Source organism: Cydia splendana, chromosome Z, assembly GCF_910591565.1.
Source record: "Cydia splendana chromosome Z, ilCydSple1.2, whole genome shotgun sequence".
In the NCBI taxonomy this organism is placed as follows: domain Eukaryota; kingdom Metazoa; phylum Arthropoda; class Insecta; order Lepidoptera; family Tortricidae; genus Cydia; species Cydia splendana.
In genome coordinates, this window is record NC_085987.1 from 45,371,595 (window position 1) to 45,493,490 (window position 121,896).

The 121,896-nt window shown below is 39.6% G+C and overlaps 6 protein-coding genes across 6 annotated transcripts; 1 reads left to right on the forward strand and 5 right to left on the reverse strand.

Annotated features, from left to right (window-relative positions):
* The first annotated feature begins 32,419 nt into the window (after window positions 1-32,419).
* On the forward strand, window positions 32,420-121,085 carry LOC134804153 (alpha-1,3-mannosyl-glycoprotein 4-beta-N-acetylglucosaminyltransferase A-like). The gene is made up of 12 exons (XM_063777099.1): window positions 32,420-32,560; window positions 46,213-46,325; window positions 107,687-107,799; window positions 109,979-110,081; window positions 111,048-111,256; window positions 112,164-112,276; window positions 113,036-113,264; window positions 115,442-115,654; window positions 116,488-116,595; window positions 117,560-117,756; window positions 118,725-118,938; window positions 120,956-121,085. Exons 1-12 carry the CDS (start codon window positions 32,547-32,549, stop codon window positions 120,989-120,991), a joined length of 1,662 nt encoding a protein of 553 aa, XP_063633169.1. The 5' UTR covers window positions 32,420-32,546; the 3' UTR covers window positions 120,992-121,085.
* LOC134804120 (granzyme B-like) lies at window positions 48,919-58,449 on the reverse strand. Its single transcript, XM_063777063.1, has 6 exons — window positions 58,322-58,449; window positions 56,880-57,033; window positions 52,645-52,742; window positions 52,042-52,291; window positions 51,310-51,464; window positions 48,919-49,502 (listed from the first exon to the last, which is right to left on the reverse strand). The coding sequence occupies exons 2-6, from the start codon at window positions 57,030-57,032 to the stop codon at window positions 49,328-49,330; spliced, it is 831 nt and encodes a 276-aa protein (XP_063633133.1). The 5' UTR covers window position 57,033; window positions 58,322-58,449; the 3' UTR covers window positions 48,919-49,327.
* On the reverse strand, window positions 66,162-76,378 carry LOC134804125 (chymotrypsin-1-like). Its single transcript, XM_063777068.1, has 4 exons — window positions 76,031-76,378; window positions 75,576-75,816; window positions 72,131-72,255; window positions 66,162-66,885 (listed from the first exon to the last, which is right to left on the reverse strand). Exons 1-4 carry the CDS (start codon window positions 76,261-76,263, stop codon window positions 66,711-66,713), a joined length of 774 nt encoding a protein of 257 aa, XP_063633138.1. The 5' UTR covers window positions 76,264-76,378; the 3' UTR covers window positions 66,162-66,710.
* Window positions 77,158-79,787, reverse strand: LOC134805024 (chymotrypsin BII-like). The gene is made up of 4 exons (XM_063778316.1): window positions 79,453-79,787; window positions 78,853-79,093; window positions 78,398-78,531; window positions 77,158-77,777 (listed from the first exon to the last, which is right to left on the reverse strand). Exons 1-4 carry the CDS (start codon window positions 79,683-79,685, stop codon window positions 77,603-77,605), a joined length of 783 nt encoding a protein of 260 aa, XP_063634386.1. The 5' UTR covers window positions 79,686-79,787; the 3' UTR covers window positions 77,158-77,602.
* Window positions 81,312-84,074, reverse strand: LOC134805080 (chymotrypsin-1-like). The gene is made up of 5 exons (XM_063778370.1): window positions 83,877-84,074; window positions 83,480-83,724; window positions 82,639-82,879; window positions 81,852-81,982; window positions 81,312-81,585 (listed from the first exon to the last, which is right to left on the reverse strand). The coding sequence occupies exons 2-5, from the start codon at window positions 83,710-83,712 to the stop codon at window positions 81,411-81,413; spliced, it is 780 nt and encodes a 259-aa protein (XP_063634440.1). The 5' UTR covers window positions 83,713-83,724; window positions 83,877-84,074; the 3' UTR covers window positions 81,312-81,410.
* Window positions 84,706-90,022, reverse strand: LOC134805063 (granzyme C-like). Its single transcript, XM_063778349.1, has 4 exons — window positions 89,665-90,022; window positions 89,131-89,371; window positions 88,041-88,171; window positions 84,706-84,896 (listed from the first exon to the last, which is right to left on the reverse strand). The coding sequence occupies exons 1-4, from the start codon at window positions 89,916-89,918 to the stop codon at window positions 84,722-84,724; spliced, it is 801 nt and encodes a 266-aa protein (XP_063634419.1). The 5' UTR covers window positions 89,919-90,022; the 3' UTR covers window positions 84,706-84,721.
* Window positions 121,086-121,896: the final 811 nt, after the last annotated feature.

Sequence of the window (121,896 nt, forward strand, 5' to 3'; positions counted from 1 at the left end):
TTTTTAATTATGTGAACGGATCATACACATTTACATTATATGGATTCTGTCATGTGTCAAATATGTGATGTTAGAATAATTTCACCAAAGAGTATTAAATCTCTACGTTTTAAATTTCACTGTAACAACTCATTTGCATGTCGAAACATAACAGCGTCATGTTTTAAAAGTCTAATATGGAAGAAATGAATACCCTTGTTATCGTGACGCCTTTGAAACCGAAAGGAGGTTTTGCCTGACTATTTGTGGATGATGTTGTCCGAGAGCCGAGTCACAGAATAAATAAGGCTTATTATTAACCGGGCAACTAAAATACTAGTGGCTCTGTGAGCTGTAGACCTCGCGAGCAGAGCTTAAAACTGAATAAATGTATGGTTCCGTTGCTTAGAAGAATTTAGAGAATCTAATTTGACCATAAAAACTTAACTATCAATTGCTTACAAAATTCGGGAATTTGTTTAGATATGCGACCTGTAGAGTAGAACATATGGACATACGAAACAATTTTTGGCTAACAGGCCAATTCAAACTTACACTGATATCAGAAAGACATCTAACTGATGTCATTTAGTTATCGTGCATTTCACTCGTTCTTGTCCGTATATGTATTGGCGCAAGCGAGACGCACGATGACTAGGTACTAAATAACATGATAAAAATATCATCCCGATGTCAGTGTACGGTCGATGCCCCTTAAGTATCCACGTCGCCATACTAATTGTATAGAAAAGTGGATAGAGTTAGACCAAGAAAAGTCTGCAGAGATTTTGACAGCACACGCAGTGCCAATGTTATTTGTGCCAGTGTCAAAATCTCTGCAGACTTTTCTCGGTCGAGTGTGGCCCATAATTTCCGAAAATCATTTTTTCTCCGAGGCAATTACTCCGTTCTCATATTTTGCGTTGCCCATAATTTCCCGAAATCATTTATTCTCGGTAGCAATTTTATTACTCCGTTCCCATATTTTCCCAATGGTTTTCTTCCGCAATCGCCTATTTTTTATATTTTTAAATTAATCTTTTCCGTATAGTTTTCGTTCTTTTAAATATCAAGGATAATATTTTCTTGTTACTGTATGTTAATAGTGTAGTAATTATATTTGTTTCTTGTAGGTATTTCACATACAACAAATATCAAAAACACTAAAATTAAAACATAATCTAAAAAACTACAAGTAAAAAACCAAACGCTGTCAGCCAATAACTCTAACCTACCTATATCTGGGAGCAGATTCGTTTTTAGGGTCATCAAAAAAAAAATAACCCTAACCTACCTATCTCTGGGAGCAGTTTCGTTTTTAGGGTCATCAAAAAAAATAACCCTAACCTACCTATCTCTGGGAGCAGTTTCGTTTTTAGGGTCATCAAAAAAAATAACCCTAACCTACCTATTTGAAAAAAACCTGGTTATTTTATTTTTTAATAAAATAAAATAAATATATTTAAAAAAAGAGAAAATATGGAGATAGAGAATATTTAGTTACTGAAAAAAAAGCCTACTGGTTATTTTAACTACTGGGATCAAAAAGAAAAGGGAATAAATTGAGAAAGGGAAAATTTAGTTTATGAAAAAATTTCCACGAAAAATTAAATAAAGCGAAGAAATTCCACTGGGAAAAAATGAGAACGGAGTAATTGCCTCGAAGAAAAAATGATTTGCGGAAATTATGGGCCATTTTAGCGAGGCGATCCAAATTAAAAGGCTCTAGGATAATGTTAGTTAGACTTTGAGCCCGGGAAAGCGCAACGTACGAGCAACCTACAGCAAGTTCCCTGATCCCAAGGTCGACCACTACCCTAGGCAATGTTAACCCCTGCGATTTATGAATGGTGACTGCCCATGCTAAGGGGCTGTCCATAAATTACGTCATCTATTTTTGACGATTTTTGACCCCCCCCCCCCCTAAAATCATCCAAAAATCATGCTTCATGTGACCCTGTTTCCTCCTACGTCATGCTACCATCATCCGATGTCCAGACCCCCGCCCCCTAATTTGAAATGACGTAATTTATGAATAGCCCCTAACGTAAGTGGAAATTGACTCCTGGAACAGCCATGCCCTTGAACTTAAACCGCTAAAAAAATGTTCAAACAAAAACTCAAACGAATACGCTTACCTCGCGCTTCGCGCTCGCTTGATCAATCAGTAATACGATGTTTAAGTGCAAAAAATAAATAAAAAAAGTTGCATTTACTGGGGATCGAACCGGGTACCTATCCCATATCCTTGCTTGTAAGCGTCTTTCCAACTGCGCTATGATAGCATTAAGATGAGCTGACGAAATTTGGTTACTTATTCTCGAGTAAGAATTTAAATATAATCTAAAGAGAATAAAGTGTATAGGGGACGTGCATGAACTATAGGGGGCAGCACAGGAGCCGTCAGATCTTTGGCGCGAAGCGTAGTTTATGATTCCGTATGAAGCGTATGTGTAGTTTATGATTCCGATGTAGCCCACGAGATGGCAGAACCTACTATGCACAAGGAAACGTACTTACGAGAACGGTAGATGGTAGCACTTGCTTTGGCAATGTACATGTGCACATAAGTTTCCGATTCAGGCCACAAGATGACAGGCCCTCCAACGCGCACGGTCCCTATAGTGGGCGTGCGTTAACTATAGAGGGTAGCATAGGAGCCGTCAGATTTTTGGCGTGAGGCGTAAATGTGACGTTTATGCTTCCGATGTAGCCCACAAGATGACAGAACCTACTATGCATAAGGAAACGTACCTACAAGAACGGTCGATGGTAGAACTTGTTTTGGCAATGTACATGTTTCCGTTTCAGGCCACAAGATGGCAGACCCTCCAACGCGCACGGTCCCTATATGTAGTAGAGGGTTATTGTCATACTAAATTTTGTAGTCACAGTAAATTTACTGCCATCTTTCGATACAGGATTAAAATGAAAATGAAAAAAAAATATATCAAAAAATGTATATATGTATGGATAAATGATTTTTTTTATTATTAGAACGCCATATGATTTTGACCCATAATAATAATAATAATAAGGGGCCCGCAGGGCAGCTTGTGGCGAGCTGTTGGGGAGTAACGACCCCACGGACCCGAGTGCTCCCGAGAGTCGGTCAGGGTCTCCGTCTCCGGCGTGTCTTCGTCGGTCGGAGTGGACCCCAAGGGGACCCGCAGGACTCTCAGCTCTGGCTTGCCTTCATTGGCCGTCCAGAGAGGAGTCGCTAGAGCTATATGCTCCAGGGGTGGAAGTGTTAAAGGGCGTAACGCCGCGAGTAACTTCGGAGAAAGCGCAGCACCACCTCTCGACACCCCTGAGCCGCTCACGCCGGTGTTGCGCCTGGCCGTCTTTACGATGGCGCATCAGGTGCCCATCTAACGAGTGGCGAGTCACCGCCTGCCTCGATAACACTGTATAACACAATGTTATGGCAGGTGTCCGGAACTCTTAGCAATAGCCCAGACTTATTTTCCACCCAAATTTAAACCATAGACCAGGACTCTTTCCATTTTTCTATAATAGCTCCCAATGCCTGCTGAAACCGGTTTACGGGTATCTATTTATGTACCCGTGAATGGGTTCCAGCAGGCGTTCTACATGACATCAAAGCTCTCCAAACGGCCTCTACGTGTTGGATCTATATCCCCACGCACGCCTTATAAATGACCGGGCTTAAAAACCCGAGAGTTTGTAACGGAGATACAAATAATAATAAATATTGGGGACATCTTACACAGATCAACCTAGCCCCAAACTAAGCAAAGCTTGTACTATGGGTGCTAGGCGACGATATACATACTTATATAGATAAATACATACTTATATACATAGAAAACACCCATGACTCAGGAACAAATATTAGTGTTCATCACACAAATAAATGCCCTTACTGGGATTCGAACCCAGGACCATCGGCTTCGCAGGCAGGGTCACTACCCACTAGGCCAGACCGGTCGTCAAACCCATGTTCTTTTACTGATATGAGTAAAAATTGTTAAATATAAAATGGTGTCGCCATCTAGACGAGCATAGGCCAAAGGTATGGCGCCGTATATTTAAGAATCAAATTTTCTTTAAAGCGCAAAAAGCCATCATCTCTTACAAAAAATAAACGAATACGCTTAGCCCGCGCTTAATTTAAATACGATTTTTTTAATTTTTTTCAAAAAAAAAAAAAAAACAACAATTGATACGAAATTTAAGTATAAAAAAATACAAAAAGTTATGTAGCAGCATACAATTACTGGGGATGGAACCAGGGACCTCCCTATGCAAACAAAAAAGCGAACGTTTGCAAAATGCGCCATGATAGTTCTTACTAAAGCTGACGAAATTTAGCTACTCATTCTCAAGTAAAAACTAAATATCAAAATACCGCCGAAACCAGCGATACAAATTTTCTGAATTTTTGGCCATTTAATCTATACCCATATATCAGAAAGAAAAAGCTCTTATGATATCGATACGACTATTTGTTTAGGCGACAGGTATCACGACTCCGCCATTTTTAAAAATTTCCAAAAACCGGATTGACAAAAAAATTTTATTTAGTCATAGAATCTGGTCAAAAAATTTCATGATAATCGGTTAAGAATTGCGACCTGTAGAGGAGAACATCCGGACATACGAAAGCAAAATGCCCGAGTCAAAACGTAGACCTTCGCTTCGCTTCGGTCAATTAAACAGGAACTTTCACTGGGCATATAATAATATAATTTGGCTGTGCATTAATATTTTAGCACCAATAAATTTATATTAGCCTCAAATTTAAGCATCATATTATTAAAAAACTGAGAGCAAAATCGAGCCACCAAAAAAATTATAGGGAACTTGAATTGATAGGTTGGCGTCTAAAATAATAAGTTGGCAACTAATATTGTAAAGCGATCATAAAATTTGGTTGTTTATTTATTTGTACATATACAGAATACCTAAGATACCTATATACATAAGCTTTAAATACTCCATTTTTAAATAATTTAAATTTAAACATATGCATACCTAGTACTTTAAATTGACAAATTTCCTAATCCATAAAACACCACAATTTTATTTACCAATAATACCCTACTATACTTGCTATACTTATAGTCGAAATTCCTAATCATGAAACACCTAATGGCCATTATACCATTAGGTCTTTAAATTTTTAATTACTAATTCCAATAGTTACCACTGTGTTCTGCCAGAGTCAAAAGATAGGTGCGACGACGAGCGAAGCGAGGAGGAGCGTGTTAGGTTGACCGTGTAGTGCCCAAACAAAATATTTTAAAAGAACTTCATCTTAAAATTAATAGATAGTCGTTTTCTTTTTAAAATGTGCTTCATAAATAGTCGCCAATATAATAATTCAGTTGTCAAATAAATATTTGGTACATGTCTAAAAATAAACAAAAGCTGTAACGGCATTAAAATACAACTCATATTGATTGACCGGAGCGTAGCGAAGGTCTACGTTTCGACTGGAGCGTTTTGCTTTTGTATGTCCGGATGTTCTCCTCTACAGGTCGCAATTCTTAACCGAATCTCGTGAAATTTTGTGACTGGATTCTATGTCTAAATAAAATTTTTTTGTCCGAACGGTTTTTTGAATTTTTTGAAAATGGCGGAGTCGTGATAGCTCGCGCCTAAACAAATAGTGGTATCGGTACCATACGAGTGTTTTCTTTTTGAGATATGTTTATAGATTAAATGGCCAAAAATTCAGAAAATTTATTTCGCTGGTTTCGGAGGTATTGAGATATTTAATTTTAACTAATTTTAATTTGAGAAGGAGTAGCTAAATTTCATCAACCCATCTAAGAACTATTTGGCTCAGTTTGTAAACGTTCGCTTTTTCTGTTTGCACAGAGGGTCTGGGTTCGATCCCCAGTAATTGTATATTATAACTTTTTGTATTTTTAGGGTTCCGTACCCAAAGGGTAAAACGGGACCCTATTACTAGGACTTCGCTGTCCGTCCGTCCGTCCGTCCGTCCGTCTGTCACCAGGCTGTATCTCACAAACCGTGATAGCTAGACAGTTGAAATTTTCACAGATGATGTATTTCTGTTGCCGCTATAACAACAAATACTAAAAACAGAATAAAATAAAGATTTAAATGGGGCTCCCATACAACAAACGTGATTTTTGACCAAAGTTAAGCAACGTCGGGAGTGGTCAGTACTTGGATGGGTGACCGTTTTTTTTTTGCTTTTTTTTTTGTTTTTTTTTTTATATGGTACGGAACCCTTCGTGCGGGAGTCCGACTCGCACTTGCCCGATTTTTTTACACATAAATTTCGTATTGTTTTTTTTTTAATTTACTATATTTAAAGCTCTTAACACCATGTTATTTAAAGCTCTGCTCGCGAGGTCTACAGCTCACAGAGCCACTAGTATATTTTAAGGCTCCGTTTTTGTTGCCAAATTATTAATTTTAGTACCCATTTCTATTATTTTAAACTACCCAAATTCGATTAATTAGTTGACCGGTTAAATACGTGCCTATAAATAATAGTACTAGGTACAGAAGACTCACTCTCTAACACAGTGGTGGGCAAACTTTCTTCATGGGGGGCCAGAAAGTTTAGGAAATTTAAGTGGAGGGCCAGAATTGTAGCCAAATTTTTTTTGATTTGTGATAATCGTGAGCCAATGCCATAGAGCCCGGCTAATTATTTCATAGGACCGGCGGCGGGCCGGATAAAATCCATTCGCGGGCCGCAGATGGCCCGCGGGCCGTACTTTGCCCACCACTGCTCTAACAAAACGCGTCTGTTGCGATCAGGACAGATATGACCGCTAGGTGGCGACAGCGCCACGCACAGCTTATGGCTTGCCACCGAAATTGGTGTGGAACGGATGTAGGTACTTTTAGCTACCTGTTGCAAAGCGACGAAATCGCGGAGTGAGCCTCGCCTGACCGAAAGGAGGTTTTGCCTGACTATTTGTGGCTGATGTAATGTTGTCCGAGAGCCGAGTATAATTTTAAGGGGCCCACTGATTAACAGTCCGCCGGACGGTATCGGCCTGTCAGTTAGAACAAAATTTGGACAGTTCCGAACAACGTACAGGCCGATACCGTCCGGCGGACTGTTAATCAGTGGGCCCCTTTAATTTGCGAACGTCGTTGATCATCAATATATATGTTTATTTGACTAGCTTCTTCCCGCGGCTTCGTCTGCGTGGAGTGATGATAGTTGATAAAAACTATCCTATGTCTTTCATTAGATTAGAGTCTAATCTAATGAAAGTCTAATCATTAGACTATCACGTCACGTGTCTTAAATTTTCATTTAACTCGGTTCAGCGGTTTAATTGTAAAGAGGTTACATACAGTTACAGTTACTTTCGCATTTATATTATTAATAGCGATTTAGAACTTACTTTGTGGTATTTAGGTACGTTAAGAGATAGCCATTATTATTTTCGAACGTGCTGTTAAAAATGGCCACACTTTTTTTCGAGTTTGCACATATTTTTATTTACATATAAAAATGACAAATTTTTCTTGTTTAGTGCAAACGATGCAAATTAACAAAAAAATATTAGTGTAAAAATGGAACCAGACATGGAACCAGACTAATAATATAACATGTCAGTATTTGCTGCTACCTATTGAAATCTATAAAAGTAAAATATAGAATTTTAATATATATTTTATGCCTAAAAAAACAATTTGAAAATTATCAAACCAATAGAGTTACATGAAATTAATAGAAATATTAAAAACCATATGAAGGAACAAAACAATTAAAAATGGTGTCCCATAATGTATGCCAGATTTGTGACATATTTTCTCATTCTTTTTCCAATTTGAATGTGTTGTTCTTTTCGGTTTTTCACGTACACACACGCACGTACGCACGCACACACACAAACCCACACACATACACTTCATTTCTAAAAGCGGTATTTTTAATATCGTCTCCTAGCCTATACCGTCTGGTCTCACTTTGATGATGATTTCTATGAACTAGAGATGGGCCGAATATTCGGTAAATATTCGGTATTCGGCATATTTTTCAACTTCGAACGTTCGAACTTCTAATATTTACCGAATAAACAAATTATTTTTTAGGGGCGTCCGCTAGCTGGCGCGGGTGCACTTCGCGGTCATGCATGATTGCCGTATTCGTACTTCAAGATATTCACAAGAGACGACACGTACTAGATCCATTCTAGATACGTTATAGTTTAGATACCAACTAGTTCTCTTTTGCAGCGCAATTCGGGCAACCAATGTCACTTTTACGTTAGATAGAGTAAGATATCTATTAGATGTGAATTGGATCTCTAAGATATCCTGTGGAAATCGTTCAACAGTATCTCCAGAATCGCACAAATGTCAAATTTGACAGGTTAGATCTTAAACATATCGTTATCGTATCTTGGTGATGTCTAAAAGATGTCTAATAGATGTATAATTATTTCAAAATCCGAATGGGGCACTGAGGCGGTTCCGTTTCTTTTCATAAACATTCCCGGCCGGTCCAGAGGGGAAAGGTCAAAAATACGTGCGGAGTGCAGATCGCGGACCTGTATATATGAGCTTTTTTACAGCGTTTTTAGGCAGTTTCAGCCCGGCCGAATATGCAGCCGAATATTCGGTTCGGCATGAAACCGGACATTCGGCCGAATATTCGTATTCGGCAAATTCCATATTCAGCTCATCTCTACTATGAACCGACTAACACCCAAACCTATTACAGCTCGCCTAAGCATTTACAACCAACAGTTTCAGAACAATCACAAGTAATTCACAAACACCGTGCACTTACGTCATTTCGTCGGGTGACAAGCAAAACTCACTAAGTACCACCACAAGTTCATAGCCATAGTGAACCATATTAGTACTAAAAGAAGGTCGATTTTTGTTTAAATTTTTTTTAGTAATTAGTGACTTTTGCTTGTCACCTGACGATTTATTTCCGAGCATATCGTAGGTTTCCTATTTTCATTCTCTTTTGAGCGTAACAGGGCTATAGTTAAGGTTGAAATTTGAACGCAGCAGCGGCACAATAGCCCTTGATTGACATCAAGTTTTTTTGGGACACTGTACAGACAGCCAAGCCGGCTGCGCGTTATCCAATTTGATACGCACTTTTGAAAATATTAGGGTACTTACCTATTTTAATTTTTATGGTTCTGTACCCAAAAACTGGACCCTATTATAACTAAAACTCCGTGTCCACTCCACTGTCCGTGGAGGATATTATAGTATAATATTTTGGTGATTTATGTCTATTATAATGAGATATTCTAAGCTGCGAAGGTAAATATTTTTTTGGCCTATTAGATTTCAAGTTATTTTTCAAACCCTTCCCGTTTGGAAAACACTATAGGGATAGTGCGCGTTGGAGGGTCTGCCATCTTGTGGCCTGAATCGGAAATATATATGCACATGGACATTGCCAAAGCAAGTGCTACCATCGTCTCGTCGGTACGTTTCCTTGTGCATAGTAGGTTCTGCCATCTTGTGGGCTACATCGGAAGCATAAACGACACATTTACTTACCTACGCCTCGCGTCAAAAATCTGACGGCTCCTATGCTGCCCCCTATAGATCATGCACGGGGCCTATCCTATAGTGTACCTATGGCGGTGCGTGTTGTGGCTCATCCGTACACAAAAAGAGATCTGCAAGATTTGTCTTTGACGTGTGTCATTTTCTATGTATGTATTTGTGTTCTCATTACAGATTGGACGGTGTATGTAGTGAGTGAGAAGTGCGACTGTGTGCACTTTTCCCTCCCGCAAAAAATGGCAGAATGATTTGTACGGTAAGATATAGCTTGGGCTCCTCCCTTCCGACGTGTCGGAAGCCGGTGTTGCTCGAAGACTAATATATTATACACGACTTCTTATGACGTCTGTATTCTGTAAGAAATAAGAAGTTAACATATCTTTATTTTTCTACACACGTTAACTACGTTACAAGTTAGGTAGGTAAGTCTTTAATAGATGGGAAAACATTTAAAAAGATGTGTTTAGTTAGTTAGTCTACTTGGAGTTTGTATTGTGAGTAGGAATAGTCAGTATTTCCACCCTACTTATTTACAAGAGTTTTATACACTTTTATTTAGCTTCACTCAACCTTCACTTAACAGGATAAGAATTAGATCTGGGATCTGGATTAGATATAGATCTCATCTGTCAATGTCAAAGTGTCATTTCTCCAACCAAAAACTTCACTTTTGATACTGACAGACCTATTAGACGGAGAGCTAGTAGGTATTGTTGCCCAACCACTGTCACACCCACCGCTAAACAGCTGCCAGGCGCCCGGATTAATTAATAATGATAGTATGGCACACTAACTAGAGGGATTTCGTTGCTCTATAAATTTGCAAACCTATTTCCGTATTTACTCTTAGACCATATTATTAAAATCAGAATACCGGTCTGTCTCGTTGTCAAGGAGATAAATACTGGCACAGTATATAAGTATTCATACATGTGTGTATATTATATATATCGTCGTCTAGTACCCACAACACAAGCCTTATTGAGCTTACTGTGGGACTAGGTCGATCTGTGTAAAATTGTCCTATAATATTTATTATTTATTAGTATAGGTGCTTATTAACTACCACAAAAATGCGGGTATGGTAGATTTAAAGTCCATAAAATCAGGTTTTGACGCGGCGTCCTTGAGCGATCTTTACAGCTAGACTTTGACCAAGAAAATTCTGCAGAGATTTTGATAGCCCACGCAGTCTAAGTGTTATTTTAACCTTTTGGACGCCAATGACCGATATATCCGCACAGCAGGTTCAACCCCAAAGACCGATTAATCGGTCACAGACCACAGAGCAACATAGACCTACGTGCATATGCATAAAGTTCAATTTCAGATTTGACACTTGGGTGACGTGGCGTCCGAGTAACAGCTTTTGTGCTTGACACGGCGTCGAAAAGGTTAAACCTTTATGAAATTATGAATAAATGACACTTGCACTGCGTGGGCTATCAAAATCGCTGCAGACTTTTCTTGGTCTAACTCTACCACAAATAGTATAGTAAGCTACCACCAGTTTGGCACTGACATAAACTCTAACGTGAACGTAACTTACTTTCTATGCATCTCGCTCGTACCGGCGATATTAAGTTGTGCGAGCGAAATGTATAGAAAGTAAATTAAGATACGTCAATTAATAGATCTAGATTATCTAGAAACGATACGGATTAGATGTGTCAGTGTCAAAAGTGACGTTTTTGTTTGAAGAAAAATCACATTTGTCACTGACATATCTAATCCATATCGTTTCTAGATCTATTCATTTACGTATCTTAAAGTTTGAATAGGACCGATTGACGCGAACGCCTTCGCCGTGTTCAGATATTTGTGAGCGCCTTAGCCGCTGTTGCTGTACTAAGTACGCCGGCTCGGAGTAATTAACAATGGAGCCGCCATTAACAGGCGTTCCCCTCTGTCGAAAAAAGGCGGCCAATGGTCAACCACATGTCAACCATATGTATGGACTGACGTTTATCTGACATGACGTACCTATACATTTGATGTGCCCCTCCCCCGCAAAAAACGGCAGACTATTTTGTACCGAAAATTTTAGACATGGCGGCTCCATTGTTAATTACTCCGAGTACGCCGGTGATATTAGAACAAAATCGAAAAGGTTCTATCGTTTAATGCTAGAAAGTTACCGACCTTAATCCTATTTCATAAAGTCTATTTTTATGTGACCTTATTTAAGTCATACGAATACTTATGTAGAAACATAGTTGCCTATATGAACCTGTATGGGTATTAGTCAATATCTAGTCAAAGTCTAGTTGAAAAAATTGCAATAAAATATAAATTTACAACTATGAGTTCATAATGCAGACGTTCCCACATTATTTACAAAATTTCTTAATGAATTGCAAAATAACTCGTATACATAACCCAAGATCATAAAAGTCAAACATTGATCAATGCAGATTTGAAATCTAGGATCACTAAAGTCTAGATGTTTTTTAATGCGTAACGTAAGGACAGCTCGGATGAGATTCCGAACGCTTGCCGAGATCACAGAATATTCGTACTGCCGTATAGAAAGGACACTTCCGAAAAAAAAACAACGGGTTGCACTCCGGGAAAACTCAACGACATTGTAACTCAAAATATTAATAACAGCGCCATCTAGTGCTAAATGTCTGCAGCACTTGTATAATTGAGGTTAACGCCATCTAGCGTTATTTCGTCGCATTACTTGAAACCCCTAAGCACATCACTGTGTGTACTACAGTTATATTAATACCAGTTTGAGGGAAACTCACTAGACGGCATTTAAATAAAAAAAAGAGAAACATAATGACATTGTCCGTCACACGTGACGTCACGCAAGCGCCCTGCGCCGCCTAAACGAAACAGCAGGCTCAGGCATACAGTTTCGCTGCGCGGTAGAAAGAGAGGGTTACGCCTTACGTCTTACGCTGTCTCGAGTTTAACATTTTTTCCCCACCTCAAAAAGTGCACAGCGCCGCTAAAGAAGTTTTCACTTCAAAACGGATGTTTCACAGCGATTCAGGGAAGAATCATGCTGTCTATTTCTAATGTATGGCACTACCCCTTTCGGCTATTTAGTGTTATCAAAATTCAAGTCATTATCCTATCTGTGGTCGTGCAGCCAAACGGACGTCAAGTTGTGCCAACCCTAATAATTGCTCGGAGCAATGCTGAGCCGAACGGAGCCGAGAATGCCCGAAAGGAGGAGTGTAGGCCCACTGCCGAGATGCCGAGTTAAAGTAAGTTAAAATAGAAGCAACGCCATTCTTGAGGGCGTCCGCTAGATGGCGCGATTGCACGGAGCGGATGAGCGAGTAAGAACGGAAAATATTATGAGTTATGAATATGAGCAACGCTAACTGGCGCGGATGCGTGCGAAGGATTTTACCTACAATGGCACCCGCGTGTGTGCGTTTGCATCCGCGCCAGATAGGGACGCCTTTAAGGCCCTTTATTAGGTAAAAATAAACAATATTTATTCAGGTAAGATTAGATTAGAATATACAGTTATACATAAGTACCTACTTATATACTCGTGCATAGAAGACATTCATAACTCAGGAACAAATATTTGTGATAAACACACAAATAAAAGCCCTTACCGGATTCGAACCCGAGACCTCATGCATCGTAGGCAGGTTCACTACCGACTAGGCTAAGCGTCGAGTTTGACGCCAAATATAATAACTGAGGTCACGTAATATTGGGGTCCATTGTGCGCTAACGCTTAGAGAATATGCGATTTTAAATGCCAGTGAGGTAACCGACGGGTTTGGACCCGGGGCTAATACACGGTCTAGCTAAGCTATGTTTTTAAGTCACGTGTGGACCCGCCGCCAAAAAGCCGCTCCCACACAATCGAAGATAAGCTGTCATTTTATTTTAAAATGATATATGCTTCAATTACATGAAACTTGGTATTAATATTTGTTCCACGGGAAAAGGTACCTTATGGCGGCTGGCGCCGCATAGCACCGCAATAGTATAGCACCGCGTTAGTAATATTAGTAATATAGCCTAAGCGCCAACAGCCATAAGGTACCTTTACCAGTGGGACGTCACATTTATTTACGTAAAGGGGCCCACTGATTAGCAGTCCGCCGCGCGCCGGACGGTACCTATCGGCCTGTCAGTTGTTCGGAACTGTCAAAATTATATCCTAACTGACAGGCCGATACCGTCCGGCGGACTGTTAATCAGTGGGCCTCTTAACATGTATTTAGGTAAGGTATTACCTATGTCATGTCTGTGTAGTTATAAAAGTTAGCTATCATTTTTTTATATCTTTGTGTGTAGCGCGTCTCTAAATACAACAAATAACGCTGTCACGTTTAGTGCTCAAAGAAATCTAGATTCATCTGAACGTTTACATGACTTAAGGTTGTGGACACTCCGTGAGCGTCGCAAACGATCACTATTTATGTACTCTAGCGTTCAAAAGTGCATGGACATGTTTCAACCGTAGGCAATATTAAGGCATTACGGTCGACATCTATCCATGCACTTTTGAACGCCACTGTACGTACATAATTACACAAAAAAAAACTAAAATTTTATTTCACTCTGTCATTTTATAAATAAAAAAATATTTTAAAATTGCATTAAAACGTACGCCTTATGTTCATTTAAAGTTGTATTAATAATAATAATAATACACGCTGTATTTAGCAAAACTATTTATTATTGAGTGTGTGCGGGCATGTGATGCGGAGGGGTGAAAGTCATGTGACGAGAAAGGTATTACGAATGAATGTGGAGGGTAGTACGAGGAAAGGAAAACCGAGGAAAAGGTGGATGAACTGTGTGAGAGCTGATATGAAACGAACCCAAGTGAATGATGAAATGACGGGCGACAGAGAGGTGTGGAAGAGAAAGACATGCCGCGCCGACCCCAAGTGAATGGGACAAGGGCAAGAGAATGATGATTTATTATTGGTGTGTAGTGGGTAGTGGGGCTTTGAGTGCCACGTCGACCAAGCAGTGATCTATTGTGACGGCCCTTTAAAGTTCACTACTACTTAATTTACTAAATGGTTAGGGCAAGTGATTTTTGGACAAAAGTTGTTAAAAATGTCGACAGAGACCCATAACGAAGAATACTACTCGAACCCTTTATGCATATAATTATATAATTATTCAGACCATCGTTTCTCGTCCAGAGCTGTGCGACATCCAAGCGGCTTAATGGCGTGTGATCGCACGGTAGGTACCCCTGAGCCTCTACCATCAGTATTGACATTGACATAACGCTCACGTCTACGTAATTTACTTTCTGTACATCTCGCTTGCACTAATATGCGAGTACGAGCGAGATGCATAGAAAGTAAGTTACGTAGACGTGAGCGTATATGTCAATCTCAAAACTGATGGTAGACGTACTAGTGTACATTTCATAAGATAGCGTGACGTAACGTATGCGTTTGGGTTAAGCGTAATTTTGTATGAGATTTTGAGTTTCCAAAACGTCCCGCTTGGCGCGCTGTTCAAAATCCCACACAAAAATAGAGTGCGCAAACGCGAACGCTCGTCACGTTATCGAATGAAATTTACACTAGCTAGGAGTTTTGATCGCACAGGATAGGAACGAATGGTGACATCTATGGTTCGTTTTTTAGCATTAGAAATAAGGTAAACAATCTCGATTTGTCTTTTTATTGAAAACACGTTATAAAAATAGGTCTCGGCAAATATGTTACAATTATGAATCTATTACGATCATTTATATTCTTATGCTTTCATAAGTAATAGTTACTGATTTTTAAAAAGCGTTTTTCAATTAAGTGACATGTCAAGATCGCTTACCTTCTTTCTAATGCTAAAAAAAACGAACTATAGTGTCAGTAGAGGCCAAGATCCACTTCGGGTCGCTGAGCCAGCGAAGTAAGTTTCTCGTCCGCTGCCGTCTTAGCCACAGCCTACACTTTCTCTCGTCTCCGCCTATGCCCAATTAATTGAAGAGTACAAACAGACGTAATTAATGAGTTTAATGACTTACTTTCCCACTTGTTCTCTTGTCCTCTTAGTAATTGAAATAAAGTTAGCTTTTGTAAGCAAACAAGGCATATATGGGATTCTACACAGAACCCCTAGTGTCATATCATTAGTATCACCAGTATCATTCTATAGCATGACGAGCGTTCGCGTTTGCGTTATGTCTATTTTTGTATGGGATTTTGAACAGCGCGCCAAGCGGGACGTTTTGGAAACTCAAAATCCCATACAAAATAACACTTAACGCAACGCATATGTCGCGTCACGCTATCGAATGAAATTGACACTAGGGGTAGGTACAGGGCTATAACCGCGAAAATCGAAGTTCGCAAATTGCGGGCATTTTTCTCTGTCACTCTTATTACGCGTTCATTGGAGTAAAAGAGAAAGATCCCCGCAATTTGCGAATTTCGGTTTTCGCGGTAGCCCCTCAGTACGGTGTAGGTAGGTCACTAACATAGGTTAAGAATAATATAATATAAGCTAGCTATATATTATGGAAATTTATTTTTTGAAATAAATAACTATTTATTTTAATTTAATTTTATATACCTAAGTACTTAAATTTTTTATTTATAGTAAATCTTATATCAATTACTAGTTAAAATATAAGTTAATTATTAATATTTCAATGAAAACAACCATCGTAAACCTTAGGTTCAAAATAATGTGAAAAAAATATCGAGCCAAAAAATAATGTGACACGCTACTTCATATCTATCGAATCTAATCTAATCTATCTAATATATACCTATATAATATATGTATAATAATACAGTAGAGTCCGGTTAGTACGACTTCGCATATAACAACCAACGTAAGTAGAGGCACTTGTTTGGTTTTAGTACAAGCTACTATGAAAGCTCAACTGTTTATTACGACTCCGCTTATAACGACCGATCGCTTTTAACGACGGAAATTGACTCAAAATCCGTCCGTCAAGTCCGGTTACAACGACGAGCGACGTAGTTTTTACAAATAAATTGTTGGTAAGAAGCTTACTCCGTCCCGCGCACCGAACTCCCCTCCCCCTTTTGCCTATACGGAGCAGGATGAAATAGTCATGTGACTTTTCGTAATCTTGCAAACTAAATAAAACAATTCCCATTATTCAATTGAGCTTAAACTTCACATACATAATTATGTAAGTTGGGTGACAATGCAATATTTTGGTACCTTCCAGCTGATCTGATGATGGACACAGAAGGTGGCCATAGGAACTATGTGATAAAACAACGTCAGTTTGACTAGTTCCCCAAGAATTACGACTTTTTATTCTACGGGATTCGAGTAATTTGCGGATGACGAGTGAGTATGTCTACCTTGAAAAGTGGCTTCTTCTAAACACACAAGTCTCTCCATTTAAGACAAGGTGTCGTAATACTACCGTAAATAAATATTTTAAAAGAAATGATTTTTTTCTTCTTTGATTGTCGCATAAGTATTAATAAATACAAAACTATGTAATTATTTTGATTAAAAAACATATTAAATTTGGCAGTTCGTTTTGTACGACGTCCGGTTAGTACGACGTAATATCAGCGGTCCCTTGGGCGTCGTTATAACCGGACTCTACTGTACCTTTAAAAGAGCAATTCTTGTAAGTGATGGGCACCTTTGCACCCGGTACAACTCGCGGAGGTCTTTTAGACTAGAATATTTTCATATTTAGATATACTTATTAAAGTTATTTTTGTGTGATTTTATATACCATCAACCTTTTGCATGAGTAAATAAATTATTTTCATTCTTGTAAGTATATTTATTAAAATATATATTTCGGGGATCACGGAAACGGCTCTAACCATTTCGATGAATTTTGCTATATGGGGGTTTTCGGGGGCGATAACAGGCGTGGCTCACTCCGCGATTTCGTCGCTTTGCTACAGGTAGCTAAAAGTACATCCGTTCCACACCAATTTTGGGGTTTGCCATAAGCCGCGCGTGGCGCTGTCGCCACCTAGCGGCCATATCTGTGCTGATCGTAACAGACGCGTTTTGTTAGAGAGTGAGTCTTCTGTACCTAGTACTTATTATTTATTCTGTGGCGATAAATCGATCTAGCTAGGTCTTATCTCTGGGAAAACGCGCATTTTTCAGTTTTGATATGTTTTCCGAACCAAGCTCGGTCTCCCAGATATTATAAGAACGAACTGTCCTATAGGTAAGTACCTACCATCATTCGATGTACCTACATATACAAAGACTATGACCAATTATGACGAAAAAAAATTAAAATTATATTTTAATTATGTACCTTTTCCGGTATTTTTAATATAAACATGAAAAACCTGTATTAATCAGCTTTAATACTTCATAAGCAACGGAAGAGTAGGAACGTACTAAGTGCATGTTAGTCTTTGTATGCGGCCTTATCTCGATCGAGATATGCGAAACAATGGCGCATATTCAGTTTTTTTAATAAATTTCACCTTGACTTAACGGAGGAACTTTTTAGGGTACGGTAATATTAAAACTTGTTTTAATATCTTATTTATTACTCATAGAAAATATTATTAAAACCTACACCTACTCAGCTTTATTAAAAAAAGAAGAAAAAATGACTGTTTAATAGAAACTGCAAATATAATACCAATACTGCAAAAAGTGCGAGATTACGAAGAAATGAAGATAAACTGGTTTGTTTACTAATGTAAATGTAATGGTTTGTTTACTAATGTAAACAAACCAGTTTATCTTCATTTCTTCGTAATCTCTTACTCTTTGTGGACAGCCATAATTTTTATTATCAACAGTATACTTAAACCTTTTATTTACCTTATCAATTAGGTAAGTACTTAAAATATAAGTAAATAATTAATAGGTATTTCAGTAAAAACAACCATTATAAATCTTTAAGTTCAATAAATATTAGGTAAAATAATGTAAAAAAAAATTTTCGCGTAGAAACACGGTCTTCTATACTTTACCCTAATCAGAACACGATACCGAAATGCCCTTAAGGGGCTACCCGAGGTTTTCATTAGGGCTTCCAAATACCGGACTTCTTTCAATACCGGTATTAATACCGAAATTGTCTTCATCAATACCGGGATCCCGGTATTGACTATGAATCGCATAAAAAATTGTGAGTTTTATTAAAAATAAGCTCACTAACACCAGATATGTATGTCCTTAGCTTAGGATATTAAACAATAATTTATCATTACATCCTCCAGGTTGGCAATACTTTTATACGCCTTGTTGACTTCACCAGTCACATTTTTAGTTCAACCTAATAAACCAGCCAACTATATTAAAATTTGCTACCAAAAATTCGTTTGCCATACTACAATTCCTTGCTCATTTCTTTCTACTTTTTGATATAATTTTAAGAACTAATTATATTAATATCATATCCTGAACATCAGTATTCATCACTAAATATCTATCTAACGCATATGCACAGATCTTTGAATAATTTTACGGTTTAGTATGTCTCACAACAGTTTAAATTCGATTATTGCACAGATCTTGTTACAAGTAAATGATCTTTTTTAATTAAATGACATAGACATAGACATTTATACATAATATTTTAAATATTACATGTCAGGCATTATTCAGTTATTATATAACATTAAAATTTATTAAAATATTAGTATTAAATTATTTAATTGAATTACATAACATAGTATTATTAAATTCCCTTTATAAAAAAAATCTTTGATGTCATAGAAAGAGTAGTCTTAGACTCTAGAAGCCATTTTCATATTTTTTTTAGAAATATTTGGGTACTACCCACGTTCTTTATCTCCGCTGGGAGCTTATTGTAAATTCTAGGTCCTATATGTGACATGATTTTAGATGACTTGGTCAATCTGATAGGATAAGTGCGGAGTTGATTTTTTGAGCCGTGTCTTGTAATGGGCAAGTAATCTTCTTCATATAGCCGAATTTAATCATTTTAATGAATTTTAAACGTTATAATCGGCACATTTTCCTTGTTTTTGAAAATACCGGGATCCCGGTATTGCATTAAAAAATACCGGTATTGAAAAATGCGTTTAAACTGACGGGATCCCGGTATTTCGGGATCCCGGGATCCCGGTATTGGAAGCCCTAGTTTTCATCGATTTTCGACAAGTTTTGAATCGTATCTCCTTTTTTTGCACTACAGTACATATTTGGGTTCGTCTTTGACGTGTCTAGTGTTTTAATTTTAAACTAATTAACACAAAAGTTAGGTATAGCTAGAAAACCAGTTTTTTAGCCTAAAATTGTTCAACTTTGACGCCAAATATCTCGAAGACAATAAACTTTGAAGTAAATATGGGTTACTATATTGCTTACGCCGTAAGTACACTGACGCTGCGATAACAATTTCGCATTGTTTCGCCAGATTTTCGCGATTCGCAGCGTCAGTGTACTAACGGCGTTAAAGCCGTTGCTGTTAATTAATAAGCCACTAAAAACATGAGAAAACTAAGGGATTCAGATCGAAGGTCATTGGCGTGGGGTAGCCCCTTAAACGGATCGGAGGCACGCGCACACCACTTCTATAGGATGCTACCTTCTATGATTAATACAGAACTTTATGCTAACAATCCGACTCACGCTTGACGGTTCTACTCAGAGATCATCGTTCGACAACATGGGAAGCACTTTTTGCGCGACTTAATGATTTATTGTGTTTACTAACTACACTAAATAGATGTACCGAAAAAACTTGGTGCAGCTAATTTTACACTGACATGATAGTTATAGGGTTATAGTAAAGCGTCAAGTGAAAGGAAACTCTTTTAGAAATCGATTTTCGCTCATGTCATCTCGGATATGGGTGAATATGGTATCGATGCATTCAGTGTAATACCCTGAACACAGATATATGAGATGACAAGCGCGAAAGTGGTGGGGGTAGTTGCTGTGACGTCATAAAGTCGGCAGTACAAACTTTTTTTTTTTTTTTATCATACCATATGGGGTACCAATTAAATGGTATTTGTGAGAAGATTACAAATATATAACATACTGTAACATTTTCAATACTTGGTCTGACAAATTATTAGAAAACGTTCTAAAATTTCACAATCCACAGTTGACTTCTAACTGTTCTAAATTGAAAATTGCAAATGGATTAGTCCAAAATACATACCAAGAAAATAAAAATAAAGTTTGTACTGCCGACTTTATGACAATTATGACGTCACAGCGACTACCCCCACCACTTTCGCGTTTGTCATCTCACATTTATAGATGGTCAAGCAAATATTGTCAGTAGAAAAAGGCACGAAATTCAAATTTTCTTAAGACGATATCCCTTCGCGCCTACATTTTTCATGCCGCCTTTTTCTACTGACAAGATCTGCTTGACTAACTATATTTGTGTTCAGGGCATTACACTGAATGCATCGATAAGTACCATATTTACCCATATCCGAGACGACATCGCCATGAACGAGAACTAACCTAAAGCCTGTGTTAACGCTCTACTATTATACTTGTTTACGCATTTGACAATAGCAAGGGATGTTAGGGATGTACAGTCAGCGTCAATATTAGCGTATGAAACAACGCGCCAAAAGTATCCGCCACCCTGGAATATATTACGAACCGCCCCGGCTTCGCACGGGTTACACAAAACCTTAACAAAATATACACCTTAAACCTTCCTCAAGAATCACTCTGTTGATAGGTGAAAACCGTGTGACCATCCGTTCAGTAGTATTTGAGTTTATTGCGAACATATATTTACACACATACAGACAGACGCGGCGGGGGACTTTGTTTTATAAGGTGTGTTGGTGGAATATAATTCCTAATTTTATAAAAAAAGTTATTGCTGTAATTTTACTTATTGGATAATGTACTTTCGCTATCAGTTTATATGTTTTTGATATCTGTTATATTTACGGAAAAATCGCATGTTAACACTTAACGATTCCACCCTGTATATGTGACGTCCCACGGGTAAAGGTACCTTATGGCGGTTGGCGCTTACGCTATTATTAACGCCGCTCCTATATTATTGCGGCGCTATGCGACGTTAGCGCCAGCCGCCATAAGGTACCTTTTTTCGTGGAACGTCATATATTGGCTTGATGCCAGGTGCACGTTCGAATCGACCTGCACGACCAAAGTGTCGCTTAAAGGCCGATACAGACTGACTGACAGCACTGCATCCCGACTGCAACTTGTATGGAAACTGCACGCTGACGTTGCGGCGTGCAGTCAGCGTGCAATTCCCATACAAATTGCAGTCAGCAGATCATGGTCGCATTTTTATCACCTGTCATGCAATGCGTCACTTTCGCGCTTATTTATTTGTTAGAACGTGACAGCCATGGTGACAAATTTTAATGATAAAGAGCCGACCATATTAGCCCTACAGGTTGCAGTCCGTCCGTACCGGCCCTTAGGATAAAAGATTGATCTAGAGGTACACCTTAAGGGCCCACTGATTAACAGTCCGCCGGACGGTATCGGCCTGTCAGTTAGAACAAAAGTTTGACAGTTCCAAACAACTGACGGGCTGAAACCGTCCGGCGGACTGTTAATCAGTGGGCCCCTTTAGGTTAGCTCATTATCGAGGTTTCCCCACAACACCTACATGCGCAGGAGTCACGGAAACAATTGCGCAAAGGGCCCATGACGCAATGAATCTATATCTCAAAACATCATCAACTATCATAGATCTTACACCATTGGAATAAGGGTTACAATCGGGCAGCCAATTAGCGATAATGGTACTGTAATCTATATGAGGGCATAGAAAAATACATAGAGTGCTCACTCCATACTCCAGTTTTAGAACCAAAACGACTATTATTTTCGTAGTCGACATCTAGCATCGAGTAGCGGAGTTATCAGTACTGCTACTTGACAATAGATGTTGCAACGGCCAAAATGTCTAATGCTCAACAATTTTCAGCTAATATTATAACCGGATTAACCGGAACTCTATTTTCAACTCCTTCTGCTTTTAAATATTAGTTGTAAATTGTTGTTCAATACAATTTCCGTGAGTCGCGACTCTAGTGAATCCTAGTATCAACTAGCGGTACTGATAATTCCGCTAATCGATGCTAGATGTCGACTGCGAAAATTATAGTCTTTTTGGTATCAAAACAGATGTATGGAATGAGCACTCTATTCTTACTATATTTCTCTATGATGAGGGTAAAGAAGAGACGTTTTCCATATAGATTTTCGTATATTGATCCGCCTGTTGCTATCTCTATTCTTTATTCAGACAAACACTATAAGGTATAAGTTTAAGGTATAATAGGTATAAGTTTACAGCTGCAGGATGCCAAGACACTTATACTGGTAATACATAATATTGCACGCGCATAATTCTAGGGTTCGCGGTCGCGTCCGGGTTTCGTGTAAGTGTAAAAATATGGGTGCACGGTGCACAAATCATCTCAAAAATATGTCCCATAGCTCTTATGTCAGCGAATTAAGAACTATGGGACATATTTTTGAATAAGTTGGCTACACCCATATTTTTACAGTTGACTGTACCCGTGTTACACGATTTGTGGCGATGTGTGTACGGATTTGTGGCCGTTCGGAACGGGTAATTACGGTCTGTGTCAATGTAAGTACGAAAATCTATATGAAAAGCGTCTGCTTATAGGATGGCTCACGCTAGACCGGGCCCAGGCCGAGGCGTCCGTCATGTCATTTTCTATGATGGCTGATCGGTGATCACGTGGTGCTTTCCATAGAAAGCTCCGGCCCGGCCCCGGTCCGGTCTAGCGTGAGTCAACCTTTAGTCTAAACACACAAGGTGTGACATAAGAAAACACTTAAACTTAAATGTCCATTTGTAATCTTAATGTTCCGATTTGTGAAGAGACGGAGTGGCGCGTACGGCTATGTGTGTCCGTTGATGTAATATTAAACAGGTGTTTTTTTTTTTATATATATGAATCGGATACACTGTCTGTTAGTCTGGAGGTTTTGTCCTTGTTTTGTTCGTGTGGAATTAATTCCGAGCAATTTTAATACCTTCATTTGGTCCTATATAATGCGAATAATCTATATAATGCGAGTTTGCTCCAACCCAGGTGTGGATAAATTTTGGGAGCCTTGGGACACATTTTTTCATGTATGAGGCGTGAATGTACAAATGATTCTGAGTAAAATGAGCCCAAGAAGTAAATATTTTGAAGACATGAATGAAATGTACATTTTTTTGGAAAACGCTCTGATGTCAATTTCTATCATGAGTAGAGCGAATTTTCCGTCGGACGTACCGTTTTTGAACTACAAGCAAAAAAACTGAAAAATAGTAATTTTTTTTCCACAACTCCTGGAATGGAGCAAATTCGGATTACACTAATTTAGAACCAAATGAAGGTATTTAGACAATTTCCAGCTTATAAAATGGAACTGGGAATTAATTCCTGGAAAACATCTACTTTGTTTGGCCTACTACCCGGGCGATATTATAATTTATTATTATTGTCTTCCTTGAAAGGCCAATTCAAACTTATATTGTGACACCAAATAGTATTTTATACAATCGTAATATAATAGAGAGCTTTTCAGTCGAGTACCGTGTTTAGTCAACGAAGCTTGCTGAGTTGCCTACGAGATTGAAAAGCTTTTGATTATATCACTATTGTATACTTATTTAATACTTTTTCTACGAGTCAACAAAAATAATATTTAAACTAGTAGAATCATACAAACAAACCAAACCAAAAGTATACAGCTAAGATACGCGAGCAACCGCATAGGATCAACTACACATCTTCTCGTAACCCATGAGGCCATGGTACTTGCTCCGCGCGAAATTAAATTTTCAGACAGTTGTTTAGTACAGTAAAGTTGTAGATAAGTTTTTGGCAAAAATCCCATTTTTGGTACAAACTTTTGTCGCTAACTGTACTTTTCTTTCCACAGACAACTAATACCTCATAGATACCATTCTAAAAACCCCAAACACAATTAATTTACATTGTTTTATCACAGAGTTCTTATGGTCACCTCCTGTCTCCATCATCCGATCAGCTCGATGGTACCATAATATTGCATTGTCACCTGACTTATTATATATATGTAGGTATGCAAATTTTCAGCTTCATTGGAAGTCGGAAAATGGGTCAAATTTAGCTTGCAAGATGTGACCCGTACAAACATAATAGTTACAAAAAAACCGAGCAAGTGCGAGTCGGGCTCGCGCACAAAGGATTCCGTACCATAATGCAAAAAACGGCAAAAAAGAAACGGTCACCCATCCAAGTACTGACCCCGCCCGACGTTGCTTAACTTCGGTCAAAAATCACGTTTGTTGTATGGGAGCCCCACTTAAATCTTTATTTTATTCTGTATTTAGTATTTGTTGTTATAGCGGCAACAGAAATACATCATCTGTGAAAATTTCAACTGTCTAGCTATCACGGTTCGTGAGATACAGCCTGGTGACAGACGGACGGACGGACGAACAGACGGACGGACGGACGGACAGCGAAGTCTTAGTAATAGGGTCCCGTTTTCCCTTTGGGTACGGAACCCTACTAACTACATATTTACATAGGTACAGTCGCCATCAGATATATCGGAGCGGCCAAGGTGTTCACAATATCTGAACACGCGCTCTAACGCCCTGACAATAGAGGCGTGTTCCGATATTTGTGAGCACCTTGGCCGCTCCGATATATCTGATGGCGACTGTACATTGCAAGTTAAATAAAAGCTTGTAACAATAACCGAATTTTGAACTTTAAAAACCGGTCAAGTGCGAGTCGGACTCGCGTTCCAAGGGTTACGGACATTACTCAATTTTTAACAATGTATTTTTTTATGTGGAACGTGAATGAAATGTCTTTCAAAAACTCGACGGGTCGGATCAAAAACTAAGTTATTAAGTCCGACTCAGGCTTGAGTGTACATTTCTAATAGGTTTTCCTGTCATCTATAGGTAGGGAATGGCACCGTATTAGCAAGATCATCACTCATCGAGATTCACAATGATGACCACGACCACTCTGGCAAGAGTGTAACGACTAAGAAGAAGAAGAAGAATTGTAGTAGCAGTAGTTTCGGAGATAATGGATGGGAATGGTCGGACAGACAGACAGACAGACGCACGAGTGATCCTACAAGGGTTCCGTTTTTTCCTTTTGAGGTACGGAACTTATAATTAAATATTATAATACGTAATTATAATACTTTGAAAAATCTCGTATCTCAGACTGCTACTCAAAGTTGAAACGCAGTAACTCTGTAACCCTTATATGTGACGTCCCACGGGTAAAGGTACCTTATGGCGGTTGGCGCTTACGCTATTATTAACGCTGCTCCAATATTATTGCGGCGCTATGCGACGTAAGCGCCAGCCGCCATAAGGTACCTTTTGCCGTGGAACGTCACATATTATGTATTTACATAGTTACTACATTTTTCTTTTGATTGATAGAACAAAGATACGAGTGTTTTTCAAAGTAGTGACGATATCTTCGAATGAATGCTTAGTTGAGATTTTCTCACACGGGCAACGCCGCGGGGCACGGCTAGCGGTAATCTTCTAATGTACATTGAGAATCAGATGCGCTCCCTGTTGCATAATGTCGGCCGTTGCATCACGGCGCGGCCCAAGTTACAAGCGACAACGACAAGGGGTCCGCATTAATCTAAATTCTAAAGTAAGGACACTAAGCTAGAAGAATTACGTACATTTACCCGCCTGTTCTTATCTCTATTGCACGCGCATTGCTGTCCCGCTCGCACAGTGTCATAGACCGCCGGCATCATGGCGTTCAAAAAATATTTTTTCCATTAGTTAAGCTTTAAGCTAAAGTTAAACAGTAAGACACACATATTTCTATTCACCACTTATGATTCACCCTGTATTTTTTATGATATGCCACATTAAATGCGTTGCGACACTTGCGACGACGCGACGCACCAGCCGGGCTAGCACGTGATTGGCGGCGACAGTATCTCGACCGCGAGATAGACTACCCGTCGCTCTTTAATACAGTTAGAAAAAGACGGGTAGTCTATCTCGCGGGCGAAATACTGTCAATGTTGTTTTGGGCAATAAAGTGTTTACTATTTATGCTAGGCCACAGAATAAATAATAGTACTGCCGTACAGAAAGGAAACTTCCTACAAAACCGAAGTTTGACAGCGGTTCAGGGTCGAATCTTGCTATCCCCTTCTAATATATGGCACTATCCCTTTCGGCTATTTAGGGTTGTCAAAATTCAAGTGATTGTCTTATCTGTGGTCGTGCACGCTAAAGGAAGTCAAGTGGTGCCGACCCTAATAATTGCTCGGAGCAATGCTGAGCCGAGCGGAGCCTAGTTTGGCCGATCTCAGGTGTTTCGCACCCCTGGCTAGGCCTACAGCGGGGCCTAGCCCTTATCGCTAATCGCCGCCAGTCGCACCGCAAAACGCCTGACGCTCATGCCCCGACCCGCTTCCGCCTACGCGATGTTATGCCACTGTCCACGGCTCACAATTTCACCTCGTGTGAAACACAAGTACTATTCAAACATCAAATGCGACACTTATTATGTTTGTACATATTAAATATATTAAGAACGGGTCACTCACGTATTTTAAGTCGAAAAACGCTCGACATGTTTCACTCCGTACTGAGGAGTCATATATTTAATATGTCTGTGTCTCACGGAAGTTATGTTTGTACATCTATAAGATATCACTTGGGCTCCTCCCTCCCGACGTGTCGGAAGCCGGACGTGTTACGCGAGTAGGGGAGCCCACGATGCTAAATCGGGATTTACTCGAGCGTCATACAGACCTATTGGAATCGAAATATTAGATGATAAGAAGAAAAAAAGTTATATATAAAGTTTTTTTTTCCAGCGAGCCGGAGAGCGTCTACAATTTTTATTAAATTTCGGGAGGTTGGTAGAGGGTTAAAAAATCGTTAAGCAGTTTGTGGGTTTGGTCGTTTTTGTCCATTTCAATGCTATATTTTTTCTATAACTTAATATAACACTTATTTGTAGTTTTCTTAATCTGACGAACACAAGTTTGACGCCTAATTTTTACATTGTAACCGTCAGATTAAGGAAATGCGTGCAAATAATTATCAGATTTAGTAATAGCATAATTATAGCGTTAATTTGGACTAATATGACCAAATCCACAATCTGCTTAAAATTTGTTGAACCCCCCACTAACCCCCCACCAACCAAGGGCTCAACATAGATGGCTAAAAGGGGTAAAGGTAGACTACACGGGGTAGCAAGATATCATTCATATCTTAATCTGACGCGCTCGAGTAAACACAAAAATCCCCTCTTGGGCTCCCCTACCATACTGGGCCCTGAGCCTCTACCATCAGTTTTAACATTGACATAACGCTCACGTCTACGTAATTTACTTTCTGTACATCTCGCTTGCACTATTGCTCGCATATGCGAGTACGAGCGAGATGCATAGAAAGTAAGTTACGTAAACGTGAGCGTTATGTCAATGTCAAAACTGGTGGTAGCCGTACTGGTGACCAATTCCTAAAAAACTCGCAAAGCGTACAATTGTTACGTTTAAATGGGGTTGGCCGGTCGAAGTTATTAGCAGATGGCGCCATCATAGTTTGCCCTGTCAATCCCTAGAATTGTGTAATTTTTTTTGTTTTTGTAATACCCTGGATGCCAGCCCTTTAAGCCAAATCTCATAGAAAAAGGGGCAATCTATGATGGCGCCATCTATGCAAACCTTTGACAGTTGCCAACCCCATTAGAGATAACGTTCCCAAGTGGATGTAATGTAACAAAGAACAATACTTAGTTCTAACTTGGTTCTAACGCAAGAGAAAATTGCCATTGCGTCAGTAAAATGTGGACGGACTCATTTCGGCAGGTGTCTAAAAGAAAGAACCGGACAAGTGTGAGTCGGACTCGCCCACCGAGGGTTCCGTACTGTTTAGTATTTGTTGTTATAGCGGCAACAGAAATACATCATCTATGAAAATTTCAACTGTCTACCTATCACGGTTCGTGAGATACAGCCTGGTGACAGACGGACGGACGGATAGCGGAGTCTTAGTAATAGGGTCCCGTTTTACTCTTTGGGTACAGAACCCTAAAAACCGGCCAAGTTCGAGTCGGATTCATGCACGAAGGGTTCCGTACCGTTACGCAAAAAACGACAAAAAACATCATGTTTTCTGTATGGGAGCCCCACTTAAATATTCATTTTATTATATTTTTAGTATTTGTTGTTATAGCGGCAACAGAAATACATCATCTGCAAAATTTTTACTGTCTAGCTATCACGGTGCATGACATGAGTTACAGCCTGGTGACAGACAGGCGGACAGACGGACAGAGGAGTCTCAGTAATAGGGACCCGTTTTTACCCTTCAGGTACGGAACCCTAAAAAGAAGAATAGATTTCATCTAAACCCGCCGGTTTTTCTAAGCTCTCTTCACTATAGTATAATTTGAACCTAGTTACTATAAAAATACAGTTCGAATTGGACTGACAGTATAAGTGAAGTACACATCTCGTCCGTAGTGTTGATTTATGGTGTCGCTGTCGTGGAGATGGTTGTGTCTAGAGGCTTATTGTCATAGCCATATGGCTTTGACCATTGTTCTTTCACTGACGAGTATAGGCGAAAGGTATGGCGCCATCTATTTGACCATAATGTTTTTCTTCATTTTCCGAGGTATTTTTAGGGTTCCGTACCCAAAGGGTAAAACGGGACCCTATTACTAAGACTCCGCTGTCTGTGTCGAGGAGGGGCTCCCATACAACAAACGTGATTTTTGACCAAAGTTAAGCAACGTCGGGCGGGGTCAGTACTTGGATGGGTGACCGTTTTTATAGATAATGGTACGGAACCCTTCGTGTGCGAGTCCGACTCGCACTTGGCCAAGTTTTTTCTTAGACTTTACCTACTTATCTTATACGGAGATTGATCTTACCAAATCTTACAGAGTTAGTGTTGCCACTGCCACCTGTCGTCATTTGTCATAACCAATAGGAGGTTGGCTCGGTTATACCAAAGGAAGGTTGTTAATAGTTCTATTGCATGTCGTTAGATGGCGCTTTAAACAATTATTAATATTTTACTTTTATAAGAAAAAATGCATTTATAAATGTAAAATATTGTTGAATAATTTTACCATCTCGGTTATTAGGAAATTTGTTTTATTGTAGTATTAGCGAATTTTGTGGACTTTAACCCCTATATAAAATGGCAGAGATTAACTCACAAACCTATTGACCTAATTATTTATTGAAATATTTAATTTATTGTTTAAGAAGCCCCAATAGCTACCTAAAATAATATTTTTTTATGGTCTCTTTTTAATACATAGGTGACCTATGTCATCCAGTCATAGGTCATCCATTAATTACATCACACGATTAGGAGGGGGTCAAGAAAATGTGACATGTTGTGACAAGGGGGAGGGAGTCACAAACTTTGTGACGTCACTTTAAGTTCATCAGTCATTTTGAAACGATAGGTACCTAATCGTTTTTTAGTTTAATTTTCTATCCTTATCAGTTTTGCGTTACAAAATTACTAATTTTTCTTTTGTCAAAAATATTTTGCTTAAATATTAATAAATTTAATAATACTTAACTCGATTAGCCGATTTCGTTGAAAAAATGTGACGTCACACCAGGGTGGCGGGAGGGGTTGGCCAAATATGACCAAGTGTGACAAGGAGGGGGGGAGGGGTCAAAAAACCTAGAAAATCGTGTGACGTAATTAATAGGTGACCCCATATTACCAAAGAGAATTTAGTATAGAGGCGTATTTAATTATCAAAGTAAATTTTGTAGTCACAGTAAATTTACTGCCATCTTACGACACAGGATTAAAACTTTTAGAACGCCTTTTAACTTTGATCTTGTGCTTTCACTGATATGTGTTTTTGTTAAATATAAAGGTGTCGCCATCTACACGAGTATCGGCCAAAGGTATGGCGCCATCGCTCGAAAAGATGCTAGTAGGTTGGTATTGTACATATGGTACTATTATTTATTTTGTGATAACATCACTTAAATTAGTTTGTGATCTAGTTTTTATGTTTATACTTATTGTATGTATAATAAAACTCTTGGATCACAACATGATATAGTACGCACAGTTTACGGCAGCGGTTCTCAATCTTTTTTTTTGACGGAATCCTTTTGGAAAGCGAAATACTTGATGGAACCCTACAATGGCGGTGGCGGAATAGTAATTTTTTCGAGGCGACTAAAGCATAGTGTTCTAAATTCTTGCGGAACCCCTGCAGGGGTGTCGCGGAACCCTAGGGTTCCGCGGAACACACTTAGAGTATGGCTTGTTTACGGTATCTTTATTATTTATTCATTTTTTACCAAAAACATGAAACAATTGGGATATTTCCTCTACTTAAAATAAATATGCTGTGCACGAAATAAAGCACCAGATAAATATGAGAAAAACATAGATAGCACTTATTTTTAAACACAATTTCTATTTAAAAAATCTGATTGAAATATAAAAAGAAGGCAAGTTGAGCGTGACGTCACTATACTAGTTTTTATATAAATTCCATATCAGCAAATTGTTTTGAAAGTTCTAATAAAGAGAATATATAGTATAGAGGGGTCCTGTCATTGTAAATTTTATAGTCACAGCAAATTTACTGCCATCTATCGACACACGACTAAAACTCAAAATGAAAACGTATAAAATTATCAAAAAATGTATATATATGGATAAATGATTTTATTACGAAGTTACATATGTCTTTGGTACTAAAAAAGAAGCTGATTACACTAGTAGCAAAGTAGCCTATTTTACCTACTAACACTGCCGTGGACAAAACTTGGAGCACAAAAAATAGATGGCGCTGTTTCTGTATCACGTACTCGTAGTCTTCCTTATAGATACCATCATGATTATATGGTTCCGTGCTAGTGACGTCACTGCTTTACCGACCGAAGTCGGTACAACAGGGAACAGACAGATGAAAAGTGTTGCCAGGTGTTTCTAAAATAAAAGGTTTCTGTATCGTCCGACAAGAAATTGTAGAGAATTATTAAAGGCGCCGCTTCCTACGTAACTGTCACATTTTTGACGTAATATGCTTAAACAACAACAATTTAGTACTTTTTTAGTTCCATTTTGTTTATTTTCTACTATTTTATGTCGCTCTATATCTAATACCTTTAAACGAGCAATTCTTGTATATTTATTTATATATGTACTTATGTATATATTTCGGGGATCTCAGAAACGGCTCTAACGATAACGATTTCGATGAAATTTGCTATAGCAGGAGGAGGAGGAGGCTTTCGGGGGCGAAAAATCGATCTAGCTAGGTCTTATCTTTGGGAAAACGCGCATTTTTGAGTTTTTATGTTTTCCGAGCAAAGCTCAGTCTCCCAGATATTGTTTATAATGTAGGTAACTTAAGCATATAAAAGCATATAAAAGTGTGCCTTAAATAAATTATATTAACGGATTACTTAATCTATTCTTTGTTTATTATTTGTTTGACAGGCGATGTAATCGAGACTATTTGTTTTCGAATCTATTTTAAGATATTTGTGGGGACTTGAATATACTTAAATATTTTTATTTTCTTTCTACAGTTAACACACTTTTTACTAGAATTTATTTCATTTGCCCTGTTAGTATGTATGTAGGCAGCGGTTTTAATAGCACAGACAAGTACAGAAAGAAAAGTAGCCAGCTATAAAAGATTTATACCGTTTTTTCAATAACTGATTCCCAAAGCTATCTAAATATCATACATTTTCGGTAAGTCTGTATATTTATTTACATGAATGAAAGTTAAGTACTTAACTAATTCAGTGACTTCGAAATGTTACTCAATGGAAGGCCTAGGTACTAAATGTAAAGAGGCAAGGGAAGCCTTATATTAATAACAATGTATTTTCTAAATATTATAGAATATTCTCACGACAGGTTTTTAGTTAAAAGCGGATATCAAATTTTACAATATCACCCAAATATAAAAAAATAAAGAGTATTTCCATGCACACTCTGGCAACACTTGCAGACACGGCAGTACATCGCTCTACGCATTGCGGATCGCTCGCGTACCGCAGTGCCTTATTCACAATGTTTACAAAACGCATAGTGATATAATTCCAAGCCCAGTGGGAAAACATTCACTTAAAAAAGAGGGAAAATCATGTGAAAATAAATGTTGTCGTTAAGGTACGTTTTTAATTTAGCTTAAGGATTTAATCTGTCTATTATCTTTGAAGGCACGGCGAAATATATGCACGTAAATTTGGTAAATGCTAAATTTTAGGAGGGTTTTATGCAATATTAATATTAACCAAGAATTAGGTACTTGGGTCAAAACTATTTTCGTTGTCTTGTTTTATGTCGCCGAAAAATGTGTCGGAATGGAGCTTAATGTATGAGATAAAATTTAGTATTTAATTTTTCTAGTGTAAAATAGCTAGAAAGATATACAATACCAACCGCTTTTTTTATAGTAAACACAATCAAAACGGTGACAGAGTGGTGAGAAACAAGACAGCTAATAGAATTTCGGCCCACTTAAGAAATCCTGTTAAAAAAAATTAAATGTTTTCTGTCTCTCTACGATATGTTTATTATTTTACTATGATCTATTGCAATCAATACATCATAGTAAAATAATAAATAATAGCAACCTATTGTATTTTAATTTTAAGTGCTCGAACTTGTAATAAATTAGTGTCTATTTTGGTCGCCTCGCTTCCTTGCGACCTTGGGTTTCGCAATAATTATCATCGTATCGTCTTAGAGCTATGTCATGGTCAGTTATATGTATACGGAGTTGTAAATATTAGTACTAAGTAGGTGTATGTTTCGTTTAGTATGTCTCTACGTGTATGGAATATTTTTTGGATACTAAAATGCCAAAATTACAGGAGAGTTTTATGCAATATTAATATTAATCAAGAATTAGACACTTAAGAAATGATCTTGAGAAAATTTTATCAGACGTCAGCGAATAAGTTAGTTTGATAGACTACTACTACACTACTACTAGATGGAGATACTTTTTGACATTTTACAAATTTAACACAAATCAGTGAAAAAGTAAGGATCAAAGTCAAATGGCGTTATAAAAGTAAGTACTAATCATTTGTGTCGAAAGATGGCAGTAAATGTCTTCTTTGATACTGCTAAGGGCCGGTACATACAGACTGCACGCCGACTGCACGACAACTGCATTGTCGGTTGTCGGCCGAGGTTGTCGGCGTGCAGTTCCCATACAAGTTGCAGTCGGGTTGCAGTCCGTCTATATCGACCCTAAGGGGTCATCCATTAATTACGTCACACGTTTAGGGGAAGGGAGGGGGTCAAGAAAATGTGACATATTGTGACATGGGGGAGGGGGGAGACACAAACTTTGTGACGTCACTTTAACTTCATCAGTAACCGAAAATTTTTTTTAAATTATTTTATTCGCTGTACATTTAAATAACAAGTTTTTAAAACGATAATCGTTTTTATTCTTTTAATTTTCTTTCCTAAGCAGTTTTGGGTTATAAAATTACTAATATTTATATCATCAAAAATATTTTGATAAAATATTAATAATACTTAGGTACTTACTTAATTCGATTTGGCGATTTCGTAGAAAAAATGTGACGTCACACTAGGGGGGAGGGGTTTGCCAAATGTGACCAAATGTGACAAGGGGGGGGAGGGGTCAAAAAACCTAGAAATTCGTGTGACGTAATTAATGGATGACCCCTAAAGCCGACCACTGACTAACAGTCCGCCGGACGATATCGGCCGGTCAGTTGTTCGGAACTGTCAAAATTGTTCTAACTGACAGGCCGATATCGTCCGGCGGCCTGTTAGTCAGTGGTGGGCTTAAGGCAGTCGTGGTACTAACTCGGCCTCGGCTACTTGACTCGGTATTTGTTTGAAATTTCCACAGACGTTAAGTAACCTGAGTCTCGTGTAATTTCCTCGTAGTCAATACTGATCTTAGAGGATATAACCAACGGAGACGCCATGCCTAAAATTTTCGGTACAAAATAGTCTGCCGTTTTTTGCGGGGGAGGGGCACATCAAATGTATAGGTACGTCATGTCAGATAAACGTCAGTCCATACATATGGTTGACATGTGGTTGACCATTGGCCGCCTTTTTCGACAGAGGGGAACGCCTGTTAATGGCGGCTCCATTGTTAATTACTCCGAGATACTGATGCATTTAGCGACGGATGTTACAGAATCCCTAGTGTATTTTACATTCGATAGCGTTACGTGCGTTCGCGTTTGTGTCTCATTTTGTATGGGATTCTGAACAGCGCGCCAAGCGGGACATTTTGGACTTTTCTTTATTCGGACGGACTTACATGATTTCGGGCCGGGTTACTACTTTAACCGTTTATCTTCATACAAAATTGGTAAGAGAAAATCGAGCAGTTGATTATTTATTTATTTAGAAATATTTAATTGATATACGTTTGAAAAGGCACATATTAAGTAAATACAAAATATCGTGTTTACTCTTGCTGTATACATATACGCTAGCGAATGTTATTTTATATTTGTACCTAATATTTGTTTAAAATGTTTTTGTGTGTAGCGTCATACAAAACTAATGAATCAATTTTAGCAAAATCAATGCATCAATCAGGTTTAATGACGAGGCATAGCCTACATTTTGGGTGACTTAAAAAAGAGCTGTTTACAAAAAACATAACCAGGTATATGTATAAGCTATTCATAAGATTTCTTTTCTAATAATGAAATAATTCTTCGCACACATTCGGGGTTTTGTATGTTTATTTTATAAGTACTCTCGCTATCAACAATTTCGGTTATATTATATTGGTCCTTTATTACGAACATAATATAATTATGTACCTCGATCTAACATACAACTGTTTCAGTAAACCTACCATTTTAAATCATTTTTTTCCTTTCTACCTAAAGCAGTGGTGGGCAAACTTTCTTCATGGGGGGCCAGAAAGTTTAGGAAATTTAAGTGGAGGTCCAGAATTGTAGCCAATTTTTTATTTTTATTTGTGATAATCGTGAGCCAATGCCATATAGCCCACATACTAATTATTTCATAGGACCGGCGGCGGGCCGGATAAAATCCATTCGCGGGCCACAGATGGCCCGCGGGCCGTACTTTGCCCACCACTGACCTAAAGTATGTACGATACATCAACAAACTAAAAAACAATGTAGGTATTTCCTTTACGAGTTTTGCCATATAATACCTAAGTTATTTATGCACTATCTTATCTACATATAATGTATAATAATATAACTAAATACGTACATTGAGAACAATAGCCCATTCATAACGTGAAAACACGACTAGGTACATCTGTACATTAGCTATTTGATATGAACATTAATTTAATTGTATCACATATCATAATGCCATATGGTTTCATTTATCTCACACGACATGACATAGTGGTTATCTGTTCGGCGGTGGTAGGACGTGACGTTGTGTATATGTCGGCGACCGATCGTAAGATCAGGCATATCGTGAAATTCCTAGGCATATCGTGAAACGTGAAAATCTTTGACTCGTTCCCTGAGTCGACGGAGCCCCGCTACGCGGCGCTCCTATTTCTGGGCAGTTTGCCCTTCGGGCATCTGAAGCAACCTAACGAACCTATCCTACCTATATATTGGTTTGATGTGACTATCGTCAAAACATTACACAGGAACATTACGATCTGCCTGATCGTACGATCGGCCTACGACATATAAGTAATTTCAGTGTGGCTACCACTAGTTTGGCACTGACATCAACGCTAACGTGAACGTAACTTACTTTCTATGCATCTAGCTCGTACGGACATATTAGTGCGAGCAAGATGTATAGAAAGTAAGTTACGCACACGCTAGCGTTTATGTCAATGTCAAACTGGTGGTAGAGCTACTGTACTTATATAGGGGGCGTGGTATAAAACGTGAACAATGCTCATGATTGCCCTGGGTAAACATCTATAAATAGCAGACCTCATTCTTTGTGTATACACACTATATACAGAGTGACCAGGGCACAGTGGACGCCATACAGATGTATAACTAGATGTGTAGTGCATAATTATTTTCCATCGTATTTTCACGGACACGTACGAACGTGTCTTGCTACTTCAGTCAGTCTCGTTACAAAAGTACTGTACGGTTACCATCAGTTTGTCACTGACATAAACGCCGTCGAGAACGTAATTTACTTTCTATACATCCCGTTTGCACTAATATGCGAGTGCGAGCGAGATGTATAGAAAGTAAATTACGTTCTCGACGGCGTTTATATCAGTGATAAACTGATGGTAACCGTACTGAGGTTGACTCGAAATACGATGGAAAACAATTATGCACTACATCTGTTCTTGCGGTTAGACATGAGAACTTTCTGTTTTTCGACGTAAACTTTTTATTGACTTCACAAAAATCTTTGAAATTTTAAAATCTATGGGAATGTTATCAGGACCATTTTCTCCAAATTTCACGATTATTAATTGTCAGCAACATAAAAAGTTATCTTGGAAAAACAGAAAATTAACTTTTTGTATTTATAATAAATAAAAAAGAAATCGATAAGTTCCCTAATACATGATATTACCGATTTTTAGAAGGTATTTTCATATTTTTAGCTTTTGTGCAAAATTTGCTAGAAATTTTTAAAGTGCATTGTAGACCTATTACGTTCGTGATTTTAACCTATCGAGAGATAGACAAAATCTCAGGATTCGAATCGAGAGAGTACCTCGAGAAAGGCCTCAAGATTGCTAACTAAGCAGGCGTATTGTGATCTAAAAGCACTACGACTTTTCAAAAACTGCCCAAGTAGCACAGATTAGCTGTATAGCAGCCGCATAATGAAGTACGAATACGCTTGAAGCTGGAATATAAAAGCTGCGTAAGAGCTGTATAAGCGTCTTTTCAGCTTTTATAACTCTTAAATGGGCACAAATTAAGCAGCCTTAAGTTCACATAGCTACTTAAGAGCGTTGTAGCAGCAATTTAACGGAATTATAAGGGGTAACAGCAGTTATAAGAGGTGTATATTGACTGGGTAAGAGACCACCAGTTACCCTTTATTCAGCTAATATGTCACATGTGCGCCCTAATACCGGGAAAGATTGACGTTGGGCTGAATAAAAGATAATTTATAACATATTTTACACCTCTGATTTTATTGACATTATATATATACATTATCTAAGAAAATTTCAGTGCGCCACGAAAATAATCAGTATTTATTTAAATTAATGATATAAATAAGCTATGTGTAAAAACTATTTCAGTGGTTTGGACAGAATTATGAGATAAAAAGTTAATAATACGTGATAGGAAGTACTAAACTAATGATTTAGGTTAAGAACTCAGGCACAAAACCTTATTGTTACCCTTAAAAGTTGGAAAAGCAATTTCAATTTTGTAGGTTATATACAATAAAATGGCGGTCAATGTTAAAAAGCAACGTGAACCGTTAAAATTCTTATATGTTATATATACGACTGTTATATATCTGATAAAGATACTTAAGTGAACCACTATAAAGTCCAAGTCGTTATTTCGATACACTAGTGAACCTCTAAACAGTTATAAGGCATCTTGTGAACGTTTTAACAGCCGCTATGCAGACAGTCCCAATGGTAGTATAATAGGCTGCTTATCGGTAAACATGTTCAGCGCTCAGCCGTATTATGCGCCACATGTGTTCGATTATACGTCTATTGGTTTCATAATAGTTCACTCGTTCTCCCTTATAATAAGTCAGCGCAATAAAAGCTGCTTTAGCGGTAAACATGTTCAGCGATAAGCTGTATTATGCGCCCCATGTGTTCCATTATACGTCTATTGGCTTCATAATAGTTCATTCGTGCTCCTCAAAAAGTCAGAATAATAAAAGCTGCTTAGCGGTAAACATGTTCAGCGATAAGCTGTATTATGCACCACGTGTGTTCCATTATACGTCTATTGGCTTCATAACAGTTCATTCGTGCTTCCTTAAAAAGTCAGCGTAATAAAAGCTGCTTAGCGGTAAACACGTTCAGCGATAAGCTGTATTATGCGCCACATGTGTTCCAATACGTCTATTGGCTTCATATTAGTTCACTCGTGCTGCCTTAAAAGTCAGTGTAATAAAAGCTGCTTAGCGGTAAACATTTTAAGCGACAAGCTGTATTATGTGCCACATGTGTTCCATTATACGTCTATTAGCTTCATAATAGTTCACTTGTGCTCCCTTAATAAGTCAACGTACCTCCTTATACAGCACATGGCGTAATTTTATCCACTAAACAGACCTTATAACGGTTAAAGCATTTGATAACCCTTAAAGCTGTATAGGGTCGTAGCAAATATACCTTCTTTGCGTATTAATGGTAGTTTTCAGAGCCGTAATGCAGCTTTTAATCAGCCCTAAGCTATATAAATATCACTGAGATCTATTATACAGCTGTAGGACCACGAGTGTGCTCTTATAAGTGTCTTAATACGCACAGAGCGTTAGATATAACTAAAAGTGAGTAGTTATAGAGCTATCTGTGCTACTTGAGTGCGCTCTCTGAACCTACTGCACCTTAGCCTACTTCCGAAAATACTTATTTTATCAAAAAATGGTTGTTGGAGACCCGTATTCGTTTTGAAAGACCTATCCAACGATACCCCTACACCCTACATCATTGGAAAAAGGCAAAAAAAATACGAAATAAAGCATTTTGTATGGGAGGTACCCTAAAAAATTGTTTTCTTGTACTTTTTATTTTACCGTTCTGTTGCCATACATGATGTATGTATCCATCAGTGGCGGAGCGTCCATAGAACTCGATTCCCATCGGCTTGTCTGATATTCAGGCTATTGGGCCATTTTCTTTAACCTTATGAAGAAAAGCAAGGCACAAGCAAACAATCTAGACGCGCCGCCACTGGTATCCATGCAAAATTGCAGCTTTCTAGCACTAACGGACAGACAGTACCCTATAACCCTTCCCGTAGTCAAGTAATAATAACCCATTGGATAGAAAATGTCTTTCACCTGTGTGACCTTAACAACCCATCCGCGAACATCACAAGAAACCTCATAATAGTGGGAAAAAACCGCTTCCACTCGAGTATACACCGTATTTATAAGAGACTAGAGTTGTATTTAGTTACCGCGGAGCGTCGATCTAATGTTCTAATTTAGTTGACACTGTTCCCTAGAGATCTAATACGATTAGGCGATCTTAGAACCTAGGTCAGGCCTAGAATCTAGATCACATAGATTTTCTTTAATCAATCCAGTTTTTGTATGATTCATTTAACGTGTTATTTTTAGTGTCCGACCGAAGGTTCGGTTTCGGTTTCGGTTTCGGCCAGTTTCGGCCAAAAAATCATGTTTCGGCTGTAGTTTCGGTTTCGGCCAAAAAACGGCCGAACCTTTCGGCCGGGCCGAAACTTACGAAATGGTACTTCGGACAAAGACCAAAAGTTCGGGAATAAGTAGGACAACAATATTTATTTATTTATTTATTTATTTATTTAAACCTTACGTAACGTAATATTAATACATATCTACATATACTGATTCATGTATAGGTACAGAAATTAATTGGTTTATTATAAAACACAATTCCACTAATGAGAGCGCCACTGGACGGTCGACGCAGTCTTAAGAGGCTGTCAATACCTATAACGCGCGCACTGTCTAATTGTATCGGAGTGAATGAGATAACACTGTCGCACGTAGCCGTTGGCCGAGTATCAGCTCGGCCCGAGTCGAACGATGTCTTTTTCGCTCTTATTCAGTCATTTTTCTATCTACCTCTAATGGCAAATTTTATGCGAGGCTAAAGGCTACGCTCAATTAGGACCGCAAAGTTGATTTTATCAATAGTTAATATTTTGCGAAGCTGAACAGCTGACTATTGATTGAAACGAAGAAAAAACCCTTAAAAGTGTCCCCAGTACAGTTTTTCATACGAATGCTCGACCTTAGCCTCACTTTTTACCTCAATTTACCATTGGTTTGAGTTCCACATGTCCTCTACTTCAGCTTAGCCTTTGGCCTCGCTGCGCAATGCTCGGCCTGCGGTCTCGCTTTTTTTAATACAATGGACATTGGTTGGAGTCTGTGCTTAACTACTTATCCTGAAGCCTGAAGCACGGCTTTGACTTCGCATGAAAGTGCGCCTCACTGGGGCACTTCGGACCTTTAAGCCCAGGTGTAGATCGGTACCCGATCGATATGCGATATTGTTAACAAAAAAATTCGCGCTCGCTGCACTCGCGTTTTTGGTTGACCCTGTATCTACATGTTAGCTTGACTGGTGAATAAATAGAGTTAGACCAAGAAAATTCTGCAATGATTTTGATAGCATACGCAATGCTACTAGTGCAAATATTATTTATACGTCATAATTTCATAGAAGTTTTGACGTTCAAAGTAACACTTGCACTGCATGTGTTATCAAAATCGTTGCAGAATTATCTTGGTCTAACTATAGTAATTTTCTTAAAAAACTGCTAGTAACATCAATTTCAAGGACATTGGATGTTGACAGCCCTATAACATGTGTGTAAAAGAGGTTTTATGACATTTTTTCAACGATATTAACAAGTCTACAAAAGTTTCGGTTTCGGTTTCGGTTTCGGCCGAAACTAGAGCCAAAGCCGAACATTCGGTTTCGGTTTCGGTTTCGGCAAAAAAACATGTTTCGGTCGGACACTAGTTATTTTATTTTGTGGGACATTTTTGTATGGAATATTAGTACCTATTTTAACGCGTCGCAGACGAATGAATATACATAAATGTTGTGGTTTTTTTTTCATGTCCACGAGGAAAGAACATTTTAAATTATTTTTCCTTATGATATTTAGTATATTTTCCTTTAATAGCCTATTACTTTATGGCTCTAATTATGAGTCTCTAAAAATATGCTCCTACTCTGATGAATAGGAGCATTTTTTGTCGTTTGTTCATTCTTCGCGGGATTTTATAAAATTACCAACATTTTTTTATACCTACATGTTGAGTATGAACTTTGTATGTAACGAATAGTATTTAATCTGAAATAAATTAAATATTATCAATTATCATTTATCATTCATTATCAACTGAAATAACCCAAGATAAGGTAACCTATATTAAGTTAAGTAAATGTTTTTGGAACTGCCCCCCCCCCTGCGGTCTTTTCACTCTGAAATATTGATTAAATTTTAGCTTCTTTGATTCAATATCGATGAGGCAAAACACAACAGAAGATTTTATGGTCGAAAATGAAACCAACAATCCGTCCTTAGGACTGAACTACGCCAGCAGCATGTCTAGAGTTAAACCAAGAAAAGTCTGCAGAGATTTTGACAGCACACGCACTGCAGGTGTTATTTTAAACGCCAAACTTCTATGAAATTATGATGCATAAAAGTGCTGGCATTCAGGGCATAAAATTCCATAAAAAAAAATTAGACACAATTCTAGGGAGTGACAGGGCAAGCTATTCAAAACTCCTTAAGCGCTGAAAGCGACACTGAAGAAGGGTCTGGCTGGAAATACCATCGACAAGGATGAGATGAATATCTCGCGATGACGGATCCTTGACACCAATGTCATTTTAAAAGTTATTTTTGTTTGTTTTTTTTTATTTCTTTATTTTTGATTTGTGTTTTTCTTATTATGTCAATCACCTTGTAAGTCATGTTTTACATACTAGTTACTGTTATAATGTTATAAATACTAGTTAACAACACCCATTTACAACCAGCCGCTGTGTCGCTCGATGATTATATTCATTGCCCTCCTTGCCCGGCCTCAAAACTTAAAAGGTTGCTGAGGTCCATACATCCACCTAGGCAAGTATTATACCCATCTTCAGCCAACTATATCTCATCCCTAATCAGCACCAGCATCGATCAATCACACCAATCTTTCAGACAAACAAATTAAGCTCTTTAAAAAACCTGTGCCCATTATTAAAGTATCCCACGAGGTGCAAGATGTAGGTACCGTTTAGAACCATCTAACAAAGTCCTTTGACAACTGCGTCAATGAAAATTCAGTATCTAGCATTAAACTATTATTACTAACGTCAAAGACATATGTAACTTCGTATAAGATGAATAAAGTATAAGGAAAAAACGTGCCTCGGAATTCAAGGAAAGTCATTCTCGGATAGATGGCGCACACACCTTTGGCCTATGCTCGGCTAGATGGCGTGACGACACCGTTTCATATTTAACAATTTTAACACATAGATATCAGTGAATGAACATGGGTCAAAATGATATAAAAATAATAAAATCATTTATCCATATATATGCATTTTTTTGATAATTTTATACGTTTTCTTTTTGCGTTTTAGTCGTGTGTCGATAGATGGCAGTAAATTTACTGTGACTACAAAATTTGCTATGACAGGACCCCTCTATACTATCTATTCTCTTTACTAACGTATAGAAGCGGCACAGAGAACCAGTATTTTGCGCCATGAGTTGCTGTCGTTTTGGCGCGGAGCCATTGAAGCGGAGAATCTCGCGAATTAAACGCGTAAGCGCCATGGATTTTACGGCGCTTACGAAGTTTTAGTCGCGTGGTGCAGGTTGTGATTGCGACAATTTCATTGTTTGGTGTGGCGTCTCTATAGTAATAATAATACTTGTGGCGAGCTGTTGGAGAGTAACGACCCCACGGACCCGAGTGCTCCCGAGAGTCGGCCAGGGTCTCCGTCTCCGGCGTGTCTTCGTCGGTCGGAGTCGACCCTAAGGGGACCCGCAGGACTCTCAGCTCTGGCTTGCCTTCATTGGCCGTCCAGAGAGGAGTCGCTAGAGCTATATATATGCTCCAGGGGTGGAAGTGAAAGATGCATAAGACGCGAGTTGGCACAGTGGCTGGTAACAGCCACTGGGTAGAAAGCGGCGCACACCTCTCGACACCCCTGAGCCGCTCACAGTTGTGACTGTACACAACGGCAAACCCTGTCCTTGATAAAATATCTATTATTCTGATTGATAAATATCAGCAACCCTTGCTATCCTTAGCATACATTTTTCAGGGAATAAACTAATTTTAAATTGAATGAGGTTTGCTCACGTAAAACATTGATTAACTGTACCTATATAAATAACGAACAATAATATTCGTGATGGTAGTTATTAACTTGTTAGTGATTATTTATTGCCCTCAAAATCATGAAAAAATCACTTCCCAAACGATTTGTACAGGGATTAAGTCAATTATTAAAGATTTGTATTGATATATCTTTATTTTAACCACCTATTTAACCTGGTATATGTTGGTGTCAACCGTAAATCGTTTAGGAGTTACTATTGGCGGAAGAAAAACATCAAGGTGGAGTTACTCTTGTAATGATTTAGCTCAAATTCATAATCATGGTTCCATCCAATAATTTGGTACATTACAGTGTTGTTATGGTTTAAAACTAGTTAAGGCAAAGCTTTGTACTAAAGGCGAATTTAGGGTGCGTATTTTACCAACCCGACTTAAATATTCTAAAACTTACTCAATATTATAAAAACAAGCGTAGTCATTTGGTTGGTGTTATACTACGAATAATAAAAAATCTCTTCATAACATTTCTAAAATAATTACGTATTTAATTACAAATTTCTTGTTAAAAACCTTAAGATCGTAAAACTTTAACCTTTTTCACCACACCGGCTCGGAAAGGCTCTCTTTATACTTCAAAACTTGATGAGAAAGTTGCACTTTATCCACATGCAAGAATGGAAAATTAATCTGATGCAAATATAAGTGGTTTTCATGCGGTTCGTGACTTAGGGTTCCGTACCTCACACCGATGTTGCTCCTGGTCGTCTTCGCGACGGCAGTTTCAGGGGCCCATCTAGTCAGCGGCAAGTCACCACCTGCCTCGATAACGAGTTAAAACATTGTTATGGCAGGTGTCCGACCTCTCTACAATAGCCCAGTCTCATTGTCCACCCAAATTACAAAAAAGAAGAAATTCAAGCCGACAGTTAAAATAAAAAACCAGACATTCACATACAAAAAAGAAATAAAATATCTAGGAGTCATCTTCGATAAGAGCCTCAAAATGAACCCACACACAGACAAAGTAGTCAAGAAACTAAAACAGGTAAGAGGTGCCCTGGGATCCATCATCGGCTTCCACGCCAAGACAGATCTTGAGGTCAAACTAGCCGTAATTCAAGCCTGTATCCTTCCCATCATGGACTATGGAGTGGTACAGTTATTATCCAGATACAGTAATTCAAACCTCCAAAAAATCGAGAGGCAATATAGAATGGCGCTGAAGAGTGCAGGTCAATTCCCTAGACGTCTACCCACAGAGACGCTCTGGGAAATGACAGATCTAGAAGCATGGCACCTCCGAGCCGCCGACCTGAATTACAAAATGCTGGCCAAGATCGCATCGCTGGGAATAGAAGACCTGAACACACCTGGGGACGCTTACCTGGCGCACGGAGAATTTAACCCACTACTAAAAAACAAAAGAATCGGTGAAATAGAGTATACTACTAATAAAGACATGAGACGTTGGCCTCCCGGGGCGGCGGCTCCTCGTCCTCTTAGAATAAAATAAAATATAAAAGTGTAACATATGAAACACAAAATACTGACATCTTCAACTCATCACTTGTGACATGACACCTTCAGCTTACACAGATCTTTTTAGACACAAGTTAGCTGACACAATCCTGCGGGAACTGAAAGATGTAAACACTAACAGGCAATAAACGATTTCTGATTCTGATTCTGATTCTGATTCTGATTCTGATTCTGTCCACCCAAACTTCAATCTATAGACCGGTATAATACTGTTCACTCTTTCTACAAACTGCTGAGACCGGTTCATGGGTGTCTATTGTTGCACCCGTGAACGGGTTCCAGCAGGCGTTCTACATGACATTAAAGCTCTCCAAGGGGCCTCTACGTGTTGGATCTATATCCCTACCAAAAGACCGGGATTTATAGGCCCGTGAAATCCAAAACGGAGTACAAATAATACTTATAATAACTCAGTGGTATCAAGCTGGGAATACCTCTTATCATTCTAAACGTAAAACCTAACGTAACGAAAACGTACGAGAGCAAATCTATGACCTCCAAAATTTTATAAAACTGCGACAGGCAGCACAACATAGAAACAGACTATTTAACCATAACACTCACCATTTCAAACCCATCCAGATCGAATCAAAAATAAACGATGGAGACCTTAAAGGCGCTGCCCAACTTCTTTATCTTTGCTCCAGACTCCTCAGAGACTGACTGATTTACAAAGTAAACATGCGCGGCCGCTGTACCTAACTTTCCCGATCGTCATTACCTAGCCTTACCATGCCTACACTATAATCAAATGCTCGGACGACGCAGTCCAAATAGCCATTGCGTCATTTAAAAACGCATTTAACTAATTTGCAAGACCGAAGTGATCCCATAAGTGTTCCGTGAACAAAGTTTTGTACGGAACACTAAAAATGGCTCTGCAGGCAGATTAAATGGATTGACGCCACAACATTTAAAACATATGATGAATTTCCAGTACGAGTAGTTATTAATATCGGTTAACTAAAAAGGTTAAATGACACTTATTACGAAAATACTAATTGGAATCACACCTATGCAGCGTGACGTCATTTTTCCGTCAACGGCATGACATGAATGTAAAAGATGACTAACGCTAGACCGGGCCGGGGCCGTTCCGGAGCTTCCGGTGCTTCGTTTTCTATAGAAAGCACCACGTGATCACCGGTTAGGCGTCATGGAAAATGACATTTCGGACGCCTCGCCCCGGTCTAACAAGAGTTATCTTTTTAAATCTTCTGTTTTATTGCTTTTCACTCTAAAGCCGCTGTACACACAGTACACACTAGACTACTGTTTGTCCTCAGGCGCAGACTGAAGCACATGGTGCCGGCGCGGTGCTCGGGCGTGCGCCGGCGCACCCTGCTCGCGCTGTTGGCGCTGGCCGCGCTGGCGCTGCTGGCGCTGTGCTCTGGAGGCAGTAAGTACCTACAAACCTGAAATCTATTAAGCGCCACTTGCACCTTCCCACTAACCCAGGGTTAAACCTGGACTTACCATGGTTCCCAGTTCTATTTGACTGTTTAACCGGTTAACCCCGGGTTAGGGGGATGGTGCAAGTGGCGCTTAGTAGAATAATGCTTAGGCCTACTGTCCACGGAGCGGCAACGTCGCGTCAGCCGCTCCGTGGACAGAGTTGTGTGGTTTTGTATGTAGGCTGCAAGCAAGCGTACACCAAGCGTACAATGACGAATACGCGTCTATGCAGCTACGCTTCCGTGGACAGTAGGCCTTAGGTCGCGGACTGGACGCAAGCGGTGCGCGGCGCGGCGCCGGGGAGCGGCAAATCAGGGCCGTTATTATGACTCAGCCGTCTGGTTAAATTAGCCAGCTAATTAATCGCCTAGGCGGCATCCAATTTGATGCCTACACCGATAGTTAATTGAACTAGTTCAATTCTAGAATTAGTAAACGTTTAAAAACATGGCGTGTTGAAAGTCAGCGCTTTGAAAACGACTGGTTCACTCAGCCAAGTGATTTGAAAGTAGGTAACCTAAAAAACCTAAGTAAATGAAATAATATAAAATAAAAATAAATAAATACATACTCTAACCTAACCGAACATCATTAAATTCATCAATGTCCAATGTAACTAAAACACTACCTACTTGTGCAAGTTGTGCACTAGCTGCACCGATCCCGAAGATCACGGGAGCACACAATCACGAATTCACATAAAACACATAAAACACACTTACACACATGTCTTTATAGACCGACAAGAAGTTGTACAAATTAAAAAGTGACAACATCGTAGTGCGGGGCGTTTTCTTAAATTGATTTGAAAGGGACGACACTACGATGTTGCCACTTTTAATTTCTACAATTTCTTGTCGGTCTATAATTAGGCACGATTTACACCTAGGTAAGTATCTAGGTACTCGAAATGGTCAATTAGTCGTTAAAGATATTTTCACTTCTCATGCTCAAAAAGTGCACCTTTATGTCGTGCGTAGACGACATAAAATCGCATTTTATGCTCAAGAGCATAAAAGTAAAATTATCTTCTAAGACTAAGGTAATCGGTCTCAACAGCCAAACAGTTAATAGTACATTATTGTCGAGGCTCGGAAGTAGGTACTTGCAGGCTGAGGATTCGTTTTAAACGGACGACCTTGGGAGTCCGTTTAATTGAATCCGAAGCCAGCAAGTAGCCTTCCAGCCGAGTCATATATAGTGCTTTTCTCAAAAATGGTGCAAGAAATATAAATATCATAGAAATATTTTACAAAAGCAACGTTCTTACGTATATATTTTCACAGAAAAAAGTAGAAACAATTGAAAAAATTAGCTTTGCCGCCTTTTTATTTTTTTAATAAAAAAAATAGAAGTGTATTTTTCTGCCGAAAATACGTCAACCTATTTGAGACAGCTAAATAGTCGCGGTACTAATCATCTGTTTGGCTGTTTAATGGGCCCGTGCCTTCATTTGATATGGCCATTTCAACTTTTAAAAAGTTTGGAACTCGACAAATAATGGAATTTGTATGCAACATTGCAGTCCCAAAATCGAGACTGCAATGTTTTTAACTTTTTAATTTTTGACTGACCATAAACTACGCGCTTCGCGACCTATTTTTTAAACGGCAAAGTCGACTTTGCCGTCCATTTTTGAGAAAAACATATTGTACAATTTTACTGAGCAATAAAATTGTGTAGATGACAAAACTTGTTATATTATTTTATTTTTGCTACAATTTATTAGAAATCCGTATTTTCTGTCATTAAATTTAGTAAATCACATAAAATAGGAGTCGATTATCGTTCAAAAATGCTCCGAAATGTTTGACTTGGCAGAAAACCAAGCGTCTGAAACTCTGATCACATGTTGAAAATAAAACAAATATATATTAAAAAGTTAGTTGGTGGGAATTGGTTATGTATTATGTTCTTTCGCTTTACAACAATTTCGTGGTGTAAATTGCCGTGAAAAATATAATTATTTTCCTCGCAAAAGTGAAAAGAAGAGTGTACAACAAGGGCATAAATGTCCATTTTTACCCTCGTCTACTATTTTGGTCTTCGTTTCGCTCAGACCAAAAAAAAATCGCCTCGGGTAAAAATGGGTCACTTTATGCCCTTGTTGTACAATCTACTATATGACGGTGTTTAGCTTGTTGTGAAAACATTTGCTTGAACAAAATTTTCGTTTGTTTTTTATGCACAATTGACATGACGTAAGAGACCCATTAGTTGCGTTTTGTTTCGCATAGAACAGGGGTCTCCAAGCTTTTTTACCTGAGGGCTATATTGCGCCTCAGAAACTTTTACGCGGGCCACGGGCGTCGGCGCCGGGGAGGAGGGATCTGGTTGCTGCTGTTAGGGCTGAACCCCTGGAGCCTGGCTTCCGCGGGCCGGACGCTTTGGGTGTCGGCGGGCCAGATTGGATTGCGTCGCGGGCCGGATTTGGCCCGCGGGCCGGGATTTGGAGAGCCCTGGCATAGAATGTAAATGTGCATTGTGCACGAATTGTGTGAGTTGAAAGGAAAGAGCAGATTTTTTTAAACTAGAATTTATTTAAAATAAACGTTTTCGTATATCGCAATAATAATATGTTTGCAAGAATAACAATAATGTAAAATGTCAATATTAACTTAAGTATGTCTAAATAGTTAATATATAAAATAATACTATAACGGCCGACAACAAACTATGGAAGCGGAGCGTGAAACTCGCGACCTAAACGCGTAAGCGCCATGAATTTCATGGCGCTTACGACGTTTTGGTCGCATGGTTATAGGTTGCGATTGCGACAATTTCAGCTTCTCTATAGTAATAATAATAACTCAATGTAAGCAACTAATTTTACTGTGTAATGATTAATATTATACAGTGCTTGAATCGGCAATGTAACTGATATACATATTATTTTATTAATATAAAGGTGTGTCCAGATCCGGCAAAAGTGCTGCATTAACCCTCCTATCCGCTCTTACCACAGTACCGCCTAAACAATTTTAACTGCGTGTCCTCTATCCAGGAGTAAAAAAAGGGTACGCTGGTGTACACGGTGACCCCGTGGGACTCCATCCGCCAGGACACCAGCCCCGCTAGCCGCTGGTCTCGTGGCCGCGCCAGCGGACCACCAGAGTCACCACTGCGAACAACACAAAACATTCATTCAAAAAGTTACAGTAAAATGGGGAGCCACTGGGTAATATTGCTTCAACAGCATTTAAGTTTATCATCATCATCTTCCTCGCGTTGTCCCGGCATTTTGCCACGGCTCATGGGAGCGCTTCGAACGGTCCGCTTGGCAACTAATCCCAAGAATTGGAATATTAAGAATTGGCGTAGACTGACCTTCCAACCCAGAGGATGACTAGGCCTTATTGGGATTAGTCCGGTTTCCTCACGATGATTTCCTTCACCGAAAAGCGACTGGTAAACATCAAATGATAGGTACTTATTTCGTACATAAGTTCTGAAAAACTCATTGGTGCGAGCCGGGGTTTGAACCCGCGACCTCCGGATTGCAAGTCGCATTCTCTTACCGTTAAACCACCAGTGCTTCTTGGGTACCTAATATTGCTTCAACAGTTCTTAAGCTCCCTCCACACTCGTACGCGAATCGCGGCTTCGCGCACGTGTGGAGCGGGCTTTATATATGCATCTCGCTCGTGGTCGCTTATTAGTGCGAGCGAGATGTACAGAAAGTAAGTTACGCAGACGTTAGCGAACATGTCAGTTTGACATTATCAAGGAAGTCGTGGAAAGGCTAGTTGGAGACTTAGTTCAAATAGTTGACGGTGAGTGAGACGGTAACAATAGTTCGAAACTTATAACAAGCTTCGCTTTGGAAACTAAAGAAGAAGTTATTAATTATAGTTAACTCCAGTTCGAGCTACTTCTGAACAGTGTTTCATTGAAATGCAGTAAATTTAATGTAGCTGCATACCAGGGTAATCCATTATTGAATTAAGTAAGCTACGCTCGGTTTCGTAAAGTCTGTACAAAACAGCTACATATTTTTAAGTAAAATTAAAATAACTGGTGTGCTTCGGAATGCCGAGGCATCCCTCAGGCGAGAACATACCAACACCAGACATGCCGAGGCGTTCTTTACATTTCTGGCATGTGTGACATCTTGGTATGCTTGGTATACCTGAGGGATGCCTCGCCATTCCCAAACACACCTCGGCATGCCTGATGACGCCTCGGTAATTTGCCCATTGAGACATTAATGTCATTTTTAATTTATTACTTCATAAAGAGAAGCCATACCAAACAATGAATTTGTCGCAAACGCAACCTGTAGGTGAAAGGAGTGGGGCGTGGTTTGGGCGACCAAAACGTCGTAAGCGCCGTGAAATCCATGGCGCTTACGCGTTTAGGTCCCGAGATTCACGCTCCGCTTCCACAGTTGGTTGTCGGCTGGCAACAATTTATGGGGCAAAGTACGGTACGGGTTCTCTGTGCTGGTTCTATACGTAGTAATAATAGTTCAATGGGCGTCATCATCATCACATCAGCCCTTTATCGCCCACTGCTGAGCCTCTCTTCTAGCACGCCACTTGTCCCGGTCCTGAGCTAATCTCATCCAGAAGTGACCCGCAATCTTCCGGATGTCGTCCACCCAACGGACGCCAGGGGCTTCTTTCATGGGCGTGCCATATGCCTATAGTAGGCAGACCTATTACTATTACCAAAGAGAATTGATTGTTATAGAGAGGTAAAGTCTAAGAAAACAACGTGCCCCTTAGTATGACATCCAAAACAGATGGCGCTGTACTGCGTCATATGTTTTGCGGTCACTGAATTGTCAAACGTCAACTTTTGACAATCAGAGTTACTGCATTATGTATGGAGCTGTACAGTGCCATCTCGTTTACCTGTCAAATTCGAAGCATGAAATTGTCTTAGATTTTACGCATCTTACTCAATCAATCTATCTTTGCTATTACCTAAAAGCGTACTCCGTTGAGTTGACCTCCGCATTCTTGGCACCGCAAATTATTCCCGGCGCATTCTCTGTCTCGTCTATGTACTGGTAGCATAAGTCTTGGCTGAGAAGCGTCTGGTCCAGGCTTTTCAGGAACTCACTGCCAGGGGAATCCCACTAGGATTAAAAACAATGTTTAAAAAAAAGACATGACTTGACCAAAACAGTTTGAAACTCCATTAAAATTATTTAGGGTGATTTAAGGAGTTCCCTCGATTCCTCGTGGATCCCATCACAAGAACTAGATCATGGCAAAAATGGGACCAATTTAGTCAATATGATAGACTTTCAATGCAAAAACATTTTTTCAAATAGTTTGAGAGATGACGGATTTCTGGGGTAACAAAAATTTTAAAAACTATACAACCGAATTCAGAACCTCCTCTTTATTGAATTTTGTGGTCGGTTAATGGCAATCTCAAGTAGATGTCATACACCAATTACACCATAACAAAAACCTGACCCAGGGCCTTATTGCCCGATATTGGATTGGAACTGGTATCTTCATCTTTTTCAGCTATAGGTACTGCCAAAACTTGTTGCGTAAAGTACAGGCACATTATACTCGCCCTTAGAATCCTTAGATTATTATCAAAAGTGCCTGATCTTACAAGAATTGCAAATACTCCAGAAAGTGCCGCCATGATTAAGTCTAGATGTCAAGATTTAGTTGAGGGAAATATAATGATCGTACCCCAAATCTGCCCCAGCCAGCCACCGCCAACCCCCCTTCTTGCCCCATATGCCGTCCCATCTCCCCAGTCATCAGCATCACCTTCTTAACAGTGTGAGAGAACTGCACCGGATTCGCAAGGAACATAATCCCTATGTCGAAATAAACGTCGTCAGGATCGTAATTTTCGTGGGTCATGTAATCTAGCATGTCTCGACGCATGGTCGCACGTCGGTGGAGACGGTGGCCCATGTAGATGACGTACTTGATTCTGGAAGGTGAAATGATCGCTTTCATCCATCGAACACGGTGGTTTTTTAGGGTACCGTACCCAAAGGGTAAAAACGGGATCATATTACTAAGACTCCACTGTCAGCCTGTCCGCCTGTCCGTTTGTCGGTCTGTCACCAGGCTGTATCTCATGAACTGTGATAGACAGTTGAAGTTTTCACAGATGATATATTTCTGTTGCCGCTATGACAACAAATACTAAAAAGTACGGAACCCTCGGTGGGCGAATCCGACTCGCACTTGTCCGGGTTTTGCTTGTTATGTTATACATATTATATGGCATATTTAAAGTTATAACATCACTGATGGCAATGGTATAATATAAACACTTACTTCCCGACATCCTTCTTGCTGTTGGTGACATCGTCAAGACAATGCGCTGCCGTCAAAATGGTCTGGGAGCTTATAAGCGACCCGCCGCACGCCGCTATCTGGGTCATACACAATTGCAGGTTATGGGGCGTTCCATTAATGTGTCACTTACCTAGTGCTATAGTTCTTTGATACTTGAAAGTTCTAGCCGATTTTATAGATTCAGGTGACAATCAAAACTCACTAATTACTATCACTAAATAAGTTGGCTCTTTGAGTTTCCGATAAGTCTTTTATATGTTCAAAACTAAAATCAAAGCGAACAGTTCGCTGCGAAATCAGAGTATGTAAATATGTATGTGCATTGTATAATATATGTTGTTAGATATAACGTTTTCTTTTGGTTTTCAAATGCACCGCCTACAATATTTTCTGCTTTGCCTTAAGGTTCACTGGTAGAGAATGCCTCATGAAATCGTTTATTCACAATGAACATATGGTATTATAAGATCTTAAATTACAAGCATTGCGTCCCATGATACATTCAGTCTAGGCAGACGTGTGAAAACAGTTGTCAGTGATTAGATCACTCTGTCATTTATTAAATTCATGGCATTAAAGTTCGCCTGTTTTTTTTAAATCGAACATCCTTAATTGGATTTATTTATTCATAACATTTCTATATACGTAACATAATAAAAACACTTATATTATGAATAAAAAAAAATTACCTAACTCGTAGTCGGTAGGGTGCCCAGAAGTACATTAAGATGTTCTTTTGTGCAATAAAGTTTAAATAAATAATAAATAAATTAGTCTTAAGCGCCAAAGACCCTAATGGCGCTTAAGTCCTTTGTGCCAAGTTTCGCCATTTAGCCAATAGCAATACAGGAATCCTACTACTAGGTAACCTAACTATCAAACCTGTTTACAAAATTGGTTTAATAAAGGGGCCCACTGATTAACAGTCCGCCGGACGGTATCGGCCTGTCAGTTAGAACAAAATTTTGACAGTTCCGAACAACTGACAGGCCGATACCGTCCGGCGGACTGTTAATCAATGGGCCCCTTAATGTGTTGCAGAAACTTAAGTTTGACATATTTTTTTATTGCATAATGTTACTTGGCATCACAGAACACCGCCTCTAGAAACCTTATATTGGCCATTTTGTTCCCGACGCAAATCACCAAACTGTGAGGTGCGGGAGGGGTGCTCACGTCGTTGCGATTGGTCGTTTCAAACATGGCGCGCTGACACGTGTAAGCGTAGGGATGGGACATGTTCATTACAGGTAGTGGGTACTGCTACCAGTGACACCGAAATTTATTGTGGTAAAATTGTTACCAATTTAGTATACTTAGAGTAAACTTACTTAATAATTATATTGATTAATTTAATATTTCATTAAGTAATTTAACAATGTACTTACCTGAAATTTTTACTTAACATATTAGGCCATTTCTGTTTAAAGTACCCAGAACATGAATTTTAAAGTTTAGAATTTTTATATTATTTCTACTCAGCATCGCAATCTCTTTCGATACGCGAAAAAAGTGTCGCCAAAATCTCATACAATTATTTTCTCTTATCCGTTTTATTAAGGTCATAGAAGGTTGTATTGAAAACATATTCAAATGGACCAATAACATATGCCTATTACAAATCAACTCCGACTTCTCTCGCACTTCTTTGAAGTTCATCATCAGGTCCATCTCGTGACATGAGACCTACCTGCTCACCTAGAGGATTCTAAAAAACCCATACAACATATGTCTATCACAAACCAACACCGAGTTCCCTCGCACTTCTTTGAAGTTCATCATCAGGTCCATCTCGTGACATGAGACCTAACTGCTCACCTAGAGGATTCTAAAAACCCATACAACATATGTCTATCACAAACCAACACCGAGTTCCCTCGCACTTCTTTGAAGTTCATCATCAGGCCCATCTCGTGACATGAGACCTAACTGCTCACCTAGAGGATTCTAAAAAACCCATACAACATATGTCTATCACAAACCAACACCGAGCTCCCTCGCACTTCTTTGGAGTTCATCATCAGGTCCATCTCGTGACATGAGGCCTAACTGCTCACCTAGAGGATTCTAAATAACCCATACAACATATGTCTATCACAAACCAACACCGAGTTCCCTCGTAGGTACTTCTTTGAAGTTCATCATCAGGTCCACCTCGTGACATGCGGCCTAACTGCTCCGCTGGCCTAGAGGATTCTAAAAAAACTTACACAACATGTTACCTATATATTATGTCTAAAATGGTACAATACGGTATGACGAAGCACGAAGTTTCCGCAACTGAAAAACCATCATCGTCACATCACTAGTCGAAAGGGAAAGGGATAGCGCATTGCATTTTCAAGTTGACGAAAAGGGACGGGCATACTTCGCCTCTGCTTACTGACCAGTATAAAATGAACCCCGCGGACAAGAAACATTATTCAATGAAATAATGAATTTGACTTTCCCGTGGGATGTTATTCCGTATCTGTTTCGTAAGTAGATGTCTTAGATGACTTGCCACACCATATTACGCTGCAATATCCCATGATTTCCCAATGAATTCAATAGTTTACGATTTATTTTCTTAGACTCGTGCACACTGCTAACAGGTCGTAACCTTGGGCGCAACTGATCGGAGCGGCGCGCGAACAATCTTATATTTGACCTATACACCATACGGGCGGTGACCGCGAGTCGTCCTATAAGCTCGGTCTATAGGGGTTGGTCTGTGCTTGGCATAAATGTCGTTTAGAAGAATTACCTTTCGCATAGGTAGTATTATTTAACATACAATCACTTCGCAGAGTTTTATGATCCAGAACCATATTTTGGCATACTGTTGATGTTCATAATAGTCTTTGAAAAGAATATTGATTTCGCAGATAAATGTGCTGCATAATATTTAGGTGGCATACATTTATCAACTTGATCAGATGAATGACTTTAATCACTTGCATTATTATGTGACACATACCTACATGGGATAGCATGATTGCTTTGAATTTTTTGTGATGTCGCAGTTCTAACCTAACCTACTTTTCTGGCAGCCGCTCGTTATTGTATGAGGTCGCTGTTTTAACCTAACCTAACTTACTTTTCTGACAGCCGTTATTTTATGTAGGAGGTCGCAGTTATAACCTTATCTAACCTACTATTCTGGCAGCCGTTCGTTTTTTATGGCAGGCCGTAGTTCCAACCCAACATAACCATGTTTTCTGGCACAGGTTCAATTTTGTTGGAGTGGCGGTTCTTACTTTTCTGCTAACAGAAAAAAACATTATGCCATAATAAGAGTATGCAGTTAGTCTCTTTCGGTGACCGGCAAGACAAGGAAGTTGAGCGCCGTGTTCAAAATGCCTGGAAGAGCTACTGGTCCATGAAGGAGCTAATGAAGGGCGACCTTCCAATGTCACTAAAGCGTAAACTCGTTGACATTTGTGTATTCTGCCTGTCCTAACCTACGGTGCTCAAACACGGTCGCTCACCGAGAGTCAGAAGTCCAAATTAAAGGTTTGCCAGCGAGCAATGGAGCGCAGCATTGTAGGTGTCAAAAGTACGGAATACGAAACAATACATTGCGCTCCAAAACACGCATAGCTGACGTGGAGGAGAAGACCACCAGGCTGAGGTGGGACTGGGCGGGTCACGTTTGCCGCATGCATCCGGACAGGTGGGTTAGTATAGCCACCAAGTAGATGCCGCAAAAGAAGCGCGGACGTGGCAGGCCCAGACGGAGATGGCGGGACGACTAAGACGCCTTCATCAGTAACTGCCCGGAAAAAGCACTACAACGGGAGTTGTGGAAATCAAGGGGAGAGGCCTTTGCCCAGCAGTGCGAGAGTATGCTACAGGATGTTTATGGTTAGGTACATAACATTATACCAAACGAAAGTCGGCAAAAGTAATCTTTGTGCTAAATAATATGCTGCAAAATGTATTGTATGCGTAGTAACAGTAATGCCAAGTAATAGTACTTAATGCTAAATCATCATTCGACTAAAAGTGTTTCTGCGATACATGTTAATGCGAAGTGTATTTCTAACAAACAATGTTATGCCAGATGAGGGGAACCCGTTTCAGTAACATCTAACATTACATTCCTGGCCAAATGTATGGGATTTGACATTGACCGTCAGTTTTGTAACGATTGGTTAGCAAATAAATTGGTCGTTAATGGTACACAGTTTAGTGAAAATGTCCAGAAGCGATGTGGTTGATTTCGAACCTACCGAGTCACGCCCCTTATGTGCCAGCAGGTAGGCAATGAAGGGCCACTCCCGCATGTTGGCCTCATGCCCTCCCACTATGAAGCCTGTCATCTTGCTGGCAACTGTCGTGATGGACAGTGATAGGAGAAGGTATGCTAACATGTTTTTCTGCATTCTGAAAAAAAAATTTTTTTTGGAAGCTTTGAGTATTTAGTAACTGAAGACGCCATGGCTGTCATTTTCTGTACAAAACAGTCTGCCGATTTTTGCGGGGGAGGAGCACGTCAAATGTATGGCTATTTGTACATGATTTGCACGTAACGTACAAATAGCCATGTCAGATAAACGTTAGTCTATACAAAAGTTTGCACAATTGTGCAAGGTTTTCGGCAGAGAGGTAAGCTCTTAAAGGCGACTCCGGTTATTAAATGCTCTAAGGTGACAAGATTCTACTGGCCCTGAAATAATGTCGCTTAAAGGTCTCTGCCCACTACACCGTATCATACCATGACCGTGCTGTGAACGTATCAGGCACGGAATGTAACGCGATACGGACTAGGTACTATGCCCACTACACCGTACCCATATTGTTTCATATCCGTACATAACGGGCTTAGTGCCCGTAGTAACCGCGTATCATCCCCATAGCATCTGCCTATAATCCCCGTAGCATCCGCGTTTTATCCCTTAGTACCCGCGTTTTATTCCCGAGAGCAATACTCGTCAGAAAGAGCGAGGAAATAGTTATCAGACTGGCAAGAGCGAGCAAAAAATATGGCCACGCGTTTATAACGGGCTTAGAACGGTCACCATAAGCGGTTATAACCCGTATGCTCACCGTTTCGCCGCCTGCAAGCACCGTTCTTGCAACGTTGCGTGCCGTGCACGGAGCGTTTCGGCACCGGCAAAATATCCTCGCCGACAATTTTTGACGGTCCGTGCATGGCACGCGACGGGTATGGTCGGTGCGATGACGGAACGGGCTAGCGGGCATAGTCTCATACTTTTTAATACAAAGAATATTTGTTTGCCTGACACGTTCCTACTACGGTCATGGTATGATACGGTGTAGTGGGCAGAGACCTTAAAGCAGCATAGATATGGCAGTAATGTGCGTACAAACAGCAATACTCCTAACTGTACATTGGTGGACCTTATAACATAAGGCTTAAAGCCCATCGATGTACAGTTAACAGTGTGGGTGATGGTATGTCAGGTAATAGACGCACCAATTATTACAGTTAAACATAAATATCTGGGAGACCGAGCTTTGCTCGGAAAACATATAAAAACTCAAAAATGCGAATTTTCCCAGAAATAAGACCTAGCTTGATCGATTTTTCGGCCCCGAAAACCCCCCATATACTTAGCAGATTTCATCGTAATCGTTAGTGCTGTTTCCGAGAAGCTCGAAATATATAAATAAATAAAATACAAGGTATAAGATAACATTAATAAACTACCTGATAGAATAATAACAAAAAACTGCAAATAAAGTCCTTGCCAAACGAACCGAGTAAATATTTAGACTAATTTCAATTACTCTAAGACCTACATCCAATGATTATGTCACATATACTATGAAGCACTAAAGCCACTCCACTCCAATTAATTCCGGTTAATGGTGATTGAATTGGAACAGTCCATTTGATTGGATTTAATTTGCATTAGATGATAATGCGGGACTACTATAGTAACGCTAACGGGTATGTCAAAATTGTGTCAGTCGGCGCGATTCGGGAAATGAATTAGAGATTCATTAGGTATGAAATAGTAAAGATATGTGACGTGCCACGGCTGGCGCTTACGCTATTATTAACGCCGCTCTAATATTCAGCCGGGGCAATGGTACCTTTTGCCGTGGAACGTCACATGTCTTTACCATTTCATATCTAGTGAATCTCTAATTCATTTCCCGAATCGCGCCGAGTTTCTTATATGGTTTTCGAGGGTAGACCGTGTGTAGCTCAATTATAATTAAAAATAACGCAAACTTAGCGAGCTTATAATATCTTAGTGATCCTTAATAATATCCATACTATCTACACTTTAATATTATAAAGACGAAAGTGTGTCTGTCTGTCTGTTACCTCTTCACGCTTAATCCGCTGAACTGATTTAGTTGAAATTTGGTATACAGATAGTTTGAGTCCGGGGAAGGACATAGGATAGTTCTTATGTCGGAAATCATCCCTGAAGAGAGTGCAAAGGGGGGTGGAATTGAATGAGTTAATGAATTGCCTAATAATTGAAGTAAAGCAATGCGCGAATTGAATGATTGCTATTAGCATTATCCAGGCGCTATACCTACTTTAGCTGCTGTCACTAATTCCACGCAGATGAAGTCGCGGGCAGAAGCTAGTAATAAAATAAGTAGGTAATAAGGAGGTATAAATCTCTCGCGTCGAATCATGATCTCTATGACTTCTTCCAACTATTTTGGTTGGACCAAGTTGGACATAAGTAATAAAAAAAATATTTAAAAAATATGTTTTTACCGTATTTTAATTACCTACTTAAATGTAACATCATCATAATCATTATTCTTAAGAGCCTAGCTTGTCGGTGGAGTAATCGCCATTCCGTTCTTCTCTCTGCCACTGTTTTGAGCTCCTGATACGTCACTACGTTAATTTTCTCTTTGCCCTGATCAATATATGCACGTCTCAGTCTTCCACTGCCTCTCTGTTTTTCTATTCTGCCTTCAATTATAGACTTCAATTAAATGTAACATTTCTAACTAAATGGCTAAGCTTCCGAAAAATGACTACAAACATTTTACGTGACAGCTATTCCATAAATATGAACTGTCACACGGACCATCATTCCACGCGAGAGCCGTTAAGTACATTAATTACCTACACTTCTCGCGTCGAAAGATGAGCCTCATTAGCCTATTATACACCTAAACCTCCCTCAAGAATCACTCTATTGATAAGTGAAAACCGCATGAAAATTCGTTCTGAAGTTTTCGAGTTTATCGCGAACATACATACACACAAACAGACAGACGCGGCGGGGGACTTTGTTCTATAAGGTGTAGTGATATATTTAAATTCTTAATTTACAGTGGATTTGGTTGTCAATTCGGTTATTAGGTTAGAATAGGTTAGAACAGAATCGGCGTCTAGGTTATAAAACAACTTTTTATTTTTTATTTCCTGCAATGTGTCTGGTAGAGCGCGAGCTGCGTTTCGTTTATCCAGTCGAAGTAATCGGGCACGCTGGTGAACACTGTGACCCCGCTGTCCTCGTGTCGGAAGGACACTATGCCTAGCTGGTAGTGGCTAGCACGTGTCACCAATGGCCCGCCGGAGTCGCCACTGAAAAATATAAAAAGATAATAATAAGCTCGTTCTCACCATACCCTATGATGAGAATCTTTTGAAAGCCGAGGACAAGTCCAGTGCCTCTTACTTAGCTCACGAGGAATGTGGAATGTTGATTCGACGATCATTGTTCCGATAGTCCTTGTTAGATAGTTCCGAAAAACTCGAGATACTCTCGCTAGATGGCTGGCTCAAGGATCAGATACAGAAGGCGGTAATCTTGACCTTAATTCAGGCTATGACGTCCCACTGCTGGGCATAGAACTCCTCACATTCAAGGGAGGTATTGGTCTATACATAGTCCCCACGCTGAGGCCAGCGGGGGACTAAGTAGAAACCAATCCCTCCCTTGCTTATATTCTGCCCTCCCCAACCTCCCTCCCTTGCTTATGCAATCGCTTAGGTAACCGAGCTGGGGATATCTATTTCAATTTACAATTTAATTGTGTGTCTTACCACATCTCGGGACTATATATATGGTATATCGGACCTGGACCGAAGCCAAGGTGCATGGGGCCTAAGCCAACAGCGCAGAGGCCCTTAAAGACAAGTTTGATGTTATATAACACATCAGCTAGAATCCATTCACAGTCTTAGCTGGAGTAGGGGCTGTTGTAAATACAGTAGAGAAGAGTGCCCGTTATGGTGTTGAAGTTTGGCTGAACAAAAGATTGGGCTATTGCTGAGAGGTCTGGACACCTTTTTTATAGAGGGGGAATGCATTACGCACACCACCCAGGTGCGGGGACGGGCCTGAGATGGTTATGTGGGACTCCCAGTCTCCCATACAGGCTAATGGGACCCATGGTATACCCTCTAAAACCCTTCTGTTGACGCCTCACTGCTGTACAGTCAACGGTAAAAATATGGGTGTAGAGAACTTACTCAAAAATATGTCCCATAGTTCTTACTTCACTGACATAAGAGTTATGGGACATATTTTTGAAATGATTTGTACACCCATATTTTTACCGTTGACTGTACTGCGCCAGGAACGCCGAAGTACTCATCCGCAACACCTGCCATAACAATGTCTCTACACGTTACCGAGGCAGGCGGTGACTTGCCGCTGAGTAAATGGGCCCACATTGTGTTATTATAAATACGTCTTGAATTGTTATATCGACGTTCAACGATATATTATTAACTTTTATTATGATATGAGACATCTTGATACTTTTAAACAAAAGAACCTTCTGTTATGATACAATTTTTTTTATTATGCGGGTTTTCATACTCATTGTCATTATTTGAGACTGCAAATCACCGTTATAAGTGTTTAAAATGATAATGAGTTATTTGGAACTAGAGTACGGATTATCATTTGATATTTTCGGTGAAGGAAAAAACATCGTGAGGAAACCTGCATACATCTGCGAAGAAATTCAAAAATGTATGTTTTCAACACGCATTGGGCCTGCATCTGACTATAGCCCACTCCTTCGCGCATGAGAGGACGCCCGTGCCCAGGACGTATATAGGCTGAATATTTGTATCTCCTTGGATTTCACATGCCTATAAATCCCGGTCTTTTGATAGGCTTGCGTGGGGATAATAGATCCAAGACGTAGAGGCCCCCTGGAGAGCTTTAATGTCATGTAGAACGCCTGCTGGAACCCGTTAACAGGCGCAACAATAGATACCCATGAACCAGTCACAATAGGCTCAATTATTATTATGTTTACCTGTAAGCATATTCCTTGGATGGCGCAGTACACACAACACCGATTTGACATTTATAAATGGGATCTGGCGAATGCAATCTTTGGCAGATATAGCTTCCAGTTTTGCGGCCTTAAGTTTGAGACTTGTTGGACTATTCATAGAGGGACCGGTCTGAAACCCAAAGCACCGTTAAGTTGCCTACTTTGCTCCACAATGGGTAAATGTGCTCCAACAGTTTTTATACATGAAAACTATATCAAGTGATTTATAAGTAACGATAAAAGTGATGGTCTACTTTAATTGAAAATATAAATGAGCTGTCATAGAGACTATCTTTCGACGTGAGAGGTATCATAAATACTTACCTTACCCTTAAATTAAACTTACCTTACCCCAACCGGCCACCATCAAACTCTTACCCCACCTTAGACTGAACCTCCGATATAACAGTATAAGTATAACCTTCTTGACAAAACGAGCATAGAGACCATCTTTTGACGCGAGAGGTATCATAAATTATGCTTACCTTACCCCAACCGGCCACCATTAAACGCCTATCCCTCATTAGACTGAACCTCCGATATAACAGTATAACCTTCTTCGTTGGGCAGAAACTTGACCGGAGTATGGAGGCACATGACGCCTATGTCTGCTATCACGTCTTCGTTGTTAGGGTCGTATTCTCTTGGGGTCTCGTAGTCTTTTACTCTGCGAGCCATGGAGGCTCTGTTGTATGAAGAGTGGCCCGTGTATATTAATAAATAATAAATATTAGGGGACATCTTACACAGATCAAACCTAGCCCCAAACTAAGCAAAGCTTGTACTATGGGTACTAGGCGACGATATACATACTTGTATAGATAAATACATACTTATATACATAGAAAACAACCATGACTCAGGAACAAATATTAGTGTTCATCACACAAATAAATGCCCTTACTGGGATTCGAACCCAGGACCATCGGCTTAGCAGACAGGGTCACTATCCACTAGACCAGACCGGTCGTCAAAAATATTGTGAAGCTATAACTGAAAATTGTTTCTGAATTAGATAGCTGAAACCAACAGCCGGTTTCGTTCCCGGGTATTGGATGTCATATTTGTTACACTTATTGTTGAACATAAGTTTGTCTCTTTCTCTTTCGTTTTGCTGTTTATACCTACAATTTGTACATTTTAAACGCTTCAATTTTGGTACGCCTAAAACCTATTCTGGAGTTACAGTTCCATTTGTTGCAGTGAATTCCTTCGGATTTCCAGTAATTCCACAACTTTGCAAAACAGAAATACTCACTCGTTCATTTGCCTTTTGTTGTCCGTGACATCGTCCAAACAGTGGGCAGCTGTCAAAACAGTCTGGGAGCTAAGAAGAAAGTACCCCGCGCACGCCGCAACCACCATATGTCTCCTGATTGTTTGTATGAAAGTTATGAAACACTAAAGGTTTATGGACACCTCCTGCATGCCCTCCCACTACTCCTTTCATCTCGGGTTTTGCAGATGCAAATGCCAGAATAAGGATTAGTAACATACAGCTAACAACATACAGTTGAAGTTCATTTTACCTAGAAATTAAAGTCAGTAAGGGTAAGTGTGGCTGGGCTTGACGATGGGAACTCGATTTAAACACTAATCAATGTGTAAGCAGGCCCCAATATGAAATCCAGCTACATTTACCCTTAACGATAGCCTTAAAAAAAATAATGTCAGGACGTGTTGCAAATGCAATTATTGGCGAAAAAAACTTACTAAGTAGCTGCTCCCAAAAAACCCTGGAATTATAGTACTTATAATATAATAAATACCGTAATATCCAGTTTAAAAAATACTAATTCACCATTAAATGACCCATACTTCTTGGTTTATAAAGACATTTAATCGGTCAGTTAAGAAAAAGGTAATTTCTGGGTAATTGAAAAAAATATTACAATTCACCACAAAATAGTTACCTATTTAATGATCGGCAAGTCGATAAAATTTGTCGAATATAGCTTTAGGTATAATTATTGGTCGCTATGATAAAGGTACAGTAGTAGTGGTACACCCAAGGCCAAAAGTATGGAAAAACGTTGTTTTCTTTAATATTTCTGTTTTGGATTTCACGGGCCTATAAATCCCGGTCTTTTGATAGGCTTGCATGGGGATATAGATCCAACACGAAGAGGCCGTTTGGAGAGCTTTTATGTCATGTAGAACGCCTGCTGGAACCCATTTACGGGTACATAAATAGATAGGTACCCGCAAAACCGGTTTCAGCAGGCATTGTGAGCTAATATAGAAAAATGGAAAGACTCCTGGTCTATGGTTTAAATTTGGATGGAAAATAAGACTTGGCTATTGCAAAGAGTTCCGGACACCTGCTATATCATGCGTTTCGGCCGAGACAGGGGCCGAATATTTCGGTATTCGGCCAAAACCACTATTCGGGGCATCTCTATACGGAACCCGTGTGCGAATCCGACTCGTAGTTAGCCGGTTTTTATATGAAGTTAATATTGCTTGCATGAACTCTTATTAAACTGAGAAATTTCCCATGAACGAAATTTAGAAGTATATTAATACATACTAGAAATAAATAAGATATAGTATAAGTTACGAAAATCCTTTATTCATCGCCATCAGACGTATCAGTATTGCTCGAACTGTCACTATCTCAGCTTTCCCCGACATTTAATTATTATAAATGTTTTACATACACTGTCAATTAAGTGGTCGAGACAGTACGAAGTATAAAATAGTATTTTATACAATCTTGATATAATAGAGAGCATTTCAGTCGAGTCCCGTGTTTAGGCAACGAAGCTTGCTGAGAAAAAATTAAATGTCAACGAAAGTGTTTAGCTATCAAAGGCGTATTTCATTCTGAAGGAGATTTTCTGTTTAAATGAGGTTTAATTTCGTTGCCTAGCAACAGAGAGTGTTTATTTTGAATTTGACACATGGCTGTCAAAAAAGGTTACTCAACTGCTGCAACTAAGATAACATTTAATTTTTTTTAAGTATGTTGCACCAATTATATTGAATTAATATTTCGCATGGTAGTAGCTAATACTATTTGCAGTTTATGTGATTTTTTCCATAGGTGTACCTTTACAATTAGTTGTTGAAAAGAGCTGTCAAAAAATTCTCTGACATTTTAATCATTATTTTTTCGGGGTAATTAAATATTTAAAAAAATCTGAGTTATACTCCTACTCATTCTTTGTAGCTATGATGTGGTTTGATTGCTCTACCTTATATAGTTTAGAAGAAAAACGACTTTGAAAAATGTGTCCATAAAATGACGTTTTTGACATTATCTCGGTGACGGTTCAAGATAGGGGGCTGAAAGTTAAGGTGTTACTATATTATAAGATAGCCAACAAATTACATTATATAAATCCGATATTCCTCACAGGGGCCACTTCTCCTTCCTTAGCCTGCTAGACCCTTTTGACAGTTCCGAACAACTGACAGGCCGATACCGTCCGGCGGACTGTTAATCAGTGGGCCCCTTAACAGGAGAGATACTTAGACGAATACAAAAGAACGTCTAGTAACGAACAGGTGTATCTGGTTGCTGCTAATAGGGCTGAACCCCTGGAGCCTGGCTCCCGCGCGGGTGGACGTGTTTCTTGTGACAATTGTCATTAACTTCGCAAAATAAGTACTTATTAACTGGCGATATAATGGAGTTTTTATTTTATTAACATGGTGGCAATCAAGCACACCGCCCGTCCGATGGTAAGCGGTTACCGTAGCCCACAGACAAAACATCCTCCAGACTTAGCATAGTCGCGCTACCCCGTCTGCCACGCATATGGTAATTTTACTCCATGTTCGAGTCGAAAGTGTCTTTGTGTGACGTCCGTGTCTTTGAACGGACCAACCACGGCACGGGACTTCGCTCACCTCGTCCCGCACACCCCCGCATTTTTGGCATCATCGGTTGCATGAAATAATTGCTCTAAACTCGGTCTAGAGGATTCCTAGTCTATGCCGTAGCCTATGGAGGTCTGTGACGTCAGTAAGAGTGATGTCGACAATTGTCGCACCTGTCATCACCGTGGTCAAATAGGGGCCTGGGGAGCGGTTCTCTCAATGTTGCATCGAGGAACGTGTTGCTTATGGTGGGGGGGTCAATCACGGTCTGGGCTGGTATTTCTATGGAAGCGAAGACGGGCATTGTGTTCATCACAGGGCCAGGTACCAGACCGAATTCAGGCGGTTTGACTGCACGTCGGTATTACGTGGAGGAAATCCTGGCTGATCATGTGGTCCCATTTCCCAGCCCGCAGTCCTGACCTAAATCCGATCGAGCACATTTGGGACGAGCTGAAAAGAAGAATCCTGGCCAGAAATCCCGCCCCTGAAACCTTATTGGAGCTAAAGACTGCAATCGAAGAAGAATGGGCGGGCATCCCTCAAGACACTGTAAAAAAAATATAAGATCGATGAAAAACCGTATGACTGTGTGTCGTAGGGCTAGAGGAGGCAATACACGGTATTAAAATGCTGAAAATTGTTTTAATTTTTCCTTGATTTCCTTAGAATCGCAGTTTTCCCAAAATGCATAAGTTTCACTCCAGTACGCATTTTTAGGGCGACAACGTTCTTAGCCCTGAAAGTCAGAAAATATTGGCAGCAAAAAAGTGTGAAAATCACATAAATTTATAGAGGAAAAGCCAACCTTTCATTAGGTATATAATATGTCACAGGTCACAGTAGTCGCTTACAGTTGTTACAGAAATTGATAAAAATTTTTAAAATAAAATGGGGTGGTCCGATTTCTTTGCAGATATGCCCCAAAACTGCTAGAAAATCACGACGCAACTCCTTTGCCAATCTCCTAAGATATTCATTAGACATATAGTTTACTTTCCCTTTTTGCAAAATCTTTTGAACAATTTGAGTTGTGTCTTGTCGATCCAATCCCAGTAATATGGTACGCTGGTAAACCCTGTTGTCCCCGTTTCCATATCTCGAAAAGAGACTATACCGACTTGACGCTGGGTCTTGGTATTTACCATAGGGCCGCCAGAGTCCCCGCTAGAAAAAAAATGACGTCTTAAAACAAAATTTGTTAACATTTAATGTTATCCAAAATTGGGAAGAATTAGTTTACAGAAATATTTTTTATTCATGTATTTTTATGTAAAAATATGATTGATTGAGAAGGCTTGGGACCACGCAAAATAAAAGTACCTAAGGTAAATGTGACGAAGACCACCATACCTATAGGTACATTTTTGGTTGGGAAGACGGTCATAGGGCAAAAACTCTTGTAGGTATTTATATTCGTACTGCGCTCTGACACAGTTAGAAAAGAAGGGCTTCGCTCCTTCTGCTCTACCAACCTTCTGTTTGTGGAATATGTGTTCAAGCGCAAAAGTTATAAGCGATGAAAGAGCTTGTCGACGGTTTTACCTGATAGACGGTTTTCGCCACATTGACCTTACCTAACTTTAGGTAACAAAAAGTATAAAATATTTAGTAAAAATTAAGTACCTATATTCCTTTGTGGGTCAAATGCCGCTGGCAACTATAGATAGAGTCGGACCAAAAAAAGTCTGCAGCAGATTTGATAGCCCACGCAGTGCAAGTGTCATTTATACGTCATAATTTCATAGAAGTTTGACGTTTAAAATAACACTCTCCCTGCGTGGGCTATAAAATCCGCTGCAGACTATTCTTGGTCTGACTCTAGGTACATTAAATCGCTGCCAATTCGAGACAATTTAGTGTTTAGTTCATCCATATGCATTGTGACGGATATTAATTGGTTAGTGAATGGTTGGTTAGAATGTAATAATTTAAAAAATAATTTGGAAAAAACTAAGTTTATGCAGTTTAAGGGGCCCACTGATGAACAGTCCGCCGGACAGAATCGGCCTGTCAGTTAGAACAAAAAGTTGACAGTTCCGAACAACTGATAGGCAGATACCATCCGGCGGTCTGTTAATCAGTGGGCCCCTTTAGTCAAAGGAAAAAAGCGCCAACCCTTAATATTACATATCAACGCAAAATATTGATAAAGTGCGTGTAACAAAATTTCTAGGCCTTTTAATCGATAGCGATATGTCGTGGAAGACGCATTCCGAAGAAATATGCAAGATACTATACCGATTTTCATATGCTCTATACAGATTAGCGAAAACTACCGACCGCAGCACCGTACTAACCACCTATCATGGATTCGTTTTATCAACTCTTCGTTATGGGTTAGTATTCTGGGGAAACTCTACACATTGACATTCTCTGTTTAGGGTACAAAAACGATGCGTAAGGGCTACCTATGGACTAAGCCCCAGGAAACTAGCATGCCTCGTTTCGAGTCGTTAAAGTTACTGACGTTTCCGTGTCTCTATATTTTCGAATGCTGCGTTTTTGTCAAAAGTAATTTGAACTTTTTCCGTTCAAAGAGCAAAAGCGAACATGCAGCCTAAGCCCTAGAAAACCAGCGCCATTAGTGAGTAGGACTGCGACAGCTTTGATGCAAAAAAGCGTACTGGTGATGGCGCCAAAGCTATTTAATAAGTTACCAGAATCATGGCAAACGGCACCAATACAAAAAAAAGTCCTTGCTATTTATTTTTTTACTAAATAAGTTTTTTTATAGTAATAACTGATTATTTTAATGATATTGACATATGCGAAAGGTAATGCATTGTAATTGTAATTTATTAGCATAATTATTTCCTAGCATAGCATAACATGAATATTTGACATTTTTTATATGAATTTACTTATTAAATTATGTTTGCATATGCCAATCTCATTACCCATGTAAATAATGTAAACAATATTGTATAATAGTTAGATAATAAGAAGTTATTTCGTAATCCAAAATGCACATCATAGCTGTTCCTTAGAATACTAAGTTACCACCTATTTGGGTCGTTCTCTCATTTCGTGCAAATCGGTGATGTTCTCTCGATTTGTAAATTTTCTTTTAAATGGTAAATTTTTGGGTTTTCATGCATTGTGGATTCATTTATTGACACTTTTATGCTAAAGGCACCTTCGTAACCTTATTCCTTTTCATTTAATAAGACTGGTGGTAATGAACTGCGCGCTGGTAATGAAATGGGCATGGATGGTAATTTTATCAGTGAAGGGTAATGAACAAACTTATGAAATCGCAATAAAAAAACTTTAGTTAACGAAAATTAACACCATTAATATAATGAACAACATTAAAATCACGTGTCTTAAGCGCTGTGCAGACGACCAAGCCGACTTAACAAATACTCCGGCTTGACAATCGCGACTTATGATTTACCACCTAGCTTGTAGCGATTGTCAAGCACAATTTACGTGATTGAAGACGTATTTCGTATTGTTTATTTATTTAATGATCACACAGCACTACATCAGTCTTGTCACCAACACACTGAGAAACTACATACTTTAATTTAAAATTAACATCCAAATACACTCGACTGCCAATCCATCCACCGTAGCTCCATAAACTCGCAAAATCTCAAGCACTCATGAGTCAACAGGAGATGCCTAAGGGTTATATTTCTAATGTCCGGTACAAAAAGTCTTACAAGCCTCTCTACTAGTTCAAGGCAGCCAGAGTCTCCACGAAAAGCCCAACAAGCTAAAAGTAGTAGGCTTAAGTTGTGCCTCACCTCCAAAGAAATGAAGCCCAGGGTTCCTAAAATAAATATTTTTTGGTAATACACCCTAAGGAAATTCCTTTGGACCTTTTCCAATAGTAGAATGTACGTTGACTCGTAAGGGATCCAGGCTAATGCTGACGCCTCCGACTTGCTTCTGACCAGAACATTGTAAAAAACTTTTATGGGGCAAGGGTCACGGAATTCTCTGACGTTGCGAGTGACAAAGCCTAATCTACTGAAGCTACAGTACCAAGTGCTTTGATATGGTCGTGAAATGTTAGCCGCGTATCGAATATGACCGCAAGATCCTTTACTGAGACGACTCTTGTTATTACAAGAGTCTATTGATCTAAGAGTCTATTGGCTCAAGTCCAAGAAAAAATTGAGCATGTGTAGGAAGGCAGGGCAGAGTCAGGACAGGGCAGGTCATTGACCATTATTCCAAATAGGAAAGGCCCCAAGATTGAACCTTGGCTGTCACCAGAACGAGTATCTGGTACGAAGTGGCCATCTTGGTCGTTGCGTACTGCGGTTGATCACGCAGATAACTGGCAAAAATGTTAAGCAAATGTGGATTGAATCCAATAGCGTCTAGTTTGTGTAGGAATACATCTTTAGGTATTGGGGTACCCTATGGGGAGATGAAGTAAACTAAGGTTACTTTACAACACCGATTTATTCTAACTCCAATTAATTATCTCAGAAGGTTGCTAAATATATTTTACACAAGGTCGACAAGGACCAGGCGGCGCCGCGATATCGAACTAGTTAATTAAGTAGGTATGTGCGCACTGTATGCCTTGCGCTGAGCGACTAACTGGGCTAAATGCTCCTTCGAACTGTATACCGAAAATGCTGACTCTAAATTGCGTCACCGCCATGTCCCTACACACCCCTTTAAGATATATGCAGGTACCTAAGTAGTCTGGACCAACAGCATAGAAGCCCGAAAAACTTACTTTGGTGTTAAGACCCCTTATGCAGGTACCTAAGTAGTCTGGACCAACAGCATAGAAGCACGAAAAACTTACTTTGGTGTTAAGAACCCTTACATTTTGGTAAATTAGATCCAGTGAAGGTTTCAAATCAGGATTCCGAACTAAGTATTACTGGTTGGTTTTCGTCTGACTCCCATTGACGTTGGATTTACGAAATGACCACGATTATCGGGCTACATAGTTGGAAATAAACAGGATTCATACATTGTCGAGGGTACTCCTATTTTGAAAGTCTTGGAGTCCCCTTTGAGCTTAAGTTCATCGACAGTGCACCATGAATAACAGCAGATATGCCCGTATGTCCTCCGATCCTCAAGCTATATTCCACAGATGGATGAACTTGCGATGGTTCACCGCCCTGAGAGGGATTTTACACCGCTTTTTACTGCTGGTATCAGTTTTCTGAGATTTATCACGCACGGATTGGGAATTGTCGCTTTTAACGGCGGAGGCACTATTATTGCTTATCGGCCTGTGTTTATATTTCTGTAGTTTCTGCCCTTTATTCCAAACATGTGCCCCGTTCTCTACCTTATCGTCGACAGGTATCACCTGATTCCAACTCACTTAGTCTCTTAGTAACGTGTCAAATTTCTCAGCACAGTCCTTGAGTGCGGTCTGGTATTATATGTAGAGCGCCAGATTAAATGTTAATCTACTGCGCTCTAGTTAAATCCAAAAAATCACCAGTTGGGCTCCCCTATATATTATTACAGTTTACAGTTTTAAATGCTTATACCAACATTCTATTTATAATAACTTAACCATCTTTCCATTAAATGCACTGCCTCAAATACATTATCATTACCTTCTAAATTCGTTCATTACCTTCCCTGGCAAAATTGGAAGGAAAAGAAATGAATGAAACAGATATGAATGAAGTTTTGGAAGTTTTCGTCGCCTAGGTCGGTTAATATCAGACCTTGATTTCGCAGAATAAGCCACACGAAAGGCAACCCTAAAATACATCAATTAGGTATAATTTTAATAATGTACAATTGGTACTTACTGTATATATCACTAGATGGCGATGACGATTTATCTGAACCACACTCCTTCCCGACACGAGAGAACGTAGGTATTTTCGTCAAAAGCAACATACGGACGACCGCTGTGGTAGCACGCGGCCAACTGACTGACGAACAATGTGTTGTATCCGCGGGAATTGCTATATACCCTTGCTATATAGCAAAATATAGCTAATCCATTTCTCGCGTCGGTAATGAAGAAATTGCTTGGACCATCACTTATAAAGCTGTATAGTTTTATTGTTAATTTCTTAGCGTATAATATTATAGGATATAAAACATAACTAAATTACTTGTTTACTGAACCAACAACAAGTTTTCTATTTTTAGTATCTTAAGGTTCAAATGGAGGTCAAAGTTTAACTTCACGCGTTACATGCAGAGAGGAATGAAAATAGTGGGGGTTAATTGTAAATATAAAGAAAATAACCACCTTTTTAGAATTGTTCATGGCGGGCCAATATACTTTAGGTCCTATGTTACAACCTTGCATTAACAGATATTCGAAAACACCATCACATTTTTGGTAAATTGCAAATAATACCGATTTGCACGAAATGCGAGAATGACCCATTTATGTACCTGTGGTGAACGAATAAAGAATTGATTGATTGATTGATTGATGACAGTTGTTACGCACGTGTATGGAAATCCTTTTTGAGGTGCGGTGCAGATGACTCCATTCAGATTACATTTCTTATTCGGATTCATCACGACCGCTTTTAGCCTCGTGCTGATACCTCCTTTTTCATCATTCAAATTTGTCTGAAATTCGACAATACTTTAGGAAAAGTTATAGATAAGATTAGTACCTATCCATTCGTCTTTGCGTTAGCTTGATAAAGGGTTTGTATCTAAATATTTTTGGCATTTGCAATGACATATGCCAAACGACTTGTGAGCCAAGAAAACTACCGAGTGGACACCAAACATAGTGCGGCGTCACGGCAGACCTCGAACAAGATGGCGGCACGATTTTGACGTCTTTCGGAAGGATTGGCCTAATATTGCCATAGAACGAGACGCGTGGAAGAAAGAGAGGGAGGCCTTTGCCCAGCAGTGGGAAACAACGGGCTGACAAATAAACTAGCAAAAAGCAGAGCTTTGTAAGGGCTCGCGGAGGTTTTCTACCTTAACGTACCGAACCGGTTGCTGTCCGGTACGCCTGTCTGTTACAGCTTTTACTTTGTCCTTTAAAAACGTGTCCAGACGACAAAATCAAATTGCCAATATCATCCACACGTAATATACAATTTCATAAGTGCATTACATCCTACACGGTCGCCCAGTACTTTTTGTAAGGAACCCAACTGGCTTTCCTACATAATGTTGGGTCAGCGAGCCAATGTTCTTGAATTTATTTTTGCGTCCACTCCTCACAATTGATACAAAAACTATCCCGTCTGGACACCTACTGGCGGTCATCACACTGCTCCGCACATAAACTAACACACACAGTTCCACTAGGTACAGCCAGGGTCCAGCATCAGCTCTATCTTGGGTAATGCTCTTCTAAGTTCTCATTAAGACGTGTCAGATGACCAAAACAGCGAGTTGCACCAAACCTGAGTTCCACTAGGTACAGCCAGGGTTCAGCATCAGCTCTATCTTGGGTACTAATCTCCTAAGTGCTCATCAAGACGAGTCGGATGGCCAAAACAGCGTGTGCCTATGTTGCAACAAACCTGAGTTCCACTAGGTACTGCCAGGGTTCAGCATGAGTTCTATCTTGGGTACTGTTCTCCCAAGTGCTCATCATGACGAGTCGGATGTCCAAAATAGCGTGTGTCTATGTTGCATCAAACCTGATCGAGTTCCACTAGGTTCAGCCAGGGTTCAGCATCAGCTCTATCTTGGGTACTACTTTCCTAAGTTCTCATCAAGACGAGTTGCATGACCAAAACAGCGTGTGCCTATGTTGTATAAAACCCGAGCTCCATTAGGCACTGTCAGGGTTCAGCATCAGCTATCTTGGGTACTGAAAGTACTGATCTACCCAGTGATCATCATGACGAGTCGGATATCCAAAACAGCGTGTGTCTATGTATGTTGCATCATACCCGAGCTCCACTAGGTACTGCCAGGGTTCGGCATCGGCTCTATCTTGGGTACTACTCTCCTAAGTGCTCATCAAGATGAGTCGGATGACCAAACCATAATGTGCCTTTGTTACACCAAACCTGAGTTCCACTAGGTACTGCCAGGGTACTGGGTCATTTTGCTGAACTGCACGCCGACGTTTCGATTGGCGTGCAGTTCCCATACAAGTTGCAGTCGGGCTGTAGTCCGTCTGTATCGGCCCTAAGTCACTGAAGTTTGTATTAATTATGCTTATCTTTATTTATAATTTTAGCAGTTCCAAGCAATAGTAACACTAAAGGCGCCATTCATTAATTACGTAAGACAATTTTTGCTAGCTGCTTTTTGCTTTTGACCCCCTTCCGCCCCTATGTAAGAAATAATAAGAATAGGCTGACCCCGTCCAGCCACCAATATAATTTATTTTCAAAAAAATATTTTTATGAATGTTTATTTGTACCTGTACAAAGGTACTTGAGCTCGTTTAAGCTAACTCTGCACCGTGTTTGATAGCATAGAGTGTGGAAGTATTATTTTAAACGTCATAATTTCATAGAAATAAAAAAAAATATCGCATCTTTGTGATCTTACTTAAGAACTATGAAAACCCCCTTCCACCCCCTTGTAAGAAAAAATAAGATATGTTCGACCCCCCCTCCACCCCAAAATCGTCTTACGTAATAAATGAATGGCGCCAAAACTGTATCTCGAACTGAAAATACCCGATGTAAGTTTGCTAACACAACATGACTGATCATCACATCGTCAGCGTCACAAAACATACGAGTAATTTGACCTCCGCAGTAAATATACAGCAAGATTGATTGTTCTAGTAGGTATTCACAAAAACTTAATTGCTAAAATGGGAATCAAACCAAGTGAAGCGAGGTGGGTTGAATCCAAAATTGTACCCACTTTGGTATTCATAGTTGTTAATGGCGTAAGCGCCATCGACATTATTAAACTTGAAAACACCACATCGTATTGTCTGAATACCCACAACACAAGCCTTCTTAAGTAGTCAATTTGTATAAGAATGTCCAATATTTATTTATTTATTTATTACTAACGCCATCTGTTAGAGAAAGAAATAATTAACATTAGCACGAATGTTAATTCAGCATTTTGCCAACAGATGGCGCTAGTAGTAATACAAAGTGTTATTACTTTATTTTATTTTTTTAGGTTTATAAAATGATATTTTTATGTATGATAACACATCTAGACATGAATTTAAATTACTATGTTAAATTTCAAACCTAACAGTGCAGTAGTTTTTCCGTAAAGTGTACCACAAGAATGCATAGTTCGTCGATTAGTGATAGGGCTCGCTTCGCTCGCCCTAATAATAAAATTGCAATGACAAAGCGTGGAAATGTCATCACTAAATGTCAAATTACTTAATAAATCACTTCTTTCTAAGTCGGTGCAAAGTTAGTTTAGATGGACTCTAGTATCCTTATTGAGAGCCTGAGACACAGGAGCAGTGTACTGACTACTGACTACCATATGATGAGAGTCATTTCAAAAGGGCTTAATTCTCTATGGACACCATACAAAAATAAGCATTTTGAAAAGACACTCCTCATGTGACTTGGTCTTATGAACTCACCAACACCAGCTACAACGCCCACAACGTAAAAACGAACAAAACACAGTTGCACTTAAAGTTTGTTAAGAGGGAAGTATAGCTACTGGAAAACGTACTTTTATCATACAATTTTCGTTTCGGGAGAAAACGTTTTCCACTAAATAAATCTTAACAAATATCACTTTGATTTTGATGTCGATCGTTTCAGCATAATATATTCTAGATTTATAGGTTTCACTATTTTTTAATTTTTTTGTACTTACTGCATATTTCGAAAAAAGGAAAACTTATTGTGTCAATAACATACTAAAAAACATGGAGAATGGAAAATATTAAGAAGTGGAAAAAGTTTTCTCTTTTTGTATGGACGATCAAGTGCTAGGTATACTTCCCTCTTATAATCAATTCTACTTACATTACCCCACCCAGCCACAGCCAATTTCTTGTCAACTTTGGCACTAAACTTCGGTTGTAATATCACTTTTTGCACTTTGGACCTGAATTTGACAGGTCTCGACAGGAACATGATTCCGATGTCAAATTTCACGATCACATCATCAGGTGAATAGTTCTTGTGAGACTCGTAGTTCAAGACACTTCGCGTCAATTTCGCTTTCTCTAATGATGAGTGGCCCATATAAATCCTGAATGATACACTGAAATAATAGTTTGCTGATGTTTTAGTCCTTTTCTTGGATCATACATATTATATATTATGGAAATAGTTAAAATGCTATCCTGGAGTGAGTTATTTTAATTGCAAGCATTGAAGATTTCCTCTTTATTCCTAATCTAAATCAATATCAACTACAAACATTCATAAAATTATTGGTTAAAGAGGAAAATTCGAGCCTAAAATGACTGACTCACCCTTTCACTTTCTTTTTCTTGGTGAAATCATCCAGACAGTGAGCTGCTGTCAGCACAGTTTGCGAGCTGAGGAGAGACCCCCCACAGGCCGCAACATTAGGGCCGTCAGTTATTTGTACGAAGGTAATGAAGGACCAGTCCTTAATTGAAACCTCACTGCCCCCTACAATGTAGGGATTCATTTTGGCAGCTGAGGCAGTCACTGCTAAACATAAGAGGAATATTGGAAACATTTTGAATATATCTAATGTCTGCAATGCTCAAAACTTATTGGAAAACTTTATGAGTGACCGAGGTATATCATAGTGAATAAAGACAAATAACTACATAAGTGACCAAAAGCATGCCACGATTCTTGAAAATTAGGAAGAAATAAGTACAGTACTGTTGTAGTTTCAAAGTGTCATAAATCCATTGATAACGTAAATAATGATGATTAATTTTTTATAGTCATATTTCGTATTATTAATTTCTTTCTCACCAGTTTCTGCATAAAACGCTGTATTAAATACTTGACCATATGGAAACTATACATATATGTACAATCTTCTCTTTTTGCTTCGTCTCGGTCCGACGTCGACATGTCAACACTTTGGAGAAAAGACGCAAACTACTCCTAATCAAACTATTATTAGTGCATGGCGACATCCAAAATATGCCCCAGGTCGTGTCATATTGGCTTTTCAAACCAATATTCCGTTCCCGGATGTTGCGATAAGAACGAAAAGGGAAGAAATGAAATATTTGCTAAGAATGGTTATCAAATTATCCAAATTACCTTTATCCAAATGTAAATGCTATTAAAATATTAAAACAGCGTGTATCTACTTTTTCCGGAACAATAAGGATCATAATAAATCGTCAAGTGCTTAATTATCAACCCTCAAACTCCTTACAAATCGACTCTTTCCAAAACAAAAAAAAACAAAAATTCCTTTCAAATTAAACTTGAAAATATCTATGTGTATTCTTTGTATTTATTTATTCATCTGAAGTATGGTTACCTACGTATCTAAGACTCTTACGAGGAAAATTATCAAACAAAGGAAAGGTAAATGACAAACTGAATTAACATTTAACCATTTTTATTGTTTTTTTTCTTCATATTTTGTATTGACGGTTATTGAATCAATAATATTTTGTTTATAATTAAATACACAGGTATACCTATTGATAAGATGATTTTACTACCACTTTCCACAAAATATTCGCAGCTACTTTAGTTGAGTCCCCCTTAACCATTCCCAGTATTCTGGTACGCTGGTCAAGATTGTGATCCCTGTTTCCACGTCTCGAACATTTTCTACGCGTTGTTTACAGTAGCAGGGGAATAGGCAGGGGCATACTGTAAAGGCCATCCTGCTTATGCCCTATGTTGCCGTCAGAAGAAGTTTCTCGGGCGGCAGTCAAAGGAACAGCAGCGTCAGGAAAAATTACGGACTGGTTGAAGGCTCAGCTGCATAAAGTTAAAATGTAAAAATAAACTATTTTGATTAGCCCCGAAATTACTAGAAAATCACGACGCAACTCCTTTGTCAATCTTCTGAGGTATACATCAGACATAGGTATAGTTTACTTTCCCTTTATGCAAAATCTTTTGTACAATTTGAGTTGTGCCTTGTTGATCCAATCCCAGTAATGCGGTACGCTGGTAAAGGCTGATATCCCCGTATGCATTTCTCGAAAAGAGACTATACCGACTTGAAGGTGGGTTTTGGCATTAACCAGAGGGCCACCAGAGTCCCCGCTAGAAAAAAAATCTATTATAAAACAAATGTTATCCACAATTGAGAAGATTCGTATATTATTATGGACTTACAAAAAAGCGTCAAATCCAACGAAATGCATAGGATAATTTAATTATAGAAGTCTGAGTAGAGCTCAAAAATGACCCCACCTGTATTGGTGCTGCGAGCGACAAAACTGTACAAGGCGCATGTTGACAGCGTCAAATATTGTACTTAATGCCGCGCAAGAGGTTTGAAATATAGAATTGCCAATCAGTAGGTACTTTTATTCACTAAACGCAACTTTATTTAATAGCGGGAAATTGTGTAGGTATTGGGTAAGTAATATTTAAAGCCGCGCGGGGTATATTTATTTATAGAGAAGGGATAACTTTCAGTGATTTATCAGATAAGTGTCAGTCATATACAATATTTATCGAGGTCAAAAATGTACTGAGAGCTTTGTCTATTTATATTCCATTGCTGGTCAAATCCCTATGAAAATACGATATATACGGAGGATACTACATTAAATCTGTGCCAAGTAGGGATAGAGTTAGCTCAGACGGAGTTTAATGTGAAAATTTTAAGCTGTTTAGTTCATGCATGCGCATTGTGACGGATTACAGTGGTTACGTACTTGTATGGAAATTCATTTTGAGTTTGGGTGCAGATGATTCCAGTCTGAAGTTTACATATCTTACTCGATATCGGCCTCATCACGACCGCTTTTAGCCTGTCGCTGACAGCACCTGTTAATTCATCTATATCTGTCTGAAATAAGATATAAAAAATTTGGAAATTTAGCTAAGGACTAGGTTAGGACCTAACCATTTATCTTTGTGTTTCTCTGCTGTTGTTTGTTTGTTATTTATATCCACTCTTTATTATATTCTCTTTAGCTTGAACAGAGGGTTGTAACGTGTTTTGTTAGTTAATATCCCTTTTGAGTGCCTGGAATATAAGAGCAGTGTACTTATGGCCATATGGTGTGGCTTGGTCTTATTTAATTCACCAACACCAGTTTCAACGACCAAAAGGTAGGAGCGAACAAACACATTTAGGTTAAAAAGGTAGTAATGCAATCCTACTTACATAACCCCACCCAGCGACGGCCAATTTTTTGTCAACTGTTGCACTAAACTTCGGTTGCAATATCGTCTTTATAACTTTGGACCCGAATTTGACGGGTCTAGACAGGAACATGATTCCGATGTCAAATTGTACGATCTCAGAATCAGGCGAGTAGTATTTGTGTGACTCATAGTCTAAGACACTTCGTGTCATTGTCGCTTTTGCGAATGATGAGTGGCCCATGTAAATCGTGAATGTGATACTAAAATAATAGTATGCTGATATTACTTATATCCCTTTTCTTGGATCATATGAAAATTGTTAAATGCTATCCTGGGGCCCGTTCCTCAAAAGCTTGTAACTGGTAATACAAGCGGATGTCACTCGATGACAGCTCTTTATAGAAAGGGACTTTCACTTATATTACAAGTTACAAGCTTTTGAGAAACGGGCCCCCGGAGTAAGTTTTTGGGTACATTTAGGTATATACTTTATATTTTGCTAAATGATTTGACAGACATTGCAAACTCAATGAAACAACTATAAGTAAATCAATATCAACTACAAAAATTCATAAAATAATTGTGAAATGAAGAGAAGTCAAGCCTAAAATTCACTCACCCTTTCACTTTCTTTTTCTCGGTGAAATCATCCAGACAGTGAGCTGCTGTCAGCACAGTTTGCGAGCTGAGGAGAGACCCCCCACACGCCGCAACATTAGAGCCGTCAGTTATTTGTACGAAGGCAATGAAAGACCAGTCCTTAATTGAAACCTCATTGCCCCCTACAATGAAGGGACTCATTTTGTCAGCTGAGGCGGTGACAGCGAAACTTAGCAGGAATATTTGAAACATTTTGAATATTTTTATGTTCTGCAATGCTTAAAATTTGGTGAAAAATGTATAAGTGACAGAGGTTATAAAGACAAATACTAGAATACTATAGGGACCAAACGAATGCCACGACTCTTTTGAATTTTAGGCAACAATAAGAATTACAGTACTGTTTTGGTTCTAAAGTGTCATAAATCCATGGATAACTTAAATAATGGTGATTAATTTTTTATTATCGTCATAAATCGTGTTATTAATTAGGTACTCTGTCCGTTCACTTTTGATCAATCACTTCTGCAAAAACCCCTGTATTAAATACTTGAGCGTAAGGAAATTATCCATTATAATATTTTTTCGATTACTCTTGGAAATGACCGACGTCAACATCTCAAAACATTGCAGCAAAAACGCAGGCTATTCCTAATTTCGTATAAGTATCTCTAATACCATCGCCCACACTGTTAACTGTACATCGGTGGACGTTATGCCTTTTGTAATAAGGTCCACCTATGTACAGTTAGGAGCGTTGCTATTTTACATTGCGACAGCCAAAGTATGCTGGATCGTGTCAGATTGGCAATGGCAGTTCAAACCAATACCAGGTCCCGGATGTTGGCTAAGAATGGTTATCAAATTATCCAAATTACCTATACTCATGGAAATGTTATTAAAATATTAAAACAGCATGCATGACCTTTATATGAACAATAAAGATCTAAATAAATCGCCAAGTAATAATTTACCTCCAAACTCTTTTAGTGCTAGGGTTGCCATACGTCAGGATTTGTCCGGACATGTCAGAATTTATGACCCTTTGTCCGGATTGCGGCCGGACTTGGCAAGTGTCAGGATTTTTAGGAATGACCTCATAAAAGAAGCGTGGGGAGGGGGTTACGGGTTCGGGGGGAGGGAAAGGGGAAGGTAGATCCACGATACAATACACCTAGGGTTTGCGCGACGGATCCGAAATGTATGGGAATATCCGCGGATCCGAATCCAGATCCGGATAATTTCATACATTTCGGATCCGGATTGCAAACCTTAAATACACCGCAGCGCGCAGCGCGCCGCCGGGGCGTCGTTCAAGCTACGCTAAATCTCTGTTAAGGGGCCCACTGATTAACAGTCCGCCGTACGGTATCGGCCTGTCAGTTGTTCGGAACTGTCAAAATTTTGTTCTAACTGACAGGCCGATACCGTCCGGCGGACTGTTATCAGTGGGCCCCTTTACAAGAAATGTCAGGATTTTTAGGGTGATGTCAGGATTTTTATCAGGACATTTAATTATTCCATATGGCAACCCTATTTATTTGTAAATCGACCAATTTAACCTTGAAAATGTCTATGTGTGACTTTTAAATGTATTTTTGTCTACGTACTTATAATAAAATACGGCAGTTGGACCAAAATGCTAACGGATTGGTGGCCGCTTTCGGATGAAAGAAGCGCCTGGCGTCCGTTGGCTCGTTGGGTGGATGACATTCGAAATTTCGATTCGATTCGATTTCGAATTCGAAAATCGCGGGACACTTCTGGATGAGACTAGCCCACAGGACCGGGATAAGTGGCGTACACGAAGAGAGGCCTATGCTCAGCAGTGGGCGACTGGAGGCTAAATAAAATGATGATAAAATATAAAGTTGATGTAATCATATTTTTCTGCCGTATGATCCTACGTACTCGACCGAGGAAAATTATCAAACTCAGGAAACATAACTGGACAATCTGAATTCACATTGAATCACTTTACTTCGCCTGTCCACAAAATTTCTGGAACAGTTTTAGCTGCGTTCTTCTTATCCATTCCCAGTATTCTGGTACGCTGGTCAAGATTGTGATCCCTGTTTCCATATCTCGCACAGACACTATCCCGACTTGGTGACGGGTGACAGCGTTTACAACGGGACCGCCGGAGTCTCCACTGGAAGAAAAAAAATGTATTCATACATTTTTGTAACTTTTTTTCTAGGCTTACGCCCTACTGCTCAGCTATTCCTATACTTGGCCGTTTAGAGTGAGACCAAGAAAAAACTGCAGCGATTTTGATAGGCCACGCAGTGCAAGTGTTATTTATACGTCATAATTTCATAGAAGTTTGACGTTTAAAATAACACTTTCACTGCGTGGGTTATCTAAATCGCTGCAGACTTTTCTTGGTCTAACTCTAGCTACACACAGGCTACACACCTGTATGGGTATTCCTTATTATTCTTAGCGCAGATGACTCTATACAAATCCCTACATTTCTGGTATGATTTCGGCTTCATTTCGACCGCTTTTAACCACCAACTGGAACTACTTTCTTCACCTGGTTCCGTCTGAAATTCATCAATGTGAATTATAGAAACCTTGTATATTACGTCAATGTTTCGTTATCCGTTTGCTGTATTGTGTATTCTCACCATCATCTTCATGTTCCTCGCGTTGACCCGGCATTTTGCCACGACTCATGGGAGCCTGGGGTCCGCTTGGCAACTAATCTTAAGAATTGGCGTAGGCACTAGTTTTTACGAAAGCGACTTTGACTTTCCAACCCAGAGTGTAAACTAGGCCATATTGGGATTAGGACTGTTTATTTGCCAGAATACGTTACAATTAGGTCTTAATACAGTTTTAGAATCAGTACTCAGTCAACATAAAGCCATTATGCAAAAATCTTTGTAACTTACATTTACTAGGTAGGACTGAGGTACATCAGATACACATGCATAAAATTTAGTCCGGTTTCTCACGATGTTTTCCTTCACCGAAAAGCGAATTTGCTATATTAAGTTTTTTAACATGTTACTCTAAATCTGTCAAAGGCGTTTAGTGTTTGCGAATGATCCCAGAATTTTTGGAGTTATAATGTTAAAAACCCGTATATTAATGGGTCCAACTTTCACCCTTAAAAACCTGTGGTCTGTTTCATTGGAAAGTACGTTTGCAGTGCCATCTGCGTTAAGTTTTGCGCGATTATCCTCATTCGACTTACATTGCCCCACCCAGCCACCACCAAAGTCCTGTCCTTGTTAAAACTAAAGCTGCGTTGCAATATCGCCTTTTGAACGTTGGCCACGAAATCGACAGGCGTCTTCAAGAACATGATACCGATGTCAGCGCTCACGTCAAAATCGTCAGGCGAGTATTGTTTGGGTGTTTCATAGTCTATCACTTCTCGAATCATCCTCGCTCTAGCGTGGCTCGCGTGGCCCATGTAAATCTTATATGTGATTCTGAAATAGTTATTAGAGTTGTTTTATTTATCATCTTGGGTTATCTGGTCAATAAGGTCAAAGATAGGGTACGTGAGCCATCTAAAGGCGCACCAGAGAGCGGATCAACTACACTCTAATAATGCGATATACATATTGCCTACTCCAGAGCACACAGTCGCTGTGAAATTGGTCAGGAGAGCATTATCAAAGTTAAAGCCCTAAAGACCAACATATAAAATTTATTGCAGGGAAGACCGTCATAAGGCAAGCATTCTCTTATTTGTATAACTACGTCGCTCAGACACAGAAAGGAAGAGTCGATCTTCTATAATTGGAGTATGTGTACGAAAGAGCTCTTAGACGGTCTTACCTTGTAGGTGGTCTTCCCAACATTGACCTTAATTGTAGTTTAAGACTTTCTAAAGTAAAGTTTTTGCTTCTAGACGAGAGGAAGTTATTTTCAAGAATTTAAGATCTCATCTACATTTCTAGCATCTGGATAAGTTTAATAATATGACACTAAATTTATGAATTGTACCAAATCAGGGCCGCTTAAAAGTAAATCAAATCCTCCAGGATTGGACAACACAATTGTGAATAGAAGAAAATCTGACTCACTCGGCCAATGTCTTTTTCTCTGTGAAATCATCCAGACAATGAGCAGCGGTCAGCACAGTCTGCGAGCTGATGAGGGACCCTCCGCACGCCGCCGCGAAATATGAAAACTGTGATATCTCTATAAAGGTGATAAAGGGCCAATCACTTATAGGAGCCTCTGTTCCTCCCACTATAAAAGGCTCCATGTCGGCTGATGCAACGGCGAAGCTCAGCAGGAACATTAACATTTTCATGCTCTAAATGACCTAAAATTCAGTATTGGGCCCCATACATTCCACAACTCTTCTCTTTCCGTACAGAGTATAAATTCATGAGTGGGGCAGTTCATGAATTTCATACTTGTAGGGAGGCTCTGTTGGAGATTTAATAGCAGTACGATTACGACACGATTACTTACTCGTATAATTACATAATCCTATTTTATCTACACACTTTCAGTACCTATACCTACTGGTTTTGTACCTACAACTCTAGGCTTATTTCGATTTTCTTTCCCTCGGAAGTTTTAAGTACAAATGACCAATTACAGTTGTGAGCCACTTAGAAGGTGAAAGGTTCAATTAATAGAGGATTTATAGAGGCTCTAATCACTAAACATTCACCACACTCTTGAACATTAGGCAATAATAAAAATTCTATACATATCTATAGCCTAATATAGCTATGTGCAATAAATCCATCGTCAATTTGGTTAATGATGATTAAGTTTTTATATCGCCATCTATAAATCCATCGGTTCGATCTTGCTCGTTCACATGTTTCTGGCAAACCCCAGTATTTGAACGAATCGAAAGTGTCCATATCTCACAGGGGCTCTCACAGGGAACCATCATAACGGCTATCAAAGAACACACTAAGTCCAAACTTCAAAGAGAATGGGGACACTCTGAACGAGTCTAAAGCACTCAAAGCCCTTACTTAGCAAAAGACAACTCCAGATTATAACGGAGGTGTTTTCAGGCTATTACACAGTCAAAGAAGTTTTAGCCAAGATGGGACATTCTGACGACACCGATTGTCGAATGGGTGGCGAAGAGGACGAGACAGTAAGACACCTAATGTGTGAATGTCACGCCCTCGCCAGACAAAGTATGCAGGACTTTGGAGCAGGTTATCTGGAACCAAAGTTGCCCATGAGCGCCATCATCCGGCACATAGAGATGGTCGATAAGCTCTTGAGTAGTTAAAGGATCATTCTTAAGGGGGCAATTAAATGAGAATCTGAATTTACGTTTAACTAGTTTACTTTTCCTGTCCACAAAATTTCCGGAAGAACTTTAGTTGCGCCTTTCTTATCCAATCCCAGTAATCCGGTACGCTGGTCAAGATTGTGATCCCTGTGTCCATATTTCTGATGGACACTATTCCGACAAGGCGGCGGGTGTCGGCGTTTACAACGGGGCCGCCGGAGTCTCCACTGGAAAAAGAATATGTAGAATTCACAATTTCTTGACTTGTTTTTTAGGGTTCCGTACCTCAAAAGGAAAAAACGGAACCCTTATAGGATCACTCGTGCGTCTGTCTGTCCGTCTGTCCGTCTGTCACAGCCTATTTTCTCCAAAACTACTGGACCAATTAAGTTGAAATTTGGTACACATATGCAAGTCTGTGACCCAAAGACGGACATGTAATGAAAACAAATGAATTTTAAATATAGGGGGCACTTTTGGGGGCAAAATAAGAAAATTAAAAAACAAAGTTTTGCAAACCATATCGTGTTACATATTAAATGAAAGGGCTTATTTTAAGGGTCTCAAATATATTTTTTTTATAATTTTATAAAAATAATTTAGAAGTTATTTAAGAATATAGGCAAAAAATTACCATCCCCCCCTTAACTCCGATACCACTGGGTCAAAAATGTTGAAAAAAATACTCATAATAGTTCTTCACCTCTAGATGACAGGAAAACCTATTAGAAATCTACAGTCAAGCGTGAGTCGGACTTAAGAAAAAAAACGCGGTTGGGCTGTTTTAGGGACACAGACGTTATGGTTTACGTGAAACGTGGTGTGGACAGCTATTGCGAAGGCCGAAGGCCGAGCTACGCGTAGGGCCCAAGGCCCGAAGCGTCCCGCTGAGGCTCATTGAAACGCGCGGCCGAAGGCTGAGTTGCGGGAGGTTAGTGCTCAAAAAGAGAACAGTTCTTTATAGTGTACAAGTTATAGTGTAAAACCTATAAGAAGTCTGCAGTCAAGCGTGAGTCGGACTTAAGAACAGAAATTGCGGGTAGGCTGTATCAGGGCCACAAGTCACAACCGCAATTGTTTACGTGAAACGTGGTGTGGACAGCTAGTGCTAAGGTCGAGGGCCAAGCTTTGCGTGGGGCCGAAGGCCTGAAGCATCCGAGAGAGGTGCACCTCCACGTCCTCCACGCAAGGTCGAATGATGAGCTGCAGGAGGTTAGTGCTCAAACATATAACAAATAATTGGTTTAAGTAGCTAAATGAGAAGGTCGAACTGCTGTGTCAGACGTATATCTGTTATCTTGAAATAACAGAGATACCTACGCCTAACCAACGCAAAAATAATGTAGGCACTATGTTTAACTTAATATCAATGTCAGTGTCACAAAATCAGTCGCCGCGCGTCTCGATCGCGCGGAATCTGGATGCGGGGCGATCTGAACGGCGGGCGGAGCCCGACGTCACTACTCTGGGTGCCGCAGGCACCCAGCGCGGGTGCGCATGCGGGGCGATCTGAACGGACGGCGCAGCCCGACGTCACTACTCTGGGTGCCGCAGGCACCCAGCGCGGGTGCGCATGCGGGGCGATCTGAACGGCGGGCGGAGCCCGACGCCACTACTGTGGGTGCCGCAGGCACTCAGCGCGGGTGCGCATGCGGGGCGATCTGAATGGAGGGCGCAGCCCGACGTCACTACTCCGGGTGCCGCAGGCACCCAGCGCGGGTGCGCATGCGGGGCGATCTGAATGGAGGGCGCAGCCCGACGTCACTACTCCGGGTGCCGCAGGCACCCAGCGCGGGTGCGCATGCGGGGCGATCTGAACGGAGGGCGCAGCCCGACGTCACTACTCTGGGTGCCGCAGGCACCCAGCGCGGGCGCGCATGCGGGGCGATCTGAACGGAGGGCGCAGCCCGACGTCACTACTCTGGGTGCCGCAGGCACCCAGCGCGGGCGCGCATGCGGGGCGATCTGAACGGAGGGCGCAGCCCGACGTCACTACTCTGGGTGCCGCAGGCACCCAGCGCGGGCGCGCATGCGGGGCGATCTGAACGGAGGGCGCAGCCCGACGTCAGTACTCTGGGTGCCGCAGGCACCCAGCGCGGGCGCGCATGCGGGGCGATCTGAACGGCGGGCGCAGCCCGACGTCACTAATCTGAGTGCCGCAGAGATTATTATAGCGGGAGATTTCAATATTAATTTTCGGGATAATAAGACAAAAAATTAAATATCACAATACCCTTTATCGCTCGGTTTTAGCCCACAAATTAAAGAATACACTACAAGGCAGAATACCACAATAGATAACATATTTAGTAATTTCCCACTACAATCCGGCACTATACATACTTTTTTCAGTTACCATAATCAAATATGGGTTAGGTTTGAAAAACCTTTGTAGAGTCTGTGCGAAAAGAGAAGAGTCGTGGTATGTATGGGGCTCAATACATTCCACTATTCTTCTCTTTCCAAACAGACTCTAACTTAGTTATAATTTTTTTTTTTTGTATTCATTATTAAAAATTCAAAATTCTAATGTACTTAAATTATTCTGCACGAAGACCTGAAGGGCCCTTTGACAAGTTCAGAACTAACCATATATTTAAAACAACAAAATTTCATTATAAAAATCTTAAAATAAATCAATAATTATTACAATACAGGTATAGTAACTATTAGTCTTAATGGTTAATAAATACATTATTTTTTTTAGACTTAGATTCCTTATTGCGACGTACGGAACCCTCTCCAAGCGAGTTTAACTCGCGCTTGTCCGGTTTTTATTTTTCTTAGCCTGTGATTTCCACGACTCCTTATGTCCTCCTCCTTACATTTCTCGATTTATTACAGTTCTATTACTTACCTACTTCCCAAGGCCAGTTATGTATGTCGAGTACTCGTTTAATTCGATCTGCGTTTTACCCATTTGGCTTTTTACTCCTTCAAGTATCCTGTACCTTTAAACTTCATTCGATAGCGTAACGAGACGTACTTACGCGTTTGCGTTAAGTGTCATTTTGAATGGGATTTTGAGTTTCCAAAACGTCCCGCTTGGCGCGCTGTTCAAAATCCCATACAAAAATAGACATAACATAAACGCGAACGCTTTGTCACGCTATCGAATTAAATTTACACTAAGGGTGCCGCATTTGAGGATGACGCGCGTTGAAAATGAAACCATACTGTTTAAAACTGACAATCATGTTTACTTTGAAAGAACTTGGATATTTCGTTACATATTGCGAGTGTTGCGTATAATTAAACGGTTGTCAAGCCTGTGATAATCATTTGTGCTTATCTTTCATTTTGCCATTTGTGTTTGTTAGAAAGGGACAAAAATTGCTTAGTTTTATGAATAAGGGGATATAAGTACTTACGTAAAAGGGTATCCCTTTTCACTCGCCGTGCATATGGCTCTGTGCATATTTTTACAGCTTCTGTATTTCTTTGCGGTCATTTGGATCGCTCTCAGCCTCTCGCTACTGGTTCCTTTTCTTTCTGGGTCTATCTGGATTACAACATATTTTCCGAACGTTAAAGGGTCACTAGGTCATTAGGAAAGGTAAGGGGCGCGACGAACTAATGGCCAGACCACCTGGGGCCATACTTTAATTAAAAACTGTCATGACCCTCATTCGACGCGAGAGATATAGGTACCCTTCAAAACGCAACTAGTATTCGAGTAAGATCTGGCTCCAATTTCACCACGGTGACAGGTGCGACGAATTGTAAAATCACTGTTGCTGACGTCACAGGCATCCATGGGCTACGATTACCACTTACCATCGGGCGGGCCGTACTCCTGTTTGCCACCATCATTGTATTATTTAAAAAAACTTTATTATATCGGATAAAAACAGATATTTCTCTTGCGAGGTTTCTGACAATTGTCAAAGATTTAGAAGAATTGTAGGTAATTCTTGACAGGTAATGAGTTATATGTCGGAATTTCGTGACAATTGTAGTGTTTCTTGTGACAATTGTCAGAAACCTCGCAGGAGAAATATCTGTTTTTATCCGATATAATAAAGTTTTTTTAAATAATACAATGATGGTGGCAAACAGGAATACGGCCCGCCCGATGGTAAGCGGTAACCGTAGCCCATGGATGCCTGTGACGTCAGCAACAGTGATTTTACAATTCGTCGCACCTGTCACGTTGGTGAAACAGGGGCCTGGTATGCCTGGGGACCTACCGCGAAAAACGATAATTGAAATTTCCTTAGAGTTCGACTAAGATAAGCCTGCAATCATTTTGATAGAACACGCAGTGCAAGTGTCATTTATACGTCATAATTTCATAGAAGTTTGACGTTCAAAATAACGTGTGCTATCAAAATCTTGGCAGACTTTTCTTGGTCTAACTCTATCTGCCTCTCTATTTGCATATTCGAGCGATAGAGAGGCAGATGAAGAAACGGGTTTCGTTTCTCGCGGTAGAGCCTCTGGACTCTGGATTCAACTTACACCGCCCCACCCAGCCACCACCAAATGACTGTCCTCTTTAAAACTAAATCTTGGTTGCAATATCGCCTTCTGCACATTGTCAGAAAATGTGACAGGTGCCGTGAGAAACATGATGCCGATGTCAGAACGCACGTCGGCGTCTTCTGGCGAGTAATCTTCGTGTGTCTCGTAATCTGCGACTTTTCGAGTCATTTTTGCTTTTGCGTGAGATGAGTGGCCCATATATATGTTGAAGGATATTCTGAAATTGTAATTTATGTTGTACTTTAATCTCAAGGACAATTTGAACGTATGTTTGATAGCTAAAATGCCAAGATTTGGGGGAAGATCGGCATATAACTTGTATTGCAAGTAAGACCGTTATAGGGCAAGAACTCTCGTATTTCGTTGAGACACAGAAAGGAAGAGCTTCGCTCCTGCTCTACCGATTCTCCGTAAGTGGAGTATGTACACAAACGTGATTAGAAGCGACGAAAGAGTTTGTAGACGGTCTTACCTTACGGTCACTATCTCTATTGTGGAAAGATAACCCACCCTGTCATATGTGCTTTCTTCTCTGTGATATCATCCATACAATGTGCTGCACTCAACACCGTCTGCGAGCTGACCAGGGACCCGCCGCACGCCATCGCAAACAAATCAAACCAGGTTACTTCTACAAAAGCAATGAACGGCCAGTCTTCTATGGAAACCTCTTGCCCTCCCGCTATGTAGGGCTCCATTTTGCTAGCTGATACAGGAATAGCGTTCAGCAGGAGGATGTGGAAAATTTTTACGTTTAAATACATTATTATTAGGGTATTTGATCGTTTCCCGTTCCCATATTATTGGTATCAGTCCATCAATTTAACAATTTTTGTACACTTTAAAGTACTTTTAATTTGACCAGCCAGCCGTTAGTCAACTTGAGGAAAAATTAAGAATTCAATACATTTACGGTGCGTTGAGGTAAGTACAAAAAGTCCTCAGTAATTCCGAATCACGTGTAATATGTTTGGTGATGGCAACATTGTTCCAACTGTCACTTATTTAGCTGTGACCCGTCGCTCATTAGTCAAGGTCCACTGGATGTGCAAAGTCCTGTGATTAGGACAAATTCTTTACTGGAGGTATTGCCGTTAACTACTCGACGATTTTCACTCTTGCTACATCTCTCCTGTTACTTCTATCAGGTAAAGGATATACAACTGCTATAACCAAATACTAACGTAATTTTTAAATTATATTTGATTTATACCATTTATTTACATGACACTACCATACCATACCACCACCACCATTTATTTAAATAGAGACTGTGCGTAAAGGGAACAGTCAGTAAATTAGAGATGTCCCGAATACCGTTTTGGCCAAATACCGAATACCGAATATTCGGCCCCTGTCTCGGCCGAAGCGTCGAATATTCGGCATAACATGCGAACATTTTGAGTCACAATTATTACGAAAACTGTTCACCAACAAAGCACAACATCTGCTAAGATAATGTTTTTGGGTCAAACAGATCACTGTGTTATGTCTTTCCTGTAGAGATACACAAGAGTTAAGGGCTATAAAGGTTAATTTTCTTATTAAACCCTTATCCACGTGAAAAGGTCCTCCTTTTATTTAGAGAACTATGATAAAATCATTGCTTACACGCCCACAAGCTGTTAACTATAGCCCACAGGAGAGAAAAATGTGCTGTTCGCGATAACACACTAGTTTTCTCTCCTGTGGGTTAACAGCTTGTGGGCACAGTGATCTGTTTGACCCTTTTATGTAGTTAAAATCAATCAAATCAGACCCATGATAAAAATAAAATATTTTTTTGTAATCCATATATGCTCAAAAAAAGGGTTCCCATATTTAACAACTTTCTAAGAATACATTTTATATGAAAAATACCTACTTTCTTGTTAGTTGTATTTTGTAATTTTTCGTTTTAGGTAGGTGCAACAGATATTCGGAATTCGACCGAATAGTAGGCAACATTCGGCCGAATACCGAATAATCGGCAAAGTGACGAATACCGAATAGTTGCCGAATATTCGTGACATCTCTAATACAAATGTTCAATCTTACCCCAACGCACCTTTCTGTTATATAGTCGTTAAATCGTCGATAGCTGGTTTAATGATGATTAAGTAAAGTTTGTTGATAAAGTTCAAATATTTCTCCCCTAATTTTTATGTTTGTCTCCAACAACACCTTCCTGCTGGATGATACCACGTGATAAAATACCTGTCACTTTTTAAAACCGCGGGATAGAAAGTGACATCTAACGCGCGTTTTATCACGTTGTCATGTACTTATACGAGTACAAGAACCACCATCCTATCCGTACTGTAATCATGCTTTTAGCGCCATATTAGGCTTAATTAAATTTCCAAAATATCCCAAAGTTTCTTCCTAATGTGTGTAGAGACAGACCAAGAATAGTCTGCAGCGGATTTGATAGCCCACGCAGTACAAGTGTTATTTTAAACGTCAAACTTCTATGGAATTATGACGTATAAATGACACTTGCACTGCGTGGGCTATCAAATCCGCTGCAGACATTTTATGGACCGACTCTATTATCATAATTCCATACGCTTTGTATGGCGGTAACACAAAAGAATGATAAAAAAATCGTAGACAGATTAGTTACTGGTCCAAGAACACTCCTCATACAGATGTAGTGCATAATTGTTTTCCATCGTATTTTCTCGGAAACGTTTGTATTTGTCATGCTACTTCAGCCAACCTCAGTACTTTTTGTATCGAGACTGACTAAAATAGCAAGACATGTTCGTACGTTTCTGTGAAACAACTATGGAAAATAATTATGCACTACATAATAAACTAACAATTATGGGCTCAAGACAGCGGCTTGGAGAGCGCTGGTGAAAAGTGTCCACATTCGTCACGTCCCTCAGCCATGAGGATACGACAAAGAAGAGAGAAGAGAGATACCTCATATAAAAATATCTTCTATGTTATTAGTATAGTTCATAATAAATACACCTCCACTAGTTCGTATGCTCATTAGCTACCAAAGGGCGCATTAGACTGTGCAGAAGGATCAAACCCTCACTGCCCCAACGTGTGGATACACACCGGTGATCCTTACTTAACTATACAGGGTGACATGACACATGTTCGCAAATATGTTAATACCTACCTACATCACCTACACACAACATTGGGAACAAATCATTTAACCAAATATTTTGACATTGTGTTTTTTTTCTAGTCACACTGATTCTGTCCCGTACAGAATCACAACAAGATATAGTCGGTCCTCCTAATAAGCCACGACTGAGAGAGTTTGTGTACCTCATATATGTAATAATATCGTGTTAAAGAAGTTATTAAAAGTACAAAACTTGCAATTGTCTCGCTTAACTTCAAACTCAGGTAAATCTATTCGACCCTCTCAGCAAATACCTTTTCTTAATACAAAAATTGCATAATCGGACAGAAGGATTTATCCAATATTGAAATTAAGCGACTCAATTATGGTACAGTTTAAAATAAATCCTGTCAATATAATTATAGACTAAAATACTTTGAACTACAAGTTAACATAACTTCTATAAAGTAGGTATGAGTATTAAAGTACTATTTCCGTACTAATGGGACAAGTTTTCATATGACGCGTTCCATTGTTTCGCTTTTTACACGACTGCCCAAACAAAAAGAGTGTATTGTTTTCAGCGTTCATGTTTGTATGTATGTGAGTTTCTTTATTCCACCTTAACTTCTGAATGCCTTAACTGATTTAGACGTATGATACATCATTAGAATCCTTACGTCATCCCGGGTAACATAGGCTATGTGACGTCATTATAAAAACAATATGGCGGACTTAATACGCCATATTACGCAACCTTTTGAAAAAAATATCGTGCAAACCTATCGAGTAGGGTATCAAAATGAAGGGCTGAAAGCCAATTGATAATATATATGCAACATGTGGGTTTAAGTTTCATTTTGAGAAAGTAAGAATTGACAATATATGTTAAGAGAAGCTAATCTCATAAAACCAAATATTATTATTGAATGGGATACTTATTAAAATAAAAGGAAAGGGTTTGATCGCTGATCATAAAAAAATATAATTATATTATATTAGGTAGGTACATACTACTCATAGTTTTTAAAACATGTTAGTAATTGCGCTTATGGAATCGAAAAGCTTATAATATAATTTCTATTTATGAATCGATACGATACAGAGTCCGTCTAAGCTAACTCTGCACCGACTTTGTCAGAACAAATCGTGAAAGTATCATTATAACCGTACGGTTTGATTTAATTTTAACATTTATGATGATGACATTTTTTTTAAGGCCGAAGGGTGAGCTCCACCTAGGGCCTACGGCTCAGAGCGTAAGAAAGATGTGCGCTTCCTGCAACTTGTCCAAGTATATGCACTCGGTCCAAAGCCAGGCGCCAAAGACGCCCCCACACTAAAAGGGTCAGGCGTAGCCCGACGCACGTGACACGCTATACGCTTACCAAAGCCGGGCGCCTTTGGCGCCCTCATACTCAAAGCATCGGCCGTAGCCCGACATACGTGGCGCGTTGTACGCGTTCCAAAGCCGGGCGCCTTCGGCGCCCTCATACTAAAAGAGGTTGGCGTAGCCCGACGTATATACGTGGCGCACTGCGCGCGGTCCAAGGCCAGGCGACTTCTACTTTCTCATACTAAAAGTGTCGGGCGTAGTCCGACGTACGTGACACGCTGTACGCATACCAAAGCCGGGCACCTTCGGCGCCCTCACACTTAAAGGTTTTGGCGTAGCCCGATGTACGTGGCGCGCTGCACGCAGTCCAAAGCCAGGCACCTTCAAATCTCTCATATTAAAAGTATTGGGTGTAGCGTGACACGCTGTATGATTACCAAAGCCGGCCTCATACTCAAAGCGTCGGGCGTAGCCCGACGTACGTGGCGCGCTGTACGCGTTCCAAAGCCGGGCGCCTTCGGCGCCCTCATACTAAAAGAGTCGGGCGTAGCCCGACGTACGTGGCGCGCTGCGCGCGGTCCAAAGCCAGGCGACTTCTACTTTCTCATACTAAAAGTGTCGGGCGCCGAAGGTGCTCTCTTACTCAAAGCGTCGGGCGTGTACGAGGAGCGTTATACGCGTTCTAAAGCCGGGCGCCTTCGGCGCCCTAATGGTAAAAGAGTCAGATGTAGCCCGACGTACGTGGCGCGCTGCACTCGGTCCAAAGCCAGGCGCCTTCGACTCTCTCATACTAAGTGTCGGGCGTAGGCCTACATACGTGACACGCTGTACCCTTACCAAGACGCCTTCAGTGCCCTCTTGCTCAAAGCGTCGGGCGTAGTCCGACGTACGTGACACGCTGTACGCATACCAAAGCCGGGCGCCTTCGGCGCCCTCACACTTAAAGGTTCTGGCGTAGCCCGATGTACGTGGCGCGCTGCAAGCGGTCCAAAGCCAGGCGCCTTCGACTCTCTCATATTAAAAGTATCGGGCGTAGCGTGACACGCTGTATGATTACCAAAGCCGGCCTCATACTCAAAGCGTCGGGCGTAGCCCGACGTACGTGGCGCGCTGCACGCGGTCCAAAGCCAGTCCCCTCAACAGTCTCATACTAAAAGTGTCGGGCGTAGCCCGACGTACGTGACACGCTGTACGCTTACCAAAGCCGGGCGCCTTCGGCGCCCTCATACTCAAAGCGTCGGGCGTGTACGAGGCGCGTTGTACGCGTTCTAAAGCCGGGCGCCTTCGGCGCCCTAATGGTAAAAGAGTCGGATGTAGCCCGACGTACGTGGCGCGCTGCACTCGGTCCAAAGCCAGGCGCCTTTGACTCTCTCATACTAAGTGTCGGGCGTAGGCCCACATACGTGACACGCTGTACCCTTACCAAGACGCCTTCAGCGCCCTCTTGCTCAAAGCGTCGGGCGTAGCCCGACGTTCGTGGCGCACTGTACGCGTTCCAAAGTAGTCGGGCGTAGCCCGATATATGCGGCGCTCTGCGTGCCTTTCTGTACTGAGGACGCCCTCGCAAAAGTAATATAAAGTGACTTCAAATGTTTATTAACGAAATCATGACCCCAAAATTAATTAAATAAATAAAAAATTAAAAAACACGACTGCGAAAAAGCGAACTGAAAAGATAAATATATTTTTTAGTTGTGTTAGTTACTCAACTTAATGAATGTAAAAATTCTAAAAAGTATAAAATAAAATAAATTATTTAAAAATTAAAAAACACGACTGCAAAAAAGCGAACTGAAAAGATAAAAATAATTTTTAGTTGTGTTAGTTACTCAACTAAATGAATGTAAAAAATTATTAGAATATGAGTGTTTAGTGAAGGTTATAAACAACAAACGCAAAAGTTTAATGCTCATTTAGGATCGTGACTGTACCTGTGTATTTTATTTCAATTGCAGTCGGGGACCTTTTAAATGGGAAAATGTCAATACATCAAGGTCCCCGCCAGCCGCCATAAGGTACCTCTTTTGCCGTGGAACGTCACATATCTTTACTATTTCATATCTAGTGAATCTCTAATTCATTTCCCGAATCGCGCCGCTAGGCTAGGGGTATTCCCTAAATTCTAGTCGACGCGTGTTGTCGTTCGATTTGCAATAGGTCGGATTTAAAGTGGTCTTCACATTGGATGCGGATGGCGGCACGGCGCTCCGTTGTGCGAGCGGAACACCGCTACAAACGTACATAGCACTGTCTCGCTCAAGCCAACGTGCGGATCCACATTAGTGTGATAACCGCATTAACTATGTATTTACAAGGTTACAGCCATCAAGTATGTAAGACTTAGGTACCTAGGAAATGTTTATAGCCGTCCATAATAGTCTGTCTATACTATACTTGTACGTAAGTACGAAGCTAATGGGCCTAATGGCTACTCGCCCATATAAGCACATAGCAGATGTATTATATAACAAACAATGCTGTGATCAGAGGAACTGAAGCATTACTGTATGTATTTGTGTCAGTATTGTTTTATTTCATGCCGGCTCTATAGTCTGTAATCTGTATGAAAAAAATACTCTTGATGGAAAGATCCTTTTTGACTAATAAAACGGTACGGTACGGTACGGTAAACGGTTTTTGACTAACAACACAACTAAAAATTATTTTTATCTTTTCAGTTCGCTTTTTCGCAGTCGTGTTTTTTAATTTTTAATTAATTTATTTTATGTACATATAATTAAACGGAAAAGTACGAGTAACTCTATCAACTAGGAATACATCTATACGAAAAAAAATATGCTAAAAGAAAGATAAATATATTATAAATGCGAAAGCACCTTTTTCTGTATATCTGTTACCTCTCTATACGCTTAAACCGCTGAATGACTATACAGTGTACAGTCAAAGAATTTAATTTCCATTTTTAGGGTTCCGTACCCAAAGGGTAAAAACGGGACTAGTTCTGTTAACGTTGCCTCAACCCTAAAAGCTTTTGAAACTATGGGAAGTCCTGAAATACGGGAATTTTGACACCGTGACTATATAACGTAAGGGAAACCAACAAAAACATAAATGTGAAATGAGAGCCAAGTTCAATATTAAGAATATGTGTTGTTGTTGACTCGCTGACAAAAGAATTGAGATCTATATTGGTGCCAAGTTCTGTGCTGTGTAGAAAATCCTGAAATTATAAGGATTTGTCTTGGCTAGTTTTTACGTATAGGTTATTTATTATATTTGACTAGGTACGTTACTTTTCTAAAATTTGGTTTGTTGGTAAAAACTAGCCAAGACAAATCCTTTATAATTTCAGGATTTTCTACACAGCACAGAACTTGGCACCAATATAGATCTCAATTCTTTTGTCAGCGAGTCAACAACAACACATATTCTTAATATTGAACTTGGCTCTCATTTCACATTTATGTTTTTGTTGGGATATCATTACTTTTTGTACAGAAATTACTATAGTAAGTATTCTATTCATCATGAAAGCAGTTTGCCTAAGCTGAAAAGGAGACCCTCGCTAACGCGCGGTCAGTTGTCAAAAAGTTTCATTTTGTATGCGCCTAATAATCTACCTTGATGCCAAATATCAAGTTTCTAAGTCATCTAGAAGTGGGTTAGGTTTTTGGTCTATAAGTATTAATTTTTTTTTTCTATCTAAATATCAATAATTTCGAGTTTTCAGATTTTTCCCTTTATATACACCTAATAGTCTACCTTGATACCAAATATCAAGTTTCTAAGTCATCTAGAAGTGGGTTAGGTTTTTGGTCTATAAGTATTAATTTTTTTTTCCATCGAAATATCAATAATTTCCAATTTTCAGATTTTTTCCTTTATATACACCTAATAGTCTATCTTGATGCCAAATATCAAGTTTCTAAGTCATCTAGAAGTGGGTTAGGTTTTTGGTCTATAAGTATTAATTATTATTTTTTCCATCGAAATATCAATAATTTCCAGTTTTCAGATTTTTCCCTTTATATACACCTAACAGTCTACCTTGATGCCAATAAAAGTGGGTTAGGTTTTTGGTCTATAAGTATTAATTATTATTTTTTCCATCGAAATATCAATAATTTCCAGTTTTCAGATTTTTCCCTTTACATACACCTAACAGTCTACCTTGATGCCAAATATCAAGTTTCTAAGTCATCTAGAAGTGGGTTAGGTTTTTGGTCTATAAGTATTAATTATTTTTTTTCCATAGAAATATCAATAATTTCCTGTTTTCAGATTTTTCCCTTTATATACACCTAATAGTCTACCTTCATGCCAAATATCAAGTTTCTAAGTAATCTAGAAGTGGGTTAGGATTTTGGTCTATAAGTATTAATATTTTTTTTTTCCATCGAAATATCAATAATTTCCAGTTTTCAGATTTTTCCCTCTATATACACCTAATAGTCTACCTTGATGCCAAATTTCAAGTTTCTAGGTCATCTGGAAGTGGGTTAGGTTTGTGATCTATATGTCAGTCAGTCACAAAAATGCCGGTTTTTACACGTTGATTTATCAATAACTGTATGAGCTATTTTTATGAAATTTTGTATTTTGGACAAGCTAAGGGGCTTGAATACATGTGCCAAATTTCATTTGTGTAGATTAAGTAGGTTTCAAGTTGTGAAGGGGTCAAAAGTAGCTCGAAATGGTTCGTGTAATATTACACACGGTTGCTGCGTCGCCAGTTCCTTTTTCTTTGAACTTGGCTGGACACGCTGCCGCGTGTCTAGATATGACATGTGGACTTTTTTACATTTTGGACATTGTGACACCTAGACATTCTAGATACCGGATATTCGGCCTGACCATCTGCCGAATATTCGGTATCCGGCGGCCGAATATTCGGCTGGCGGAACTATACCTACATTTCGGTTTTTCAGGTGCGCATTGTGCAGATTTTGAGCTGTTTCCTAGTGAACGTTCGCGTGGACTCATTTCTAGGTTCGAAATGAGTGTGCGTGCAACGTGCGAGTCATTGGATGTTTAAAAATTGTTTTAAAATAATAAACGAGTACGATTATGACCGTGACTGTTTCTTCGATCCAATTTGTTTACTCCGAAATCCAGCAATGTTACTATCCGGTATCCGGCTGCATAGTAGGTAACTAACCGGTATCCGTCCGGATATTAAAGTATGGCCGGATAGGCCGGATACCGGATAGTAACCGAATATTCGGTGCATCTCTACTCATAACATCCGGACTTAACGACAAATGGGTATTGTTACATCTAGACTTTCCGTCATCAGGCCATTATTACATTCGGACTAATTGTCGATGGATATTATGATACCTAGCCTTTCTGACACTTGGACATATGCCCTTAAACGTGGAAAAGTGCCCCTGTGGCCTATTTGTTGGATGAATGTTTGATGGTCGTATCGTTGTGCCATCTTATAAGCATTGTTCGTATTTTGTCGCCCGAGTTCTCCTATTTGCTCCATATAGTAGATAAGGAGATATGTCTTAAAATAAACATTTATCTAGTCTAGATACATGTGTACATTTTAGAGGGAAAAAACGCAAATAATCGGCGCCGGCCTTTTCGAATTTTATATTCAAAAGTATATTCATTTTTTAAATGCAGAATGGAGTTTACATATTTTTAAATTGAAACTGATATCGAAAGTACTAGGATTTAGTAGTGTAGTAGTAGTGGCCAATCGGGGAATTGGACAAACTAGTAAATTTTGTAGTGGCCGTTTGGGGAATTGGGCAAACTAGTTATTTTAACAATGGTCGTTCAGGGAATCGGACAAACAAGGAATTTTTACAGCGGCCGTTCGGGGAAACTGGACGTAGAAAGAATTTCAACAGTGGTCAATCGGGGAAATGGCCGGTTAAGGAAACGGACGAACTAGGAAATGGACCATAAAGGAATTTGGAAGGTAAACGTTCAGGGAAGTGGCCGTAGGTGACCGGGTCCGATTTTTATAATGACATTGGAATCCTTCTGTATTGCGCGCATTCGCTTTAAAAAATGCTTTGGATGAAATAAAATTGAAATGGTTTAGTTATTCATAACTGGATGAATTTCAACAGGTCCAAAATTTACATAATTTTGATGGGATTTTTTATTTTTGAAGTTTATGTCTAAATTATGTATCGATAATACGTAACTAGTCACAATCGATATTGTGTAGTAATGGCCTTTCATTATACAAAGTAGTTTTCGAGATATTATGATTTTAATAATTTGGTTGTCACCAAAATTAGATTTACTGGCCACCATCCCTATTAATCCTATTATAGTCTGTATCTTTTGGTATTTCAATAAAAGTAAACGAAATCTACCCTCAAATGGCTCCTTAAGCCAGTTGAGGGTAGATGAAAACATTACACGATCAAATAATGTAGGTTAAAGTCAGTGCGATTACAAAATGTGAAATTTTGTTTTATTGTAAAGTATTTATTTTTTACTGGTAATCAATGCACTTAGTCATTAGTGATGTGAATACAAAATATACATTTATGACAGCAAATACAAAATTACTTAGTTATGGCTCATAAGTATAAATTTTGGTGGTATTAAGCAATTTTGGTTGAATTATTCCTAATTTTAATTGAATATTAAACTGTGAACATTGTAAGTTTTTATTACTAGTTTGTAGGTAGGTATATTATGTTAAGGTCAGTTGTCATTTATAATTTTTAAATTTATTTTTCCAGTTTGTAACTCATATTTTAATTGTAAATAATTGTATTACTTAGCTATATTTTAAATATCGTAAGCCGTAAAGGTACTTCATAGCTGCTGCATTGAAAAAACACCCTATCACCTGTACTAATGTATTTACACCTATGATGACGAAATAAAATTATTGATTATTGATTGGTGGTTTTCAAATTACCACCAAAACCACCAAAATTGATGCACCAAAATTAGAACCATTGCATAAAAGTATATTTAAAAGTAAACCGTATCACTCACATCAGTTTCAAGTTTATATTTAAAAAAAAAAAGAAACTATAAACATGCTTTAAATACAATTCACACAAAAACAACTACTTTTCGGTCATTAGTTAGATACACCACCAAAATTGTATTAAAAAGTATTTTAATACACCAAAATTAGATACTTACGCGTTTGCTGGACAGATCTAGCGTCATACGACACGTGCATCATCGTTCAGTGCCGGAGCAGACCTGAATTAACAGGTTACTCCACGTTTGTTAGCCTTGTTGCGTTTCGTTCGACCATAAAATTCATTTTCAATATTTACCACGAAAATTTACTATTTTACCAGGACAACTAGTAATGCTTAGTTTAGAGTATCAATTCATGTACTAATCTTCACTTTTATTTTCTTATAATATACGTAGACTAATAACGAGTAAAAGTTTGTGAAGTTTTAGTTAAATCAATGGATGTTATGGTTCTACTATAGAAATCATTAAAGAAAAACGGATTCGGGACACTACACCAAAATTATAATTACGGCGAAAAAAATTTTTTAAATAAATAACAACACTATTATAACATTTTGCGATTTGGCTTAAGATAATAATTTGTGTAAGGTTTTCAGAAAAAAAATACCATTGTGAAACAATTAGTCCACACTGTCATTATCAGCTCCGCCGCAAAAAAAATTCGTTGAGATTATCACCCAACTCACGTAACTGTTCCTATATGTATATAAATATAAAAAGCCTAATCTAATAGTACATTACTGCAGACGCCGTTTACATTTAAATTAAAAAAAAATTACTTCCAGGCCTAGGCCTTCATTTTGTATGAAATTCCTTTACAGTCCTCTCTAGTTGCTCGGCCCGAAACGTGATACTTCGAAGTCTGTTATAACGCACGTAGCGATGACATTTCATTGCATGTTTGAGAAAAATATTTTACTATTCCAACAATTTTCTTTTGATAAAAATGCTCGGTAACTAAGTACAACTAGCGACCCGCCCGGCTTCGCACGGGTTACACAAAACCTTAAAAAATTATACACCTTGACCTTCCTCAAAAATCACTCTATTGATAAATGAAAACCGCATGAAAATCCGTTCAGTAGTTTTTGAGTTTATCGCGAACATACATACACACAAACAGACAGACGTGCCGAGAGACTTTGTTTTATAAGGTCTTATATGTACAGTCACCACACGAGATTATTATGCCATTTATAGGGTTCTTGCTAAATTGGAAATTCTATAGCGTAAGTATTGAAAAACCAATAGGGAATATTACGCGAAAATGTGCGTAGGAGGCGCCACTACTACTATCCGTCACAATCTGGGGGTCTACCGCGAAACAAGAAAATCGAAATTTTGTTATCTAACCTCTATATCACTCTTGCATATTCGAGCGATAAAGAGGCAGATAACTAAATGGCGATTTTCGCGTTTCCCAGTAGGCCCTTGTTAACAAACCGACTTGACGCATCAATGCCATATTATGTATTTTATTTTCTGTGAAAACTTGACAAAAAACAGTTTGAGGTTTGGTTTCCTAAAGGAGCTAGTGCTGCACTCTGGCGGCAGAACATTGCAGTAATACCCAAAAGATATCCAAATTGGCGCACCAATCGCGGAGCGTGATGGTACCTAGTAATTTTAAGCGAGCATTGAGAAAACTTATTTGTAATAAGATTTAATCTTATTTAACAAGTATGAAGTTTTAAGGAAGTTTTAAACTTATTAATAATATATTATCCATACCTTTCATACACTTATTATATTTAAGTAATAAAACTCATGTACGGAGTGAGTACTCCAAGCTTACTTGTTTATATGCAATTGTTTACTAAATATTTAATGTAATATCATTTTTTTTTTAATTTATAGGTATCACATTTCCGATTGCAGGCAATTATTTTTGGCTTAGTACGAAAATTATATATTTTTATTTCCAAAACAGTCCCTTTTACCCATCCTGTATATCAGACGGCCTCGCCCCATCACATATAACGAGACGCCGCGATTTTATCACATTCTAAATAAACAAGAAAACGTGGCTTCAGTTTGACAAACAAGCGGCCTTCGTAGATATTTACAGGTAGACCAAGAGAAGTCTGCAGCGATTTTGATAGCCCCCGCAGTGCAAGTGTTATTTATACGTCACAATTTCATAGAAATTTGACGTTTAAAATAACACTTGCACTGCGGGGGCTATCAAAATATCTGCAGACTTTTCTTGGTCTAACTCTATAAGGGCTGATTTAGACGGCGCGCGAACTCGCATGCGATTTTAGTTACATTGCGGACTGTTCGTTACGTCCACTTCAAGCGACCGATCAAAAACTGCAATGTACTGAAACTCGCATGCGAGTTCTCGCATCGTCTAAATGAGTTGATTGAGAGATTGAGATCTCACGTTTAGTGAGAGTGAGAGAAGAGCCTCTGTGGCTGGCTACCACCAGTTTGGCACTGACAAAAACGCTATAGAGTATGCAACTTACCTTCTATGCATCTCGCTCGTACTAGTTATATGTGTGAGCGAGATATATAGAAAGTAAATTATGTTTAGCGTATGTCAGTTTTGACACTGTCAGTGACTCGTGGAATGGGTACTGAATTCACGGCGCCATACTTGTTCGTCGTGTACACTCACCAGCAATAATATTTTACACAACGAAGGCGGCAAAAATATCTGACACGATCTTATTTGTAAAGTGTCATTCTATGGAACTTGCTAACTATGTAAACAAACCGCCATATTGAAACTGTCAAAAATTATGGAATTTACTAGGGACTTTTGTTTACATAGTTAGCGAGTTCCATAGAATGACACAGTGCAATAAGAGCGCGTCACATATTTTTGCGGCCTTCGTTGTGTAACATATTAGTGCAGGTGACTGTACCTTCCCACCGTGATTTAAGTAGCACTATAATTAGATGCATTCCCAGGCCTTGTTACGCACTAATCATCACTTAGAGCCCTACGCGCAACGCAGCTCAAATTGAAAACACTAACGTAAGTCTAGAGATAGACCAAGAAAAGTCTGCAGACGCAGACGCAGTCCAAGTGTTATTTAAAACGCCCATGATGCGAGCAGTCAATGACACTGCGAGCGAGACGGCAACGCCCGTGCGATAAAGATATGAACTGGCCCCGTAGACAACATGCCAGTCGCTAACGCTCCGTAGCGAACGAAACGCAACTGTCACTGTCACACTAATATGGAAGAGTGATAGAGAGACACAAAGCTATTCGATGGCGACGCGCAAGCAATTGTCACCTTGGCTAGGCCACCAGACGGGTTAATGTACGAAATACTTTGTGCTAGCGTCCGTAGTTTAGTCGCGTTGTATTAGCACGACCACATTAGGTCTACGTTGCGTTATTTTGTAGACTTTTCTTTGTCTAACTCTATGACCTTTCCCACGGGAACCATTCACTGTTGTTGCAACTACGACTACAGATGTAGAACATAATTGTTTTCCATCGTATTTTCTCGGAAACGTTCGCATTTGTCAGGCTACCTCAGTATTTTTGTACCGAGACTGACTGAAATAGCAAGACACGTTCGTACGTTTCCGTGAAAATACGATGGAAAATAATTAATCCCTACAACTATAACCACAGCTGATCCTAATACACACTTGCAATGACAAAGTGTGAAAATGTCATCATTAAATGTAAAATTTCTATAAAAATATGACGTTTAAAATCCTCTCTTTGTTGAATTCAAATCGGTGCAAAGTAAACTTAGACGGACTCCATGAACGGTAGTAGAAATAAAATAAAAATATTGTCTTTTCCTGTTAATGTGTACTTTAATCAGTAGCCCGTCGTTTTGATGTATGGGAACCATATAAAAAATTACATTAATATCGGCAAATCCGCGGCGCCGATAGACTGCCCGCCCACCGCCGTTCCTTTGTTCAGCTATTTATATGCCATTGTAAAAGGCCGTTTACACTACAAAGTAATTTAACCCTTAGAGCGTTTTCATTGTCCGATCCGATATCGGATAACGGATGATCTTTGGAGAAAAAAAGCTCCTAGAAAATGCCCTATAGCATTAAGTCCGTTCAATTTTGCATTTAACGCTTTCTTTTGAACAATGAACAATAATTAAATGTTTTTGACTTAAGGGGCCCACAGATTACCAGTTCGCCGGACGATATCGGCCTGTCAGTTTGTTCGGAGCTGTCAAATTTTGCGTTTAACTGACAGGCCGATATCGTCCTACGGACTGGTAATCAGTGGGCCCCTTTAGCGTCACTTGCACGATCCCTGGTGCAAGTGACCCTTATTGTCCTATGTCCCCTGGATGGAGCAGAGGGCCAGGGCGCCATCTAGATCGGTCTTGAGCTTCGTGCTTGAGTTCGGTCCAAGTCTTCGCCTTCGCCTCTGCAATAATACTCAGGCGCCAGGTCTGCTTTGAATAGAACAGAAGAGAGCGTTTATTCGAGACAAAATAAAAGAAGATAAAAAATAAGTTTATAATAAACTAAAACCCGACTACTGCAAATCGCGCTCTAAAAAGTATGATACAAGATTTATCTGAAATTATCATACAGGAAATATTATAAATGTTATAATTTTTAATAAAAAAATACAACTAAATATAATTTACTAAATTTTTTATATAGTTATATACAGAGATATTCAGAGAATAGCCGTGGTCGTATGCCACGATTATCAACTTTAAGGTAACGGCTATCCTCGGTTTTAGTTTATGAACTTATTTTTTATTTAATTACTTTTGGGGTCATGATTTCGTTACTACTCGTAACTATTTGAAGTCACTATATAAAACTTTTGCGAGGGCTTTAAGAGAGGGACTTGCCGAAGGCGCCCGGCTTTGGACCGCGTGCAGCAAGCCACATACGTTTTAATGCAACTAAACCCGATCTCGTAAAAAAAATTGTCTGTTTCATACATTTTGGCTGATCTGGACTTCTATACCTATTCACGTTGTTAAATATTGCAGGTCATTTAGAAAAACATCCTGTATAGTGGCCAAACAAATTCCTTTCGCAAAAACGTTCTTGTATCGCCGTAGTCGGGTAACCCGCAGATAAAATTCAGAGCGCTTGTAGATTCCTAGTAATCCTAGTTCTAATTACCTACCCGATAAATTAATGTTTTATCGGGTGCTTGGAAGTAAATACGAGTGCAAAAGCTAACAATATGTATATATTTGAAATGTGCTAATTAAGCCCTTTCAAATGATATACAACACGTCAGCATTACTTAATTTTGTTATGTTCATTATTTTGTTACGTGATATAGCCTATAACCAGCGGACGATTAAGACGATTCGAATGACATGTCGTTTGTCTAATTATAATGAGAACTTTAGAAGTTATGAGGGAACAAATGAACATACATACATACATACCCACATACATACCGTTCAAAATCATAACCCTCCTTTTGCGTTGCCGTAGTCGGGGAAAAACAACACGTAATATAAGCCACTCAGCATGATGCTTACTGGGCTAGCGCTGGTCGGCAATGTTTCCTCTTTGCTTGGGCATTCCAGTCTAGGGCTTGCCTCGGCATGTGGTCAGGATCCCTTCGGAGTGTATGCCTAATCCAACTCCATTTCCACGGTGCTTGATCTGCTGGTTAATCAGGGCTCATTGGAGATGCCATCATTGGTTAATGATGGCAACTCCACAGGTTAGCATTAGATATTTTCTCGGGCCGGTACAGTCAGCAGCAAAAGTTGCTAAGCAGGCCAGGTGTTCAAAATGATCTTGAAACTACTTTATGGTTAAGAGAATAAGATCGTGTCAAGGTAATTTTGAACGCGTCGGCCGCTTAGCAACTTCTGCTTCTGGTTGTACATATAAACCTGCCGAGAATATTATTTCAATAAAATCGAAAAAAGTCAAACGAAAGAACCAACGTAGTTATAAGCTGCTTATTAACTAAAGGGAAAAAATAAATTGGAACGTAAATCTTTGTATGGCTTAAATAGCCATTACCCTGATTGAAAAGGGGTTGGAAATGGGTCGTTAAAACGGGGGTGTCAAGGTAGGGTGAACTCGGTCAAACGCGTAAGTTAATAAAAACAACGGGTTGCACTCCGGGAGTGCCGGCAGAAATGAAAACTCAATGACATTGTAACAGTTTTTCGATCAGGTCACGTATCCGTCTTACGAAGCGTCTTACGTCTTACGCTCTCGCGAGTTCAACATTTTTTCCCCATCACAAAAAGTGCACAGCGCCGCTAAAGAAGTTTTCACTTCAATAACCATTTATTCCTACAGGAATATATATTCCAGAGACCTAGAGTATGGTAATAAAAACCGTGCATAGGGCGTCCGCTAGCTGGCGCGGTTGCGCGGAACGGGTGAGCGGGTGCACATGCTTCGCTCTAAGTAGCTAAGAAGGTTTGGCAATAAGTAAAGGTGCAGAAAAAAATAGCGAGAACATTTCATGGGAATTTTGTAATTTATGAAAATTCTCTTTGACATATCGCTAGTTGTGTTAGATATCGTTTTAATATATAAATAACAGTTAGAGTACAAGTAGCCAGTGGGGATTTGCTCCCCACGTTTTACTGTATTTAATTTTTGTCAGAATCTTACTTTTAATTTAGCACGAATCTGCCCGAGTTCACCCTAATATACGGCTTCAACCTACTATTCAATCATGTTGCCGCCCGCCCACCAGTTTGCTATATATATCGTGCCACTTTGCGCCCTAGTGCGTTTTCCATTTACTGTAGGCGATGTGTTTGTGTAATGTATCTCTATTTTTAGTTCCTTTGCACTATCTGTTGACTTTTATATGAGTTTTACAATACCCGCTCCATAATTAACGGACTTATGGCCGAAGGGTGTCGTTTCTCGGAGGTTCCGGGGCAAACTGCCGAATCCGACCAAGACCAGACGGTTCAACGGAGCCACGCCGTATTGTCGCCTAAATAGTGTTTAGTTTAAAGTTTATAAAATGCATATAGGTACATACGTTAGTCTGTAATGTATTTGTAATATGGGCCTTGTTGTCAATGTTGCCTGATTATATTTTGAATAAATTAATGAAAGTCAAAACCATTCATATACGTTACAGAGATTTAAGCCACCACTTTTGTTCCGAGCACCTCGACGGGTTTTTAAAGACGTTCACCTTACGTTTCACGTCTAAATAGTAGACTTAAACCAAAAACTACCTTGCCTTGCCTTGTCCAACTAAGCTACCGATATTGTTCCAGCCCGGCTGACTCGAGAGGAGGAGATGGAAGCGCGGCTGGCCCAGATGCAGGCTAATCTCCAGTTTCTGGACACCCTGTATCGTGCCAGACAGGTCGAGGTTTTTAACTTGCAGGTGAGCGCAAAGGTTTTAGCGTAGGCCAATTCGAACGAACACTGATATCAGAATGACATCGTTCATTTCGCTCGTAGTTGTCCATCACAGTGGCTCAGTCGCTCAAATATCGCTATACACTGCACACTTACATGGCCCTAGGGCTGGCTCATTCCTAGGCCAAAGTATAGGCCCTTCCGCAGGGGACACAGGGGACAGATCTAGGGGACTTAAGATAGGTGGGTAAGTTTGATTTATTTATCTTATTAGTTTTAATTTATTTAGTGTGTAGGTTAATTTTAATAATAGCTTACCTCGTCTGTTCATAAGTTTTGAGATGACACAAAATTTCATAAAAGTAACGCAAGCCGATTAAATATTTTTTGAAATGTGTCATATTATTTGTATTTCCTTGGATTACACGGGCCTAGAAATCCCGATCTTTTGATAGACTTGCGTGGGGATATAGAGGTAAATTCAACACGTAGAGGAAAAATACTATCTTCTTATGAAAATATCTTCCCGCCACAATACAAGCAAGGTAATTAAATGTTGCTTATTCAGCATAATAGTCGAAGCATTTCTCAATATTTCGGTGTATAATTTGATATTTCATCTATTACAATTAGTGATGGGAAATTGCCGAGAATATTTCCGTTTGAGAGGATATTCTCGGAAATGTTACGGTAACATTACCTAAACTGGCAATTTATCTAAAAGCGCGTGTTTTTTGTATAGAAACTATTTTTTTTCTAATGATGAAATATTTTAGAAATGACCTTGCATTTCATTGCTCTTCAGTGCACAATGGCCGATAACTTTCCACTGAAAAGGGTAGGATCGCTCAGTTTCCTGGCGGGTGTCCAACCGGAGCTTAGAAGATGCAGGCTGCGCATAGTGCAGTTTCCAGATATAATCAATGCAGATTTTCAGCGGACGGTGCATATAGAACAAAACACAAAAAAAATGTACAAAATATAAACTTTATAAGAATTACATATAAGCTTTCCGGTATAAAAACTATTTGATTCTTTCATAGTTTATGACCTTCCTTACTGTCACCCATACGGAACACTCGGTGCGCGAGGCCAAATATTGTATAAAGACGGTCTCCTAGCCTAGTCGGTAGGCGACTGCCTACGAAGCAGGAGGTCCCGGGATCGAATCCCGGGATTTACTTATTTGTGTGTTCATTACAATATTTGTTTCGGCCTTTTAGATGTTATGTATTTATATCTACAGTGAAACCTGGATAAGTGAGACTTCAAGGGACGAGCAGATTTGTCTCACTTAAAGAGGTATTCCACTTACCCAGGCTCTCAGTTAGCCAGGTACAAATAAATTTCTGTCTCATTTACAGAGGGTCCCATTAACAGAGGTGAGAATAGAGGATATATCTCAGTTATAGAGGTGGTTAATAAGGTATTTTGTAATTATCTTTAAATGTTTAGGTAAAATAATCCTTGTCCCTAAATATTTTTTAAGTCTGTTTAAATATTTCTTTGAATTTATTTTGAATGATTTTCCAAAGGATAGATTTTTTCGATCAACATTCGACTTCATAGCGCCTTAGAAATGTATTAAATGAAAATTTGTTTCTTCTTGTTACTTATCAAGATTTCAGCTTTCGTTTCGATAGTTTTAACTACAGAAATTAACTAAAGGAAACTTGAAGTCGTTTAGACACAATTAAACAAATGCGGAATTTGTGGATAGACTAAGAGTTAGTAAGAATACGGAAATAGATCAATAAAGTCCAAGTTATAGAGGTCATAGATTGACGTTATCTCAGATACAGAGGTAATTCGTATAAAATTCAAAAAAACAATTAGGGAAATGTAATTTTATAAATATAGTCTCAGTAAAAGAGGTAAAATACACTCTCTGTCTCAATTATAGAGGTAAATGTGACTATAAAATTACAACAACTAATCCCAGTTATAGAGGTTCGGTTTATCTCACTAACAGAGGTAATTCAGTGCTAAAGTGTCGGGACCGCACCATGAGTCCCAGCTATAGAGGTTTCTCACTTATCCAGGTCCCACTTAACCAGGTTTCACTGTATATAAGTATGTATATCCTAACTTAGTGCCCATAGTACACGCTTTCCTTAGTTTGGGGCTAGATCAATCTGTGTAAGTTTGTCCCCAAATATTTATTAAATACCTATTCATTTATGTAAGAATTGTTTTGTTTTCAGTCCAAGCTCCTGAACCTTGCCAGCTCAGCGTATTCGGAGAAGATTCTCGGCCCGAGCGCTACAATGACGCCTGAGGTGGTCCAACTACTCAAGAATCTCACTGGTAAGTAAACTTTACTAGCGACCCGCCTCGGCTTCGCACAGGTTACACAAAAACTTAACAAATTATATACCTGAACCTTCATCAATAATCACTCTATTGATATGTGAAGACCGCGAACATACAAACACACAAACAGACAGACGCGGCGGGGGACTTTGTTTAATAAGGTAAATATATGTTCGCAATAAACTCAAAAACTACTGAACGGATTTTCATGCGGTTTTCACTTATCAATAGAGTGATTCTTGAGGAAGGTTTAGGTGTATAATTTGTTAACCCGTGCGAAGCCGAGGCGGGTCGCTAGTCAGGTAACAATATTGAACCAATACTTATTGCCAATCTAATTTCAATAAATCAATAACTCATCCGAAATATGCTCTTGGTGTGGGTTTAATACAGCATATTGACGTAAGTAAACAAATTACCAAAATAGCGGGCGAAATATTCATGTATTCTATTAATATGTTAAAATTAGATTAAGCTGGTCCGTTCCATAATAATCTTTACACAGGTGCCTGAATGTTTATAGAATTTATAAATAGTAGCACGGCTACTACCTGTTTGACACTGACATATTCGCTAGCGTCTGCCTTACTTTCTATGCATCTCGCTCGTACTCGCATAATATGCGAATTAGATGTGTAGAAAGTAAGTTAGGCAGACGTTAGCGAATATGTCAGTGTGACACTTCTAAGGCAGTCGTGGTAAGGCTCCAGGTGGATGTGTGAACGATAATAAAGTACAGATGTAGTGCATAATTATTTTCCATCGTATTTTCACGGAAACGTACGAACGTGTCTCGCTATTTCAGTCAGTCTCGGTACAAAAACTACTGTGGTTGACTGAAGTAGCATGACGAATACGCACGTTTCCGAGAAAATACGATGGAAAACAATTATGCACTACATCTGTAATATCATTTGATATCAGAATGTACCTAAGTTTGAATTGGCCTCTTTTTTTAAGGTACCAAAGCAGCCTCCGGCGTGGACCGAAGGAACCTGCAGGCCCAATCGCTCCCCTTCATCTACCAGCTCATGCCCCACCTCTTGGATGACCCCTACAGCCTCAGACCGGCGTACCACATGAGGGGCTCGAGGCAGCTGGCGGAGGTGGTCATTGGCATACCGACTGTAAGGCGGGACAAGGAGAGCTACTTGATGGTTACTCTGACGGTAAGTGCGAAAGGGATGACACGTTAACCTGCAGCCCCAAACGCCCTTCAGCTACCAGCTCATGCCCCACCTCTTGGATGACCCCTACAGCCTCAGACCGGCGTACCACATGAGGGGCTCGCGGCAGCTGGCGGAGGTGGTCATTAGCATACCGACTGTGAGGCGGGACAAGGAGAGCTCCCTCATGGTTACTCTGACGGTAAGTGCGAAAGGGATGACGCGTTAACCTGCTGCCCCAAACGCTCTTCACCTACCAGCTCATGCCCCACCTCTTAGACGATGCCTACAGCCTCAGACCGGCGTAGTACATGAGGGGCTCGCGGCAGCTGGCGGAGGTAGTCATTGGTATACCAACAGTGAGGTGGGACGAGGAGAGCTACCTCATGGTTGCTCTGACAGTAGCCCAAAGCTATGGCGCCATCGCTCGAAAATATTACATTTCATTCATACCTTCTTTGGCCCTGTGTCGAGTAGATGGCGTTACTTTTTGATATTTAACAAATTAACACATGTCAGTGAAACAATAAGGATCAAAGTCAAATGGCGTTCCAACAGTTTTAATCTTCCGTCGACAGATGGCAGTACATTTACTGTGGCTACATAATTTACTCTGATAATCCGCCTCTATTTCAAATTCTCTTTGGTATGATCTACCTATTCAACCCTCAGACTTTACCTCTCTGTATAAAGGGCTTTATGGGCATTTTCATTTAACTTGTACTTTAAAGCGCGACTTAAGTCGTGTTTCTGTATCGTCTAACCGTTACATTCCTGACAAAATGTATGGGATTTGACATTGACCGTCAGTTTTGTAACGATTGCTAACCGGCCGTTAAAGGTGCACAGTTAAGTGAAAATGCCCTTATGTCCCTTTCATCGGATATTAACCTAAATCCTGATGTTCCAGCACCTGATCACCGGGATGACCGAGGCCGACCAGAACGAGACAGTCATCATCGTGATGGTAGGCGAGGCCGACTTGGAGTTCGTCATCAACACGGCGAAGAAAATCGAGACCATGTAAGTACCTACACAGATATATCAGAGCAGCCAAGGTGTTCACAAATATCTGGAATGGAAAACTTTATATCAGGCAACTAGTGGCCCATAGATAAATACCTCTATTGCCAAGGCGTTAGAGCGCCTGTTCAGATATTTATGAGCACCTCGACCGCTCCGATATATCTGGTGGGGACTGTATATATGTACAAGATGCGGAAAATTCCGAGAACTTGTAAACGCTCTTTAAAAAAATTAAAAATTTTCTTTGTTTTTTTCTTACTCTCTGGTCTACCCGTTTTTTTTTAAAGAAAATTTTATTGAATTAGGTTATCGCTCCTAACTCTTATGATAGTCAGAAAATCGATAAAAGTCAAACGAAGAGACATACCTATGGTTAATACAACAAATTTTCGTCTCCGTGGGATGATGACGATGGATAGAAACTATCCTATATCCTTCCTCAGGCCTCATACTAAATTTCATCCAAATCTGTTCAGCGGTTTAAGCGTGAAGAGCTAACAAACAGAATTATTTTCGCATTTATAATATGAAAGCAAGAATTGTGATTTGTGGATGAAATATTTAAAGTTACGTAACCATATTATCATAGTTTGACTACCAGAGTTAGCTGGCAGAGATCCCTTATTTTAAGGGGATAAGTTCGCCTTTGTACATATTTACTATATTCTCTCTGTATTATTTACTTGTTTTATACAATAAAGTGTTTACTTCTACTACTACGAACCCAGCATATAACTTTATTTCCGTTCCTTTCAGGTTCCCTAAAGAAGTCGAAAGCGGTCTCATCGAAGTGATCTCACCATCTCCCTCTTACTACCCAGATTTCGACAGCATCGAGCCTACCCTAGGGGATTCCTTCAAGCGGATGAGATGGAGAACCAAACAGAACCTGGACACGATCTTCCTGATGGCGTACGCGCATAGTAGGGGGACGTTCTATCTCATGCTTGAAGACGATGTTATTGCTAAGAAGAATTATATGCAGGTATAATCATAATCATAATCATTTATTTGCACATAAAGGGTTTTACATAAAGGTGTTATAGAGTTACATGTCCAAGCCTTAACACACATAAGATCACTCTCACTGTTACAATTATTACTTTTAAAGGGATTAAACTAAAAGATTGTAAAGAAAAATACCAACACTATAGTTACAACGTTTATTCGTAAAAGAGGAAAATGGAAATATACTACCCGGGGCCTTAAGGGCCTTAAGGACCTTGCGTACAGTGCAATTAATTTAAATCTAGCTCTTAAAAATTAAATCAGAATCCAGCCAGTTCAACCAGAATAAGAATGTTGGCCGCCGGAGAAGGAAAATCAAAGTTCGGAAAGATCTGACCTGCCCGTAGAGTTCAGAGTACCGGAACACCACCGCATCACATAAGATCGCATAAGGCATCTTCTTCAACCGCCAGGGTCTGCTTTCCTACTCAATCTTTTCCACTTTTCCCGGTATTCGGCATACTCAGGTGGGAGATTGTTCTCTTCCATGTCCGCTGTCACGACGCCCAGCGCTTCTTAGGCCTGCCGCGGCCTAATCTATCTATCTAGGGCCTTGGACAGTGAGGTTGGGCATCTATTTGCGACGTAGTCTACCGGTCTGCGGCGTATATGACCATACCATCGACTTTGGGGTCCTCCCGAAATCATGTGATCATATTTAATTTTGGCCTATTGTTGACCCCCTTGGTGATATTTGGTGATTTTAACGAAACCCCCTCGCCCCCCTCCCCCGTGCCACAAGAGCACGTGGTAATTATTTATTAGCTTTAGCGTCTACGTCACGGATTCCGAGGCTGTCACTGTGATCGTTACGTATGTGATCTAGTCGCGTAACGTCACACATCCATCGCAACATCTTCATCTCCGTGACGTTAAGCTGCTGGACATGTCTTCCGAGGCATCATGTTTAAGAATTTACTGGTGTGGTCTACCTAGCCAAATGGCAATCTTGTAAATGTGGGGAAGACTGGCATGTAAAATGTATAGCCCGGACCCTCGTGGGGCAAGAACTCTCGTACCTATTACAGATGTAGTACATAATTATATTCCACTAGAGTTATATCGACCGTGAATCATTCAATTCAAAACTGTTAGTTATTTTCCTAGTCCCATACACAGTAAGCTAAATAAGGCTTGTGTTGTGGCATAGAGAAATATAGTAAGAGTAGAGTGCTCACTCCATACATCTGTTTTGGTACCAAAACGACTATTATTTTCGCAGTCGACATCTAGCATCGAGTATCGGAATTATCAGTACCGCTACTCGATACTAGAATTCTCTAGTGGCGCGATTCACGAAAATTGTATTGAACAACAATTGACAACTAATATTAAAAGCAGATGTCGTTGAAAATAGAGTTCTATTAGCTGAAAATTGTTGAGCATTAGACTTTTCTGTCGGTACAACATCTATTGTCAAGTAGCAGGACTGATAATTCCGCTACTCGATGCTAGATGTCGACTACAAAAAAAAGTCTTTTTGGTACTAAAACTGAAGTATGGAGTGAGCACTCTATGTATTTTTTTCTCTATGGTTGTGGGTACTATACGACGATAAATATAATACAATAGGTATATAAAGCCATACATAGAAAATATTCATAACTTAGGAACAAATATTTCTGATTACACAAATAAATTCTCTTACCAGGATTCGAACCCGGTACCTCCTGCTTCATAGGTCACTATCGACTAGGCTGGCTGGCTGTTATCGACAATTATCTTTTCACATCACTAATTCGGAAAAGGGCTTTTTCTTCCCTGCTAGGAGGGATCAAAGTAACACTTTTCTGTTCTAGCACACTATTTTAAATTTTTTTGCTCATTATTTTTTTAGCTTAAATAATCTGTTTAAGCATCAGATTGTGTCAACACTAAGATTTTTTTATTTTCCTCATAGTTGATGTGAAAAGCAGTATGTGTCACACGGTATCAACATTATTAAAATTTCGTCTTGGGCGTTAACACTTGAATCCCTCATTACATTCTCACTACGTTCGGGTTTCTATTGTAGAATATATCTCTTCATTCAGGATTCAATGTACGCCCTTGACGGAAATATATATTTTTGATCCCTTGTAACAAACTACTATTTATTTAACATATCACAAGCACCTTTTTTTACCAAATCTCTAAAATATTCCTTGTCCACAGGACATAAAACTCTTTACCGCCTCCACCACTATCAATACCCCCCAATGGTTCTTCATAGAGTACTGCGTGTTCGGTGGCATCGGCAAGCTGTTCCGGTCAGCTGATCTCGTCCACTTCATCACATACGTACAGCTCTTTTACACCAACATGCCTATTGACTGGCTGCTAGAGAGCTATTTGGCTGATAAAGTTTGCAGCATCTATAAAACTTCGGTGAGTCAATTGTATAATTTAAATCGAACCGTATTATGGTGAGCGGGTCTCGTCCACTTCATCACATACGTCCAGCTCTTTTACGCCAACGTGTCTATTGACTGGCTGCTAGAGAGCTATTTGGCTGATAAAGTTTGCAGCATCTATAAAACTTCGGTGAGTCAATTGTATAATTTAAATCGAACCGTATTATGGTGAGCGGGTCTCGTCCACTTCATCACATACGTCCAGCTCTTTTACACCAACATGCCTATTGACTGGCTGCTAGAGAGCTATTTGGCTGATAAAGTTTGCAGCATAAAAAAACTTACACGGAATACTTAGAATTTACACGGTTCGTGTCTTACTTGAAATTTCCTCACTCTGTGGTTTAGATTGACAGGATTTCTCCAGGATTTCAGTTCGGTTAGCAACATGAGGTACTAGTGCTGCGGATTCTAAAATTAACTTTAATTTTTGCGTACTTAATAATAACGGAGGCTGTCGAGTATTTCATCATTGGTTTTCTTGAAACGAGGCCTTTTCAGTTTTGCTTTTGTAGCCACCTTAGCGCCACTTGCACCATTCCACTAACCCGGGGTTAACCGGTTAAACCTGGAGTTACCATGGTTACCAGTACAATTTGACACTGGGTTAACGGTTTAACCGCTTAACCCCGGATTAGTTGAATGGTGCAAGTGGGCCTTAGTAGCTTTTGTTGACGCAGTCTCCGCGTTGCGAATATGTTTCTTTTAAAATTGATTTTTTAATGCTTTTATCGTTTATAAAAATAAGTATTTTGAAATGTAATAAAATCATAGTTATAATTAATGTACATTTTGTTGCGTTTACAGAAAGAATGTGCAAAAAGCAAGACGGAGATAAGGCCAAAGTTTAAATCTTCACTGTTCCAGCATATTGGACTGTATTCTTCACTGAAAGGCAAAATACAGAAAGTACAGGTACGTAAAAAATAGTACATTATGAATATTATGATACAAGTGCGAAAAGAAAGGAATTCGCAACGAGTGGCAATAAATTAAAACACGACCGAAGGGAGGGAGGGACAAACGAAGTTACGCTCTCATTTTAAAACGACTAGCTAGATTGCTATGAAATTTTGTATTTGTAATAGGATAATAAGGTAATGCCAGCTGTAATTAGTTTATGTAACTTCAGATATTATATTTTAATAACAAAACTTCCGTGAGACACAGACATATTAAATATATTAAGAACGGGTCACTCACGTATTTTAAGTCGAAAAACGCTCGACATGTTTCAATAATGCGATAAACGAGGGTAGTTTCTCGCTCCCCCTGCCGCCACCGGCGCCTGCGCCGAGTCATCGTGCGCCGGTCCGTCACCGTAAACGCAAGCTCCTGATGACACTCCTCGGTACGGAGTGAAACAAGTCGAGCGTTTTTCGACTTAAAATACGTGAGTGACCCGTTCTTAATAAGTATATTTAATATTCAGATACTATAGTTAAAATATACAGCTAATTTAGGTTTGTTTTTGCTCTATTCCGTTTGTTTTACAAGCTGAGGCTCTATATAAACTAATTACAGTACAGGCATAGATATTTAGATATACCTCATGTCATTATATGTGCAAAGTTTCATTACAATCCAGCACGTAGTTTCAAAATGAGAACGAAACTCCGTTTGTATGGGAAGGTGAAATTCGGCCGAGCTTACTGCGGACTCTTAACTGGTTTGTGTACCTATTTCAAAAATAATGCAGATTTAGTGCATTATTATTTTCTATTGTATTTTCACGGAAACGTACGAACGTGTCTTGCTATTTCAGTCAGTCTCGATACAAAAAGTACTGAGGTTGACTGAAGTCGCATGACAAATACGAACGTTTCCGATGGAAAACAATTATGCACGACATCTGTACTTAATGTTTTAATATCCCCAGGACTCCCGCTACGGCAAGCTCCCAGGCTTCTACCCCCACGAGAACCCCCCTCTAGAGAGCATCCATAACGACATAGAGGAAAAGGCGGACCACACCATCAGGAGGGCGTATAACGGGGAGACTTTCTTCTGGGGTCTCAAGCCCAAGAAGGGGGACGTAATAGAGTTCGTGTTTCTGAAGCCGATTGTGCTGGACGGGTAACATTTGTCAAATATTCTGTTTCAAATGAACTATTAAAATAAGTTTTCCATTCAATCCATTTTATACCAAAAATACCTTGCATTATTTTGGAAAATAATAAATGCCTGTATACGTCCCACTGGTGGGCACAGGCCTCCATACCAGAGAGTGCTTGGGATATAATCCCCAACGCTGGTCCAATGCGGGCCCAATGGCCAAGACAAGAACTGACACACTCATTTGAATTTCTTCGCGGACGTACGCAAGTTTCCTCACGATGTTTCCCTTCACCGAAAAGCTAGTGGTAAATATTAGAGATGCAACGGATAGTTGTTTGGCCGGATACCGGATACTGGATGTTCGGCCTGACCATCGGCCGAATATTCCGTATCCGGCCGCTGAATATTCGGCTGGCGGAACTATGCCTACATTTCGGTTTCTCAGGTGCACATTGTGCAGGTTTTGACCTGTTTCGTAGTGAACGTTCGCGCGGACTCATTTCTAGGTTCGAAATGAGTGCGAGTGCAAGTCAGAATGGAATGTAAAAATTGTTTTTAAATAAAAACGAGTACGATTATGACAGTGACTGTTTCTTGACTCGGAAATCAAGCAAAATTACTATCCGATATATTAAAAAGAGGGCCGGATAGGCCGGATACCGGATAGTAACCGAATATCCGGTGCATCTCTTGTAAATATCAAATGATAGGTATTCCGTACAGTATAAGTTTCGAAAAACATTAGTATGAGCCAAGATTTGAACCCGAGTCCTCCAGATTGTGAGGCAGACGAGAGAGTCACCTCTACCTTGAAAATAAACATGTTAAATATATTAAAAACGGACTCACGTATTTTAAGTCGAAAAACGCTCGACATGTTTCACTAGCGTTTTTCGACTTAAAATACGTGAGTGGCCCGTTTTTAATATCTTTAATATGTCTGTGTCTCACGGAAGTTTTGTTATTAAACTATACATGGTTTCCAGATATACCTTCCGTAGCGGCAACGTAGACCACGCATCAGACAAGTTCTACGACACTTACGTCGAGGTTCAGCCCGTGGCCGGCAACTACTGTGTGGTCGACAGCTTTGACGAGTTTGGATTGGCCGATGGCTACCTAAAGAGGGAGTGGGGGCCTCTTAACGCGATCAGATTAAGAGTGAACCGCGACAGTACCTTCTGGGTCATTCTGAGCGAGGTATGTTTGAAGTATCTGTCTCTGTCTATGTGGTCGACATCTTCGACGAGTTTGGCTTGGCCGATGGCTCCCTAAGGAGGGACTGGGGGCCTCTTTATGCGATCAGATTAAGAGTGAACCGCGACAGTACGTTTTGGGTCATTCTGAGTTTGTAAAAGCTATGTCTATGTCTACTTTGTGATTTTTGGTGAACATCGATTTTGACATTAGCGTCAGTAGTAGCGCGACATTACTGCATGAAATGGCTAAATTTATATAAATTCCTCGAGAAATTCCTGCAGTCGACTGCAGCAGTATTGCAGAGTGACAATACTTCCGACTACATAACTGCCGCTAATCCTCAAAACTTCCTTTTCATCAAAAAATCTTCATTTCTTCACATTAATCTGCTATCATTTAAATAAATACCCTCGGCGAATCTTCACTATATAATATACATAATAAGTTTCTGATAATGATAACGTAAAAAAAAGATTTGTGTCGACATCCCCATTATTGTTTCAGCTCTGCTAAAGTTATTTTTATAAATACCCGTCTTATAAGATCGCTTTGGTTGATAGGTCTCAAATAGCCATAATATTGTTATATTTTAGTTATTATTTATGTGAATGTACTAACTTAACACCAACTAAGAAATAAAACAAGTGATCATCAATGTCGCCGCCCGGATTTTTGACATTAGCGGCAGCACTGCAATGCTGACGCCGGCAGTAATGTGGCGCTGCAATATTGTAGCAATTATACTGGTGCAATTTGAATCCGAACGTTAACTTTAATGGGCAAGTCGTTTAATATGTGGCTTTCCATCAGAGAAGGGTCCTTATGCTTCACGTGCAATAAGGCCTTTTTATCAGAATTTCAAATGGATTTCAGGTGAAAACTACCTTATTGTACTTGAAGCATATACCCTTCTGTGATGGATAGCCACATATGTGGGAGAATTGCAGAAAATATGTACCTTTTGGATTTCGTAACTAAACTGAGAATAAACGAAATTGATAATTGCTGTAACGAAACTGATAACGTAAGGGGCTATTCATAAATTACGTCATTTCAAATTAGGGGGGGGGGTCTGGACATCGGATGACGGTAGCACGACGTAGGAGGAAACGGGGTCATTCGAAGCATGATTTTTGGATGATTTTAGGGGGGGGGGGTCCAATATTGTCAAAAATCGATGACGTAATTTATGGACAGCCCCTAAGGCGTATATTTTACACCTAAGCTCAGTTTCGTTACGTAACGAAAAATAACGAAACTGAGAAGGATATGTGAGAATTCATACCTTAAAAAAATATTTATCGTCAAACGTGTCATATAATTATTGTTTTAAAACCTTGTAAATTTGTAGGAAGCAGAGTAAAAACAATCGTTTATGAATAAATCTGTGTACGATAATCAAACTATTTACCTGGGAAACTCGCCGTTAATCACCCTGAAATTTTTAAACCACTACACCACGCATCCATCCATGAGCCACTTCGTTGAAAAAACAAAACAGTTGTAGCTGTGTTCAACGATTTTACAGTTGTGCCAGTGTGTTGCCAGAATAATGAGAAGTAATTATACTAATATTCTAAACAATCTTTGGGATTAATCCTCCGTAACTAACACAGTATGTATTCATACTGAAATGACATATTATTCCTAATAAAAGTAAATATATTCGTACTGAACATACAGAAGAACTTATAAAGACTGAATAATCTACAAATAAACTTTTAAGAAACGAATATATGAATCGTAATAAACGTCCTCGATAGAAATGCGCTCGACATTGGGACATGATTATACTGTTGTAAAGTTACTGCATGCATCACAGAAAAAAAGGAAAGCTATAATTGTTATAAGATGGCTTTTATCTGAATCAAAAGAATGAATTTTATTAAATTAACATAACTCCGACGTGTCTTATTCTCATATATATATATTTTTAAAAGTTTTCACGGGGCACTAAATACGCTAAAAGGTACATATTTTCTGCAATTCACCCATGTTTGTTCCTGGTTTGTTCCAGATCGAATTGAAGCCGTACGAACAAGAAGACAGATGACGCAAGCCCAACCCGTGGCTCCGCCTGGTGCGACAGATGAAGAAGTCCAAACGGCATCCGCCTCGCTTGAAATCACACTAAAGCACTATTTAAGTATCACCACTCACCACAGAATAAATAATAGTGATTGGTAGGGTTCACTCTCTAACACAACGCGTCTATTACGACAGATATGACCGCCAGGTGGCGTAAGCGCGAGCAGGCGTCCGTTCAGTAGCGGTTTGCGGCAACTACTACTGCTAGACACTAAAATTGGTGTGCGCCGCATGTACTTGTAGCGACGCGACGAAATCTTGGAGTGAGCCACGCCTGGTACCTATCACTACTATTGAGTTTAAACACTCGCTGCACGCGATCATGCAGTGTGCTCTCTGTCACACCTACCTGCGGCGGGCGGCGTCCCGTCTCTTTTTAAATTGCTTCGCGTACTGCGAGTGCTTGACGCAACTATAGCGTATCGCTGAGGACATACTTAACCAAAATTTTACTAAAAAAAATCAAAATAGAATTTTGGGGAGACGACGGATTCCTTTTGGATAATGTGAATGTTGAATTTTCAAAGTACGTGACAAAGGATCCCTTAAAAAGAGATACCTAATATACGCACCGGTTAAACGTATCACTATTACTAATTATTTAAACATGGATAAAAGCGGATACTGCGACCTATGGGTACTGGCGTATTCATTAACCCTTTGGACGCCGCGCCTATCGTGCACAAAGTTTGATATTGGGTTATACAGTTATAGCCGACAAGCGGCGCGCGTCCGTTGATGTCATGGCCGGACAAAGGGTTCAATAGGAAAAATTACACGAAACTCCGCGTAGGAGGCGCCACTACCACTATTCGTCACACTCTGGGGGTCTACCGCGGAACAAGAAAATCGAAATTTCGTTATCTAACC

What these genes read in the sequence shown, in the direction of transcription:
- LOC134805063 (XM_063778349.1), bottom strand. Translation starts at nt 89,918, where the DNA reads ATGTATTTAAACGTAAAAATTTTCCACATCCTCCTGCTGAACGCTATT. An exon ending in TGGTGGCTGGGTGGGGCGGT is followed by an intron (nt 88,172 to 89,130) that starts GTAAGTTGAATC and finishes GTTGTAATCCAG; the next exon opens with ATAGACCCAGAAAGAAAAGG. An exon ending in GAAAAGGGATACCCTTTTAC is followed by an intron (nt 84,897 to 88,040) that starts GTAAGTACTTAT and finishes TTCTTTTTCCAG; the next exon opens with TGGAGACTCCGGCGGCCCCG.
- LOC134804120 (XM_063777063.1), bottom strand. Translation starts at nt 57,032, where the DNA reads ATGCAGAAAAACATGTTAGCATACCTTCTCCTATCACTGTCCATCACG. An exon ending in CACATAAGGGGCGTGACTCG is followed by an intron (nt 52,743 to 56,879) that starts GTAGGTTCGAAA and finishes TGTATGACCCAG; the next exon opens with ATAGCGGCGTGCGGCGGGTC. An exon ending in CTGGCTGGGGCAGATTTGGG is followed by an intron (nt 51,465 to 52,041) that starts GTACGATCATTA and finishes TTTTAATCCTAG; the next exon opens with TGGGATTCCCCTGGCAGTGA.
- LOC134805080 (XM_063778370.1), bottom strand. Translation starts at nt 83,712, where the DNA reads ATGAAAATGTTAATGTTCCTGCTGAGCTTCGCCGTTGCATCAGCCGAC. An exon ending in TGGTGGCTGGGTGGGGCAAT is followed by an intron (nt 81,983 to 82,638) that starts GTAAGTCGAATG and finishes GATGAATTTCAG; the next exon opens with ACGGAACCAGGTGAAGAAAG. An exon ending in AATAAGGAATACCCATACAG is followed by an intron (nt 81,586 to 81,851) that starts GTGTGTAGCCTG and finishes TTTTTCTTCCAG; the next exon opens with TGGAGACTCCGGCGGTCCCG.
- LOC134805024 (XM_063778316.1), bottom strand. Translation starts at nt 79,685, where the DNA reads ATGTTTCAAATATTCCTGCTAAGTTTCGCTGTCACCGCCTCAGCTGAC. An exon ending in CCGTCGCTGGGTGGGGTTAT is followed by an intron (nt 78,532 to 78,852) that starts GTAAGTAGGATT and finishes ATCTTATTTCAG; the next exon opens with ACAGATATAGATGAATTAAC. An exon ending in CAAAATGAATTTCCATACAA is followed by an intron (nt 77,778 to 78,397) that starts GTACGTAACCAC and finishes TTTTTTTTCTAG; the next exon opens with CGGGGACTCTGGTGGCCCTC.
- LOC134804153 (XM_063777099.1), top strand. An exon ending in ACTTGATGGTTACTCTGACG is followed by an intron (nt 111,257 to 112,163) that starts GTAAGTGCGAAA and finishes CTGATGTTCCAG; the next exon opens with CACCTGATCACCGGGATGAC. An exon ending in CTAAGAAGAATTATATGCAG is followed by an intron (nt 113,265 to 115,441) that starts GTATAATCATAA and finishes CCTTGTCCACAG; the next exon opens with GACATAAAACTCTTTACCGC.
- LOC134804125 (XM_063777068.1), bottom strand. Translation starts at nt 76,263, where the DNA reads ATGTTTCCAATATTCCTCTTATGTTTAGCAGTGACTGCCTCAGCTGCC. An exon ending in CTGTGGCTGGGTGGGGTAAT is followed by an intron (nt 72,256 to 75,575) that starts GTAAGTAGAATT and finishes GTCGAATTTCAG; the next exon opens with ACAAATTTGAATGATGAAAA. An exon ending in CAAAAAGGATTTCCATACAC is followed by an intron (nt 66,886 to 72,130) that starts GTGCGTAACAAC and finishes TTTTTTTTCTAG; the next exon opens with CGGGGACTCTGGCGGCCCTA.